The following is a 144,179-nucleotide window of genomic DNA, read 5'->3' as shown; positions in this document are numbered from 1 at the left end:
GACTGACAGGCATTATCTGATCGAAAGCATTATAAATTGGAGAGAGTTAATCAGCCTTAAAAGCAGAGTTAAGAAGTCACAACAACCAATTGCTAGTGAGTTCGAGCTTGCATGGGTATCATCATACACTGCCTTCCCTTTCTTAGTCTCTGACTCTTGAGAGTCTCTTGTGTCGCTTGAATCCCCACTTGGATACCGATCTCAACACTCTTGACTTACGTGGAATATAATCCTCATTCCATAAAAAACAACTATCAACAGTATACACATACAATATATAAATAAGTCAAATTTGGTCGGGTAACGAAATCTTGAACAAGTATGCACTAATTCATAAGTCAAATTTGGTCGTGATCTAATGGTAAGAAATAATTTTCATGTAAAAAAATAATAATAAATAAATAAATTGCTAGAGTGGGTGTATACATTGATCTATCTATTCAATGAAAAGCAACAATAAAATGTAGGACTTGACTTAAAAAAAAAAAATGTGACGAGCTAAAATAACATGAACTTCCAATACATAAGCCTTTAAGAAATTTTGTAAAAAAAAAAAAAAATTTGCATTTGATGGAGGACACCTTCTTTTTCCCAACACTACTTATACCATTCAACTTTTTCTTTTTCGTCTCTGGAAAGTTTTGTATTATCTAAATAATTAAGATCAATGTGAATAAAAAATTTAAAAATTGGATATCAATATATTTGTAAGTTTGTACTAATTCTAGCTTATGATAGCATAAAACCAAAATATTAATCTGTAAAAAACAAGACTGTTTGTGTCTGCAAATAGAGCATTTCTAATGAAGAGCGCAAAGAAAGTTTTACTCTTGCCATGTTGTTGACGTGAACAAGGTGTAGCTTCATTCTCTCTCTCTAAAGTTTCACACTCTAGGAAATTAGAATGGGGGAGAAACAAAGAACTATTGTGTATTTAAAGAGAGATTACACCTACTAGTCTCTTTGCACCAACTAGTGAAATGGTCACTTCTGACTGGTAGCTATAACAAGCATCAGATAATTTACAGCTGCTCTCTGTTGCATTTATGTGAGTCTTTGTGACTTTTCTGTGTCTCAGAAAGAGTACTGGATTGAAATGGTAAAAAACGATAGTAATAAACCAGGTTAAGTGCAAATAAAAAATAAAAAAAACCTATATATAGGGTTTGTATTGAAATAGTACTTACTTTTTTAAAATGTGTATTTCAGTTCATAAAATTCAAAAAATGTGCAAATAAGCCCCTCTCACCTTTTTTTGGTCAAAATTGACAAAAAATAAATTCAAAAACCCTATTTTACCCTTAGGTTAAGTGCAAAAAACCCCATCTATCATCAATATAGTACAAACAGTCCCTTCGTGGTATAAAACCCTCATATACTATTAATTTAGTGCAATTACCCCCTGTTCGCATAAAAAGACATTAATACCCTATCTAATATAAATGAAATAATATTAAAAAAATTAGGCAATGTAAAAAATTCATGCTAAACAAATATAGAATATAACCATTACTAATTTTCATCTAACCAGACCGAGCCTGAAAATTTCAAAATTTTCGATTATTTTAAAACCATTAACTTTTATTTTTGATTTTTTTTTCATATAAATTGTATACCAATAGTTACAAAATTCAACATTATCTAATTAAGATCATTAACCTTAAAATAAATATATTTAAGATATTCAATAAGTAATGGCAAAACTGTAAAAAATTAATTACTAATGAATTTTGAACTAAATTGAAGATATATTAAAAAAAATAGAACTTTATTACTTTTGATTATTACAGAAAAGTGGATATTTTTTTTTTTTTTTTTTTAATCTACTGTAAAGTTAAACTAATTGATAATTTTTCAACAAATAATGCATTTGGTATGATAAATTTCAAGGATGATCACTATTCTTTATTTTTGAAAATTAAAATCACTGTAATTTCAAAATTGCATGTATTTGCTCAATTTACGTTTTCAGGAGACCCAAAAGGGTATTATGGGCCTACTTTCTTCAACTCTAGGGCAGTGAAACTTCATTTTTCGTACAGACAGTCATCAGCCTCGTCTAATATGGATTCTTTTAAGAGAAAATTGTGGTATTGTGTGTGTGTGTATATATAATATATATTTTTTCAAATGAGGATAAAATGTCATATCTTTTTATAAAAATTTATTTTATGTCAATTTTGACCAAAAAGTGGTTTTACTTTTTTATTATTATTATTATTATTATTATTTTTTAAACAAAGCAAACAGCACAGAACCCATAGGTTAAGGTAAACCATTGAACACAAGACTAGGCATGGAATGCACAAGAGAAAATTGAGCAAGATCATGAGCCAGCGAATTAGCCTCACGACGAACATGAGCAAGCTGAACCCAAGGACAAGCTTCCAAAAGCTGCTGAATATCATAAACCAAAGCTAAAATGGTAGGAGGATAGGCGCGCAATTTCCTGACAGCATTGCAAAGGATAAGAGAATCACTCTCAAGGCACAAGCAACGGAAATTAAAAGCCCGTCCCCAAAGCAAAGCCTCACGAAGGACATAATTCTCCGCTAAAAGAGCTGAAGAAGCAAGGAAAGACTTAAGCACCACCACGTGCAAAACTGCACCACGGTGATCACGAAAAACAAGACCACTCCATATTACATTTGATAAAGCCAGAAGCTAGAGGCTGCCAAATACGAGAAGGAGAGGGGGCAGAAAAAGAAGGCATGACCGCGGGAAGATGTGAAGCATCTTTAAATTTCCAAAAAGCAGCAATTGCCCTTTGCACAATCTGAAGAGGGGAAGAAGATTGAAATTGAAATAAACATATTCCTTGCTTTCCAAATAGCCCAAGCAATGAAAGAAACCATGCTAACCACATCAGCTCCACATTGACACATTTCCAACCACCAAGCCTCAAAAGAAACAACAGCCCAGTGAGTGCAATCAAAACGCAGAGGAGAAGACTTCCAGACAACAGTAGACGTTGGACAACGGAATTGCAAGTGCTTTACAAATTCTGGAGCTTCACCACACAAAACACAGTAAGCATCATGCACTAAGCCCCGAAATTGTAAAGCTGATCGGGTTGGAAGAACACCATGGGCACATTGCCACAAAAAATGCTTAACTTTAGGCGGACAACTGCACGACCAAATCGTCTTCCAGAAACGAGAATTACAGGTTTGATTGGCCAAAGAAGGATGGAGCAACGAAAAGGCCACATCATAAGCTGACTTGACTGAAAATCTGCCATGATCGGTGAAGGCCCAGATTGCACCTTTTTTGAATTTTATAGATTGAAATGTACATTTTCAAAAAGTATGAATTATTTTACACAAACACTATATATCAGAGGAGGTTTTTTGCACTTAACCCAGAAATTGGTATTAATGTCTTTTTTATGCGAACAGGAGGCTAATTACTTCAAATTGATAATATAAGGGAATTTTATACTACACCGTTTTGCACTATATAGATGGTTGGTTTTTTTTTTTTTTTTTTTTTTTTTTTGCACTTAACCCTAATATGGATAGTTTGTTGATTTTGATCTAAAAACCTACACTTTAAAGCTAGTTTGCTTTATTGTTGCAGTTGAGAGTGACTCAGTATAGGTGGGGGAATATTAATTGCAGTATATCGCAAGTGTCCTTGTTGACGGTTTATAAGATTCGCACGTGTAGAAGTGCACACGAGTGAAAATTGTGGACTTGTGTATTGCACAAACTTGAACACGACTTAGAGAGTTGGCAATCAGCCGAACCTAGTCAAGTAGTGGCATGTTTGAGTTCGGCTCGACTGTGGAACTCGAGCTCCCACTTCAAGTGTTCAAACTAGGGTTTAGGGTTTTCCCTTGTCAATTGGTAGTATTGTAAAGGATTGTTGGGATGTGTAGAGGACTGCTTTTGCGCCTAGGGTCGAGAGGAAATGAGGAGTTAATATATAGATGGGCTTTCAAAATATGGCTTAGGTTTGGGCTACATTTAATTCTGTTGGACTTGGTCTATTTTATTTTATAAAATGGTTGCTAATATATTTTAAAATACAAATTTTTATGTATGATCAAATTAATCTAAATCCACAAGCATTCATCCCATATGCAGAAAAAAGTTATACTATGGCGAGGCCTCATTCTGTGGCCTTTATGTCATTTTCAAATTAATGTTCTCAATCATCACTAGAATCAATTAAACACAAGAACAAAAATTTTGTTGATTGTATTGAATTATATATTTGTTATTACTGTTAGACCCCAAAACCCAAACACCACCTAAACCTAATTTCCCACAACCCAAACACAGCCTTATGCCTCGTCTGTGTTCATCTTCTTCAATGCGCACATTGTCACAGCTCTAAACAATGTGCAAGACCCAATTCCTCTAAACACAATTATAGAACCCCAACCCTAGCCAAAAGACCCAATTGCAAAACCTTGCACCAATTGCACCCAAACATAACCGGGCAACAAAACTTAACCAACAACCTGTCCACCGGAATCTGCAGTTAGCCCAAGCAAAAGTCAATTACAAAGGCCCAATCCAAAGCCCAAGAAAACAAATCCAACATTGGTGTTCCAAACTGATGAGGAACAGAGTGGGACTAACTCACTAACAAGCGATGCCCTATTCAAAAAATATGATTACCTACTTGCTTAGAGCACTTTATCAATTGGTCAGGTTCCAAAAGAGTAAAAAATCATATATAGCCCCGTGCTACCAACAACCTCAGTATTCAAACAAAGTTGATCAGATTAGTGAATATCATCTCTTGGAAATTAGAAACAGCCTCCATGTGAAAGTAAAATATCAAGATTAGGCTTGTCAACGGATCGAATTCGGATCAGTCAAATTTATATCTGATTTTGTTTAGTTAATAGATTATGGAATTCAAATTACTAACGGGTTATCGGATTGAATTCAAAATTCAGAATTGAAATTGGATTAAAATCTTGTCGACTGACATGTCTAATTATAAGTTTAGATATAGTTGAAAATTGTTAATAAATAGAATGGTACATTATATAACTATGCAACCAAATGAATATAATGATAGATAATTAGTATATAAAAATTTAAGAGTATAGATATATATAACATTCATATATAGTATATTATAATTAATATATATATATATATATATATATATATATATATATATAATTTTAAGGGCTAGAATCACAAAACCCCCTAATACTTTCAATTTTTTTTTTATCATAAAATCACAACATGTTTCTAAAAATCCCTACACTATTACAAAGTTATTGCATTGCCCCAATATTTGTATTCGACCCGTAAAATGGGTTGTGAAATGTCAAATTTGACCTTGCTATTTAATGTTAATTAAATAATATAATTATTATTTGTGAAATTACAAAAATACCCGTCTTCTTCCTCTCTCTTCACCCCTTTGAAATACATCCTATTTATATATATATATATATATATATATATACACTATTATTAAATGTGCAAAGTGTTTCAGTGTTTCAGTATTTATTTATTTATATAAAAAAATATTTATTAATTGATATAAAAATAGTTTTTGTAAAAATAGTTTCTATAAAACTTTTAAAATTACCTAATAAAATCAATCACATTCTATATAAAACTCTTATTTTTAGTTATTTTTTATAGATAATTATCACAATATAACCGGTCCGGCCCAATTATGATTATGTCATTATCAGAAAAGGACACATGTCATCATCCTATTCATCTAAGAAGCCTATAAATAAAGTCATGGTGGAAGGAGGAAGGGGTAGAGAAATTGAGAATTCTAGAAATCCAAAAATCGAGAATTCCAAAGTAAAATACAGAAGCTCTGTCAAAGAGTTTCAGTATTTCAGTATTTATTTATTTATATAAAAAAATATTTATTAATTGAGTTGAATTTCAGAGTAAAATACAAAAGCTCTGTCAAGAGTTTTCAGTATTTATTTATTTATATAAAAAATATTTATTAATTGATATAAAAAGAGTTTTTATCTATATTATTATTAAATGTGTAAAGAGTTTCATTATTTATTTATATAAAAAAATATTTATTAAATGATATGAAAAGAGTTTTTATTAAAAAAAAAAAAATTCTATAAAACAGTAAAATCTACATAATAAAATTTAAATTAACCTATTTATCTATTTATTATTATCCATTTTTAATAAAAGAAAATCTAATTAGACAAGATTTATTAATATAAAAAATATTTATTAATTGATATATAATATAAAATAATTTTTATAAAACTCTACCACAAATTAGCTTTTATTATGAGTATCTTAAAAAAAATTAAAACTAATTAGACAAGTATATATTTAAGGAAAATAAAATAATTTCAATAAAACTCTATTACAAATTACGTATTTTATTATCAATAAAACTCTATCAACAAAGATATATTTAAAAAGCTTGTATAAAACTCTAACACAAATTACCAATTCATCAATTTATCATGAGTTTTTTTAATAAAAAGAAACCTAATTAGACAAGTGTTAGTAATATAAAAAATTATTTATTAACTGATACAAAAGGAGGTTTTTAAAGAGTTTTTAAAACACAAATTACCTATTTATCTATTTATTTTGAGTTTTTTTTTATTAAAAGTAAATCTAATTAAACAAGAATTATTAAAATAAAAAATATTTATTAATTGATATAAAAAGAGTTTTTAAAAGAGTTTATATTAAACTCTAACACAAATTACCTATTTATTTATTTATTACAAGTTTTTTAATAAAAGAAAATCTAATTTACCTAATAAAACCAATCACATCCTATATAAAACTCTTATTTTTAGTTTTTTTTAATGAATAATTATAGTTTTTATAAAAATCTAAAAATTACCTAATAAAATCAATCATATTCTATATAAAACTCTTATTTTTAATTATTTTTTATGAATAATTATCACAATATAACTGGCCCGGCCCCGTTATGATTATGTCATTATCAGAAAAGGACACATGTCATTATCCTATTCATCCAAGAAGCCTATAAATAGAGGCATGGAGGAAGGAGAAAGGGGTACAGAAATTGAGAATTCTAGAAATTTAGAATTTAGGAGTAAAATATAGAAGTTCTACCAAAGAGTTTCAATATTTATTTATTTATATAAAAAAATATTTATTAATTGATATAAAAAGAGTTGAATTCCAGAGTAAAATACAAAAGCTCTGTCAAAGAGGTTGAGTATTTCAATATTTATTTATTTATATAAAAAAATATTTATTAATTAATATAAAAATAGTTTTTATCTATATTATTAGATGTGTAAAGAGTTTCAGTATTTATTTATTTATGTAAAAAAATATTCTTTAAATAATATAATAAAACAGTAAAATATACATAATAAAATTTAAATTAACCTATTTATTTATTTTTTATTATCAATTTTTTAATAAAATAAATCTAATTGGACAAGAATTATTAATATAAAAAATATTTATTAATTAATATATAAAAGAAAATAATTTTTATGTAACTCTACTATAAGTTTTTTAATAAAATTAAATCTAATTAGACAAGTATATATTTAAAGAAAATAAAATAATTTCTATAAAGCTCTATTAAAAATTACCTATTTTATTTTCCATAAAACTCTATCAACAGAGTTTCTATAAAACTCTAACACAAATTATCTATTTATCAATTTATTATGAATTTTTTTTAATAAAAAGAAACCTAATTAAACATGTATTATTAATATAAAAAATTATTTATTAACTAATAAAAAAAATGTTTTAAAAGAGTTTTTAAAAAACTCTAACACAAATTACCTATTTATGTATTTATTATTAGTTTTTTAATGAAACTAAATATAATTAGACAATAATTATTAAAATAAAAAATATTTATTAATTGATATAAAAAGATTTTTTAAAAGAGTTTATATAACACTCTAAAAAAAATTACCTATTTATTTATTATAAGTTTTTTAATAAAAGAAAATCTAAGTAGACAACAATTATTAATATAAAAAATATTTTTAATTGATATAATAAATAAAATAATTTTTCCAAAATTCTACCACAAATTACCTTTTATTATGAGTTTTTTTTTTTAATAAAAGCTAATCTAATTAGATAGGAATTATTAAAATATAAAAATATTTTCTATAACACTCTAACACGTATTACAAATTACAATTTTTTAATAAAAGAAAATCTAATTTTCAGAGTAAAATACAGAAGATCTACCAAAATGTTTCAGTATTTATTTAATTATATAAAAAAATATTTATTAATTAATATAAAAAATTATTTTATCTATGCTATTATTAAATGTGCAAAGAATTTCTGTATTTAAGTATCTATTTATAAAAAAATATATTTGTTAATTCATATGAAAAGAATTTTTTTTTTTTTTAAAAAAAAAAAAAAAAAAAACTCTATCAAACTCCAAAATCTATCTAATAAAATTTAAATTAACCTATTTATTTATTTATTTATTATTATGAATTTTTTAATAAAAGAAAATTGAATTAGAAAAGAATTATTAATATAAAAAATACTTATTAATTGATATATAAAATAAAATAATTTTTCTAAAACTGTACCACAAATTAACTTTTATTATGAGTTTCTTAATAAAATTAAATTTAATTAGACAAGGATATATTTAAAAAAAATAAAATATTAAATGTGCAAAGAGTTTCAGTATTTCAGTATTAATTTATTTATATAAAAAATATTTATTAATTGATATGAAAATAGTTTTTATAAAAAAAATAAATAAATAAAAGAAAAAAAAAACACTCTATAAAACTCTAAAATCTATCTAATAAAATTTAATTTAATATATTTATCTAATTACTATTATGAATTTTTTAATAAAAGAAAATGTAATTAGACTAGAATTATTAAAATAAAAAATATTTATTAATTGATATATAAAATAAAATAATTTTTCTAAAACTCTACCATAAATTAACTTTTATTATGAGTTTCTTAATAAAATTAAATCTAATTAAACAAGGATATATTTAAAGAAAATAAAATAATTTTTATAAAACTCTATCACAAATCACAAATTTTATTTTCAATAAAACTCTATCACAATAGACAAATATATGATATTTAAAGAGTTTCTATAAAATTTTAACTCAAATTTTCTATTTATATATTTATTAATTGTTTTTTTAATAAAAGGAGATCTAATTAGACAAGTATTATTATTATAAATAATTATTTATTAATTGATCTAAAAAGAGTTTTTAAAAGAGTTTCTATAAAAGTATATCACAAATTAGCTATTTATCTATTTATTATGAGTTTTTTTAATAGTAGAAAATCTAATTAGACAAGCATTTTTAAGATAAAAATAATATTTATTAATTAATATAAAAAGAGGTTTGAAAAGAATTTCTATAAGACTCTAACACAAATTACTTATTTATCTATTTATTATGAGTTTTTTTAATAAAAGGAAATCTAATTAGACAAGAATTATTACTATAAAAAAATATTTATTAATTAATATATAAAATATTTTTTAAAGAATTTCTATTAAACTGTAACACAAATTGCCTATTTATTTATTTATTATAAATAGATTTCCAGAAAATATAATAATTTCTATAAAACTCTACCACAAATTATTTATTTTATTTTCTTTAAAACTCTATCACATATAACTTGTTTTTATCTATTTTTGTGAGTTTTTTTATGAAGGAAATCTAATTAGACAACGATATATTTAAAGAAAATAAAATATATTTTTAAAAGAGTTTATATAAAATTTTAATAAAAATTACCTATTTATGTATTTATGATGAATTTTTTAATAAAATATAATATAACTAGACAAGAATTATTAATATAAAAAATATTTAATAATTGGTATAAAAAGTAAAATAATTTTTCTTAAACTCTACCAGACATCATCGTTTATTAGGAGTTTTTTAATTAAAAAATATATATAATTAGACAAGGATATATATATCTAACGAAAATAAATAATTTATATAAAATTCTATCACAAATTACCTATTTTATTTGCAATGAAACTCTATCACATTAGATAAGGATATATTTAAATAGTTTTTATAAAACTATAACACAAATTACGAAAACTTTACCACAAATTAAGTATTTTATTTTCTTTAAAACTCTATCACATATAACCTGTATTTATCTATTTATTATAAGTTTTCTAATAAAATAAAATCTAATTAAATAAGGATATATTTAAAGAAAATAAAACAATTTCTATAACTCTATCACATTAGACAAGGATATATTTAAAGAAAATATATAATAATATAATAATACATATAAATAAAATATAAATGTTAAAGAATTTGAACATTTCAGTATTTATTTTTTAATATAAAAAATATTTATTAATTGATACAAAATGAGAACTCTATCACATATAAGTATATAACCCTTGTATTTATCTATTTTTTATGAGTTTTTTTAATAAAAGAAAATCTAATTTTACAAAGATATATCTTAATAAAATAAAATAATTTCTATAAAATTATACCACAAATTACATATTTAAAGAAAATAAAATATAACCTAGGGTCTTCCAAAAACCACGAACTCCATATAATAAATTTTTATATCAATTTCAATCTAATGTATAATTTGTATAATTGAATTTTTATTTTTAATTTTAATTAAAAATTAATATAATTGAATTTCTATTGTAAATTAAAAATTATACTAATTTCAATCTAATGTATAATTAGTATAATTGAATTTCTATTTTTAAATTTAATTAAAAATTAATATAATTGAATTTCTATTGTAAATTAAAAATTATACTAAATTTCAAATTATCTAATAAAATTCAAATTACAAATTACCTAATAAAATTCAAATTACCTAAAAAAATTTGTTACTTTGCAAAACTCAAATATTTCACAATTAAAATAAAAAATTATTATTTAATAAAAAATAAAAAATACATATTTCAGTATTAAAAAAATAATAATAAAAGAATTTATTAATTTAGGAAACTTAAACTCTATCACCAATTTCAAAATATTTCATTATTTATTTATTAATATAAAATAAATTTTTATTAATCAATATAAAGACAAAAATTTTATAAGTTACAAAATATTCACTACGTGCATCGTATGTGCCTTTTCCTAGTATATATATATATACATACACCTATAATTGGCAGAGATAGCTCAAAGTTTCTGTTTGATTTTAGAGAAGAAAAACAAACTCAAAGTTTCTGTTTGATTTTCATTAATAGAAAATCTTAAGGAGAAAAACAACAATTGTAGAATTTTATTTTTTTTCCTTCTTATTTTTTTTTTGGTTTTGTGCTTTTGTATTGACAAAACATGAAAAATCGAGAATCAGAGGAGAGAGACAAAACTAGTATCGGGGATAAGACTAGTATCGGGGATAAGATTGAATAGAGAAGAAAAATCAAGAATTAGAGGAAGAGGTAAAGAGAGAAACAAAGAGGTAAGAACATCTCACGTGTTCATACTTTTAGAAAATAGTCTGATGTGGCCAAGCCACGTTAAGTTCGGTCTCTCACTTGGTTGTTTGGTTCAGTTATTAACGGTGTATATTTAAGTAATTCAAATATGTGAAATAATACAAATCCCATGCATGTACTGGAATACAATTAAAAATTTGAGAGGGCAATTTTAAAATTAATATATATATATATAAATTTAAATATAAAAAGAGAGATGATTAATTTAAATTCCAAAATAGTAATGGGACAGATTCATAAATTAAAGTTTTATCATACTTTCAGTGAAAGCATTTAAATAATTTTACAAAAATTATAGATAAATAATGAAAAATAAAATTGATAAGGCCGGTTGCCCTCACACAAGTTATATAAGCACTCAAAGTGACCATCATTGTACACAAACAAATATGAGTTAAAAAATAAAAATCAACCAAAGAATCGACAAGTGCAAACAAGACAAGTAGCCGTACAAGCGGTTCTCCCAAATCAAGTATTCCACTTATATTTTAACAAAAAAAAAGTATTCCACTTATATATAATTATATACGTATTCCCCTTTTATATATATATATATATATATATATATATATATATATACAGAGTATATAATTTAATATAACTCCCATCCTTGGATTAAATATAACAAAAAGTAATTAATTAAGCAATAAATTAAGGAGACGGAGATGAGACCAAGTGGCCAACCGTGTGGCCTTGATCAACTCAAACAAAGCACGCACGCACGCACGCACGCATTGCCACTTTTCCTTGGCGTACGTACAAAGCCAAGCCCCCACCAAATAATAATATATGCTCTTTAACCACATACCGGTCTTTCCCTGTTCTGGTCAAAGCCACTACCAAAAAACACACACACACACCAACAACAATAACAAGACAAAAATAGAAAAGTTACAACATCGCAACTACCCTTTTATTAATACAACTGTACACTTGGGAAAAGACAACGTACAAATCCTTTTAATTCTGGTTGGTAAGATTGCTGCTAGTGGCCTTAATTTGGTGGTACTTAGCTGATTTTAATGTGAAGGATGATGGTCATGGCCCAAATTTTTTTAATCGATCTCATACGATTATTTAAATTTTATTGGTTGCACATTTTTACTCTCAAATTTGTTTCCTTTTCATTTTCATTTTATGTTTCTTAGATTGTACTTAGGTTAATTTTATTGAGACCCTTTCAGTTTTGATCAAATATTATTCTCAAATATCTTTCAAAGTATTATTCGGACCCAATTTACTTTTTCGTTAAAAAAGTACAAAATGATAATTTTATCTCTATTTTTTTAATCTATCTTAATTCAAAATATTAAAAATATAAAATAACCAGATTTTCCTGATTTATTATTCTGTCACCCCCAGAACTTTTCATCTCACTCTTTTCTCCATAAATATATATTTTTTGGTGTACATGATGAGAAACATATATATAAAGAATAATTTTAAAAAATATTTTATAAATTTATAGTTATAATTTGGTTTTAAAAAATAATTATAAATTTATAATTATAATTTGGTTGGTTAAAAAAAATAATTATAAATTTATAGTTATAAATTTGGTTTTAAAAAATAATTATAAATTTATATTTATAATTTGGTTAGTTTTAAAAATGAGATATATATATATATATATATATATAAAGAATAATTTTAAATTTATACAATGAAGGTCAAAGAGTATTCAAGTCATTTCAACCCTTATTTAAGTCAACAGATAGTTAGGAAGGTTCACATGCAAAAAAGGTATCTGACACGCTTGAAAAGTAATTTTTGGGATGTAAGTGAAAAACTAAACAAACGTTTATAATGCGAGTGATAGTTATTTTCAGAAGATAATTTAATGTGATATTCCAAACCTGAGGTGGGTGTCAATAAAATTAACCATAACTAATTTGAATGTTAAAGTTATCAATCCAATATACACAGCATTAAAATTAAGCAATTCATCCTAAGTTATTAAACCGCACATACCACATTATTGACATGCACAATTCAATAAAACTAGTCCCACTTAAATTTGAAAACAATTAACAGCCAATATCAATGGTGCATTTTCATTAGTTGGGAATATTAACAATGTAGTATGCTCAGTTCACTTAATATTTTCTCCTAAAATTTGATTGATGAGGTGTGATATTATATATGACACTCAATAAAGGGAAATCTTGATTTGGAAAAGAGCTTTCTTTATTGTATAATTTTTTATTTGTTTAAATTTTATTTTTCTTGCCAACCATATTTGGTGCCTAATTTTATGTAGTGTTATGATAATGATCTATGGTTTAATGATTTTTTACATCAGTTTGTGTTTTGGCAAGGTTACACACTCGTGACCCTTCAATTGTTGATCATGGTATGATAAATGTGTCCAAGTGCCACCCCTTGTTTATTTGTTAAAAGAAGAGTTTGGTTTGAGGTTTTTTTTACATTTGTGTAGATAATTCTATAAATAAGTGTGTCAACTTTTTTTTAAAGTAACACATTGTAATTGTAATTGTAATTGGGTAGGTACCCAAATGATATGGCACAATATTTATTTGTGTGGAGGAACATTTAGTGTGTTAGAGAGAGTTAGAATATTCAAAAAATATTAAACTTGTAGATATTTGTTAAGTGTAAAAAAAATTCTAGACGAGTAAAGAGTCTTGTAAATACTCGTATTTTAGAAGAGTATTCTAGATGGTGAGAAATGATGCTTATATATATATATATATATATATATATATATATATATGGAAAAGAGGTGTTATTTATATATATATGGAAAAGAGGTGTTATTTATAATCATCAACCTTCGAGAGCAACCCAACAGCAGTAATAGTTATAAGACAGTCACAAGAATTATTGAGAAATTCCCAAATAAAGTTTTTTTTTTTCCGAAACTAATCTCCCTTATCGATGTATCTACGTGAAAGTATCATTTCGAAGCGATCATCCATTGGGCATGGATTCAGACACAACCGGTAAGTGCCATCATTCACACCCAATAATAGATTACGAGGTTGAACTGGGAATAACAAACTCTCGCCCCACAACAAAATGACCGAATATTGTTAACGGATCATACACGTGTCAAAACCCTATAACATTACAATTAAAAACTCAATAAACTGTAGAGTCAGAGGAAGTCATTTAAAGGTTGGTAGTGGGAAAGTTCAGAGTGTGTACGACAAAATAAAATAAAATTACTGGTATCCAATGACGTGGATGACCTGATAAAAGTTGAAAAGTATGTGAAAGGAGGAAAAAGAGGTAGCTTTATCTCTAGTACAAGTCAAACCTCTCCAGCCCAGCTGATGCCACCTCAGCTTTCTTTTCTTCCCTACTTGGCATCGGATTCTTTTTCTGTCATCTCTCTCTCACAGAAGTGTAACACACAAGTATGAGGGCAAATGTTTACTAATTAGCTCTCTCAAAAATTACAATGTTTCAGCTCTTTACATGGAATATAATGGTTGACCCAGTAGATACACGGTGTTTAACATCTCTCCTCACAAGCCTACACAAATATGCTACACCTTTTTCTTTCCTTTTTCCAGAAGGTATAATACGTGCTCAATGTAGTCAACAGATGCTATTTAATGTAAGCATTCTTTTGAAGGAATACACCATATTAACTTTTTTTTTTTTTCTTTCCTTTTTCTGACTAAGCAAACAACTCATACAGATAATGAGAGAGTGGCATTATTAATTATTTCTAAAACATGTAAATATACCGAAACAAGTAGTATATACATGAATTGTTGAGGGCGCTTCTCACTTGATGAACAGTAATGTTTCATCTGTAGATCCAACATACCTAGAGAGAATGATAGAAGAAGGGCAAATTACATTTTCACCTAGTTTAAGATAGAACTTTGCTATCTTAAAATTGTATAAGCTGACCTAAACTATTTTTTCTTTGGTAAGTATATTAAATTTTTTTTTTTACATATTTACAAGAAGCATATCAAAGAAAATAAAAATAAAAATAAAATAACAAGAAAATGGGAAGCAGTCCCATGCAAGTCCAATATAGTATATTTATACATGGTTCATTTTTTTGTTTTCCGATAAGCGAAAAATAGAAAACTTCACAAAAACCTATTTGGTTAAAAACAGCGCTAAAAAGTCTGATTTTAGATAATTTTCTTTTATAATTATCTAAAAAGTAAAAACACTACTTTGTTTTTTTGAATTTTTTTGAATAATTTATTTATTTATTATTTTTTTTTACAAACCAAGCCAATATTTCCGAGAGTACAACAATATTGTCGATGATGAAACACTAAAAAGGGTAAAATCCAGGCCATGCACATGCAGCTATAGAATGAAAACCAGAAGCACAAGTAGAGAAAAGCATGATATCATTACAAAGGAAAAACTCTTCTCAAAGGCCCATTTTTGACCTAAAATTAAAAGCTTTCTAACACTAACAAATTATGCAATTTTGAACTGTGATTCCAATCACATCCTAGTCTCATCTTTAATTCTGAAAACAAACAAGCAAACAAAATGTAGGTATCTTTTATGGGCTCGTATATCCATGATCCTCCCATATAATTATAATCATATTTAGGTTCAAAAGTATGATTTATGGGTTTCGATCTCATTCCATTATATATCTATTGCTCAAGCATCCAGGTTTGGAACTATTCATAACAATCACAAATCAAACACACACAAAAATCTGTGTTGTCACCATCAAATATTTACTCACGGGAACGTGATTTTGTTCAGAAGTTTCTCAGTTTATTGATGGCACTAAAAGATGATAATGGTGAGGAAAACTCAATCAACAAGGAGAACACACACACACACACACACACACACACCCACCCCTCATACAATCATATACAGCATAAAATAATGAAAGAAAGTGTTGGATGAGAAGTTCAAATTTTGGCGTTGTGAATCCAAAATGTTGCATCTGGATATATTTAATCAAGATGAGACAATTTTAGTGTAAGAAACTTGATACCCTCTTACTGGTTGAAATAAGAAGTATTTTCTTGACTTTAGGTTAAAAGTATAAAGAACAAGTGTCGGTTTTCAATTCAGTTTTTTTTTTTTTTTTAAGTGAAACTATCAAAACATTGTTCATTTATAAAAATTCATTTGATTAAGAACTTAATTAAAACTATTATCTCAAAACTAAATAAAAGACCCAATTTATTCATTTGATACAATTAAAAAAAAAATCCCCTTTTTCTTAATGATTTCAATAGTTGACTTCAGACTTCTCACACACACAGACTTGAACTCCACTTTTAAGAGGAAAATATATTATTTCATTACTAAAAAAAATTAAAGTGAAAGAACAAGCGAATAATTACATAAAAAGAAAGAAAAATCAAAACCATGGAACACATTTTTTACCACTTGTTTCATACCAAGAGAGTCGTTAAAACTAAAAGATGACAGTGTAGACGACATAATATTTTTAGAAGGGTTGTTGTAACTTGTAATGTAGCATTATCCTAAGTCAAAAATAAAACAAAAATAAACAAATAAAAATCTTTAGGCTAATTAACACACAAATAAATCTTTTTTCTTTTCACTAAAGTTGCAACAAACTAGTAAGAGAGAGAGAGAGAGAGAGAGAGAGAGAGAGAGATTGTAGTCAGCTAAGCTAACCTGAGACTGAGAATGACACAAAAGGCTTAGGGCTGGTGACTGGTGGTGGCTATGAGGGGTGAGACCTGGAGCTGACAAGCACCCATTGGGCGTTGCAAGCTGTGGTTGCCAGTTATATGTATATATATATACATATACATATACATATACATAGCTACACATCAGCATTCATGATCTACGGTCTACCCTTACACACAGACATAGACCTGTAGCTGTGATATAAGCAAAGATTATCTTCTCTCCTGCAGTGATTTTGTGACAGACAGACTTGGAACTCTACATACATTTATATCTCTACTCATAATCATCACCATTATCGCCGCCGTTTGAAGATGTAGTGCTATTTACCACGTCATTGTGATCACCATCACCATCATTATGATTGACATGACCATTTCGTTGATCTTCTTCAACTACTTCTTGTTCCGGCCCATCTCCACCGTCCATCTCATCATTATGATCATCATCATCAGCTTCTGAGTGATCTTTTAAAAAACTGATCATGGCTCGGCCAACGATGGGGATGGGCTCCGTCAAGTGCTGCCGCCCATCTCGAGGTGGTGAAAACATCACTGGCATGTACTCCTCCGCCTCGCATGGGAATCTTGAGTTCTTAAAGTGCTCTTTCAGTGCTTCCACTCCCTTCATATATTTTTTTACATATAAATATATATATTCATATACACGTATCAACAAACCAAAACCCAAAACTATATAACCTTCCAAAACATATTATGTGCACATACAACATAAAAAATAATAATAATAAAAATAAAAAACTTACAGTATTTCTTACCAAACACAAGTTGTCACACGTCTTAAATGTGTCAAGCTATAAACTTTATTCATTTTTTATTGCATGTAACAATCGAGATCATATAATAATTTCTTATAAATAAGAATTTAATTTTGTAACAGTATTGTGTACTTATTTGAACTTTACGGGAAAAAAAAGTATAATATAATTAACTTAATGTCTATATACATATAAATCTGAACTTTAGGGGGAAAAAATGTGCGTGTGCGTGTGTATACCTGCAATCTGGCGTAGGTGACTTCACAAATTTTTCTGGAGTTGAAGACCTCCCAATTCTGAAGGTGAAAGGCCTTGTAGAGTCTCCATGTGGCCTGTGGGGATGTCATGTTCACGAACCCATATCCCACATTGCACTTGTTACTGTAAATGTCACACCATTAACTAACACACAAAAATGAAGTTTATACACTAATTTAATTGCTGGTTAATTATATATATATATATGTATGTATATATATGCCAATTTTGATTCCAGAAGAGATGAAGAAAATCACATGAAATCAATGGGAAGGTACACGAAATCGTAGGAGGAGAGCTGATCCCCGTCCGCTATCCGTTCATTGCAATGAATACAGTGGTTGTCCAACATGTTCAGCAGCAGCTTTTGACTACACAAATAAATCATACATTTTATTTGATGATATATATATATATATATAAGCCACATTGTGTAGCTACAAAAGTGGCCTTATACGATTTTCAAACTTGTACCAGTGATACTAATGTTCAAGCAAAGAAAGTAGAATTAGTATTGCTACACTTGACAATATCTGATAATACCAATTCGGGGCTTTTATCATTTTCGGAGTAGAATCAAGAAATTAGCTAAGAAAAGAATAATAATTAAAAAAAAAAACCCACATACCTATACTTGTTGGGTATGTTCTTGATCATGACAGTGGTCCTAGTGTCTCCACAATTTGATTCCATGATAGCCTCTTCATTTATTAAAAAACGAGGATCATAACTCTTGGCTTGTCTACCCTTCAATGCCCTACTACTACCACTACTATTCTTTTTAGCCTTATTAACTGCTGTAGTATAAGTACTCTTCTTTGAATTCTTCTTTGGAGCCTCATTTCCATTTCCAATTGTACCCTCTAAACACACAGAAGCCATTGAAGCTTCAACGTCCCCATTAATCGTGCACTTGCTGCCTTTACCATAACTCCATTTCTTTGTCACGGCGGGCTGGCTTCTCGAATTGTAACATCGCGGTGGCACATTGGGGTGACCGGATAATTTACGTGGCGGTGGCGGTGGCGGTGGTGGTGGTGGCAGGCAATGTGGATTCCTACTAGGGTAATTGGGATTAGAATTGAAGTGGTGGAAAGTGTTTTGTGTGGTGGATTTTGAGAACCTCTTGCTATGGCCACCGGGGCGACTGAATTCGATCACCACATGCTTCCCGCCGATTTCCTTTCCGTTCATCTCCTCAAGAGCCTTGGCTGAATCTCTCACGTCGTAGAACTCCACAAACCTTTGGTGCCTCTTTAATGGTGTCTCTCTCAGTTCCTTCACTGGTCCTACAATTTAATCAAAAATGGAATCAGGAACACAGAGTCACACACACATGTGAGTATGTGACTTTTTTATAAAAGGCAAAATGGCATATGGAAAGTGAGGAAAGAGACCCATCAAAAATTAACAAAATGGCTACAAAATTTCCAACATATGTGTATATATATATACAAACAAAATTAACAGAAGCTCTTTCTTCTTCATGTCGTTGACTGACAATTCAGGCCAATGTAACACGTGAGTGAACATTAAATTCACATAAGGTTGATACATACGAATGTGTGTGTGTAATAACCAAAAAATAATTCATACCAAAAGCTTGAAAGATTTCTTTGAGATACGCGGTGGAGACATCTGGGTCCAAATTGAAAATCACGAGGGTTCCCTGGTTGAGACCGCCGGGGACGGCGGCCATCGGTGGAATCATGAACTGGGCCCACACGGCACGACCGGAAATGAGCCCACGCGCCGCCGGAGGCGGCGGCGGAGCTACGAAATTCATTGTCTCGGGGACCGAATTCTGCGCCCACAAGGCGTCGAAGTGGCGCCTAAGCCGGCTCTGCTGCTGCATGTGCTGCTCCCGAATCGCCGCCATCGCCGCCTGCGCGTTTCTCAGGTCGTAGAAATGGACGGTCACGATTCCGTGACGCACTCGCTCCATCTGGACGGCCCTCACGTCTCCGAACACCTCCAATTCCCTCCTCACCGTCGATTCGCTCACGTCGGCGGGGACCGAGCTCAGGAGAAGCGTCCGAGACGGGGCCGCGGACGGCGGAGGGAGAGGAGGGGAGTTCACGGCGAGGGGGCTAACGTGCGCCGGGGGAGTGGGGAACGGGGGGTACAGTACGCCGCCACCGTCGCAGATGGGCATGAGTTGGAGTTCGTTGAACGGGTGGTAAGGAGGGAAAGGGTACGGATGGTAAATTTGAGGTTGAACCGGGGTCAAACTGCTGGGGCTGTACGGGTGTCTCGGCCGGAACTCTTGTGCCCTGGGGTCTAAGTTTCCCGGAAACCTCACCGTACCGGTTTCGTCCATGGCGGTTTTGGGTAGAAAACCAGCGGAGAGAACGGCGAGAGCGGTTTTCCGGTGAGGTAAAAGCAAGTCAAGTACGGTTTCTTGGCTGGGTTCTGAATCGCCGGCTCTCGTTATATTCCATAGCTTATTAGCTTCCCGAGTAGCTGCAGTACATTTCTTTTTCTCTCTCTAGACACACACTCTCTCTCCAAAAACACAGACACACTCAATCTCTCTCTCTCTCTCTAGACTGTCTATTTCTAGTCTAGTCTCTCTCTGCCCTATATATGTCCAGGAGAATTTGGATCCTCTATTAAAAAAAAACAACAAAAACAATTAAGGAGTTTCCATTCCACTATACTTCCTTTTGAACCAAAATTTTCTAAATCAAGTACTTGTGTTGAAATTACCCTCCTGACCTTTATAATACCCTTTTTGTGTGGCCCCTACTTATACCCATTTGTGAAAATTGCACTTTCCCAATTTTCAAATTTAAATGAGTAGTTATTTAGAAATTATTTTCAGCCTCTTATCGAATTTAATTTATGTGAACGTAGTAATAGTGAATCTCATCAACAACGTCACTGGACCTCACCACTCAGCTCACATAAATTAAATTCAATAACTATCAAAATTGTTACTTAAATCATTATTCATTTTAATTTTCTAATTTTACTCCATCAACAATGACAAATAAATTGAATTGTTTATAAATAATTTGAAATACAGTGTCTTAAAATCTAACCCGAAATCATTCTGTAATAAACAAATTGACCTAAAACTTGATTTCTGAACTTATTTGATCAGTGGAAGACATGGCTAAATCTAAGCTTCAATATGTTCGAAAGGAGAATTTGGTAGGATCTTTGTCCTTAACTTGTAACACTAACACTAAGCTCGTGTAAGTTTATATTGAGTACTAGTATGGATATACAATTTTAACAAATATTTATTTCTGATTTATCATGTCTTTGTAAGAAAGTATAAAATTAAAATATACTGAAATTATTTACACGCCTGTTAATTTGTTGTTGTAAATATTTTATTAGTAGCATATATAAGCCAAGCAACCTCGAACACGATCACAAACTAAGCTTAAGTACGATTAGAAGATTGAATTCAACTCGTTTATTTGATCAGACGATGACATGACTAAATTTAAGCTTCAATATGTTCAAAAGGGGAATGTGGTAGGATCTTTGTCCAGCGTGTAAGTTTGTATTGGGTATAGATGTACAATTTTAATATATATTTATTTCTAATTTTAACATATTTGCCAATTAATTTGTTGTTGCATATATTTTATTGGTAGCATAAATAAGCCAAGCAACCTCAACCAAGCTTAAATACGATTAGGAGATTGAATTCAACTCGTTTAAATGATTCAAACAACTCAAGCTTTTCAAAATCATAACCAGCAATAAATTTTTTTTGAGTTAGCTAAACCCTAAAACAAACGAGTTTGTCAAAATAATTAACACAGAGTTTATTTACAACACTAATTATACCACGATATAAATTGAAGTTAAATTAAACAATTTGAATTGGGAGTCATCCAAGTTTGCATGCAACCTATTTATTATTGCTATTATTAATTAAAATAGTAGTAAATCCATCATAACTCAACTAATCTATCAAATTGATAGTACCACTAGGGCATTGGTCTGGTGGTAATTTTTTTTCTTCTTCTTTTATGCTCAATTTGGTAGGAAGGAATAAAATTAGATAGAAGAGATTAATGAAAAATCACTCCAAAAGAAATTGTGTCCTTTCTTTTCTTTTCTTTTTCTTTTTCATTTTTGTTCATTTTGTTGGAAGAGAAAATAATGATATAATAGATATGAGTTTCCTTTTTCTATTAAAGTAAAAAATTGAGGTTATAAGAATAAAATGGATGTGAGTTTCCTACAAAAAATAAATAAATATATAAACAAACTCGAATTGAACGTCTCATTAAACGAAAATCAAGTTACACTCTCTCCGACTAAAGATTTTAAAGTAATGATTTAGACTTGGAGAATCAGATTTCAGTTGTTTTATATAAGTTAGAGCTGATGTTAGCGAAACGTTAATGTCAATATTTACTCCTATTAAATTAATCTAAATTATTTATCTGTTGCATTCCATACATGGTTCACAGTTGCAGTGTAATGGACTCTAACGCATATTAATGTAAATCAGCAAGTTTTCTGAGAGGTGCAACGCTATCGAATCCTTGAAAATGAGTTACGAACCTACCGAAATGTCGCGTATCGATCAGTATTACGAACCATATCATTATTAAAAATTTCAGTAAGTTCATGGAGATGTGTAACGTTATCGGACCCTTGAAAAAGATTTACGAACCAACCGATACATCGCGTATCGATCCATACGGCCAACCATATCATTACTCAAAATTTTTATACATCTAAATTAGAACTCGAATTGACTCATCAGTCTTGCCAATCTGTCATTGTTGCACCTTATTTGTGAAAAGAAAAGCGCGGGAGGAGGATGGAGGTTGAAGGTACATTCTCCAAAGGCCAAAGGAGTTGTTTGTTTCCCCCAAAACATGGCGGGAGAGTGTACTCGTATAATAATTGTGCTGGTGAATATGTACTATTTTTCATGTTGCTATGCCATTTTGACTAGTCGAGTATGTACAGTGCTTTATTTTGTGTACGTATATTATTAACTCTAGTGCCTCAGTTTCTCTCTACAATGTACGTATATGTAAACATGTTCGTGTCTTGGTCTGTTTCATTCACATTGACCTATTCCCCTCTTGCTCCGTTGTGGTTCAGGTTTTGTTCCATCATTAGAATACAAAATTATTGTATTGAGTACTTGAAGTGGATTTGTCTGGTTAATTTTTAAAAGAGTTTTCACTTTTCACACATATATATATATATATAATTAATTAAACTTTAATCATGAATCGTGATCTTATTTAATTAATCAATTAAATTAAATTTGAAGAGTCAAAGAGAGAAAAAAAAAAAAATCCGATTGAATAAGATTAGTCCTTTTGAAATTAGTTCAATCTAATTTGTTGAATCTAACAATATATGGTTCTCATTTCTCTCAAAAAAAATAAAAAATTCAATGTGAAATTGGGATTGTCAATATCTTGAATTATTATTCATTTTCAACATAATTACACTGAATAATTTTATTAAAAGAATCATATGCTAACAAGAGTGATGAGCTCTTTATATTTAAGTAGTATTAGGATTAATTTGAGACTGTTTTTCAATATTTGTGAAATATTAAATGAATCATTTAATCTCTTTATATTTAAGCATTGATGATAAACGAATAATTGTTATTAAGAGAGTTATTAATGACAAGAATAGTGGGTTTTTCATATTTAATATCATACTATTAGTATTATGATTATGATTATTATATATATATATATATATATATATATATATATTTGTGATGTGGTAAAAAGTTAAAGAACAATACTTGGGTCCAGGTTGAATGAATGCTAACGTGGTCCTATAAAATTGTGACGTTAAAATTAAATATAAAATTAAATTAGGCATTGTTTAACTTTTGCTTTTTGACATGTGTTTTAAATTTTAACTTTTGTTTTTGAATACTTGTTTTAAATTTATTGAGCCACATCAACCTGAGTTGGACCAAAGTATTGTTCAAAGTCAAATAAACCATTTAAAACTGATTTTTAAATTTTTTAAAAAATCAAATGAATCATTTAGTACATTTTTCAATCCAATAACTAAGTATAGAGAAATAATAATTAGTAGAGAGTCATTTGAATAACATTATTCAATTGCAATGAGACTTTTTATCTAAATGAAAGACAATAGGTTCAATTTATAACTCAGGATAAGATGCTATACAATTTTAATTGGTCCACAAGATCTCATTAAACTGTGCATTTTTAAATATGTTATAATTTTCCACTGTAAGATTTTTTTTTTTTTTTTATTTAATTTTTTTATAACTGATGTAATACAATAATAAAATAATATATGTTCATTTTAAATTTAAAAAATATATATATATATATATATATATATAATTTTTTCCATTCTTGTAAGATCCTTCTTCGGAGATAACAAAGACCATCAAGAGGGGCATTTTTTGTGCTTTAAAAACAAGGACGACAGTCAATGCTATCCAATGTGGAAATTTTGACTCATTTAATCCGGTTCAGTCAAGCTATTGTATCTGTCTTTATTAATTTCTAATATATGGTGCCTGGCGAGAAAAAAATCACACGTGTCTTCCTTATTAGATTCTTGGATTTAATGAAGAACACGAAAGGACAATTAATGTTGGAATAACACATTTTTGTTTGTTTGTTTTCATGGAAAACGAGGATAAAGGTTAATTTTAGGTATTTTATATTCATTTCTATTTAACTAATTCGCCTTTAAATCTTTTTTTTTTTTTTTTTGGTAGATGCTTTGTTTGAAAAATATGTTTAAGGGTAATTAATCACATGTTTTCAAATTATATATATATACTACGAGTATTAATTATAAAAGCTCAAATATATATATATATATATATATATATGAGAAAACGTAAAACACACATTACACAATATTCAAAGATTTATGTCATTTAAAGTTTAACGTACAGTTCAAATTAATTAAAAAATTTCACTATATAATGAAAAATGGAGATTACGAGTTCTCGCACCCTAACTCTTCTTCCTCCCCTTGCTCTTTGTTTGGCTGTCTATATTCTCACATACCAACCTTACAAATCCTAGCATTCATATTTAATGAGTTATAATAGAGCCTAGATACCAAATTTTCGACCTGGAAGACAAAATGGGTTCAAATAATTTTATTTTATTATTATTTGAAAAAGAAGAAGAAGCATAACACAACTAAAATCGGGTCACACAAAAAACCGGTGAAACCATTAAGAACCAGAAAACCGTTAAGAATCGGAATAGACCTAATAATTATATAATTACTAAAATATATGTTTATAGTTACCCAAAAGATATATATATATATATATATGCCTATTTATGTTTGTTTTGCTGTAAATGTGGCCCAAGGTCGAATAATCACATGTTTTCAAATTATAAATATATACTAAATAAAAAATAAAAAAATGAGAAAACGTAAACCACACACCACACAATATGCAAAAATTTACGTCATTTAACGTATAACCTACTGTAAATATTGATTAAAAAATTTCACCATGCAATGAAAAATCGAGATTACGAGTTCTCATACCCCCAACCCTTGTTCCTCTCCTTCCTCTTTGTTTGGCTGTCTATATTCTCTTTTCTGAATTTCTGACCTGGAAGACAAAATGGGTTCAAATAATTTTATTTTATTATTATTTTTTAAAAAACAAAAACCCTGAGACAACCAAAATCGGGTCACATATGTAGGAGTGCACAAAGAACTAGTGGAACAATTAAGAACCAGAATCAGTACTTCGATTCCAATTCTTAACGGTTCCGGTTCCAAAATTTTGAAACAGTTAAGAACCGGAACAACCCTAATAATTATATATATTATTTTTTAATTATATAATTACTAATATATATGTCTATATTTACCGAAAAGATATATATATATGTCTATTTATGCTTGTTTGGCCGTAGATGTGGCCCAAGGTCAAGTCAAGATATTTCTATAAATAAAAAAAATAAAACAAAAACAGGGGGTCAGAATCGAATCGAATCGGTTCGGTTTCGGTTCCATATTTCAGTGGTTTCTGTTCTAATTTTTAGAAATTGTTAAGAATGGTTCCGATTATTTTAAAAATTGTACCAAACCGAACCATATGCACACAAAATCCGGATAACCGCTTAAAAAAAAAGAGTAAAAACCTTAAGACAACCATTGTTCTAATCTCATTCTAAATCTCTTCCATTGCAATGACTGCCCGGCGCCACAGAGATTTGATTATGGTGTTAAAAGTTACACATTTAGTTCTATAGTTTTAAAATTAAAGAAACTTCTAGTAATAAAGTGCAAAAAAGTTGCAAACTACTCAAGTACCCATGTCTAGAACACGTGTGCCGGAAATTGAGATTAAAATAAAATCTCAAGTCCGACATGTGATTTCCAATGCCTCCACCACCTTAATCATATTAGTTTTATGTTGTCTTTGTTATTCTCTACGTCCATGTTTTCCTTTTGCATTATATATATATATATATATATATATATATATCTATCTATCTATTTGTTGTCAATACAATTCCATGTTATGTGAAGATGGTACATCATATTGTAATAACAAAGATCTGGAAAGTATTAAGTATGGGGTCCCTCTCTGTTCACTTGTCCTTAAAGGTTTTGGTCACATGAATATGAATTTGACAGAACCATATAGGGCATGATTTTACAATTCCAATTTAATTGACCCGGGGCTGCCACTGCAGTGACAAATCATATAAAGTAAAAGTGGAGAGCAAATCATATATATACTTTGCATATATACATACATATATATATATGTGTGTGTGTATTGTCTAAATATATTTCTTTAAATTATAATTAGAAATTCAATATCCGTAATTGAGTTAGATGTCTAATTGCAAACAAAGCATATGCTCCAAGGGCATTCAAACTATTGAGTTAGGGCAATAGTGGGTTTTTCTGTAATTTCAATAGAGATAATATTAAAATTTTATAAAACTCGAACCCTCACGGCTCTTTTAAAAGAGAGATTATAACAGTGAACTAATCGTCCTCTAATTATTATTATTATTATTTTCAAGACAAGAAGCGTTAGAAGTTAGATTAGTAGGCGTAAAAAGTTAAAACCAGACACTCTAAAGTTCACCAAATCCACTAATATATTGGGTTAACAAGACATCTTCATGGTCCTCTATTTATTTAATATTCATATTTGTCTCATTCAAAAGCTTAATATTAATTAATGTTCATGCAGTAGCAGCTAGCTTACTAGCTTATGTAGTTTGTGTTCCCCATTCTTTCACATAGATCATGGGTCACAATCCTCTCTCTCTCTATATATGTATATTATATATAGATATATATCAATAATTATATTTGATGCTACAAAAAGTAAGTGAAAGGGATGTCTCCCCACCCTTTTAAAGACGTTTTGCTGCAGTATGTTCCAAGTCCAAGCACACAAGAAACATTCCCTTGTGTTGGTGAGTCAGCCCCACCCACATTAGCCTTTCTATGAGCACCTCAGCATTCAACATGTGCTCTCTACTCTTCAATTATCAAACTAAACTTTGCCTAAAAGGAGGCAATTTTTCTGCATTTACCTAACTTTTTCAATGGTGCAGACTTCCAGCTAAACTGTAAAGTCTTTGGTGAAAAAAAAAAAAAAAGAAAGAAAAATGATAAGATCATGCACCCTTAAGGGACATATATATACATATATGTGAAGTGTTCATCACTGGGAGAAGACAAGGAAACACAAGATTCGAATTAAATTCCATGGTTCTTGCAGTGGTCCATTTTCCTTTTAGATGTCATTCAGAAAGTGCTCTTATGCTCTTCTTGATTGCTGAGAAATTGCAAGAAAAGTATTCACAAACTAGAAATCTTTTGAAGGGTTGAGCTTCTCTATTTCTTTCCATCTTTTCCAATGTTTTCTCACAAACCAAACAAGCACAATAACTATTTTTTGAAATAGGAGGGGGAGAAGGGAAAGACAATTTCAGAACATTATGACCCTACTGGCCTACTTTTAACAAATAATGGTCTCACTTTTCACCAATGGTAAGTACTGTTAGGCATACAAAGTGCCTGAAGTTCTTCATTCTTTTAACACTAAGGGTCTGCGAGTGGGACAAGATATGTGCATTGGACCATACTTATCTGCTTCCCTTGTTTCCAGGAATGTTAGCCTAATTTGTGACCTAAAAGGGAGGCTGCCATCACCATTCTAAGTATTGGTCTAATATTTTTTAGGGTTAATGAAGAGCATTATAATCTCGGAAATGCCGTCACACGCCGTGTCCCGGGATGGTGCTTTAATTGCTGTGTGTTGGAGATCATGGTTTCATACCTACTTTATTAACTTGGGAATGAGATTCTAGATGGCTCAATTATATGTTATATGTTAATCGCATTGTTTATTCGAAATTAACACTGTGATCAAGAATGTTCATACATAAAATTATATGGCAAGCCCAATGCAATGACATAGTTACTTTTCTACTTCCCAGACAAGCACAAAAACACAAATGCTTTCTTTGTCATGATGTTCTTGAAGGCATAACAGATAAATGAGATGATCTTTAATAGATAGCAAAGCACCAAAAGTTGCCAGTAGTTTCAGGAATCCAAATTGGAAATCTTTCTGAAAGAAAAAATTAATGGGCCCAAACTTGATTTTGCATAAGAATACAATCTGACCCCCAATGATAAGTTACCTGGTTAGACTATTAATCATTCACTTGTGGGCCCTAATTCCTCTAATTGTCTTGTGCCTAACCAAAACCAAAACACACACACACACAAATTGTTGTGTGTATGTATGAAATTAATGTGCCTCTCTCCTGCTAATGCATCAAAATTTTCTGAAAAATACATGTTTAGGCAGTATGCCTACCCAATAAAAACACCATGGCAGTTCAATGGTACTATGCACCAAGAATTACTGTTGAAGAAATTTTCACCCACGGCAAAAGGTTGCCCAAGCCAATGACTTCAAGAATTCAACACACCTTTGTCCTTGGCCAAACTTAAATCCTTCCTACACTGGTCTCAAAAGTCTTTCTTCATCAAGTAATCTACTAGACCTCGAACCCTGTCCAAAGAGTTGGGAGTACAAGTAGATTCTGAACCCAAATAGGCTTGCAAGGATTGGTACTGGCCTCAAAGTGACAACAGATACAACAAGGCTAAAACCCCTTTGTGAACCTACACAAACCGATCACAACCTACTCTTATCCGAACTGAGCTAATTTTTCTTTTCTCTCATGTTTTCATAGGAAACTGAACAAAAGGCTGAATTACGTAGTATTGTCTTTTCCTTTCTCTCATTAAATCTGCAAATCAAACAAAGCATTTGATCCTATCTCCCACTCAGGACCAGTACGAGGTGATAAAACATTATTGTAATAACATCTATCAGATGCTAACTAGTGGAGTGCCTACATGCAACATGATGCAATAATTTCTCATTATGATTGGGACGATCACCAACAGTAATGCAATTTATAGTATGCTATGGCTTAAACTATCAAACTCAGGTTTGATCAAGCGTAATGCATTGGTGTCCAGACTAACTAGTTAGTTGCTTGTACCCACAAGCCAATTCACAGCACAAAGTTCCTGATTATTTTTAATTTTTTATTATTTTATTTCTGTATATATATATATATATATATATTGCTAGACTAACATGAACAGACCAAGTAACTCTGGCATGCGAATCAAGAATATGCTGAGGAAATGAAAAAGGCAAGATACAGATTGCATTGCACAAATCAAGTTTCATTTCCAATATAATACATAATTCAAAGTATTCATGTAGAAAATAATGTCTGTATATATATTTTTTTGTTCTGGAGAACAATTTATTCACCGTTCTTTATTTTTGAGTGTGTGGAAGTAAGACTTGTACCGCTGCGCTAAACCAAACATGCCGAGTGTACCACCAGTGTGAAGCATCACTACTGCTGCACCTCCTTTTGCCGCCTCGAGGCCAAGTTGTGTAGCTAGTTCCCAAGCAGCTAATGTATACACAGGATCCACTGGAACACCAGTTTGCTGAGCAATTTGTTGGCATGCCTTAACTTCTCCTGTCAACACATTACCAAACCTGAAAGGTAGAACAACAAAGAGACCTCTTGATTAAGAATACTTATTCAAACATATACAACTCAACACAAAATAAAAATATGTAGTGTGGGGTAGGATTGTATTAATTGGCAAAAGAGGGGAGAAAATTTTGAGGGCCGTACACGCAGGAGCTATTTAGCATTCCATATAAGATAGAAGTTGTATCAGAATCAGGCAACCAAGAAAGTATAAAATAGGGTTTGACAGAACAAAGTACACTTAAATGCAATACAGAACTTGAACCAAGGTGTCATAAATCATCAGTGAATGTTTTTATTTCTATTCTTTAATTCACATGTTAAAAGAAAGTATCACTGTAAAAATGTGCAATACAACATCATAGAAAACGCAGATACTTAAATTGTGATGACAAAATGCTGCTCAAATTAATTGTATAGTTTGCATTTTGGAAATGTTAACAACCAACTCCTCTAAAAGTTTAAATTGTCAAAGATGGTGGCCAACCAAACACCCACCATAAGGACACCATGAGCTCAAGTTGTAATTGTTGGAATAATGCTGAGATAAACATTACCCTCTCAAACATAATGATAATACTTGATTGCACTAAAAGCTTTTAGAGGATGTGGACTATTAAACCTATCCCTTACCCCCTAACCAAACACATGCAGAGGAAAGTAAAAATAAAAAAAATAAAAAGAACAACCACCACCACGGCAGCAGCAGAAAAGAGAAGTGGAAGCTGTTGTCAAGGCCATACGCATAGCACTTACTTTCTCGGGCAGCTACGTTCTACCCAGTGCACAACTCCACCATTCACTCTGCTTAAGACTTCATCCACAAGAGGAAAAGCACAACACCTCCGGAAATCAGAAACCAAGCGTTCTTCCTGTTTTCTGTATCCATCTATAGAATCAGCTAGCATCACCGCAGTTACCTCCCATGGGAGCCTAATAGAAAAATGGGGGAAAGAAAAGGAAAGAGAAGTGATTGTTCAAGTGCTGCTGCAATACTAGGTTCTATAATGCTCAGTCTTATGTGAACGTATTAAATCAGCCATAAGTTGATGAACACAAACCCTAAACATATGGACCCAAGTCCTAGACCAACAGCTGTTGTCCCAGTACCAGCATCAACAACAAATTTTAAGGCCTGCTCTTTTCCAAGTAAATGATTCTGGGATAAATACTGAACAAGGCGAATTACACCTGTGAGAGAGAGAAACTGTTAAAAAAATAAATAGATAGATAAATAAATTAGCATAATAACTGTATCAATTAAGTGGCTACCATGTCAATGAAACAAGAACGAACAAAGACAAACAAATAAACAACTAATGCAAATTTGACAAATACATCAGATGGAAGAACAACCAAATATATCAGCAAACAATATGAAGTAAACATTCTGAAGGTAGGTAAAAATTAATTTTCCTTGACCATTCTATTTAGTACACCGCAAACCATGAACTGGTGGTAATTTGTGAATCAGCATTTGCATTCCTATCCAAGAAAAAGAGAATCAACAGGATGACCATGACCATATGCACATATATTCTTGATTGTTTTGGAAATATTTCCTCAGATCAGTTGGAAGGATTTTTATTTTTTTTTTCAAAAATTATTACTCAAAAGGTCAATATGAGCTATACCTTACATCATCTATAATACAATGTTGATGTTACAAGCACATTTGAATGACCCAACAATTCTATTTTTTCTTTTTTTCCTTTTTTATGCAGCAAAAAGGACCATGTGGCTACTTGATTTCAGAAGCCATGACCAGTTTACCCAAGCAGCAGGATCTGTAGCATAGCTCATGAGACAACCCCTGCCCTCTCATGCACACCTAAGCACATAGATAACATAAGCCAGCAGCACTATAGAAGCATTAATGATTCCAACACAATAGGCATCATTCCCGTACGCATTCCAAGAAGTGCAGCGCCAATGCTTAGCCTCCGTGCATGGTATTGATCCATAATCGTGTTCTTCGAGCCACTTGATTCCATGTGCATGTCTGAACCCAAGACAAAATTCCATGTTTGGGCACACGACATGCTAACAGAACACAGACAGTCCACTTGACTAGTATGCATGCCCCTTAACCCATAAAGTTGCCACATAGGCATAGTTCAAGCCTCCAACCCAAAGGCTTTGCGCAATGCCAGCGATCCAAGGCCCTCCGATGGCATTGTACATGGGATGAGCTCTTTGCTCTCACACATGCAAATAAAACATGCAAACAAAGAAATACAAGAATACAATTTTGCAATCACCTAGTAATCCTACAGCATCTCCAGCGCCTTCATTGACAATAACAACCTTTTTTGAATTTTCAGCATGTCTATGAGCATTAATTCGCTCACAGTCTGACTTTCCAGATGTTGGGACTGTAAAGGAAGCCTCAAAGATATCGCTGAGCCGTATAACAGAATCGCTGCTGCCTGCCAACAAATTTGCATGCCTTGCAATCATTTCCTCCCTCTTTGCATAAAGAGATCTTGGAACATAAGTAACATTTCCATATAGCATGGAAATAAGATTGTAGCCAGTAGGAATTTCAGGCTGTTCTCCTCTGAGAAGCAAATGTGAAGTCAGTCCTTTCTCCGCACATGAAACAGCTGCCATATCCATATGTGAAGCCAATGATTAGAAACTTCATTCTAGAACTCAATTCAGCAAGATAATGAAGCTGAATTTCAAGGAAACAAAAATCAGGAAAAATGTATTACTGCAAGAATGGACTACCTACCAACAGCTGCTGCATGTGCACTTTGGCAACCTCCACATGTAACCTAGAAAATGTCCCAATTGGATATTACATGATCCTGGAAGTGACTCAAAATCCTAGGAATAAGTCTCAAAGGTGCTAGGAGCCTAGGAGTACACAAATCACGAAAAAAAAAGAAAAGAAAAATGCAATAACAATGAACAGCTGAGACCCAACAATAAAATAAGCTCCTCTATGCTAAAAGTAAAACTGACACAATTCAGTATCAAATAAGTCTGCGTCAATTTTAAAAGTCTATATTGTGTACTTGTTCCAAGTGTGCAAGCCGACATAGAGAACATAAAAAAATTTCGTCCAAGACTTGTTATTAGGTATTCTCATGCTCACAATCCCATCAACTAAACATGGTCAAACCCCTGAATTTGTGCCACATGCTTGCAGATAGAAATGTCGCTTATCAAATTAGAAAATAACTGATATTCCTAAACACGTGGCAAGTAAACGAAGAGTCTATATTTCAATTCAACAAACAAGTACATCTTACAGAATTGAGCTGCTGTGAACCCAGAATAAATATGAACTCACCACATCAGTTACTGAATGATCTTCAATGAGAGGAAACAGTCCATCCAGTTTTCTTGCCTTATTACCATTTACCAGTGGGTGCAACAAATCATCCCTCACAACATAAAAGGACGGGCGGCATTGATTGCTATTTTCCACAATACTATCACCCAAAGATGGATGAGTATTGTTTATGAATGAGAGATTTCCAAATGGTCCGCCTCCATGTTGTATTTGCATGTCAGATACCATTACTTGGTGAATTTTGGCATCTGGTTGTGGCAATGTCCATCTTCTGTCAAGTAACTTTGCTATGAAGTCTTTACCACACAGTTTGACTCCGGAAACACCCTAAAATTGTTGGAGGAAGTTGATCAACTCCGAATCACAAATGAAACAATACTTATTTCTTCTAATCGAATAAGAGAGCCATATGCATATTGAGAATTCAAGAAAATGCAACATGTTCAGAAATAGAAGAATTTAACTATGAGGGATAAATTGTACACATAAGAAATCCCTGTGACCTCAACTTGTGAAGACAGTGAAGTATAGACAATAGCACAACAATTTACAACTATCAATCACAAACAAAAGCTCCCCTCGAGCCGGTATATGCACGTACCCTATGATTTGGACAATGAGGGCTAACAACTAGCCTAGTGCACGAGGCTCCCGCCATTGCGGGTATTGAGGAGAGTCAGATGTATGCAGCCTTACCTCTGCAAAGAAGTTTTCAATTTCGAACCCGTGACCACTAGGTCAAAATGGAGCAACCTTACCATTTCATGATTTGGACAATGAAAAATTAAATATTCCTGCCTCACTTTGAAGTGCTGTTCAATGTGTTCCAAACCATAGCCTAATTTGATGCTACTTTGTGTTGAGATGGAGCAATCATGAATGACCCAAATTACTTATCCAAGAAAAAAGAAATCTACTTGCAAACGGCATTTGATTTATAAGGATTGTCAAATCAGAAAAGTGCCTCTACATAATTGGCCTTCTGTTATAGCCATCCAATGTGAAATTTCTCTGTTTGAACTGAGAACTTTGTGTTTCCTAATATCTGATAATCACAATCATTACCTTGTTTAGTTCACTAACGGGTTTTATTTGCACAGACTAAATTCCAGTCATTACATTATCTCTGACCCATCGTTCCAACTTTACTGTTTTCACTAATAATCAGTTAATCAGATATAAACCCACCAAGAATTCAATTAAAACATTGTTGTATTGAATCCATAAATATGAAAAAACATATTATATACATAGAGAGAGAGAGACGGAGACCTGAAGACTATTTGGGTATTGCCCAGAATGAAACTCGTTTTTCAGGGCTGCAATGGCAGAGTTCCTCGGTAGGTTTTGAAGTTTCATTTTGTGCTTCCGACCGTTCAAGCCTTCTGTTCTTTATAGCCCAAAAGCATGGGATTTTAATCATTTTATATAATTTCAGGGAAACCCATAACAGATGATGGTATCACTATTGGCGCTCCAGAAAGTGCTGCGCGCACTCTTTTACTTCTGTTCACAAAACTACCCTTAAAACTCCGAGCCTCCAAGGAGGGTTCGATCCGGACTCCAACCAATATAAAAAAAATTTGGAGTTTCAAACTTAAACTCGAGCCTCCTGGCGTATTTGGTAGAGTTTTCAGTTTTTATTTTTTATTTTTCAGTGAGTGATTAGATGTGATCATATTCAAGTCTTCTTCTTTTTAATATTTTTATTAAATCAAATCGGATTAAATTAGAATAATCATATACATTATGAAACTTGATTAATTTAGAATAGTCATATACATTATAAAACCGGATCAATTTAGAATAATCATACAAACTATAGAATCAAACTGAACTAATCATATAAACTATGGCATCCAACTGAATTAGATACAGTTCTACTCATTACAATGGTTTAATTTAATTTTAATAAACACCCTAATTTTAATAGTGAAATTTGAGTAACTCATGATTAAATGTAATGTGGATGCATTGTTTTTCTTGTCGAACCGTGTTGGTGGTGGAGGGGCTGTCTTCCGGAATTTCCCCTTTCACATTGTCTAATGCTTCCCAGGCCGAGGCTATCTTTTTTCGTAAAGTAGTCTTGTGGGCTTTATCTCAGTGTTATGATAAGGTTTGATTTGAATGTGATTCGTTGCTGGTGATTCAGGCTGTGAATGGCGAGAATGGTGGCCTGGTTGAGATTCATTATCTTTCTTTTGATAAGTCATGTTTGTCAGCATGGCAACGGAGTCATTTATGTGCTTGTTAAGCTTTCTCGGACTTATATTACAAGTGATATTGCTCTTATTCATAATCATGCTGATATTTTGGATTTGGCAGCAAAAGGTTATTTGTGTTGATGCTGTTGCTGTTTGTTTGCCGAAAAACAAAAAAAAAAAAAAAAATGCTCGGAATCATAATATAAATAAAAAATTTCGCTTGGGATGACAGGTCAAATGAAAATTATGAAATCCCTAGAATCAGGCTTCAAAATGTTGTACCTTTAGGAAAAACTACCCTTCATTAAAACAGTTCCAAAGTACAACCCTACAATCCACAACGTCATCACCGCTTTAACACCGTCTGTCTCTACGATGTTCTGTTTAGGGTTTTTCTAGGGTTTCCCTCTGTACCTTTAAGCTCATCAACTTTGCGAGGGGGAGAGAGAAAGAGAGACGAAGCAACCATGTCGACCCCTTCTCGTCACTCCGTCACCGGAATCTCATCGGAATCAGTGTCTGCCTCAGGCCGGACAGCAGAGAAGCTGAGCCTACCGGCACTGCAATCAAAGATGAAGTGCGACCCAGAAGGCTACGAGACCGAGCTCAACCTCCTCTACAGTCAATTCAAGTCCTCCATCGAGCTCTTCCACCAACAGGCGGCTCTAAACTTCACCTCCATCAGCGGCATCGGCAGCGACCCCACCGTCGCCAAGGACCTCGGCGAACGAGCCATGTTCTTGGCCCATGTCACTCCGTTCTACCCTAAACAGCTCTCTCAGTTCCCCAATCAGCTCGCCGATTTGCTCCGCTCTGCAGGTCGGTCACTTCCGTCGTCACTTCGCTGTCAAGTCACTCAAGCTTTGATACTTCTCATCAATCGCAAGGTATTGCAGAACTGTCAGATTTCATTTGGGAAAGGGAATTCACTTGATTGTTGGGTTTTAGGTTGTCAAAATTTTGAGTTAATACAATTGAATTATTTAGCTTAATATCGTTGGAAATCAATCATATAGAATTTTCATCACTTTTGATATTGCTGTTATTTAGCTTAAACTCTTTAAGATTTGATTCTTCTCATCAATCGCAAGGTACTCCGACCCTGTCAGATTTCATTTGTTGTTAAAAGCTTTGGCCTTTACTGATATTTGGGTTGTTAGAAATAATACTGAGTTGGGTTTGCTTGCGAGAAAATGTTGGAAAAGAGAAGTCAGTTGATTTGATTGTTGGGTTTTAGGTTGTCAAAATTTTTAGTTAGTACAATTGAATTATTTTGCTTAATTATAGTTGGGTATCAATCAGATATAGAATTTTCATCAGTTTTGGTATTGTTGTTATCAGTGATTGCTGAGAAAATGTACAAAGAGGAAATATTTTAGAAATATTGAATGCTTGAAATGTTAGAAAAGAGAAGTCACTTGATTGCAGGGTTTTAGGTTGCCAAAATTTTGAGTTAGTACAATTGAATTATTTAGCTTAATTGTGGTTGAAACTCAATCATATAGAATTTTCATCACTTTTGGCATTGTTGTGATCGGTTATTGCTGATAAAATGTTGGAAAAGGAAATATTTTGAAATATCGAATGCTTTGTTTTGTTATTCAGATGATTAGTATTTAGGGAACAACCATTGTCTTAGTTAAGTATATTTTGTTCTTAAAAAAGAACTCTTATTATCAGAAATTATAACGAATGTAACAGGAGATTTAGAGTTTAATTTGTTTAATCTTCTAGGGAATGAATGGTAGGGGGTTTTGGGTATTGTTTTATTTGATTTTGATTTAATTGTTGGTTTGGTAGATGGTTGATATTGGGGAGACTCTTGCGCTGTTCATGGAGCTTCAGACTCTAGGGGACAGGGTTTTGAAGAAATTGGCATTCTCGCATGTTATTCATAGTATTAGGCGTATGAATCAGAAGCATAAAAATGAAGCAAAGAACCGGGCTCTTCAGAACATTTTGTTTGCAATGCTACAGGTTCTTAACGTTCTTAGCTTTTATAATGTGTCCATAGATTTATTTGTATTGGTTTAGATTTAATGTGAAATGCATTTATTTTTAAAGCAAGAAGATGAAGCAAAAGCGAAACGATCTCTTACCACACTTTGCGACCTTCATCGGAGAAAGGTGTGGTCTGATGAAAGAACAGCCAATGCGATATGTACAGCATGTTTTCATACATCGTCAAGGTATATATATTTCTTAGATGTTATATCATTTCCAATCTTGAATTTGACAAAGCTGCCTTTAAAATTGAATTTCGCAGGATCATGATTGCTGCTCTTTCATTTCTTCTTGATTGTGAGAAGATTGATGACGACGACGACGATGATAGTGATGGTTCAAGCAGTGATGATGATTTGACTACTCAACAGCCACATGTTATTATTAATAGAGAAGCCATCTATAAGGTCAGTTACAGGCAGCAAGACCTTTCTCAGGTTCATAGTCATTTCTTAGATATCTTGAGAAGCTGATTCTTTCTATGAGACTGGTTGGAGACTTTCACAAAATTTTAGTACAGAAGACCTCTCTCTGATATATTGTTGTGATTGGTAATTATTTACAGATATTTTGCATCTGCTTGTCTAGCATTCTAACTGCATAACTTGCAATGCGTACTGCATAAGGAATTTTTTTTCTTTCATCATAATTTCAGCTCTCTGATGGTGTTTTCAAACAAGATTTCAGAAAACATATACTCCATACTAACTTTCATGGCAGGTTAATTTATGTTTATTTGAATTCTTAGGCAAACCATAAAGGTACAGTTTCTAGTAAAAAGAAAAAGAAAGCAAAATTGGAGCGTGCCATTCGTAGCATGAAAAGGCAGCAGCGGATGTCATCAGAAACCAGTAATTCGAATTACTATTCACCACTCAACCATCTGAAAGATGCTCAGGTTTGTCAGTCCTCCATATAATATGTAGTAATATTAATTTTAGCTGTACAATTAAAAGAAGAATGCTAATTTATTTTCTTGCTTTAGGGATTTGCAGAGAAGCTCTTTTCTCGCCTTCAAACTTGCAACGAACGGTTCGAGGTAGTAGCTCTTCACCAATTTGGTATATATTACTTTAGCTCCACGTTTTCTATTTCATGTTTTCCCCCTAAACCAGTGTCTCATTTTCTGGTACTATTTGCAGGTTAATTTTTTTTTTTTCTCCAGGTGTTTCTTGCCTATCTGTCTTTCTATTTTGGGTCTGGCTATTTGGGATTATTTTTTTAGTATAGTTAGTGATTGAAACCAGATTTGAGAGGAAGAAAAACGGGGAAGGGATTGTTCTTGATGGAAAACGGTAAGAGAGAGATGTAATTTATCAAAAAAACGGTAAGAGAGAGATGTAATTTATCAAAAAAATGGTAAGAGAGAGATGTAGCTGGATAATGAGAGAATAGGGGGAAAATGTTTTTCTCTAAAAATGACTTTGGGTATGAAAAAAAGATAAATTGTGTCTTCTGTTCGTTGAAAATCCACCATGCTTGGCATCTTCTGTTCGTAATTCAAGAAAGAAATATTCTGCTTAGGCTGTGGGTTCACATTTCATTCTGAATCAATTTTTATTTTTGTGTCTTTTTACTTGTTTGCTATCTTGATTTGAAACGATGTGTGGGTCATTTTCTGCATCTGTTGTTAGGCCCAAGTAGTGGTTGAAAGGAGACTTTGAATGAGTTCTTGTTGGTTGATTTTCTTGATTTTTGTCTATTGCTCAACTCATCAGGTTTTGTAGTAAATGAAGAAATAAAAATTAAAAATTGAAAATATAAACAATGAAGAAGAATGAAGACAGTAGAATGGTTCTTTTGTTATTTTGTTTTTGCATTTTCTTGAATGCTTGATTGTAATTCTCAAATAGGGCCTTAGGTTCTTGTAGGTTCTCTAAGGAAGACTGTATGGTTGCTTGCAACCTTGTGGCATTTTGCCTTGCTTCCCTCCATTGAGAGAGCACCTGTACAGATTTTACTTTTCTTATAAACTTGCCCTTTTCACCGGAAAAAAAGACGGTAGGATGGTTCACTTATTGTGAAAAAAGGAAGTACAACATTTTCAAAAATTGAGCAGATTCATTCACGAAAATCCTTATTGTTGAAGGAAATTTTGGTTTATGGTTCTTTATAATACGCCAGACAGCAGTATCCATCAAGAAGCAACCTATTGCCTTGCCTTAAGCAGAGCTTGTCCTAGTTTGTTTGCTCCTATGATGAGTTCTAGCTTTGTGTTTTGTATTTTTTAAATGATTTCCTACCGAAGTGCAATTTTTGCTTGTCACTTCAGGTTAAGATGATGCTGTTGAAAGTAATTGCTCGAACTGTTGGGCTTCATCGCTTGATTTTACTGAACTTCTATCATTTCCTTCAGAAATACGTTCAGGTATGCTGTTTCACTTACGCATTGAAGATCATTTTTCTTTTTTGAATTAGTAGTATGACTATATTGGCATTTGCAGCCCCATCAACGTGATGTGACAAGTTTACTAGCAGCAGCTGCTCAGGCTTGCCATGATATGGTATGGTAAACATTAGCTTGATGAGATCTTATCACTGTAATACGTAGTTCTACAATCAAATTACTTCTTCTTGTTCCCCTTTTCATCTTTTAATAAACCTTCCATAGTCCCTACGTTTTCTTAAGGGAATTCTTCTTTTGAGTAGGTGCCACCAGATGCAGTTGAACCACTATTCAGACAAATAGTCAATCAATTTGTTCATGATCGTTCACGAACAGAGGTATCACTTTATTGCTTCCTAATAATAGTATTTCCTTAACATGCAGTAAATTTATTTTCTACATTTTCTTTTGTCAGGCCATAGCTGTTGGATTGAATGTGGTGAGGGAGATATGCATGCGCATGCCTTTGGTATACTTCCATCCGAAACCTTGATTATGAGATGTGCATAACTATATTTTAGTTTTACCAATGATTTAGTGCAAGTCACTGAAAATATTTCTTTTTCTTATTTCTGAATATGCTTTATGGCAATTAGTTGATGACAGAGGACTTGCTGCAAGATCTTGTACTATATAGGAAATCACATGAGAAGGCAGTTTCCTCAGCTGCTCGTTCGCTCGTTAGTCTGTTCAGAGAGGTACTATGAAGAAGTGGTTGGATTTGCTCTCTCTCTCTCTCTCTCTCTCTCTCTTGCGCGCGTGTGTATGTGCGCGCGCACGTGTATCTGTGCGTGTGTGTGTGTGTGTGTGATGGTCCTGGCTTTTAGGTGGGGTAAGATTCAGATAGACTAACAGAGCTTAATTGCAGGTTTGCCCCTCGCTTCTGATTAAGAAAGATCGTGGACGCCCTACTGACCCAAAGGCAAGGCCAAAAGCATTTGGAGAAGTGAATGTTGCTAGCAATGTACCTGATGTTGAGTTATTACATGATGACAAAGATTTGGATGGCAGTGGTGGTGATGATAGTGATGAACATGAATTTGGTTGCTCTTCTGATGACGATCAAAATGATGAAGAGGTTAATACTGTTAAAGAGGATGGTGGCAGTGATAGCAATGCTAGTCTTGATGAGGAAAACCAGACATTCAGTGACACTAATAGTGGCCTTAATGTAGATACTGAAAGTGACGATGATGAATTGCAAGTAGAAGATGATGTGGCTGAAGATGATAATAACTCCACTGACAATGAGGATAATGTCACTGATGAAGATGATAATGATGAGGACGAGGATGACTATGGCGATGGTGATGAGAGGGACGACTGTGAAGCATCCAATAATTTCCAAAAGAATCCCATGGATAATGAGGTTGGGAAAAAAAAATCTAAAGCACAGAAGAGGAAATTTTCTGATTTTGATGAACAATTGAATGGTGCTGATTCAAGTCTTCGGGCATTAAAGAGATTGGCAGGAGCGAAGCTGCAACCTGCATCATCAGATACAACGGATGGTATTCTTTCTAATGAGGACTTTCAACGAATAAAAAAACTAAAGGTGTGTGTCAACCAAAATTTTATCTGTTTGTTCCACTAAAGTTCCCTGTTGATTTTGCCATGCTTCTTTATTCTTTACTTTGTCTTTTATGGTATAGGCAAAGAAGGAAGCAAAGATTGCTTTAACTCAGCATGGACTCTTAAGAAAAGATTCAGATGCGAGGTCTACTACACCTTTCAAGGTTCCAAGTTCCGATCAACTAAGTCTTAAGAGAGTGGATCCTGACAAACTTGAAGTGAGTTCTCTATTTCTTAGTGGCTCACTTTTCATCCTCCCATTATGGGTCAATGTATAACTAGAGACCAAAAAATATATAGAGAATATATTTGTTAAATTCTCAGGAGTTGTTTTCCTCATTATTTTCTTTTTTGTAGGCTCATATGCGAATAAAGCTAAGCAAGGACGAAAGACTGGCATTGATAAGAGCTGGGAGGGAAGAGACAGGGAAGTACCAGGCTCGTACTGCTATAAAAAAGAAAAAGGTTTGCTTTTACACAATGTTTCTAGATTCTTAGAAATACACAGTACTTCCATTTTTTTCTTGTCCAATCGTAAACCTTCAGTCAGCATTTCGTGTGAGTTATAATTTCCTTGTAAGCCTTGTCCTTGATTGTCGGAGTTAAATGTTTAACATTCTGTGTTTTGAGTTAAAATGTTGAGCAATTTTTAGGGCAGTAGAATTTTGTTGACTACTACATCCTGTTTCTAATGTTTTGATTGTGAACAGACTGGTGGTTTGAGCAATCGGCAGAAAGAGCACAAAAAGGCTATGCCTCTTGCTGCAAAGAGATCGAAGGTAGCAAAATCACGAGTGGAGAAAAAGAAAAAACAGAATCGTTCTGGCAAACAGTTTCGTGGGAGGAAAGCATGGAAGTGATTTGGGTTGTTTTCTGATATTCCTTAATTTAAAAGTCTTATTGTTATCTGCTCTTAAAAATAATGAAACTCACAACTCAGAGAGAGAGAGAGAGCTTGCTTTAGTCACTTTTTAAGCCCTAATGGTTTTTTTTGGAAGAGTAGCCAGGTTTGTAACCAAAGCCCAATGAGTTTTCTTGTTCCTTTTTTTTTTTTTTTTTGAATTAAATTGTATGTTGGTGCTGATTCCTGTAATTGAAAAATTTTCAGTTCTTTTCTGACGTCTTATTTTGGCTCAAGTTGTAAAGTTACACTACTCAGGTGAATTAAGTTCTATTTCTAATTATCTTAAATTGATTATAGTCATATAAGGATCTTGTGGCAATTTTAATAATTTTTGTTACGTCCGTAAAACAAAAGTGAAAGGTAGCCTTTTTATGTACTTGTAGTTGATGTTTTAATGTTATTACATTATTTTTATTTTTCTTTCAATATCACTTCAAATTATCATACTTTGAGGTGATAATTTTTGTTGAGTACACAGCACAATTTGTGTTTTTGGTTACTCAGGCTTCTGTTTGTTGGCGGTAAGTTGTCAACTTCTGTTTGTTTATTATCATAATATCAAACAAGTTCCAAGATTATTGATTTTCTTATTTGAGATTTGGGGTTGAAGTGTGAAAAACATTTCTTGAAGCACCAATATCACCACTTTAAAACCTAACACAACTTTTTATTTTAATTTACACCATGAGTGTTAATTTAATTTAGACGTTTTTTATTTTATTATTTTAGCAGTTCGATGTTTATGTGGGATTGCACGTACAATCTTGTGCACCAAAAGTCCTCATTTTAGAAGAGTTCCATGTTATATATATATATCAAATTTTCACATTATATCAGTAAACTCAAAGAATCAAGATAGAAAATATAAATTGTTAAAATTAAAAAGCGAAGATAGTATAAACATTGCAATTGAAGATGAAAGGGTTCCTCAAAATAACCAATTTTGACACCGAAGATCAATCCATATAAAAAAAGAAGATGGATGGTGATGTGGTAAGTAGAATTGGAGTCCATTGGATATAATCGATGCAAGCTAGTGCTGTGTATATAGATTCACACACACACACATATATATAGGTAAAGTGCAAAAATAAATTAAAAAAAAAATAAAAATTACTATATAAAAAATGTGCAAGAAACACTCCATTTTTTTTAAAATGCATAAAAACTCCTGTATATGTCAATTTTGAACAAATTGTCCAACGATAGTCAATTTTGAACAAATTTTTAGGGTAAATTCCATTTACCTCTCATGAGGTTTGTCAATATCTCACATAAATCTCTTTACGTTTCATAATCACACTTATTTCCATTAATAATCAGATTTATGTAATTAATTCCCTTTTGCCGTTAAGCATCTGACGGAGGCAAATAGAATCTGTTGATGTCAGCATCAAAATATTGATAGAATGTCAATTTTATCATTCTAGTGCCTGAAATGACTAGCAAATATTTTATGGGCAAAACAGTAAAACACATTACCGTTATCAAGTTGCACAGCCCATGACTAACAAGAGAGGTAAGTGGAATTATGAAACATAGAAGAAGTTTATGTGGGATATCGAGAAACATAATGGGAGTTAAGGAGAATTTACCCAATTTTTATAAAAATTCCAAAATACCCTGAAAAGGCATTTTATGTATTTCAATCTATAATATATATATATATATATATATATATATATATATATATATATATTTTTGTGATAAAGATCCCAATTTTTTTTTTAAGAACCCTAAATTTTTTTTTTTTATTGAAAAATTAAAATTAATATATTTATTTTTATTTGTCTTGAGGGCAATCTAGGTATTTTAATTGTTTTTATTTGTCCAATTTTAAAAAATAGAATTTGTTTTTTAAAACACCAAGGGAGTATTGTTGTTGTTGTTTTTTTTTTTTTTTACACTTTAGGCATATATATATATATTTATATTAAATGGTATTATTTCGTATATAGAATAATAGTATTGGAACTGAAAGCTCGTTAGCCATTATTCTACAATTTCTGCTTGGAAACATAGAATAAGAAGTCGGTGATTACAAGTTACAACTTGGGTGTCGGACTTCATCGTACGTCAACGTTCACAAATCGAACGGTCTAAAACCATCATCACATTTAATATACGTGACGACAATCACACAACAAAACCCAGAGAGAGTCGCTGCGTTGTTTGATTGTTAAGAAAAGAATCCGAAGAGAGAGAAAGAGAAGAGAGACTATAATGATGAAGCTGATGATACTTTCTCTACAAAAAAAATTATTGTACGCTCGTCATCAATGAAATGGATGGAGTAAAGCCCACCACCACCACCTTCTTCAACCCACCTCTCTGTCGGTTGAGCCGCCGCTTTCGCTTACACTCGACGCCGATTTCACCCTCTTCACCGCCCACCCAACGACCATGATCACCTCCCTAAAACCCCATCTCGGATCTCCGCCGCAGATCCATCCCCACTCTTCTCTTTCTCTCTCATCTCTCTCTCATGGACGCCGCCACCTCTCGCCCCGCTGTAGTAATCGACAACGGCACCGGGTATATACACACACATATAGACATACACAGAAATATGTACAATACCCACCAACTGTTTGACAAAATGTCCCAATGAATTGTGCACTAATGTTATGTTCACTTTCTCAATGCAATTGCAGGTATACTAAAATGGGTTTTGCTGGTAATGTCGAGCCGTGTTTTATAGTCCCCACCGTCGTCGCCGTCAACGAGTCCTTCGTGAACCAGCCTCGGAGCTCTGCAAAGGGCAGTAATTGGCTAGCGCAGTACAGCGCTGGAGTTATGGCGGATCTCGATTTCTTTATAGGGGACGAGGCTCTGTCTAGATCTCGATCTAATAATACTTATAATCTCAGTTATCCAATTCGGCACGGTCAGGTTGATAATTGGGACGCCATGGAACGGTTTTGGCAGCAATGTATATTCAATTACTTGCGTTGTGATCCGGAGGACCACTATTTTCTTTTGACGGAGAGTCCGCTTACTGCGCCGGAGAGTCGTGAGTACACCGGTGAAATTATGTTTGAGACGTTTAATGTTCCAGGGCTTTATATTGCGGTGCAGCCAGTGCTTGCTCTTGCAGCTGGGTACACAACATCTAAGGTTGGTATTGATTTCTTAAGATAGCAAGGTGTAGGATGAACAATTTGATTGCAACTTGTATATGTTTTATACCACTCTTTTTGAGCATGTTTAATCATGAAACAATATGTGAGTTTGAGACTCCTGTACAAACCCATAAAGAGTAGTGATTTTCGATGACTTTGGAGTTATACACTCTTAGAATTAAAGGATTAGAATAACTGAATTGTATGTGAACCGGTCCATAATATTCTTGGTTCGTCCATTGAATAACAGAAATATGACTAGTTATAAAAGTGTATTACTTGAATCAGGATCAGTTCACAATATGTGACTTAAGGAGTAAATTTTACATATCTTTTAATTGGATGTGCTGCACTTTGTGTCGTGGGCATTCACATCTCCACTTCTCAAGATGACTTCTAATTGTGTTCCCAAATATACCACATCAAATAACAAGGAACAAAATTCCATGTTTTTGTTTTACTCCTTCCCACTCTACTTTTCTAGTTGTGCGGTAAATTTTTCATTAGGGACGATGCTAAAAGTTGAGACCAGTCTTCCCAAGTTGCCTTTCTCCGAATTTAACCAAAATTTTGAATTTTTGTGATGTTTAATTGCATAAGAGTGTTTGACAACTTGATTGAGACTGAAGCAGCTGTAGGATTGGGATTTGGAAGAGCACCTCGAAACATGGTCAATGTGACCATGGGCATATAAGTATGTTTTATATTTGTCTAGAGAATCGCAGATTCAGAGAAGAACCATGAAAGGTAATAGACTACAAGTAACAATTCTTTTAAGGGAGTGCTAGCATATGGACATATAGGAATAATAATTTCCTTGAGCAATAATTTCTAAATCTTACTAAGATTTTCATGTTCTGTTGAAGCTCATGTAAACAACAGTTAGCGGTTGGAGATCATGTTAATGTCATGTTCAGAGAAGGGTATTCTGCTATATGTATCAATTCGAACATTACCTGCTTATCATTCATGTCAGAAACCTTGACACAAACATAAATTGTTTATTTAGGAGGTAAAACATCGGAAGGAGGTCCCCCCCCCCCCCCCCCCCCCCCCCCCCCCCTCTCAATTTATTTATGAAAAACCTTGTTTGGGGGGTCTTTAAATAATTACTAATGGTGGATTTGAAAGAAAACTTACACGTGGCCTCCCCCAAAATTTTGTTGAAAAACATTATTTACTGGTCCCTCTTAATAAATAGTTAGGGTGAGTTTTGGAAAAAAAAAAAAAAAATGCCCCTCTAGAAAGAAAAAAAAAACCTTAGAGCTAATCCCCAATCTAAATATGGAAGAGCATGCACAAGCCCATGACGAGGACATTGGGTCTCAAGAGGGGTGATTGTGATGTCCCACATCGCCTTGATGGGATGGGGAGGGGGAGGGTAGAAGTTACTGGAACTTATAAGATGGGGATGCCTCCTACTTGTGTCATTGTGTATTAAGTGAGCACCAATAGTGTGCAAAGCGGACACTATTTGCGTGGGACAGGTCTTGATAGGTCAAATCAATTTAAACAGGACATTGATTAATTAAACGGGTTAATCAGCTTGACATGATTATGGCATGAATACGATTAAACCTAACTCAAACCCGTTCATAATCATATGTTTGTATCAGTTTTAGGAGTTTGTTACAGTTTCTAAAAGTTGCACCCTCTCCCCAACCAAAAACAAATAAAGAGAAACACGCCCACACAAAGAAAATAAAAGGAAGGGCTATTATGATGAAACGTCGTAAGAAAAGTATGGAAGATTATGAGTCTGCTGCAGTAAATCATATTTATTGAACTTGAGGCCTGATGTGCCTTGGTGGATGTGTTTACCATGATGCAAAACTGCTTGGATGTGTTATTTATTTAGATGTATTTGGTACAATAATTCAGAAATAACCTGATGACTAACCAAAAAGTGTTTTCAGTGGAAAATGTTAATAAGCTAACAGAATCACGAGTAATGACTTTAATCAGTTGGTAATTGATGATGATGTTGATCATTGTATAAAATCATTATATAAATCACTATGTTAATCAAGTTATGTTCCCTATTCGTTAAAAGCATGCAGAGACAGAAACTTAAAAGTAGTGAATAATGCGTTTATATGAGCTAAAGGTATATCCCTTCCCATTCTCTATTATACTTATTAAAAAGAAAGAAAAAAGGAAAGACCAGAAAAAAATGAAGAATATACCTTTTCATTCTCCATGCATAAAAAATCTGTTTGAAGTAGACTGGCTCCATGATATGCAATTTGTCTGTAAAGATATGCAAGGTGGGTTTTCTTTCTTTCAATATGAGACCTTGATTATCCATACCATTTGCATCTTACATGTATATGCCACTTCTTGTGTGTAATTTTCTTCAGTTTCACCCTTGTAGGGGCTTTGTGATGGTGCAAATGTGCCTCCACTGTCTTTAGTCACCTAAAAGAGAGTTGTTTCCTCCCCCCTTCTTCATTCACTCTTTCGGCCCAACTAGGAACACATGGATCCGGGTTTTGGAACTGTCATACTACTAGAGGCTAAGCATACATTACTTTTCCCATCAATAGTTATTGATCGATCTATTCATTTACTTATTACCTTTTTTGCGTTAATCCATTTCTTCAGTGGGGAAAACAATTGGAGATCTTTTAACTATCATACAAGAAGTGGAAATGGAAAAAAAAAATCAAAATCAAAATTAAAAAATAAATAAAATCTAATTATTATCACAATTTTTTTTTAAAACAAAGTTATTACCATCTTTATACCTCTAGTGTATAAGCATTTTTTTACTCTATTACAGGTCTTCATGCTACCTGATAGTTTAGGTGAACCAAATTCAAATGCATCCTATAACATACATGTCTACATGCGTGCAACGTCTGGCAATCATGTTTTCTTTTGCTTAAATGAATTATTTATCCTTTCCTTTCACATTGAATTTCCTTTTAGTGTGAGATGACAGGAGTTGTAGTGGATGTTGGAGATGGGGCTACCCATGTTGTACCTGTTGCAGATGGTTATGTTATTGGGAGCAGTATTAAGTCTATTCCCATTGCTGGCAAAGATGTTACTCGTTTTATCCAGCAGCTCATGCGGGTATGTCACCTATGACTTTCATTATCATATTGCATTTGTTACCTAAGAGCATGGTGGACAAAAACACTTGATTTGCATGGTAATTTAGATTGTCATTAAGACCTTGACCATCGATTAAAAGATAATCTCCTTGCAGCTTTGGCACATTGCCTAAGAGGGAATTGGTGTCTGTTGTAGTGCTCTTGTTCATTCCACTTCAATCTTGCATTTATAGTTCTATACACTATTTACATCAATAAACAGACTGTACCCTTTCAAATGCTCCCACATCAATATAGAACAAATGTCATGTTGTTTCGTTCATTTTGAATCTTGATTTATGTGAGATAGTATTGAGTATAGGATTGATATTGTTACCTCATAAGTGCCCTATGAGGTTCGCAAAGATGCTATTATGTAACTGTTATACTTCCACTCTCTAGTGGAAATAAAATAATGAGCCTGTTATCATGAACACTTGGAGCACAGTACCTTCTTACTCTATCACTCTTACTAAATGGATGCATGTGTGGTGGGGGCAGGCCCATAAACATCAAATTTATTGATTTTTTTAATCCATTTAAACTACATATATTATTTTGTACTTCTTAGTTTTAGAAAATACTATTTATGGACTGAAAGACTGGATAGTAATTGTTCAACTTTCTTGGTTTTTGCATTTTGATATTTTTTCATATAGGAAAGAGGAGAGCATGTTCCACCAGAAGATTCCTTTGAAGTAGCTCGGAAAGTGAAGGAAACGTATTGCTACACTTGTTCTGATATTGTCAAGGTGGTCTTTACTACATCAAGAACTTCTGCAAACAAAAAATTTAGGATACAAATAAAATTTGTGCCCTTTTGTTATTGTGTGTTGAACTGGAAAAAGTTATTGCAAATTTGCAATGCTTCATTTTACTTTCAGCATCGTACATTATTTGAATCTGAAATATTGATTCTAGGATTATTTAACTGACTCTTTGTCCTTAATGATCTTAGGAGTTCAATAAACATGACAAAGAGCCAGCTAAGTACATTAAGCAATGGAGAGGTATTAAACCAAAAACAGGGGCACCATACTCTTGCGATATTGGCTATGAACGATTTCTTGGTCCTGAGGTTTGTTTTACCTTTTCTCTCCAAGTTCTTGCTTATTTCGAACAAAATAGTTCATTTTATTGAATGTTGCTTATGACTTTTCTCCAAATATAATACACAAAATGCAAATGTCACAACTGGTACAGGATGACTAGACCCAAGCACCATAAGATTGGCATGACCGCTTGATAGACAACAGGTGTACAACAAAACCGAGCAATGATTAAAATCAGAAATAAATGATATTATAAATTGCATATATTGATTAATCATATGCAGCTAATATGGCCTACTTATAGAATGCAATGGTTCTTCTCTATCTTATAACCATGGAGTTACGGGATCATCTCCTCGTCTTCGATGATGTAATCTAGGTTAATGGAGTTGAAGTTATCATCAAGCTCCTCAATATCAGTAGGCACTGGCACATGTAGGCATTGGCAAGTCAACTTGATTGACAATAGGCTATATTACATGAAGATATCATGTACAATGAAACAAAGAAAAATGCTTATAGTTAGTTACTACTATGTACATTTTTGCTCCATAGATAGAGAGTTACTATGTACATGTGATATGCCTACTTGTAGAACATGTTGCTTTATGCTGTCAGGCATGAAAAACCCAATTACCACAACCCTATGTATTGATTAGAAACATTCCAATCTGATAGGACTCGTGGGAATTATTTAATTTTTTAAATGTGTTGTATGATTCAATTTGTTGCTTGTGAATGATTTTTTTTTTCCCCTTCTGTATGATGTGGAACATTTTCCATGATCAACATGACTTTTTTTTTTTAGGTAAACGATCAACATGACTTATTTGTGCAGGTTTTCTTCAATCCTGAAATTTACTGCAGTGACTTCTCCGCCCCCTTACCAGCTGTTATTGACAAGTGTATTCAGTCTGCGCCAATTGACACGAGAAGGTCTTTGTATAAGGTGAAGAAAATTATTAATTGTTTTTGGTATTCATGAATATCGATTTTGGATGAATTTCAATTCCATTACTTTCTTGGTTGTTGGCAGTTGTGACCCATGAGCCAATACCAACTTGAAATGCCGTACTCAAAAATACCTAATTTTTATCCAATTAAATTAATATAAAGAGATTGTTAAATATCTGACATCCAAGTGAATCACTCCACTCTTGGATGTTTTGTTGCAAAACTTAGTTAAATATCCGTTAAGCAGTGCTGTGGTAGGGACAGAACCACTTGGAGCAATCATAGATGTGCATTCAAGCTTCCTATAACATTATAATAGTCAGATATTGAATTGGTTCTTCAATATCATATACAATCAGTTTTATCATATAAATTGGAATCTATTAAATTGACCAATCACTTTTGTCTGGGTAGTTCCATTTCAATTGGATCTGTGAATAAACACTACCCATTTGCCAGAGCTCATATCTGATAGAGTGAAGTTTCTTCCATTTTAATGTTGTTAATCTGGGTCACACTGAACCATTGACAATTATCTTAAGTGATTTTTTTTTTTTTTTTTCATTGGCAAGAAACTCACGCACCCATTTTTGTCCCTATAGGGACTCGAACCGTCACCAATCCCTTTGGGAGGTTGAGGATATACCACTAGGCCACAAGGCCTTTGGTATCTTAAGTGGAATTGATTAGCACTCAGTCAAAAATAATATGAGATCTTTTAAAATTTCAGCTAGGCTTGTTCCTATAGTTTTCGGGGGACTTGTTTATGTGTGTGAATGTTTTATATAGCGTAACACCACTTGTTAGCTAACTTAGCTCTCTTCTTCCCTCCTTGTGGGTCTTAACTTGTGTGTTTGTCAATACATATGCCATGTTATCAAGGCATGCAAACGGCTCTGGAGGCCTAAATGCTACATAACATTTTGGCCTTTGGCAGTCACAATGTTGGATACCCTAGTTAAGGTTGGGATTGAACTGGATTTTGGGCCCAGAATTGAGTGAAAATTCACAGCTATGAAGTTCCATTTGCATGCTCTTTGGTGTCTAACAGCAAATGTTTGTATATATGAATTAACTCTAGTTTTTCTCTGTTAATATATATATTTATGTATGTATGCAATTTCCTGTTCTACAGCTCATTTGTTCTATTATTAACCTCAGAATGTAGTGTTATCCGGAGGTTCAACCATGTTCAAAGACTTCCACCGAAGGATGCAACGGGATCTAAAGAAGATTGTGGATGCTCGTGTTCTTGCATCAGACACTCGGCTTGGTGGAGAACTAAAAGTAAGCATTTTGGTTTATTGCTTCTATGCAGTTTTTTAGTCATAAATAGTATGAAAGGGTTGACCATTTTATTCTTTTTGCCGCCAGTCACAACCAGTGGAAGTCAATGTAGTCAGCCATCCTATCCAAAGATATGCAGTTTGGTTTGGAGGCTCTGTACTTGCATCAACACCAGAATTTTTTGCTGTATGTATTTGTCTCTTTAATCTAAATTCGTGAATGTTATTTTCTAACTAGCTTTCATTCGATGATTACATTGGCATTACTTCCTTGCAAAAATTTATTTATTTATTACTTACCAAAAAAAAAAAAATTACTTATTTATTTTTTCCACTGGCAAGAAACTCACGCACCCAATTGCCCCTATGGGGACTTGAACCCTCACCATCTACTTTGGAAGGTAGAGGAGATACCACTAGGCTACAAGGCCTTTGGTTCCTTGCAACATTAAGTACCAATATATGCATATGGGGAAATGAAATGTTGTAGCTCTGTTGATGATGCAGGCTTCTATAATTGAAGCTCAAATCTTCCTTAAAATCGGTACATTTTTAAATGAAATTATCTGGTTTTACTGTAATTGACTTAAACCGCTGAGCGCTATGTTACTTGGACTCCTTGAAAATGCATAATGTCGCCATATCGGATGCAACACTCAGACATGGGTATGGTATATGTCTCCACTCTATGGGCTGGACATGCATCTACATATTTCTGTATTATATAATTGTGCATAATTCTTTCATTTAAGTTCCTTCTGTTACATTATTGCTTTGAAATGATTGAGAACATTATTTTACTCTAATGTAGATGGAATACGATGTGAATATTTTAACAGTGTATCCGAGTCCGGTGTCCTTGAGTTTGTATATTTGATAAATCTGATACTTAGATCCATATATGCCTCCAGCAAACGTACCTGAGTCCACGTAGCATAGGCTTAGCTGTGGACAAAATTAGGACCGTACGATGCATGAAAAATATGTCATAACAAACCATGTTCCAGTGTTCGGTTGGTTTTGGTTTCTTTTTCTGGTCATATTGCTGCTGCATGGGACTAACTTATTGTTCACTGTTAATTTATAATTTTGATTCAGACATCTAACGAGATATAACATATTGGTCTTGGTGTCATTCCAGTGGCAGTGATTAGCTTCCGCAGATTTCCTGCATGGTCACGTGTTTTAAATCATTATTAACTGCATTGCTAGGATCAGTTGTGTGGTCACCTTTTTTTGCTGTGTACAAGTTTCAGTTCTGGGCGTGCTGCTGTTACATTGCTTCCACGTGGAGCTAAAATTTGTTTTCTTTGAGGCATTCAACAGGTTATAGCATATTTGCTTCATGCTCATTTTAGTAGTTCTGCCTTTTGTCATTGAGTTCTCCGAAGTGGGAAGAATGCTGTTGTGGCCCAATCTTGGCATGTTCTAAATTAATGTTTTGCAGCCTACAGTAATTATGTTTTCAGTACTATGTTTGGATGTGCAGTAACTTTTCATGGACCAGTGTCTGAGATATACAGCATTTTTATAGTTATTGAACATCATTAGTTAGAAAGTGACTGCGGGGTACTTTCTTGTGCACTATTTCTGCTGCCATGAGATTACCATGGGTATTAAGTTTTAGCATGGCCCTTAGATTCTGTGAATGCAAAAAAAAAGACAATTGTTTATTTTGTCACATTGAAAATTTTCATTAATAGACAAGTGGCCTAGCGGTACCAGGCTCCCACTTCCCAAAGGGAGGTTAGGGGTTCGAGCCTTGGTGGAGGCATGTGTGTGTGAGTACCAATTAGGAAATAAAAAATAAAAAATTCATTCTGCCCTTAAAGTGAACATTCTTTTGGAATGTTTGCAAATTCTGGCTTCATATTTATTGATTCCCCACTATCTCTTCCTTTTTCACTGCTTTTGTTTGAATCGACTTGCTGACTAGATTTGAAGTTTGATTGAATAAGTTTTGCTCTTTCGTAGGCTTGCCATACGAAAGCAGAATACGAGGAATATGGGGCAAGCATATGCCGTACAAATCCTGTTTTCAAAGGGATGTATTGATATGAAGATCTAGGTCAGCTGATGATTTTCGAGGCATTTGTTAATCATAATGTCTAGATGGAATGCGTCATTATTCCCACCAAATATTTGCCTCGGCCAACTTCTGAAAATCCTCTCCGCCCTGTGGCCTTCATGTGAATTTACAGGTTTAGCTTGTGGGAAGGTGTTGTATAATAGGTTTTTAAGTCTCAATTGTAAGAAAATGACTTTCTTGTATTCTTTCATTAGGGAGTAACAGGTCTTTGCAGCCAATAAAATGCCGCTGCTGTCGACTTCGGCAGGACTGCAAGGCACATCGGGGTCAGATAAAAAGCTGTCAATTAATTGGACACTAGTGTTTAGCCTAGTTGTGGTCTGATAAGAACATTATTTTTTATCTGGTTTTGGGGTTGATTGTTCCATGTCAGTAACTTTTCATGTAGGGATTAAAATGGAGGAATAGAATTGTTATAGCGATTACAAGTTTGCTTTATTTGGATTTGAGCAGAACTTTGCAAATTGTACATTTTATTTTCACCATACTGAGCTCTTCCCAGATTATTAACAGGTGGTCTATTTCTTAGTAAGTGTAGTATCCATCCAAGGTGAATCAATCTATATGTTGAAGGCAGCTTTATTTTGATGTATAATTAGTTTTAGGGTAAAGTGCCAAAAAAAAAAGAAAAAAAAAGAAAAGAAAAAGAAACCCGGAATTTGAAAATAATTCTCTTGAAGTTTATTTTGTGCATATAATCCCCTAAACTATCACATTTAGTTGCAAAATACCCAAATTCCTTGATTATATTTCATTAATTGACCATAATACTCTTTTTTATTGAGTTACACTTAATCTATGTTTCTTATTGAAATAAATTAAGAAAAATAATTCATTCTAATTTTATGACATGTTCTCCATTAAATTTGCATAAATTTATATTTAATTTTTTTAATTATTTGTTTAAATAAAAATTTTAAAAGTAATTTCTTAAATTTTCATGAATATATTACATAAAAAAGAAAGTGTTTTTTATTTAAGTAATTTTATTAATTTTTCAAGAATATATTGTATGAAAAGATGGTACTTTATGGTTAAAAAGTTCAAAGTATGATAAGTTTTATTATAAATAGTAAAATTTTAATAATAAGTTAACCATTTAAAAAATGGTACTTACAAATCTTTTATTATTATTATTATTATGATAAATTGGTACTAATAATAAAATTAAGATAAATGATATAATTAATATTTTGATGAGAGAAAAGATAATAAAAATAATTTAATAAGAAATGATAAATTTAATGATAAAGGGTAAAATAGTCTTTTATGATAAGATTAGTTCTTAATTACAACATATCAATAGTTCAGAACGACAATTTGTAGTTCAGCGGTTACCCTTAGTATTATACCCAAAAGATAGTTCTATAAATATAAAAATTAGAAGGTTAAGAGGAATATTGTATTGCTATTGCCAAAGTAGTACTGGCTATTTCAGTGGAAGTTGATTTAACAATCATACGTTCCTTTTGCAAAGTGAACCTTTTGGAGGGGTAAACCATGGAGGGTTACAAGAAGATCAGCTTCTGGCCTATGAGTGGTGAGAAAACCCTAAAAAGTCTCTGCATGCTCTGGTGATTGGACAATTTTTTGGTCACATGGAAGCACAAGTGAATTGATATAATGTGTGTGTGTATAGATTTACATTGGTACTTTGTTTAGTAATCAATCAAATGATTGATTCTTTGCTTTCTTGTAAAGTCGTGCAAGTTTTAAATAACTGAAAAATAAATGGGAATACCAAACTCTTTTGTCATAGAGAACGCTATCATTATGCTAAGTTGATTTAATAATTCAAATACACATCTAAGTTTATCTTGTTTGGATAAATAATGAAAAAAAATATATATATTAAATTATATTCATGTTTAGGAGAATTTCAGTATCTAAGTAAATATATTAATTTTGATTAGTTTTTTCTTACATAATAACAAGTTGCGATTAATCGGAAGAATATAATTACTGCAGTGTAAGTGTTTGATAAAAAAAACAAAAAGAAAAGAAAGAAACAATCTCCCATCTCATGTTTGTTTTGACATTTTGTGGACAAATAAGTAGAATATAATTATTTGAAAAAACATGAGATGGCGATATTTTCTCTTGTAATTTCTTCTCCTCTATTTTTCTTTCAAATCCCTCAATCCAAACAGAACATAAGTCATTTCGGTCATTATGGTCAACTGCAACATACGTTAAATATGATCAAACAAATTAATCACAGAAGAGAACAAAAAATTCACAACACCTAACAAACAGAAAAAGTATTCTCAAACTTTTATTTCGATTCACAATATTCCCAAAAACATAAATACAGATATTTATAATTACTGTAGAGAGAGAGAGAAATGTACCAAAATCTCCAAAAACTATTTACGCTGTTGATAGATAGGACGATAGGATCATATAATTGGACGAAGACTCCGACACCACAGTAGAAACGAAAAGAGGAGAGAGAAAGAGAGGAGAATAGAGAGAGAGAGAGAGAGAGAGAGAGAGAGGGAGGAGAAAAGGGGAAAGTTTACGTGCATATCCGTCGTCTGTCTGACCTCCGCAGCTCAGAGGCTTAAGACAAAGGAAGAAGAAAAATGGAAGCATTTAATCCATAGAAATACTGCAAAAGAAACCCTCAATAGCTCTCTCTTTTAGTGGATTTCACTTTTATGGTCTTTGGACACATTGGTACGAGCCCAACAAATCGCGATCTGATTTTTGTTGTAATTCAAATTTTTTGTTTGATTTTTGACTTGTATATGAAATTTCTGTTGTTATTTGCTTGTGGGTAATTATGGTTCTGTATTTTTGTGTAACTACGATGTTAGGAATCGGCGGAAATGGCAATTTTTTGTATTTCTTTCGTGATCTAGTGATGTGGGTATCTGTTATTCTTGTGTTTTTTACGATTTATGATGTTGGGTAGTAGAGATTTTGCTTTAGATGTTGTGAAATTAAGGTGGTTATGGAGAAATTTACTTTTGATGGGACGCAAAAGGATCTACATATGGATGTCTCCTTCTGGTAGGCGTTAGATCTCTTTAGCTCTCTTGTTATTCATCTAGTATATTTTATGACTCCATTAGTTTTCATATATTATGCTATTTCAATTGATACCCATGATTAAGTATTGTCAGATTTGGGGTTTTCTCTGTGTATTACACTATTCACTTCTGTATATTAGCTTTCTGTTCAGTATCAGATGGATCTGTGTGTATTAGCTTTGCATATATATGCTTTCTATTGATTTAAAGTAGGAGACAACTTTAATTATTATCTCCTTCTGTTTCTAAAATAGGTGGAGGTAAAAAAATAGGTACTTTTTTTGAGTTTGTCTAAATGGATCCGATGGCTGAAGAGCAGATAGATTACGGAGATGAGGAATATCGGGGGGCTCAAAAGATGCAGTATCAGGGAGGTGGGGCGATTTCTGCTCTTGCAGATGATGAAATGATGGGCGAAGACGATGAATATGATGATCTATACAATGATGTTAATGTTGGAGAAGGTTTCCTGCAGCTGCAGCGTTCTGAGGCACCAGCAGCATCTGTTGGTGGAGGCACCCTTGGATTCCCAGAGCAGAAAACTAATGTTCCTGAACCTAGAGCCGAAGCAGTGGTGCCAAAAGACCTAAGCATTGCTGGAGTTGCAACTGAAGGGAAGCATCTGAATGCTGTGATCCGTTTCCCTGAGCAGAAGGAAGGGTTGACAGCTGATGGAGGACAAGGAGTGGGAACAATTGATATTTCACAAAAACAGAGGGTTCCAGAGATGAGTCATGATGCTCAAACAGGAAATCTGGGGTTTCGAGGATCAGCTCCTATGCCCCACAAAATTGGGGTTGATCCTACTGACATGCCAGGAAAAGTTGCCAATGAGTCTGCTCCGTTGCTAAATTCTGGCTCAGGTGGCCATAGAGGTGTCTCACAGATGCCAGCGCATCAAATGGGTATGAATGCAAATGTGAACGTGAACCGTCCACCAGTTAATGAAAATCAGATCCGGCCACCTGTAGATAATGGTGGAACCATGCTTTTCGTGGGAGAACTACATTGGTGGACTACGGATGCAGACCTTGAGAACGTATTATCACAATATGGGAGGGTCAAGGAGATTAAGTTCTTTGATGAGAGAGCTAGTGGTAAATCCAAAGGTTACTGTCAAGTTGAATTCTATGATGCGGTCGCTGCGGCTGCATGCAAGGAAGGAATGAATGGTTATGTTTTCAATGGTAGAGCTTGTGTGGTGGCATTTGCTTCGCCACAAACAATTAAGCAGATGAATGCTTCTTACATGAACAAGACTCAGAACCAGCCTCAGTCTCAGTCACAGGGAAGGAGGCCTATGAATGATGGGGTGGGAAGAGGAGGTGGGGGGAATAATTATTCCGGTGGAGATGGGGGCAGAAATTATGGAAGAGGTGGGTGGGGACGAGGAGGGCAGGGAATACTCAACAGAGGTCCTGGGGGTGGACCCATGAGGGGAAGAGGAGGGGCTATGGGAGCAAAGAACATGGTTGGGGGCGGTGTTGGGGTTGGAAGTGGTGCCAATGTAGGAGCCTACGGGCAAGGCCTTGCAGGCCCTGCTTTCGGGGGTCCTCCTGGTGGTTTGATGCATCCTCAGGGTATGATGGGTGCTGGATTTGATCCAACTTTTATGGGTAGAGGAGCAGGTTATGGAGGCTTTTCAGGTCCTGGTTTTCCTGGGATGCTTCCTTCATTTCCTGCTGTTAATACTATGGGACTTGCTGGGGTGGCTCCCCACGTGAACCCTGCCTTTTTTGGCCGAGGAATGGCAGCTAATGGAATGGGAATGATGGGGACCACTGGTATGGAAGGACCTCATGCAGGAATGTGGACTGATGCAAGTATGGGTGGATGGGGAGGGGAAGAACATGGCCGAAGGACAAGAGAGTCAAGTTATGGTGGTGAAGATGGTGCCTCTGAATATGGGTATGGAGAGGCGAGCCATGAAAAAGGGGTAACATCAAATGCTGCTTCTCGGGAAAAGGAACGTGGTTCTGAGCGTGATTGGTTTCCCTCTGAGAAAAGGCATCGTGATGAGAGGGAGCATGATAGAGACAGGCCTGAAAGGGATTACAGGTACAGGGAAGATAGAGATGGTTACCGTGACCATCGGCCGAAAGAACGAGACTTGGGCTATGAGGATGACTGGGATAGAGGACAGTCTTCTTCGAGATCTCGGAGCAGGTCCCGGGCAATTCCAGAGGAGGAGCACAGGTCTCGACCAAGGGATGTGGATTATGGGAAGCGGAGGCGCATGCCATCAGAGTGAAGCAGTCGAGCAATTCATTCTTGTTGGCTAGGTCTTATGAGACCTCATTCTATCCTTAATGTTCTTCCTTCTCCGCATCTTTTTGTTGGATTGCTACGGTGCTTCAACGTTGTTCTTTCTGGTTTCTGTTGGTGTCACATGCAGACTGTGGCGTGAGTGACAAAGTAAGTTCCACAAGTGTCGGTAGGAGGGAAAATAGATTCTCCCTTGCCTTTCGTTATGCTCTCCACAAAACATGATTTAGTGAACACTTAATACTTGTGCTAAAATACATTAGTAGCTTTTGGTAGCATACCCTTTGTGGATCTACTTTTATTTTATTTTTTCTGGAATGCCATGTGGATTTGCTTTTGAATGAAGTAGAACTGCTAAGAACCTGCTGCTGGCTTGTCCCATTGGTTTAATCTCTGTACTACCAAATCCTTTTTTTTTAGGGACAATTGCTTCTCAAGTCATATGACCTTGAGTAGCTTTAAACTTCTTGTTATTTGATATGATTGTTTGAGTCGGTTGTCCTTCATTTTCATTGCAGATGCTTTTTTGGCTTAATGAAAACTTTTAACTACTGTTAGATGCATAAAACAGTATCATTGCTTCATTATTCTTGTAGTGATTCCTTTTATTTTCAACATATCTTGTTGGTTCATGTTTATTTACAGAAGTTGTACCATGATCTTATGCCCCCAATGATGCTTAGCTATCAAACTAAATCTTTCACTTACATTTGGCATCAACTTTAGGATGAGTACTTGTTTTCTCCATGTTGCGGGCTTAGTTTTGTCTTAGATGGTTTTTGTGCGTAATTAGCATGCTTATGTGTATATATAACATAAATTCATGTATGAGCACATGTGTCTTACTGATTCTGTCAGATTAGTTTTTGTTTTGATCTTTGATTTTGAGCAGGATCAATTCAAACTTTGCTTGCAACTCTTTAATACGACATTAGTTTAGAAATACTTACGCATGGTGGTTTTTGCATAGCTGGTGTTTATGAAATAGTAAAAGATAATGTGTAGTGGAATGAAGAACTAATAGCAGAGCTATCTTTTATTGGTTTTAGCACACTTTACGTATATTTTTTTTGTTTTTGTACATTTTTCACCGAAAGGTTAAAGAAATTGCCAGTGCCATCTGGGGTGGGTCGGGTGGCACAAGTTGTTATTGGAGGATATGGGTAGATCTTGTTGCAACAAGCAGAAAGAATTTTATTGTTCCTTTGATGCGTATCTTCATAAGATTCTGTTGGTTTTGTTATTTGGCTTTAACTAAACCAGATAATGGTTCCCCTTTAACAGCCTCTCGTAAGTTACCGTGCATGTTGTGTGCTTTCTCCCTCTGTTAAGAATGGTATTATGAATTACTTGGTCATTGAAGGACGTGGGTTGCTTGCTGATTTCACTTCCCTTTTGTTATTGAATTTGGGCAGTCAAAGTAACCTGATGTCTTTTACTGCCCTGGTTTTGGTCTAGGTTGAAACAAGTCATTTATGTTACTCATCTTATTAAACATATACACATATAGTTATCTATGTACACATAATAATTTAAGTGAATTAAGGCTTGTAAAATCAATATGTCAAACTTATTGACTTGCTCTTGAACTATAAATACTTGAAATGGACTTATACCATTCTACACGTGTTTTTAAGTGTCACTTGTTGGTCTTGGGGTCAGTAACCTTGTGTTGGTTAGAATGTGCTTTGAGTGGCAGTGTTCTACACAGAAAGTGAAAGAAATATCGCCAGTGCCATTAAAACCATTTCAGAGTAGCCTGGTAGTAAAGGGGGTATGAACTAAGATGATTACCTTAGGTGTGGAGAAGAACAACGTGCTTCCAATTAGGAGCTTTTGGAGTGAATATTAATGTACTTATATATGTGTATATTTATTTAAATATGTCTGTATATTTATATGTATATCTGTACCTATACATATTTTTTGGACATGTATATATATGTAAGTGTATAGATTTATATACATATATGTGGGGAAAGTTACATACAAAAGACGGGGATGATTATTAAATTTATGGTTTATTTGGTAAAGAAAGTCAAATGTCTCATGTTTGGCATATCAGTGGGTTGATGGAAGATCAGGTGCAACCAAACCCAAATCAAATTTGAAAAGCTGGAACAAGAATGATTAAAATGATGATATTGATAATAAGAAAAATCTCGCGCACACACACAAACATAGGGCTGTTGTGTTAACATTTCGTATCAAGTTTATAGTTGTCAACCCAAACATGACCAGTTTATTATTCGTATTAGAAATCCTCGGCACAACCATGAGCCTATTCATTAGACAGGTAACACGACACGACTCATTTAACTAGTTTAATATTAAATGGGCCGTGTAATTAATGACATTAAACAACCTGTTTAATAATATGTTTGATGTACCCAAATGAATTGAATATGTTGGTATCTATTAAACGGGTTAATCTGACATATTTTGTTAAACTGGTCAAATCGAGTTGGAATAAGTCATGGTTGAAATGGGTTGACCTAACTCGATTAACTAAATGAGTCAAATCAGGTTAAACGGGTTGAGTCTCAAAACTCGAACACAACATGATTAATTTAATGGGTTAATCGAGTTGACACGATTATGACGCGAACACAATTAAGATCAACCCAAACTTGCTAATTCTGTGTTGGGCTTGAATTGTATTGACAAGTGGTTTCCAATTATGCTGCCACTACATACAATAATATTTATAAAATAGTGAAAAGTATTGAATTGTTTCGATGACGATAACAACAATACACAACCTTTTCCAACCACTTGGGATCTGCTACAGGATCTTTTTTTTTATTCAGCTTTATCTAAGCCAATAGGCTCAGTCAAACCAAATGTCATCGTGTATTTTCTTACTAACTCTACTCATTTAAATTTTGACTTTCCGTACCATTTGCATTACTCTCAATATGACCATGTCATTCTTATTAACTGGTGCACTTAGTGGCCTTCTTTGATCATGCTCAAACTATCGTAATTAATTTTCTCACTTTATCTCCAATCGGTGCTACTTCGACCATCTCTTGTATGTGTTCATTTTTAATTCTAACATTTCTTGGCTTGTGCACATCAATCTCAACTTTGCATTATTGTCACGCTCACTTTGTGCATATGCTGTTTCTTATCTTCCCAATAATTTTCCCATAAAGAATGACTGGTCTACTAGTTTTGTATAACTCCCTAATCTTTAGACAGAGATGCCGATCACAAAATGTTCTAGGCGCTCTCCTTCATTTAACCCATTCTGCCTTGATTCTATGATTAATATTGTCTCCAATTTCTCCTTCGTTGTGAATAATTGAACGTAATAGTAGAAGGTCCAATTCTAAGTAGCATGAAGGGCACATAATTGCTTGGATATCTTGTAAGGCCCTCCATCTATATGTCAGTATTTTCCCTTTCAACCATGTGGATGAAATTTTCCAAGAAAGAAAATTGGAACTTAAAAAGTCAGGAGTTCTATAAAACATGTGAGCCCCTTGAGCAGACGATGAGTGCCTTGCTGAAACCAGAGATAGCATAGATATGGTATTTTCTTTAAGGCTTATATGAGCTTATAGAGGTGAGTGAGTTACTATAATTGTTTATTTGGACCCAATCATGTAGGATAAAATTATATATCAACAACTATTTTCTTTTTTTTTTTGAGTTTAGTTAGTAGTTTACTTTTGTTGTTCAATCACTTTGCTTAGATGACATCCTTTAGTTGCTTTTCTTGTGAAAGCTAAGCATTCCTATTCTTAGGCATTTTGGCTTGTTATGTCATTTTAAACAACTTCGAAGCAGAGACTACAATGTTAAACAGGACGCATCGACTTGATTTTTAATGTCTTTGTATTTCTGTCCTGTAGTGCTGTGTAATTAAAGGATCGATTAGGGAATATATGAACTTCTATGGATTTGACCAGGCTAGATGGCTTTTTTTTAAATTATTTTTTTTATTTTTTTATATATATTTATTATTATACTAGAAAGTTTTATATTAGCCTAGAGCTTGATATCAATTCATGATGCAATGCTCTTAATATTCTGTCCATGTAGATTGTGGCATACGTCTTGGGCAGTCTTTCTTAACGAGTTTTGACATGAGGATTTTTTTTTTTAATCATCGTATTCAGGGCGCAAGCTGGCAACTCTTTGATTTATGTGATGAATCAGCCTATGTTGGTTACTTGGAGGAATGTGGGTAAATTGGCTGCTTTCCCTGATTCCGTGGGAATCTCTATTGTCTGCATAGTGTGTTGAAGGAGCCTTTACTAAATTGCTTATCGTTTATGTTTCCTCAAGCACTTCATCAAAAATTTATAAATAGTGCTCTTGGGAGAAAAAGTCTAGGAAGAGTCCAAATCATGAACTTAATTGAAGGATATTGGAGTTAAGTTTTTGGAAGCAACCATCATATACGCGAGTCTGCATGAAGAGCACTATTTCATCTCTTTTAGAATTGATTTTATGTCTTAGGTTCAAAACATGTAATTGGCCTGTTCTATTAAGTATTTGTGTCTCATCGGCGAGCTTGTAAAAGTTTTGTACAAATTTCAGGTCTATACTTGGTATGATCTAGCTGAAAATGTTTGCTAGAGAGTTGGGTTGAGCTATGTATATGTTGTAATATAGGGTCACAATTCCAATTGTAAGTGGTCATTGTAAGATCTCAAGAAGTTGGTGTCTGTTGATGCTGCTGGATTTCTTGCAAGCATAAAGAACTATCAGATGTATTTTGTGTATATAATGTAAAGTGCAGCACGTAGTTTGGTTAGGAGTGCAAGAGTTGTAGATTGTTATTGTATTTTTGGGCAAAAACTGGAAGATTTGTGGTTTGCTTATAGTTGTTTCCCTCTTGAAGGAGGCATGCCATGTACCTTTTTTTTCTTCCACTTTTTGGGTTCATTTTTTCCCTCTGGAAGCAGTATTTTTGTAACTCTGATCTGTGGAAATTTGAACTATGTATACGTTGCAATATAGGGTCACAATTCCAATTGTAAGTGGTCATTGTAAAGATCTCAAGAAGTTAGTCTGTTGATGCTTCTTGAATTCTTGTAAGCATAAAGAACTATCAGATGTATTTTGTGTATATAATGTAAAGTGCAGCACGTAGTTTGGTTAGGAGTTCAAGAGTTGTAGATTGTTTTTGTATTTTTGGGCAAAATCTGGAAGAGTTGGGGTTGTTTATAGTTGTTTCGCTCTTGGAGGAGGCAAGCCATGTACTTTTTTTCCTTCCAATTTTTGGGTTCATTTTTACCTTTGGAAGCAGTATTTTTTGTAACTCTGATCTGGGGAAATTTGAGCTATGCATACACTGTAATATAGGGTCACAATTCCAATTGTAAGTGCTCATTCTAAGATCTCCAAAAGTTAGTGTTTGTTGATGCTGCTTGATTTCTTGTAATCGTAAAGAACCATCAGACGTACTTTGTGCATATAATGTAAAAGTGCAGCATGGGGTTTGGTTAGGAGTTCAAGAATCGTAGATTGTTATTGTATTTTTGACTGGGCAAAAACTGCAAGAGGAGTTGTTTATAGTTGTTTCCCTCTTGGAGGAGACACGCCGTGTACTTTTTTTTCTTCCACTTTTTGGGTTCATTTTTCCTTTTGAAGCAGTATTTTTGTAACTCTGATCTGGGGAAATTTTTTGTACGATTTTGTTAAGTTTTATTAATAGGGAAGCGAAATGTAGAGTTATTTACATTGTATTAGACATTTTGGTGTTTGGTCCTGCTATTTTTGCTTATGAAGAGCGACATCATTCTTCTTGATGGAGGTACCGGACCTTTGGCTATCTGCTTCACTGTGTTTTTCTCCTGGCTTCTACTTGCTAATGCTTGATAAGAAAGTTCTGATCATTGCATTAGTTGTACAGTGGTTTGCTGCTTTTTAATGTACTTTTTTACTTGCTAATGTTTGAACTTGTAATGACCCAACTGGGATTTTGTTTAGTGTGTTCAATTTATTTTTATTTTTATTTCTTTTTTCAGCCCTTTGTTGTGTTCGCAGGCTTTAGCACATAGTTTACTCTGCTTTTAATGTACTTTCCTATCCAAGTTTAATTTCACAAATTGTATTCTTGTATCAGATTAATCCAACTGGTATTGTTTTCTGAACTCTGCCATGGTTTTTGTTACGAGTCTGTATTCATTATGTTATTAGTTCTAAATCAAAATAGTGGTCGATAAATGTAAGAAATTTGCCCAAGAAAGGAGAAATGTATGTATGTTATGTCGGATAAAATGCATTTATTGCGAGTTTGAGCTATAATCCAGTCATGTTATATTTATTTATGATGTCCATGCTGTGCCATATCCTGAACCCAGATTATCTGCTCGTTGTTCTCACCACTGATCTCATCTTGTGCTTTTCAGTTCTCCATTAAGAAGATTTTGTTTCCGTTTGTTCTTCTGATTATCGTTTCAGTGCATGATTCTCTTTTAGTCATATATCTGCAGTCCTGCATTTCAAATTTATTAGGTTTTCATTCTTCTAGATTTTTTCTAGTTGAAAGCTCGTGTTTTGATTTATTTTTATAGTTGTATGTTGTTGAAAGGGCTTGTTTTCTAAGTAGCATGATCATCTCTGTTACTATGCTGTACGTAGCTTGTGCATTATGTCCCAAATATATTACAAAATACGAAATGCCGAGATGATGACGACGACATATTCTTCTTATCATCTGAGCATGCTGCTGCAGGTTTTCTGGGGTGCCCCTTATTAGGAGATTTGTGAGATATTACGGGCTGATTGGTTCAGTTTTTTGAATACATTTCTAAACTAAAAACTGGTTTTTAGAGAACTATAAAGGACTGTTCTCTGAACCATTTTTAATGGAGTTTTTAGAAAACAATTTTTACAACGCTGTCAACCAAACACATTTTGGCACTGTTTTCTAATTTTCAGTTATATGAAAACAGATAGCTGTTCCCAAAAAACTAAATCAAACAGGCCATTTGCTTCTATTAATAAGACTTCAAGGGGACTCCTGGAATTACATCTAAACTTCATTTTAGTTGATGTTCTTTCTGGTTTTTATAGAGTCTGTTATTATTGGTGATAAAATGGACTTTGCTTATGTGACTCGTACTTTTTTGGTTGAAATATTGTATTATTTTAATGTTGTATATACACAGTGAAGGGTTGGAGTGAAGCCGTTGACATATTGTAGTAGTTAACTGTTATTGTTTTATATATTTACATGTGTAAATTTTTAAGTTTTGATAACATCGTTTTTCTCTGATTTTTCCATGGCTAGTTTTGTCAACATTTGCGAGGTTTGTTTTGCTTAGGCAATGTGTTTAAGATACTTTTGTTTAATTTTGGGTGTTTGGGTTGAATTATATTCTAATTTTGCTGTTTCTTAATACTATTTCCTTCCGTTTATTTTTCGTTTTTCTGACATTTACATGATCCAGATATAATTTCAAGATCACGCGGTATAATATCTTTGTTATGTATGTATTACCATGATCTAGGTTTGAGGTTGCTTTCTTTTTCTTGGTTTAGAATTGTGATAAATCTTAAAATGTTTTTTTTTTTTTTTTGGAATACTCTCTATTGTATTTTAGGGCCCATTTGGATCGTGATATGTTTTAGGATTTATGATTTTAGTTGATACCAAAATTACCGTTTTGGTATTGGAGTATTTTGAGTACAAATCGGAACCATATTTGGTAATAAAAATTTGTTTTCTTCGACATAAAAAACATGAAAACGCGTTTAGTAATGTCATGTGTTTTAAGGAATCCGAAAACAAAACACGTTTGGGATGTTCTTTTTGTTACAAAAATTCTAAATCAATAACAGAATAACTGTTTGGTAAAAACTATTTTATTTTTGTTTTGAATAATTAAATATATATTAATACAATTATAAATTTATATGTAATAGTCCATTTTTTTTTTATGATTTGAGATAATTTTCAAGTACTTTAATACCGACCCAATTGTGCGCGGGTGTTTTTTTCTTTTAATTGTTGGGGTACTTATTTAGGGAAAAAGTGGAATTAAAAATAGATCAGTAAATGAACAGTACTTTGTGCATCGCAAAGTGAAAATGATGCAGTGTCTCAACTTTGCAACCTTTTTTGGTCCATAACTTCTACTGTATGTGTTAATAAGCGTTTTAGGAATGATGGGCTCGCGATTGTCGATTGCTGCATCCGGGCAATTCTTGTGATTGATTTTCAACTAATCACAATAAATGTTGTATAACAAAGAATTCTTCTGTTATGATTGATTTTTAACCAATTATCAGGACGATTGCCGATGGACAGTTACAGCTAGCGATTGTTGCTAGTATTTTTCTAAATATTTTAAAAAGAGGAAATTGCCTATTTTTATTTATTTTTCCCATTGGGAGGTTTTGTGGTGGTTAGTGTTACTCTTTGAAGTTCTTCCCGTGATTAAAAACTGAAAAATGTAGTTAATATTTGCAACTCATTTTGATGAACAAATGTGTATGTTGATAACATGGTTCGCAGTTGCAATATCGATCGGTGATGATATAACGGGTTCGGACGAATATCGGTACAAACCGACTGATGTAATGATATAAAATCCTTCAAAAAGGGTTATGAACTGGCCGATACGTGACGTATCGGCCTATATGGCGGACAGTGGTTGATAAACCCAAGTTAGATGATGAAGTTAGCCATTGCCTCAGTCATCTTAGTTGTGTGTGTGGAATAGATTCATAGATAAATTATTGAAAGTATTATTCATTTTAGACAATACAGGTTAGACTAGAAACAAACGAAATTCTGTGGCCTATGTACTAACAAATAACCATTTTTTAACTGAAATTCTCTTAACAAATGTCTATGCCCTTAAATCTCTTGGCCTCCTTAAAGCTCACCAAAACCATCCAACCTAATGTATCACACATTTCCCTTGCATGTTTCATGCCCGAATATTTCCTATCCATACCTAGAAAATTTCTGCATTCTGAAAACAAAAAAACAAATGGTAGGTCGAATTGGGGTCTTTGCACTTCTCTTTTACGCCGTGGCCGGCTTGGTTTTGGCCTTGGGCGAGGCTTCCATGACTTCCAAATTAGATACATCTTTGGATGCTTTTGATAATCCTGAAAATGATAGCATTGGCCGCGACAATGGTGCCACGAAATCTATTCATGGACCTGTTCTTGATCATGGTTTAAGCACTGTGGTCCCAAAAACTCCTAATGATGCTGCTGGTACTGGTCATGTTGGTGGCACTGCAGCTATTGTTGGACCGATGCTTGATCAGGGTTCAAGCACAGCTGCCTCCGAACCCTGTAATGATGCTGCCAATGATCCTGCTGGTAACACTGGTGGCGATAATGACAATGGCGCCGCGACACCACCTGATGATGGTGAAGAAGATCTTGATCGAGTTTCAAGCACTCCGGTCCCGAACACTTCTAGTGATGCTAAAAATGATCATGTTGGTAACACACGGGTTGACAGTGTTGCTATGCTACCTGTTGGTGGACCGGTTCTTGATCAGGTTTCAAGATCTGCGGCACTCTCAAAAACTTTTAATGATGGTGGTAACTATGGTGTAGGTTACACTGGTAGCGGCGACAGTAGTGGTGCTACGCCACCTGTTGGTGGACCGGTTCTTGTTCAGGTTTCAAGCATTGCGGTCCCGGAAACTTCTCGTGACGCCGGCAATAATTATGTTGGTAATGTTGACGACCATCTACTTTAAAAGTTCAAGTTATTAGAGAGGTGTAATTTTAATATTTAAATCACTAAACACTTCCCCCTTTGTGAACATTTTTTTGGTCTAACATGTATTTCAATTTTAATTATACACATGACCGGCTCTGATATTATATCGACAATTATTGACTTTAAAAGTTTGATGTAATTTTAATATTTACATCATTCATCAGGTGACACTTGGACTGTTGCCACATCACCTGTTAGTGGATCTATTCTTGATCAGGGTTCAAGCATTGGCGGCAACAGTGGTGCCAAGGCACCTGTTGGTGAACTGGTTGTTAATGAGTTTTCAAGCACTGCAGCCCCAAAAACTTCTAATGATGACGACAACGATCATGTTGATCGTGTTGAGGTTTCAAGCTCTACGGCTCTAAAAACTTATAATGACGACTATAAAGATCCCGACGATCAGGTTTCAAGCATAGCCCCGGCTCCATCACCTGAAAGCGGTGCAACCATAGATATCTCTGCCAATGTGTCCGGAAAGTCCAAAAACCTCAACATACATTCCAAAAAAGTTATAGTGGCTTCTAGCTTGTTTCTTCTACTAATTAATTAACTACATAGTTTTTTTTTTTTTTTTTTTTTTTTTTTTTTTTTGACGATGATGGTGTTGGGTCTTTTACAGCACCCTAATTCTTTCGGTTATACATTGATATTGCTTTGAAGGGGGCGTGTGCCTTATTCAATTAGTCTTGTCTCATTAATCCATTTATTCTAATTAAATTGGAAAATAATTCTTAAATCCCAATAATTATTCAATCTCAGTATCAGCTGAGTTGTTTTGGGCTGGACATTTCAACTAGAATGTTGGGCCTTTTGATCACAACCCAATTAAACCCCATCATAATACAAGACAAGTGATTGGGACAAACTATTTAAATTCAAAATCTAGAAGGATAAATTCTCCATACAAACTATTTAATGAAAGAATTAGAAGAACTTGGAAATTATAGTTTAACAAGTTCTCTTTCAACCTTGTAAATATAAAATTTAAGCTTTGATATTGATATTAGTTTTGTTGTGATGATTAGATAAACTGACCCTGATTAGACATATTGATATTTAGTGATTAGAATAGGATAATTTTAGTCGTTGCCTCAGTCAACTTGTGTGTGTGGATATATTAGTACATAAATGCTTGAAATTTTCTCAATGGTATATGAATAGTAATAACAACTGTGGAAATGTGTGTGTGTTTGCTTACTCTTCTTTTAGAAAATACTACAAGATAATATTAAACACAACCCAAAATCTATGGTCTATGCACCAACAAACAACCACTTTTTACCTGAAATTAGTACGAATCTCATGCCCTTAAATCTCATGGCCTCCCTTAAGCTCAGCAAAATATCTAACCCAACATAGCCAATTTTCCTTGTTCCATGCACTATAATACCCGATCCATGGCCTCTCATTTTCTTCATACATTCCCAAAAAAACGAAAATGGCACGTCGAATTTGGGTGTTTGCACTTGTCTTTTTCGCCATAGTTGGATTGGCTTTGGCCTCCCATGATGATTCGACTACTTTAGACGACGACGACAACGGTTCCACACCTGTTGATGGACAAGTTCTTGTGGGTGAAGAAGAGAAAAAAGAGGATTCGGCACCTGTTGATGGACGGGTTCTTGTGGGTTATAAAATAGAACCAGATAAAAAGAAAAAAGATTGTTCGGCACCTGTTGATGGACGGGTTCTTGCGGGTTATCGAATAGAACCAGATAAAAAGAAGAAAGAAGAGAAAAAAGATGATTGCAACAACTAAAAGAAGGAGAAAACGAGATCTAAAACTTGGTTAGAGCGGGATCGTTCAGAGCACTTATTTTTATGCTATTATTTGTCTATCTTATTAGTAAATGTTTTCAATATATGTTCCTATGCTAAAGACCATTTTATACCATGTGAAATAATAAAAATGTAATTTCGTCAAATGTGTTTGAGTTATAATAAATAATCTTATTTCTTCTATATTAATGCTTTGTTTGGTATGAAGGAAGAAAGAGAGGTGAAGGAAGATAGGAACACTCTTCTTCGGTAATCTGTTACTGTAACTATTTGAAGTTCTTCCGGTGATTCAAAATCGAAAAAATTTAGTTATTGCATACCCATTTTGATGAACAAATGTGTATGTTGATGAACAAAGTTAGATGATGATCTTAGTGATTGCCTCTGTCAACTTAGTTGTGTGTGTTGATTCTCATACATAAATTCTTGAAATTTTCTCATAGAGCATGAAAGTATTCATCTTTTAGACAATACAGGTAATAATACAAACAAACTAATTCTAAGTTTTATGCACTAACAAATAACCATTTTTTAACTGAAATTATCTTAACAAATGTCTACGCCTTTTATATGAGTTGCGCTATGCGGAATTGGTTGTGGAATATTATTTGAAAAACACAAGGGTAAATAAGTGTGACTTCATCCTTGACTCAATTTATTTTTTTTTTAGAATTTACCGAAGTGAAAACTAATTATTAACTTACAAATCAAAAATTTAATGCAAGTAAAATAAAGTAGTGTTGAGAGTGACATCGAGTTTTTAACGAGTAAATCTAATTAGAGAAATCAACTAATTTAAAAATATATATATTGAAATCTATTACGCAGTCTTGACCGAAACTATTCTCTATAAATGAAGCAAAGTATAATGGAGACTTAAACTCATAACCTCTCTATGCTCTATCAATATATGTGTGTGAAACATGGGAAACCTGGGAAAAGAGGATTTTTTTTTTTTTCTTTTTCATTTCCCTTCCCTTTTCCTCTCCTTCCATGTTTTTAAAAACTAAACAAAGAAACAAAAGTAGAAGATTAAGCTTTGGCATGCATCATCTGACTCTCACTAAACACAACTGGTTGAAACTTGGGTCCTTCAAAACTGCTCATCATCGATCAGTCTCAATGTTCAATGACTTCTGGAACCACATAGCTTCCCTTAGACTGTTTATACACATCTATAAAATTGTTTTTTAATCAAAATAATTAGTATAAAGGTTGGAAATTTCAAAAAGGGGGAGTGTTGCAACTTTTGATAGTAGAAGGGGGTTATTTGGTGGCAAAAATAGTATTAAGTGTATTTTGTCACTTTTTGAAAACACGAGGGGTTTAGTGCAATTTGGCCTAAATGCTTAAATGTGTCCTCGTATAAATAGAAGGCCTAGGAAGCCAACAAGAAACACACCCTCAAAATAAGTAAGAGTGAGAAAAAGAGATTTGAAAAAGTATTTTCAAATTATAAAGTTTGAGTATTTGTGAATTGTATTAATCGAAGGGAGATAAATATATAGGATTGCGAAGAGATATAACATTCATGAACATATAAATTTAATTTTGAAGCTTAGTTGAATTCCGGAGATAGAGGGATTGGAGGCACATGCACCCTGGCAGTGGCCACGTGCACTATAATATATATATATATATATATATATATATATATATATATATATATATCTTTTTACATATATATGAAATATTTTATCTAGTGACCCCAAGCCACCCCAACCTTTTAATTTTTTTCTTTTCTTTTTTACTCTTCAAATTCCTTTGATTTTCCTTAAAAAATAAAAAAAATAAAAGTTAAAATTTTCTTTTACAATAAAACCTTCTTTTTTTTTTTCATACTTCTTAAAAAAAATTTATTTAAATTTGTTATTGTAATTTTATAAAGTCGATTAGTGTAATTTCGTGCAATGCATTTAAATTACAAAGACCTACAATTATATTCAATGAAAATATTATCGAATAATATTTTAATTCTTATATTGGTAAAATATTTATCTTTCTTGTATTACTCATGGATTAACATATTATTTTGTAATAATTTTTTTATTCTTTGCCCCTTAATTTGGACAATCTATATTTGTCATTTAATTGATTTTTTATAATTGAAATCTTGGCTCTGTCCTTGAGGAGATAGTATTATCATTTATCTTTCATTTGCACATAAATAAAATATAAATTAATTTTTAAAAAGTGATTACGCGTCACTAAACCTCAAACTTGTTTTAATATATTAGTTCCAACACTTGTGATAGCATTACGGGTTGGGTTCCCAAGTTTGAGAAGTGGATACGAGTACAAGGGAGCCCCTTAATTTGGACAATCTATATTTGTCATTTACTTGATTTTTTATAATTGAAATCTTGGCTCTGTCCTTGAGGAGATAGTATTGTCATTTATCTTTCATTTGCTCATAAATAAAATATAAATTAATTTTTAAAAAGTGATTACACGTCACTAAATCTCGTACTTGTTTTAATATATTAGTTCCAACACTTGTGATAGCATTAAGGGTTGGGTTCCCAAGTTTGAGAAGTGGATACGAGTACAAGGGAGTCTGTTTATACAAATACAGGATGCAACATTTTGATTGGTTTTAGAAGGCACAAATTATTCTTGATACTTACTAAATCACTGTGAGAGTGATGCCTAATTTACATTATTCAGGGATTAATATTGAATTTGGATCATGAGTTTGGATTTTTTTTTTTTTAATTTATTTTTTATTTACAGAGGCTAGGTGTTGGAGCAATGGAAATGTTTCTCCATTGTTGAGTTTGTATTTAGTACATGCCAGACATATTTTTGACAGACATTCTTATCAAAATTATATTACTTGCATCTGTCTATATTAGTTGTTTGATTATAAATAGGCGTGCACAGGTTCGGGTTAAACTGGTTTGGGAGTATTTTGAAATTAAATTCTCAAAGGAAATTGAACCCAAACTAAACCGTAAAACAAACAGATTCAAACCAAATCAGAACAAGTTCAATTATACTATTTTGAACTTTTTTTATAATTCTGTCCAATAACTAGCATACGTGTAACGGTTTAAATCCAATGAACCCATTTTCGGGCAAGAATTTAATTTTGAAATTTAATTCTCAAAGGTTCAATGAAAATTGAAACCAAACTAAACCGTAAACAAATAGATTCAAACCAAATCACGAGGGAATAAGTTCAATTATACTATTTTGAACTTTTTTTTCTATAATTATGTCCATTAACTAGCATATGTGTAATGGTTAAGTCCGATGAATACATTTTCAAGCAAGAAACTATCACACGCCCACTCTTACTTGTCACCTTTGACCTTGGGAGGTAGGTGCTTGCCCGCTGACCCAAAACTTAAACTATTGGGTAGTGTTATACCCATTTTACTTTTCATTTAGATTTGATGTGGGACACCTCTAACATTTTCCCTCATTCGAACTTACAATGCCCTTGTTGTAATACCCCGATAATTTTAAAAGATTTATTAATTAGGATTAATTATTTTATTTTATTTTTCAATGATTTATTTTATTTTATTGAGTGCTAGATTAATTATCTTATTTTAATTAAGTTATATTTCGTGATTATGTATGATGATTGATTGTTTGTGTGGTTGATTATTGATTGAATTATTGGTGTGTTGATTTTATTGGTATTATATGACTTAGTTGTAAATTCTTGTTTGTTTATGTGCTTCATGTAATTAGTTATTTTAATTTCTGTATTTAATTAATTATCTTATTTATTTAAATTAATTGGATTGGGCTTAAGGAAAGTTGGACTAAAAGATGTGGTCTTGAGCTTGTATGAAACCTTATTGGGTTAATTAATGAAGGTCCGTGGTTATTTAATTATTTAAATGATCACTTTTGTATCAATTATATATATATATATATATATATATATAATTATATATAAATATAATTAATTAATAATTGTTATGGAAAGATATATATATAGATATATATTTATTGATATTTATAAGTATATATGATTTAATTAACTAATGAGTTAATTATGGAAGGAATGTATATTTATATATAATATATGTTTATAGATATAAATTATTTAAAGATTATTATCATAATACTAGTTGGAATAGGATTTGGAATTTAAGGTGTATAAAAATACACATAAGGCTTTAGGGTTAAAGGTTTTACACGTTAGAAAAATAAAACAGACAGAGAGAGAGGAAGAAGAAGGGCTGACAAGGAGGAGGTCAGATCTGAAAAGGAGGACGTCGGAATTAGAAGAGATAATTAAAGCTTAAAGCGTCGGTTTCGTTTCGAAACCTTCAGGCGAGTTTTCTCTAACTTTCCTCTTAGAACTCATAAGGATTTCACCTTGAGTATTAAGGCTTTAATTAAATTTATTTGTTTAAAAATTATGGTTAGATCGGAATAATTAAAAAGTATAAACTATTATATTTGATTTTTAGATTATTGGATTTTAATTGATATATATAGGTGTTATGTATATTTTAAAATCAATCTATAGGTGAATTTGTGACCCAAGAGAGTTAATTATGGTTTCTTTATTTTCTGTAATTTTCTGGAATTTTTCTGATATTTTTAGGAATTTATTAGGATTTATTTTCCTATTATTTGTTAGGAAAATAATTATATATATATATATATATATATATATATATATACTAGGAACTGATCCAGTGCGGCGCGGTGTAGGATAATAGGGTGTATACGCCAATTAGGGCCATTTGATTAATTAAACTTATGTGAATTGATATGGTGCATCGCGGCGCATAAAACTTTGGTGCGCATGTGAATCTGGACCATGGATTAAGTTTGGTCAACAGAAGATTTATCTGGTGTGGGTGCATACATGTGAGCTCAAGTGAGCTAATCTGGTGTGGGTGCGTTTGTGTGAGCTCAAGTGAGCTAATTAAGTGTGGGCGCGCTCACAGTAGTGTTTGAGCTTAGCCAATTATTTTGTCTGTTTGTGACATAAAATTAAAACGGTCATAACTTAGTCATCTTAAATCGAAATTGGGTCATTCTTGAGCTCAAATTCAAGGATTTTTCGTCCTCTTTCCAATGGTACCAATTTCATTATCAGATTCTTATCCTAATAAGAGATATTTACGTTTTAGTGAGACGGTGTCGGAAAACTATTTAAACCGGTATGGAGTATTTAAAGGAAACTATTTCTGACATATTTAGTTGCACTAATTTGGGTAAATATAATAAATTAATAATTTGTTATGGAAGGAAGTGTGTATATATATATATATATATAATTATTTATATATGGGTATATATAGTTTAATTTGTCTATGAGTTGTATGGAAGGATGAATATATATATATATATGTGTATGTATGTATGTATATTGATTTTAAATAATCAAGGATTATTAAAGAAGGTGTTAAACACATATATACATTAAATAACATATGTGTAGGTATATATATATATAAATCATTTAAGATGATTAATATTATCATTCTTATTTGGCATATCTTAATAGGCTGGTTGTTAAATTAATGATATGCGTATAATATGCATGTGATGGCTATGTATGATTTAGCGTATTGTTAATTTTAAAGTTAATTCATGGTTAAAGTGTGGGCATGGATGAATTGTCAAATGATTAAATATATTATCTAAATATTTGTATGAATAGAATACATATATGGAAAGTATGGATGAATTGCTAATTAAATGTATGAATAAATATACCTGTGGAGGCATGGTTGAATTGCCAATGTATAAATATACATACACGGAGGCATGGTTGAATTGCCAATGTATAAATAAATATACTTATGGAGGCATGGTTGAATTGCCAATATATAAATAAAAATATTTACAATGGCATGGTTGATTTGCCAAAGCATAATTACGTTGTTATGTGTTAGATGATTAAAATATCATCTATGGTTGTTGTATGTATGGATTGGATTAGGGTTAGATATTCTTAAATGAGAATAGTTTAGTACTTACTGGTTAGTGTATTATTTTACATTAATAAAATAATATTGGGGAAGACGTGGATGATTTGTCAAAACTTGAATTTTGGATATGTGATTTAAACAATTAAAATCATTATCGGGTTGGGATTAAATAGAGTATTTCTTTTATTATAATTTGTTGTTTAAATGATTAGACAACTGACTAGGATGGGATTAAGGTCAAAGGAGTTTTTATAAAATGAAATGGTAGATTGGTCTAGGTATGAATATTATTTTAATAATTATTTAATAGGTATGGAAATTTAATAAACCTATTAATGGATGTGATTAGTATAGTATATATAATTATATATAGACATGTATATCGTGCTTTATTAAAGTTAAAACTTTATTAGGTTTGGTTTTGATCAGAGATGATCTGCTTATTGGTTTTCAGAGGCCTGGTAGAGTGAACTTGCTCGTAGGGTTTAACCCACGATTTATTTTTCAGGTTATTAGAGGTTCCAGTCTCGAGGTTGAGGATCCGCAGCTGGGAGACTGTCATTCGTCTATTCATCTTGTGTACTTTTAAATAGTATTGGATTATTGGATAATGTTTTAAGGGGTCCTTGAGTTATGGGATTTCCGAATTGTAATTGTTGGAGAATCATTAAGTAATATTTATTTATTAGTTTTCTTCAGCGGTTTATTTATTCTTTATTATTCATCTTTGTATTCTGTGCTTGTTAAATACTTAAATTGCTTTGATATCCCTTGATTTTGTGCGCGGACTTGATCAATCCGTGTTCCAAAATTAGGGGGTATCACACTTGTTGAGGTCGGGCCACTCTGCCTACCGGGGGTTACAACTCGGACTTCTTCGGGCCGGAGCGGTTAGCGTGACATTGGATCAAGAAATGAATCTGATTCTAATACTAACTGTAATGAGTGGGTACTTGCCCGCTGATCAAAAAATTTAAGTTATTGGATAATGTTGCATATCCACCCATTTATACTCATTTTACTTCCTATTTGGATCCAACGTGGAACGGAACACCTTTAACAATATGTCACTAGGCTATAACCTATATTGGTGCAACATATACTAATATGTTTTTGAAGCAAAATATATACTATTAATCAATAATTATATAAATATAAAATTTAATTTAAACTATATAATAAAAAATGCGGTAATTATAACAATGTTAGATGGTAGATAGAACCGAATCGTTTATAAAATGATTTCTTATTTTTAGAACCGAAATTGGAACTACCAAACCGAAAAGTAATCCATTGATTTTTTGTACACCACTAATAATATTTGGTTCAAATTTTACTACGTCTTTTATATTGCTTACATCATTTAAAAATTGTGCATAAATTCAGTTGAAACATGTTTTCTTATTCTCTTTCGCATCTAGTCTTTTTCCCTCCAAATTCCGTTTATTAAAAATTGACCACTAACTTATTTTACTTGGACTCGATATCGAACATGAACATAAGTGTTTATTTATTAAATTCTCAAATTAAAGGATGCATAAAAATCACTAATTGTTCATCAAATAATATTTTTACATAACATATAATCAGCATACACATTTGATTTGTTTTGATTTGATTAAACATTTTCCAAGTAGTAGGATGTGTTCGTGGACTTATCATTATTATTAAGGTTTAGTGCAAAAAAACACCCTTATTATACACAAGATGTGCAAGAAACCCCCTATTGTTTCAATTTGTGCAAATAAGGACATTACATCAATTTAACAATTGAAATGTCTAAAATACCCCCATAAAAGAAAAAAACAAAACAATAATAAATAAACAAAATGTTTTCTCTCTCCTCTATTTATCTCCCCGTATCCTTCTATTTCCGGGATCATTTTTTTCGGTCACTTTCATATTTGCCGACAACTACCACCACCAAAGAGAGAAAGTGGAGCAATCTGAACTGCATGAAGCCTTGAGCAAACTAAACCCACTTCATAGGAACAAAAAAAAAAAAACTAAACCCATTTCAGCAAAGCTTCATGTAACGACCCAAATTCGTAGATCCGAATCGCTTATCGGGTCCCAACTCGACCTGAGGGCACCAAGGGCAAAATGGTCATTTTTTACCTCCCCATATTATAGGAGTCATAATGATGGCGCACTAATCGTTTCTAACCAAATCGGATCATAAAAGAGTGATAATCTCGACTACGGGCTCACTCTAGGTCCCTAGGTTAATAAGGGTAAAATGGTCATTTCATGTACAAATTATGGAATGGACTTACACCATTAAAAAGATAACTAAAAAACGTGCAAGTTGGACTCAAGAACGATCCTATTTAGGTTTAAAATGAAAAAGTTATGGGTATTCAAAGTTTGGAGGTAATTTATGAAAAATGGAAAATGGGGGATCGATCTCGTTTGGTAGGGGATCAATCGCCCACCATCTGGCATAACTCCAATTCTATTTTTTTTGGGTTGGGGGGGGGGGGGGGGGGGGTTGAATAGTTTCTATTCCCGAGCATAATTGGGTCATTTTGACTATTGAACACCTATCCCAACTTATGAAAATAATGTGTTAAAATATCACCATGCGTTAATATACATAGAAATTAACAACATAATGCAATGATTCACATAAGATCATTTTGAATGCATCCATCATTGCCAATATACTAATGTACGTCATTATCGTCATTTACATATCCCAAAAACATATATAAAGGTATTCTAAAAGAATATGGTTACATGGTTAAGGCCTTTGTGGCCACGAATACAATGTCTTCTATAGTTTCAACGAATAGTAGTCTCTTTAGAAAATAGTCGTCATAAACTAAACATTGATACAAAAACTACAAAAGATGAGTACTTCGCTTACGCTTACATTTGTGGAGGTGCGTCGTCCACTACATCCTTGCCGTGACCTGAAAAATATTAAAGGAAGGGGTGAACACGGAGGTTTAGTAAGAGATGCCTAAGATGCCAACTTTGGACTCTCTTGAGCCACACGTCACACATTGGGGATAAAAGAGAACCGGGATCATATATTAGGGATTTTATAAAACTTAAACCACATTTCAATCCAATCAATGACATAGATACAACTTTACACACTTTGAATGTAAATGCAATGTAATGCATAACCATTCCCAAGTGTCAAACCGACCCAAATCCTCACCTATGCAAACCAACTTTACCGAGGCGAGATTGATACTATCATTGGCCTCAATTTGATGACCATTTGGGGCTAGTACCAACGTTACACGTCTTACACCGGACCGCACTCCCTTTAAGTCAAGTTAGCACCGGGCTCGCGATACCCAGGCCATTTCTAAATTCCTCTTTCCCGCCCATTCTAGGATGGCTTACTTGTCAATCTATTCAACTTCCTCATCATTTTAAAATGCTAATGTCCTTCTCATTCAAATTCCCCACCATGCCTGGTCATTTTCATCAATTTTTCTTGCATAATAACAATGGCACAAACATGGCAATTTCTATGGAATGAATACAATCATAACATTCTCTAGAATTCAAGCACAGGCATTGCATTTTATTGAAACCAATCATAAGCATGCTCATCATATAATTTCATATCATCTAAATTCATGCTAGCATTTTCAATTTAAACAACTTTGCATTAAAGCCATTTTCTACACCTCTTTAGCAAAGAAAAAAACACATTTTCACCTTAATTACTAGCATGCTTTCTTAATATCAACACGTCATTGAAATTCACATTTTCACATCTAGAATAAATTTTAAAGTAATCAAAGTAAGGATATCGATATTCAATGAAAGACAAAGTTTGAGGCATTAGAAATCCCTACATTAATGTGCAAGCCAACAAGCCCTTAAGCTATCCAAACAAGCTCTTAGGACAACCCCAATTTCGAAAATCCTCCAAACCTTAGCATCAATAGTGTCAAAATATAGCCTTTTCCAAGTAGAATAACTCTCCCTTCTATGGTTTTAGTAAAAACTCACCCTAATCATCTCAAATCTTGGTTTGAACATTGAAGACATATAGTTGTATATAGATATAGAAAGAGAAAGAAAATAGATAGAGAGAGAAGAAGGATGGTCGAAAAATGAAGAGGAAATGGGGTTTGGTCCTTGTCTTGCAAACACATGAATGATTCTCGTTGAGCCACTTGTCAACACATTGATGGTTACTAACATTTAGCAAAGTTACTCCTTTGCCCATTCACTTTCATTGTATTGCCAACTAAATCCCCAAAATATCTACCTCAATGTATACTTACATATATTTGTATATGTGAGTGAAATGCCAATAAAGCCCCTCAATGAAAATGGTAAAACTGGCAGAAGTTCCTGAACCCGGGAATCGTCCTCACTTCCGAAAATTTCTAAAATTAATCTCATCGCCTCTAATTGACTTAAAATAAATAAAAATACATTTCTAAAACTCTCGGCTTGATAAATGACATAAATGGCATTCGGGGCCAATGTGGCACGCAAAACGAGGCATGAAAAAAATTTAAAATAAAAATTCAAAAAAATCTAGAAAAATCAGGGACATTACATTTCAATTCCAGTTCTAATCTATTAATCAATCACCATTTTGGAAGACAACCAACAGTGAGCTTCTAAGCTCTACATGAGACCCATGCCTACCTAGCTGATCCAAATGACGAAGACAACCAACAACAACTCCAACCTCCAAGCAACTACAAGCTCACATGCTTGTGTTAACACTCCAAGTTTCGGTGACACCCTTGTCCACATAGATGATCCAAATGGTGAAGAAAAACCAACGGCACCGAAGAAAGCATTAGAGACCCATTTATATGAGCTCCTAGCTTCGGCAGAACTAGCTTGCACCGGCGAGCACCATTTCCAAAAATTACAGTACTGCTCCGGTGAGTTACTTTTCGGTGATGTGAAGCTCTAAAGAAACAAACAGTTCCATTGAATCTTCGGTGACTGCAAAACCTTCAAGTGATGAGAAATATCTAAGTTCAGTAAGCTCACTTCGGAGAGCGCAGAAACAGTTTCAACAATTGAACTTACCGGTGAGAGAATATGGAATGTTCTTACTGGCGAGCTCGGAGAATAGCGAGCTCAAAGCGGCGGCAAGGAATGACGGCTAGGCTAGGATGAACTTTGGTGAATATGCGAGGACATAACCGATGACGAACGGCGGGCAATTAAGTATGGATTGAAGTTATCAACGGTGAAGCTGCGGTGATGACGAGCTTGGTGATTGTTTTCCAAATCGATAGGAAAACTCAGGATATTCTGGCGGCAAATGGCGGCTAATCTGATGATGGCGAATCAGTGTCACGATTTTCGACTAGTCTAATGATGGTTGAGTTCTGAACTCCAACTGCAAGCTTCACTGCCAGCCGAATTGGCCTTTTTCGAGTGGAGATAGACGGTTTTAAAGAGAGAGAAAGGATGGAGAGAAAAAATAAAATAAAATAATTGCTTAAGGGTAATTTGGGTTTTTTAATAAAAATATTTAGTCAAAATTGATGATCAAGTGAATAATACATAGAGTTATATACAATTTTTTTTTCTTCTTCTAAAAGGAGTGTTTCTTGCATCAAAGTGGATCTTTCAACGAACTGAACAAACACGAAGAGGAAATGAACTTCAAACAATTTGTATTTCACTTCAAATGCCTTCATGTATCTTGTATCCCGTGCGGTATTTTTTGCACTTAACCCTTATTATTATTTTTAAGATATAAATTATTCTCCAATCTTATAAATTTATAATCTGTTCTTAGTGCAGCATCCGACTCAACAACATAGGGCCATGGTTCTAACCCGTTACCGTCTAACTCGAACCCGAAAGTAACCCGACCTGCGGACGCACTAGCAATAAAGCGGGAGGGTTTTTAGGGCTTCTCAAAGCTTCTACTTCAGTCTGCTCTCTCTCTCTACCTCCTCTCTCTCTCTCTAAAATTCAATCTCATTTGTGGTTGATTTCGCCGGCGATCTGAAGTATCACCGGCGTTATAAAGATAACAGTGGAAGTACATAGGGATAAGTGAAATGGCTTTGGCTTTCGATGAGTTTGGGAGGCCATTCATAATCATAAAGGAGCAAGAAAAGAAGACCAGGTTGAGAGGTCTCGATGCTCAGAGAGCCAACATTTCCGCCGGTAAAGCCATCGCTCGCATCCTCCGCACCTCCCTCGGCCCCAAGGGCATGGACAAGATGCTTTCCAGCCCCGACGGCGAAGTCACCGTCAGTAAGTATATATATACACATACATAAATAATCTACTTCTTTATATGTTTATATGTTCGATATTTGAAGCTGATTTATGTTGCTTGCCATTCTGCATGAATGAACTTACAGATGCTTTGTTAGTTGTAATCAATTAGGGTTTTGAAGTTTGATCTAACTATAAATTTGGTGTTAGTATTTATGTGTTTGTACTTATAAAAAAAAAATTTATTTATGTGTTTGATATTTGGAGTTCGTTATGTTGATGCTTTGTTAGTTGCAGTCAATTAGGGTTTCAAGTGGGGATCTAACTATAAATTTGGTGTTGCAAAGATTCACGGTTCTTCTTTGATTTTTATTATTGTTATATGTATATATATAATCTCTCTTTATGTATATATATTTATATGTTGTATATTTGGAGCTGATTATGTTGCCTGCTATTCTGAACGAATGAAATTACAGATGCTTTATTGGTTGCTGTATAATAGGGTTTTGAAGTGTGGTCTGACTATAAATTTGGTGTTGGGTAGATTTACTGTTCTTTTTATTATTATTTTTTTGGTATTTCATTATTGATTTATTGGTTGCTCTTGTATTTTGTTGATTGTTCCCATGCTACTTTTTACCATTGGATCATCAGCTAGTGGGGCGAAAGAGTTAAAAAAAATTGGTTTATGTAAACTAAAAAATCAGTTCTCGTTAATTGTCAGAGGGATACATGGAATAATTAACAATTATGTTTTTTGTTGTTTGTTTCTTTTATTTTGCTTTATTGGGTATGCTAAATGCAGTTAACTATTGGACAAGTATTTATTGAAGTGCAAAGATTTAGCTGCATAATTGAGGTGAGTGAAGATGGGAAAGGAATGTTTGGACCATAAACATATTGATTAAGCATGGTAGCCAAGAAATCGTAAAAAATTATAAATATAAATACAAGGATTAAAGCTAGTGTAAAGAACATTTTTTTTTTTTGTAGTAATTTGTTTGTCATTATCATTTTAAAATGATGAACTCCTCCTCCTTTATGAAGTAAAGTTAACAACATGTCAGCAAAACCATCGATTTTATTTTTCTTTCTTGGGTTTTGAGTTTAGTAATAGAAGTTTTTGATTTTGTATGCTGCCTCTGCTTGCAGACTTGACTCTTGAGTAGCTGGTCTTATGATTGCAGTTTACTATTAAGATTTTTAAAGTACAACCAAAAGCCTTGTTTGCATTGAGAACTGTTGTAAACTAATTGAAGGATACCTAATAACTGAGATTTGTGTTGGTGGTTAATCAGCACATATACCCCAGCACATAAATGCAGGTATTTTTTGGATGTGATTGTGGATATAAAAAATTGCTCATAACTTCAAATGTTTGGTTTGGCTGAAAGGTTGTGCAATGCACACAGTGGGGCACTGCATGGATCTCTCTTTCTATTTCTCTCTCTTTCTCTGTCCAATTTTATTTTTTTTGGGTGTGGTTTACACTGTTTAAATTAAGTGTGCTACTTTGCATGAGCATGAAATAGCAGAAGATTATTTCAAAAAGTTTTGCTACCCATTTTGACAACTCCTTGCACGGGAAATGTGACTCTTCCATAAGTGTAATTGCGTCGTCATATTACTGCCGGTGTGCATTAAATTTTTATTTTTATTTTTGAAATTAAACCACTTTTTTTTTTTTTTTTCCCACCCGACAGTGTACGTACTTTGGATATGTAAAAGACACCTCATATATGTTCTGAAGCTTATAACTTTATTTAACACCCCAATTTCTCTTGTCAGTACTTCATTGTTATGTTTTCATCAGCTACCTCTTAGTGCATCGGTTGGTTTTAGCCTATATAGGCTATATTGCATTCATTAAAAATATATTTGTCCACCTACAGACCCCCCTCTTTCCCCCCAACCACACAAAAACAAGAGAAAATAAGAAAGAATAAAAGACGAGATATTGTATTTGTACAGTAAACTTATTCTTCGGTTTGAGCTTCCCTCACTTTTGTTATTTCGACGTTTTCTGTCAGCAAATGATGGTGCAACAATCTTGGAGCAGATGGATGTTGACAATCAAATTGCGAAGCTGATGGTCGAATTATCACGGAGTCAGGACTATGAAATTGGTGATGGAACAACTGGAGTTGTAGTGATGGCTGGTGCACTTTTAGAACAGGCTGAACGGCAGTTAGAACGTGGTATTCATCCTATCCGGATTGCGGAGGGCTATGAAATGGCTTCAAGAATAGCTGTTGAACATTTGGAGCATATATCACAGAAGTTCAATTTTGATGCCACAAACATAGAGCCTTTGGTTCAAACTTGCATGACTACTTTATCCTCCAAGATGTAAGTCTCCTCCCCGCTCCCAACTGCTTTTTATTTCGTTCTGTCAACAAAACACTTATTTTTTATTTATAAATATTTGGCAGTTATTTGCTTTCATACCCTCTTGTGCATGCTCATTGCTATTCATAAAGGCCTTTTGCTTTTTTGTTCTAGTTTGTGTTTACTCTTGTGTATCTTCTGCAATTTCCATGCTTGTTCTCTTTTCCATATTCTATTAATTAAATTTTGGTAAAAATATGTTTTCTGTTTGCGGCTTGCGTGCTTTCGAAAATTACATGGTACTGCTTACAATTCGTGGATTATGAATGTGCATTGTAGCATATTTTTTTTTGTGTCGACTATAATTACAGTTAAGTCTAATGGTTATTAAATTGGTCAAACTCACTAACTCAGGAAGCTTGAGGACAAGTATTTGACATTGATTTATTTCATGTAGGTAAAATTTATAAACAAATCGTGTAATTTTTAAAATTTCATTCTTGACATGTCTTTTATCTCACACTAGCTTGAGCTCTTCTCATAACTGGCCTTTGTTTTTTATTCTATTTTATTTTATTTTAAAAATAGTTTGAAGAACACAAGAGGTTTCCCTTCTGAGTTTTTATTATTCATACTAAATATTCTAAATTAATACGGTTCTTATTTTCAAGTGATGGGTTTAGCCTCTGTGAATATTGGTCTTCCAACAATATTTAGAGAAATTTGTTTTCTAATATTAAATTTTCCGAAGATATGCGACCAGGGCGGAGCAGGGCTAGACTGGCTAGTTGAGGGTGGGGCACTTAGAACGGGGATGGTGAAGAGAGGTTTTTCTAAACGGGGCTTGGCGGGGCCAGGAGGCACATATGACGTGTTTTTATTGGGGTTGGGGTGGGGAAAGTGGGTTCCATCTGATTCCCACCACATTTTCATCTCTGCTTGTTAATAGAAGTCAATTGAGTCCTTCAGTTATTGTTGGAATGGTCCCGGCTTAAACATATTTATCTGATTGTAGTATTACATCAACCATTACAGATAGTTATATCTTTTTCTTTGTTTCAGTATTGTGATTCAGTTCCTTTGGATCTTATATTGCAGTGTGAATAGATGCAAGCGCAGTTTGGCTGAGATTGCTGTCAAAGCAGTTATGGCTGTTGCAGATTTAGAGAGGAAGGATGTTAACTTAGATCTTATTAAAGTGGAAGGGAAAGTCGGTGGGAAGTTGGAGGATACAGAACTAATTTATGGAATCCTTGTTGATAAGGATATGAGCCATCCACAGATGCCAAAGCAAATAGAAGATGCAAAAATTGCTATACTGACTTGCCCCTTTGAGCCACCTAAGCCAAAGACAAAGCATAAGGTTGACATTGATACGGTGGAAAAGTTCCAGACTCTACGTGAGCAGGAGAAGAAGTACTTCGATGATATGGTCCAAAAATGCAAGGTAGAATTGCAGCTTAAATTTTATGGATGTTTGCCTATAATATATAAAATAATAATGTCACTTTACAGTGCAATTTACATATCTTCCTTTTAGATTGTATTCATATTTTTATTCTCATTGTGGTTCTGGTTGATTTTGTTCTTCTATGGAATGTCATAATGACTTTATTCTATTATAAAAATAGTAATATACAAGCTTATATTAAACCTAGGTTCACTGCTGCAACAATTAAAATGCATTATCTAGGGCAAGTTTTCCAGATTACTGTAGATTTGGGTTGATGAGGGACCCGATTTTCCTCACAACCTGGCTCTGTCTGAATTTCAGGATGTTGGTGCTACCTTGGTTATCTGCCAATGGGGGTTTGATGATGAAGCAAATCACTTGTTAATGCATAGGAACTTGCCTGCTGTCCGATGGGTTGGTGGCGTAGAGTTAGAGCTGATAGCAATAGCCACAGGTTTGTGTTAAATGAGCTTTTTAATCATTAAATATTTTCTATCTCTTGCTCGTACAATTATATTTCCCTTTCTACTTAGTACTTACAGTTGTATTGATGTCTTGTTTGTTTAGGTGGGAGAATTGTGCCGAGGTTCCAAGAGTTGACGCCAGAAAAACTGGGCAAGGTAGTTTTGTTAATTCTCTTCTGTTTTCCTATTTATGTAATTCAAGGTGCCTTTCTCTTATTACCTTTTTTTTTTTTTCGTGTGTGTGTGTGATGAAGATGAATAAAGTTTATTATTTTCGGCTCCAAATCGTAGATGGGCTGCACTACCAGATTGATGGTTGCCACCTATGAAAATGGATAATACTGTGTTCAACTAGGACATTTTTTTTTTCATAAGACATTTAGGGTAAAAACTAGGCGTACCATGACAGATTCCAAAATCAAACGGTTTGTCCAGTTAGTAGGTTGGTTTAATGATGAATTTGAAATTCTAGGGAACTTACACATCACATATTTCTCCTTTATCATAAATTTGGGTTATCTTTTAAAAAATTCAATCTTAGTCATTGTGCAGCATAATTGGTTCTAAATTTCAAATATGGATTCTCTTATGCTTATTTTCAAGTTTTATAACTTCACACAACTTGCTGTCAATAAATTACTTTTGTTATTTCTTTCAAGGGGAAATGTTTTGCTTCATCAAATGGCCTATCCATCCCCATGTTCTTTGTTTTTGCTATAATGCTCCTTACGGATAGGGCTGCAAACGAGCCAAGCTTTCGACAAGCAGCTCGAGCTCAGCTTGTTAAGGGCTTGGTTAGTGTTCGTTTGTTTAATAAACGAACCAAGCTCAAACAGAATTTTTGTGTTCGATTAATAAGTGAACCAATCTCAAACACCCCTCTACTCAGCTCGTTAATTCGTGAACATGTTCGTGAACAAGCTCGCTTATAGGCTTGATTTAAGCTCGTAAATATGTATACTACATACATGTATATATATGTATGTACTTATATACTATATAACTTCAAAAGTTTGGGCCTTACATTTTCTTTTTCACTTCAAAGTTTTAGCCCATCCAAACCTAGCCCGATCCAATCCATATAAAAGTAGAACCAATCATTTTAAAAATTTAAAAAGACCATACCCAATCAAATTGAAACAATCCAAACCCAAGCCCACACTCTGAAGCCCATCTATATAAATCCTTCAACCCTCATATCCCCTCATGTCATCCCAATCCTAGCCGCAGCAGCTGCTACTTCCATTTCACTTTTCTCTTTCACTTACGCTTCCCCTCATGTCTCTCAATCCAAGTCATCACTCAATCCAAACGCAGATCCATAGTTTCAACTTGTTTTATTTCGATAGCTCCTCCTCCTCCTCCTCATCATCATCATCATCATCATCATCATCATCATCATCATCATCACCACCACCACCACCACCACCACCACTTTTACAGAAATAGTTTTGCACCCAAAAGATCACTAGTAAGTTTTCACACATTATATATATAGATCTTTGTAAATTTGTACTCTAATATATATATATATATAGGTTTTAAATGTTAAACGAGCTTTTCTGGGCAAGAAAAAAAAAAAAAAAAAAAGAGCTTCGAGCTCGGCTTGAATCGCTCTTGAACGGCTTCGAGCTGAGCTCTAACACTGTATTGCGAGCTCGGCTCGAGCTCGAGCGGAGCTCAAACACCCTTTTCTAACAGCCCAGCCGAGCCCAAACTGCCCACTACTCGGCTCGGCTCGTTTACAGCCCTATTTACGTAGTCTTCTTTGGTTGCTTATTTATTTATTTATATTTTATAATCATGAAGCTTGGGCTTGAAGTAAAAAAGCTCACCTTCTGCACTTAGCTTGCCCCCCCCGGCATCTCCTTCCTTTCCAATCTCATTGTGCACAGACACACAAAGTACTGCAAATGTGTCCTATCCCTGAACCATAGGGGACACATTTATCTGATATATTGCAAATAATAGTTGATGAAGGTATGCAGTTGCAGATAAGAAGTGCTCGTTGCTCAAGATAACATTGTATTGTGTGCACGCTCTTTATGCAATGAATGCCATCTTGTTGTATCGTGTTTAGAACATGTGGGAATTCTGACATCTGATTCTATCATGGTCTACAACTCTTATGAATATATCATTCTAATCTTGATTATTGTCAGAGTATCCCGTGCTTATTATGTTGAAGCAGCATATAATCTGCTGCATTGCTTCATCTTAAACTCAGTTTGATGTTTGTTAATTTATCTGTCTCTGTGTCGCTTCATCTTAAACTCAGTTTGATATTTATTAATTATCTCATTACACTGCATTTTTGCACAAAATGAACCATTCTTATATATATATTCTTTTGCTCGTTTTAGGCTGGTTTGGTTCGAGAAAAATCATTTGGAACCACAAAAGATCGAATGCTTTATATTGAACACTGTGCAAATTCAAGGGCTGTAACCATATTCATTCGTGGCGGTATGTTTATATCCTTCATTCTATTCCGGTCACAATCATTTTCTTTTTGGCTTATTATATTTGTTGGAACTAAATATTTTGTATGATACATGTTCTAAATACAGTTTAGAATGATATCTGCCTTATACTTGTGCTTTTAAAAAAATTATATTGTCTTCCTGGTTATGATATTTGTAATTTCATACTTTTTATATGTAAATCTGTCTGACGTGTAGGACTGGTTTGGGTTAGTCAGTTTCCTCATTCTTAAATAATAAATGGTTTAGCATTCTCTCTCAAGTCTTATGTTTAGCCCTAAGGTATGGCACTATATAATTGAATGCCAAACAGTTAATTAAACTTTTTCACTTGCGTTTCAAACCACTTTTTCTGAGGTGTATGAAATACTAAAAAGAATGGAACATCTTGTGCATTCTCATTTTATGAAGCATTTTATTGCATTCCCTACAAACTTTATCTGGAAATGTGAAGTATATATTGGAACTTGATCAGGAAAAAAATATTTATTTTTGGTTTTCCTTTGGAAGCCAGATAAAAATTTACATTGCTTCCAGTTTTGGTGTGGTGATTGATTGCTGAAGTAATAATGTCTTAGTGTCCATGACTTGGCGTGAACCATATAGAAGATTTTGCAGTCTTGACTGTTAACAACTTAAGTCTACCGTGGATACCTCTATAAGGCAGTCGTATGCCCGTAGCCATATCAAATATTAATACGCTCCTTGGATTCTTGTGGATAGATTTTCAATACTTCCCAAACCTATCCATACTCTGAAAAAAAAAAAATCTTCATTTTAAGCATGTATCTCACACTTCTCAAATACTTCAAGGCACACATATGATGCAATTTGAATAATAAAATGCAGCATTTACCAGAGAAGAATTATTGTTAATAATATCATGGTGTGATTGTTAGAAATGGACACAAAGGGGTTTCGGATACTTAGTCTTTCTTAGAGAAGAATATAATGTATAATTTCGTTCAGAGTCCATAATCATGCAACATAATTTATATTAATTTAGAAATATGAAATATGGTAGTAGCACTGTTTTGTCATACTTCTTTTTATAAAGAAATGTTAGTCATAATACAGGTATATAACATGATAAATAGTTATGGTACTAAATTTACACTTGATACATTTTTTTATTTTTTATTTTTTAAAACTTAACAAAGAAATATGGTACTAATTTATATGGTACCTAAATGTTTTAATTTTAGACATATTTACATTCAAACAATCTATAAATACATGAATACATCGAATCACTTCGTCTATTGAATTGTGTCCTTATTCCGTATCTGTGTCCATGCTTCATGAATTCAACATATTAGAAATGCTCGTATTGGCATTATTTATTGTAACTTCTTGTTTTGTATTTGGACAAACTATCTGATGGCATATTTGGTTCTTAGTTTGAATTAAGATCGGATGGCCTTCTCTAAGTCATTCTTTTATCTTCTGAAATAAAATTGTCTGGTCATTCTTTTCCTCATTAAGCAACTTGGGATAAAGTATCTATCTACATGCTTATTCAATCTAACACATGAAAGCCAAAAGAAATTGGACATAAACATGGAAAAAGTGTAAATTGACAGTATAAGAAAAAAGATAAAGACCAAAAGAAAAATGGGATTATGGCGCCAAAGTAGAAGCAATCTTGAATGTATGCAGAAGAACTTAAATTGGGTTCTGTTATTTGATGTTGCAATAGGTAACAAAATGATGGTAGAGGAGACTAAGCGCAGCATCCATGATGCATTATGCGTGGCAAGGAATCTCATTCGCAACAATTCTATTGTGTATGGCGGCGGCTCCGCTGAGATTTCTTGTTCAATTGCTGTGGAAGCGGGTGCTGATAAATATCCTGGAGTTGAACAAGTACCAAGATTACATTTCTTTTTCTTTCTTATCGTTTTCATTAATGAATGTTAGGACTTAGACCTTTTCCTTTCTGTATGCAGTATGCCATTAGGGCGTTCGCAGATGCCTTGGATTCTATTCCCATGGCACTTGCCGAAAATAGCGGTCTTCAACCCATCGAAACATTATCTGCTGTGAAATCTCAGCAAGTCAAGGTAATTTGAACAAGCTTGTCACTTTGGTCTGGGGCATCTCTCTCTCTCTCTCTCTCTCTCATGTTCTTACCATTTGAGCGGTATGATCTTTTAAAAGGCTGGTAATGATAATCATTTATCTGAGCATCATTTTGAATTCAATATGCAGGAGAACATACCCTGGTGCGGGATAGACTGCAATGACAATGGCACAAATGACATGCGAGAGCAAAATGTCTTTGAGACACTAATAGGGAAGCAACAGCAGATAATGCTTGCAACACAAGTTGTGAAGATGATTCTAAAGATTGATGATGTTATCTCCCCTTCTGATTACTGATATGTCAGGTACTTATTGCCAAGTTTTGCTTCGCGTAAATGGTGGCCACATTATACTGTCGGCTCATATGGCAACTCAATTCACTTAGCCCACATGTTTGTGGGGGGGTGAAACTTCTTCATACGTCTCATCTTGTCTCATCCTGGGTTTACTTTATTGTGTTATTATATGATTCTGTATGGTTGATACACTTGATTTTGTTTTACTTTTTGACATTTATAAATCTGTTGTTGGCTGTTGCACTTTCTGTCAGCTTCTTTTTAGTGACATATTAACAGATTTAGAAGAGTGGAAAATTTTCTTTGATTATTTATATATTTGGTATTTTTTTACCTGAGAAAGTTAGATTAGAGTTTGCTATAGCACAAGAATGTACTTTCACTCTCTCACACGCACCCGCACACGCACTGTGACCTCACATTCTGGTTCTTGCATCCTATAACAGTAGGATTTCCCCACCCTTTTCCTTTCTTTAGCAGGAGCTCACGTAGGTGATGTTAGCAAAGTAGCATAGCATAGAATTTACATGGTAGGAATGGACGTTGAAAAACCGTTGTCAAGTGGGTGCTGATGGTCCCTAATGTCCGTTAATAATAAAATTCTAATAAACTTGATATATGCGCGAGAGAATTGGGGGTCCCTATGTTTCTTAAGGGCAAGTGGTGTAGTAACTTGCGCAGCAGGTACAAAGCAGATGGTGATGGGTCCTTATGTATCTTAATAATGTAGTAGTACTAGCTTTCGTTCCTTTCGAACCAGATACCATGGTTCATGGTTGGGGAAACCGGCCGAGGACACGAGAGGACGAGAACCGTAACAGTTTACTTCATTTAGAGTTGGATGGTACAATCTGCAAGTTAATAGGGCTTCTTGATGTACATTTTGGTACATCATGCCTCTGCTAAGAGAGATGCTAGAGTTTTTGTCTCCATTAATAATGTAGTGATAGTAGTACGTAGTGCCTAGTGGGCCCTTGGGTGCCTAATAGTTATTATCTTGGCCCCGCCAGTTTAGACTTGAAGGAAGATATGTTGGAATAGAACTAGAAATTTTTGTCCTGAAGAAACCACCACCACCACCACCACCGACACTTCTCTAAGCAAAGCATTATTTTTAGCAATTTGTGGGTGAGAAATTTAAAACAATAATTCTAAGGTCGGTTGTTTTTGAAATATATAAGATGCCATCTAATTTTCCTTTTTTTTATTGGAATTTGATGGCTCTGGCAAAAGTGTTGTCCTATGTTATTTCAAATGCTTGGTCAATACATTTAAAAAGTTTTTTTTCTAAAAACTTAATAAATAAAATGGACACATCTCCAAATTGTCCAACTTATTTTGAAGAAAAGTTATCATGCATATTGTTGTCATAACCAAATATACACTTATTTTAACCAAAAGATGAAAATATAATTGTAACCATTGAAGTACATAGAAAAGTAATAGTAGAATTATATAAAATTATACTTTTGCCAAACAAATGAGCTGAGATGTGCACAAAATTATATGATAAAAGAGATTTCTGACATGGTGAATTAGTTGAGATATGCAATAAAATTATCTAATAAAAAGTATTCGACAAAGAATTTAATATTTTATTTTATTTATTAAAAATGATTTTTGTTAAGATTTTTGTCAACAATTCTTGACAAAATTACGTCTCTCGTGAGATTTTTGACATGGTGAATTAATTGAGATATGCAATAAAATTATCTAATAAAAAGTATTCGACAAAGAATTTAATATTTTATTTTATTTATTAAAAATGATTTTTGTTTTTTTCACTGTAAGATTTTTGTCAACAATTCTTGACAAAATTACGTCTCTCGTATTTGTATCGAGTTTAACATTCTAATAATAAACGAAAATTAGAATCCAATTGCTATTTTACACATTACCTTGTGTCTGGAATGAGACAATATAATATATTAGAAAAAGTTATCATAGCTTATGTTACAAATGTGACTACCACCTTTATATATAGGCACTCTGGATCAAAATGCATTAACAGCCATGGTTAAGATTTAGCTTCTAGAACCCTTCATCTTTTACAATCTTCTCCAATTTATGAATTTCTACAAATTCATCAATGTTCTGGAATACACTACACCACACTCTATAGTTTCTTATTATTTCTGGTTGATTGAATGTTTAATTTAAGAAGCAAGAAATAAGAGGGACGCATCTCCAGACATTTCTTTAAGAAAGTTACCATACACAGTCATCACCAAATATACACTAAAAAAAAAAACTAGAAGATGGGAATATGATTGTAACCATTAAAATACATAGAGAAATAGTAATAGAATTACATTAAAAAAATAAAATTTTAGGTTACTCGTATGGCGAGCTAAACCCGAATGAGTGACCTAATGAATAAGGAGTGTCAACAGTAAACTAACTTGAAATCTATAATACAATAGTGTGACCCCCATGATTTCTCTACCAGAGGTACATGTACCAATGTTTTGATTCCAAAATAAAGAGCAGTCTAATTTTTCTTGTATTTAAGAGCAATGGAGGGCGTTTCATTGATACAGAGCAGTCATGTGGAGTCACAGTGATCACATTTATGATTTTGCATATGAGAGGTGACTGTGTCGTGTGATAACTAGGTTTGGTAGTGTGATTCATGGCACAACTTGGTTGTCTTGTTGCATCTTGAATGCTACTAGTATTTTTAAATTATTATTATTATTATTATTATTATTTTCAAAAAAATGCTGCTAGTATTATTTGTGATAATTGGGCCCACCATATATATCTACTTTTTCAATGAATGTTGTGGGTATAAAGTTTTAATTCTAGTCCCCAGAAGATGGTCCTATTAAATGACAAAAGCTACAGCCATTTGCTGCTTTATCTTCTGCTACATTGACATCCATGTACCATCCCATGTGAAGGGAACCCCCTATGGGATCCCACACACACAGTGACACACACAGTAATCATATATCTCTATCAACATTTCATAACGTTATATTACAAGAAATTTTTATTTATCAACACTTAGCTTCTCTTTTTTCTTTAGAACCCTATTAGGATTCTAACACACTTACACACACACACACATATATAATTTCTAAATGATTCTTTAACAGGTCGAGTTTGTAAACATAAAAGCAAAGGAAAAGAATTGACAATGAGAATAAAACAAAAGAGAACTATAAAATTTTACAAATTACAATTTCTTAGTAAAGGCAATTAATTGGCCTATTATTATTTCTTCCCTATGTTTTGTGGTTGCTGATACTTCTTGATAGTACTTCAGCAATGCGAGCCCTTCTTGCACCTAAGTGCACCTGCTCCCAGTGTTATCGAGCTCACGAGCGACGACGGTCTTGCACCCAAGCTCGACGCCTTGGCATAACCGGACGACGTTTCCGCTCCCGATGCTACGAAGAAGGCGCCATTCAACATTAGATCTCCTTCTGACCTCCAATTCCATTTTCTCCATTCACCCTCCGGTGCATCCTCGTGTTTGGTAACCTAGAAACCAAATGTTAAATGTCAAATAAGTTTGTCCTAGAAAATATTAGTAGTGCAATTAATTTAGTGGCATGAATAGTTATGTCACCAATGGGCCGGTAGATTAGCGGTTTCAGCCTCTTACTTTCTAAAAGGAGGTCAGGGGTTTAAATGTCAATAGAGACATGTGTGTGTGAGTACCAATTATGAAAAAAAAAAAAATGAATAATCATGTCCAACTAGTTGGGTCATCAAGTTAACCGAAGTCCCATCAAACCCTTAATTTTCACATGTTTATAAGCACTGAATCAGCGTCTTAGATTTCAAAACGCAGACAGAATGGATTATAAGTTTGTCAATTACATGAATAGTCATGCCCAACTAGTTGGGATTGTGATTGTCCTATCTGGGTCATCAAGTTAAACGAAGTCCTGTCAAATCCTTGATTTTCACACGGTTATAAGCACCGAATCAACGTCTTGAATTTCAGGATGCGAATAAAATGAATGGGATTCTCACCTGTTTGTTGAACCTGTCATTGGGAGCTAGAAATCTATTCCCTTGGCTGTTGATGGTAGGATCGGCACTGCCACCAATTGCATACTTTTCCCAATGAGTATAGTCATTGTTCACCACATGAAAATACCCATGTCTACATCTGAGAACAAAATTAGAGATAGCTAGGCATCAATACCTTGACCCCACTTAAAAACCTAATTGAAATAAATGCTCAACAAGTAGTAATAAAATAAAATAAAATAAAAATTAAATTGAGACATTGTTAGGTACACTACTTTTAATTCCTTTTACCTTGGCATTCTTTGTACAAGCCCTTCACCAAAATGGTTGAATGCTATGGTCACCTGCATGTTCTTGTCCTGTGTGTAGGTATCACTATGTCCCAAGAGCATGACCTTGTCATGGTGTGTCATGAAGTTGTTTGAGATGGTGATGGCTGTGGATCCATGAATGGCGTCAATCAGTCCATCATTGCAGTTGGACAGAGAATTGTGATCAACCCAAACATGGCTCCCTCCGAAAATCGACACCCCGTCGCCATCCGAGATCGTTCTCCACCCATAATGGTGAGGGGAGTTCCTCACGTTGGCATTCCCTCCTTGCTTACAGTCATGTATGTTTAGGCCGTGAATGATGATGTTCGTCACGTATTGTATGGTAATGCATGGCCCGCCGGCGATGTGGACGCTCGCGCCGCGACCGTCGATGGTCTTGAATGAGTTCATGATGAGCTCTTCCTTCAGCTGGATCACCATGTCACGTTCAAAAATGATCCATAGTGGCTCATCTTGGATGACAGCATATCTTAGTGTGCCTGGCTTGGGTGTGACAGCGTCGTCATCGCTGGAGTCCGTGACCACGTAAATTCGGCCATCTCTTCCTCCAATGGCCTGCTTACCGAACCCGATCGCGCAATCCGCTAGGCGTTGCCGGTTCTTCTCCCAATTGGGGTCGCACCGCCAGCAGTCATCGATCGGGTTTCCGGTCCCGCATGAGAGAAAACCTAGATTTCTTCTGGATGCATTGATTTTCCTGTAACAAAAAAAAAAATGTACCAAGAAAATAAGTTGTCACATTGCTAGACTAGTATGTGAACTGTGTGTTAAGCAAGTAACAACGTTAGTGAAGTGTCATACTCGTGTACTTCTTTTACAACTAGCTCAGGGTCTTGAACTGGTGAAGAGGAAATGGAGATTGGAGCTAGTAGAGAGAGAAAAAGTATAAGAAAGAGAGAGACAGACATCTTTGATCCTGTCTTGTTTGGAGAGAGAGAGAGAGAATGTGTGAGGAAGTTGCCTGGAGATGGGATTAATATATAAGGGAAGAAGCCTTTGAAAGGGGTGATTTAATAATAATATACTGGTACCCCACTTGTCTCACCAATTTCGGATTTTAAGGGGCCCAATTTGGTAGTTTGGGTAGTTACAAGCTTCAGAAATTTCCCATGTTCTTGTTAATTTTCGCACAGAGATATATTATATAAAATCAGCAATGTTTTGGGGTTTGTTTGTTTTAGTATTTCGAGAACAATTTTTATTTTTTAAAAAATTAAACATAAAAAAGAATTGTAAAAAATATATTTGGTTAACAGTTTTTCAAAACCTATATATATATATATATATATATATATTTTTTTTTTCATAGAAGTGCTTTCATAATCATCCGAACTGTTTTTTCAGTTCTTGATAATTGTTTTTAGAAAATAGAATCAAGGAAGTCCTTATTTTGGGTGATCCCCAATTTTGAGAGGGAAAAAAAAAACAGACTAGTTTTAACTGAATTTTTTGAAACAATTCTTAAAATCTATCAACTAAACAGATTTTGTACAGTTTTCTGATTTTCAGTTCCTATAAGTTAGAAAATTGCTCTCAAAAAATTAACTGAACTTACTTTTTGGTGATCCATATTACAACAAACCGTCACAAACCAAGAAATATTCACGAAACATGACAAAAACAAACCACACAAGACACAAATTTAACGTGATTCGACACAAGTTGTACTTAAGTGAAGATCCTACGAAAAATTTCACTATATGCAAAAATCAGGAGATTACAAATTTCAAATTTCAGTCCCCAAATCTCAACTCTCCCTCTCTTTGTGTGATTTTCAGTGTTTTCTTTAATCCTGCTCCAAATTTTACACGCCACTATATACCGAATTACAAATAAATACTAAATAGGTCCACAACCCATAAGAGAAAAACTAATCTAAGTGTCACAATTCGGGCCACGTCAGAATCCCCATTTTTTGAAGCCCTACCATTTTTTCCAACCCAATTTACAACCCATCTCGAAAAAAACAAAAAAAAAGCTTGCAAGTTTTCATTTCTTCAAATCAACAATAAAGTAATGGGTAAAAATAGAAAATCATAAATGGCGCCTGAGCAGTTACTTCTATCAACTTGGCAATCTTTTGCTTCTTTATCTCCATTCTTAGCTGCACTCTTCAAAATTCTCTTTTCTTAGCTAGAATAATAGTCATACAAATTGCGCCGCGGAGCACCTTTTAGCGTGTGTGTGTAGATACAGGACCAATCTTTCATGCAAGAATGTATGTACCAATTAGGACCAGTTGCTGAATTTAATTTTATGGCTCACCCACCAAAAAGAAAAAAGAGAGAGAAGATGGGAATGCAGTTAAAGAGGCATGCTAGTGGACAACTATTTATTCACTGCACAAAATGTTACTGAATGATATATATAATAGTAAGAGAAATGATAGATACATGACATAAAATTTGGTCACATTTTTTACTTTTTAAGTTGTATTTTTAGAACTATACACCGACACCTTTTTAAGAATTAACTTAAAAAGTGTCGGTGTTCTAATATGAAAATGCTTTCTTTTACGTCTCCATCTGATGTAACTTCTGTTGCATTTAGTTGAGGCCGTCATTATAGGTTTATTTTTTTCATCAGAAGTATGGGAAGCTTCTGGTTTTTGTTGTTCCCTTGGTTCCATTCACACCTCACCCATGTGATTTTTACAGATAGGAACCGGTTTGTAAAAAGGTTGCTAAAATAGTCCCTCTTACATCCATCCATCTCTCTCTCTCTCTCTCTCTATGTCAAGTGGAGAACACACCCTTTATCTGCAAAAAAAAAAAAAAAAAAAAAAAAACCTTTAAAATTTTGATTTGGTGTAAATAAGTTCCTGACCAATTTAAACCATAAGTTGACTAAATTACCCTTACTGAATCATTTTATAAAATATATAAAATAAATAATTTTATAAAATGACCGAAAAAGACACTATTAGAGGATGTCCCTCATGTTCAAAAAAACATCCTTAAAGTTTCAATTTGGTTCAAATAAGCCCCTATGACAAATTTAAACTCTAAGTTGACTAAATTACCCTTACTGAATTATTTTATAAAATATATAAAATGACCGAAAATGACATTGTTGAAGGACGCCGGCAATGGACAAGTAAATATTAAAATAAAAAAAAAAGTATAAGAGAAAAGTAAAGATAAAAGTAGAAAATAAAAAACAAAAATAAAGTGCAAACTAAAGAAAATAAATATGCTCCAAACTTCGAAATATTGAGATTTTTATTTTTTTTATTTTATTTTTTAATAGTGTTGGTATGAAAAAAATAAAATAAAATAATGAAATAAAAATTTTAGTAGAAAATAGTACACTGAAATCTTCAAAAATTTAAATCCTTGTTATACAAATTCTCAAAGTTTAAAAAAAAAAGAAGTTTAGAGAATATAAGAAGAAAAAAGTTTCAGAAAAAATATGTAAGGTAATGTGCATATAATACTTCTATACTATAAGATTAGTAGCACATATATCCTCTTGTACATTTTCGAAAGAGTAAAAGGGCAAAACGGGTATTATAACACTAAATTTTGTTAGATTTCTGATTGAGGGGCATTTTTGCACAATGTAAAAATATTAGGGATATTTTTTTTACACTTTTTCAAATAGGGGGTAAAAATGTTACGCAAAGTATACTTTAGGGGTGTTTTATGCACTTGTCCATATATATATATATATAGTTTTCTGTATTACTTTTGTTTAAGCTACCCGTTAATCAAGTTGTTTATAAGCAAATAGACTCATGTTGCGTTTAGAAGTCACTTAATAGACGTTTTAAAATTGAAATTTTAGTAAATTTGGTTAAAAAACATTGATTCGATACTTTCAAACATAGCTTCAAATTTGTTGGTTGAAAAATGTCGTGAGTTACGTGATGTGGAAAGGTTGTTAAAGTTTAAACAAAACATAATACCGAGAGGGCCGAGTAAATGGGTTTAACTTGTACCTTTGTTCGATTTTTGACGTTATTTTAATTCAATCCAAATTAAAAGTAATCAATCACACAAAGTAGTAAATAAAAGTGTGATAAAGCAAGAGATTGGCACCACGATTTTAGTGTGCAAACCCAGAGGGAAAAAATTATGGAGACTTTGCCGTTTCAAGTGAAATAACCCACTATCTCGAAGCAAAGTTATACAAACTACGTCTCAAGCTCACACTCATTCCACTCAGGTAAGAACCAGTTGTTGAACGCCTTAGGGTTATGTTTGCGACTCCTCGTCCAATTGCTACATATTTCAGGCTTATTCCTCAATCCTTGAGAAAGGGTTGCTAGAACACAACTGCTCTATGAACAAATTATCTCCTTCGTGATGCCATTGAATCATCCTTCTTATACTCACAAAGACAAAAAGGAGAAAAAACAACTGTTGCTTTCTTATTGGAAATGAATACAATCTTCAATTTTGAATGCGGATCAAACTTAGAACACCATCCTCAAATCACTCGTGTAGAGTGTGTGCTCTTAGATAAAGAAAAGCACATAGAAAAATCTATGATAATTTTTATGTGAAAAATACTCTAAAAGTTTCTTTACTCAAAGATAAATGAGACTATGAGATTATATATATATATATATATATATAAAAGAGTCCTTGTCCTTAACTAGGTTAAAATGTAGGTTAAAAACAAATAAGGACATCTTTAGGAAGTTTGGTTCAAAATGAAAAGCAAAGTGCTACTCTGGACAAGTGCGATTGGTGGCACCTTGTAGAACTCTCTAACCGTAAATTAGTGCGACCGGTTGCCAAAAGTAAACCAGTGTAAGTTTGCAGGAATTGCATTTTTCGGTATAAACCTTGTTCTGCAATCCCAACCAAACTCAAACTTGATGTGTAAGTTGCCCTCACTTCACATACGTGTTTTAAGTGGTGTACTCGTCGAATTGAGAGTATGCTTGCACTTGCTGTTCAACTCTATGATCAAGACACAAAATAAAAACAAAATTATAATTTGATCGAATACGTTTCAACATCGAAATTCGCCAATCACAAAATTACGTACCAAACAAATACATTTATTTTGAGACTCGAAAAAATAATATTTCAACTTGATTTAATTTGTTGCATCCTCTATTAATGGAGGCAGCAACACGATTCCAATATGTACAACACACAACATCATAAAAATATATAGCAGATGATCCAAACTCGGTACTTATGATTAACCAAATAGTTGAACTTGATTGAAACTTTCTCAGAAACATCAAATTAGTTCTTATTTATTGTCACACATACTAAAAATCAAACAAATTAAAGGTGAAAAACTGTCTCAATCACATAGGGCTTTAAAGATATAATGTGTTGAACATGAATGTGTATAAACACACTACAACGCCAGAAAAACATACATAAAAGGATCTAAACTCTGCAATTATGGTAAATGAAATGGTTGAACTTGATCGGAATTGTCTCAAAAACATCAAATGAGTTCTTATTCATTGTCACACATAATAAAAACCGAATTAATAATAATAATAATAAAGCTTTCTCAATGATACAAGGCTATAAATTAGTCTCTTTCTGATAATTTTAAGAAGAGAGAGATATTAATCAGTGCATTAATTAGACATTTAAATATATTCAATTGAGCCAACAAGATTTGACATTCATTTTGAATCGGCTAAAGACATATAAAGCAGTGGTTGAATTGACAAATGAACAACAGTCTTAAATGATGTGCCATGATTTTTGTTGCTAATCTTGTTACTTAAAAATAAATAAAAAAATAAAAAATAAATAAAAATCGCACAATCCATTTAATATATTATGAGGCGTGTTAGTACTACTAAAACTATTTTTAATACACTTAGGCCGACCATTCCAAATAATTAAATACAATAAAAACTCATTACATGACTTGTGGTCTTCTTTGTTTATATTTGGCCCTACTATTCTTAAATATATTCTGAAATGTGTTAGTATTACTAAAACTTTTTTTTTTTTTTTTTTTCCTTGCATCCGCCTATTATCTATACACGGTGTAACCATCGAGGTATCTCATGACCAGAATTTAGCTACCACAAAGATATTTTTACCCATTATTTAAACTGATTTGCTTTCAATTAATGTTTTGTAGAGTATTACTACCCATACCCAGTAGAGGTTAACGTGAAGGACTTTGTTCCCATCAAGCTCTCTACAAAAAACTACTATGGATGGAGTGAATTGATGCTTGATCTTATTAATGCACAAGGCTTGGGTGGTTTCATCCTCGGCAGTGATCCAGCACCACCAACAAGAGTCCTAATAGGCTATGTTAGTAATACAAATACATTTTTTGGTCCAAGTTCGGATATTTGTGTTAGTCTCTTGGGGCTTGGCGTGACACCAAATTAATGATTGAGTCTGATTCTAATACCAACTATAACGGATGAACACTTATCCATTTATTCAAAAGTTTAATCTGTTAATGTTAAGTGGTGCTGCATACCCATCAATTTATACTTAATTAATTTCCTATTCAAATTCATTGTGAAACAAATAACTCTTGTTTCACTTCATCCAACTCTTTCGGACTACCAAAATAGTTGATCTATTTAATTAAATATAATAAATTATTTATCTAATAATAAATGAAACGATAAATTCACATGCACGTGCTCAAAGCCAGACTTAAATTCTCTCTAAGACATTATTTTTCACACAAATAGTGGTGCACCATTTCACCATATTTATTTTAATAATTCACCAATTGAGCATGAAACTTGAATTCCAAAACAAGGTCAATTTACAAATATTCTTTTTCCCACAATGATGTAAATTCAACACATTTATTTTAAAATTTTACAACTCTAAATACGAAATTTCCCAACCATAATGAGAAAATTGCAACATGTATTGAAAATATTGATGAAGTTCAAAGTGGTGAGTTGACACTTCGACAGTGATTTTGATTTTTTGAGACCATAGCTTTGCCGCCAAAATGCCATGTGGCATTGGTCATAATCTTCCACATGTCAGTTACTAGGACACCGTGGAGTGCTCACTGTCAATCAATTCGATGACGTGGATACGTTTTTTGGAAATGCACGTTCTCCCATGTGAGCTTTGTTCCCTTGGATTATCCCACCACTGAGGGCATGCCACGTGGCCAGATTCTAGCCGTCGGAATCACCTCTTGAAGAAAATCAAGCCATTGGAATCTGCACCTTATCTACTTGTACGATTTGGGCCAAGAATGATGTAATGGTGGGCTCAATTCAAAAGGGACAGGCCCATTCTAAGATTGAATGGCTTGATATATATCCTGGATTGCCCATCAGATTCTATTTGACAATTAAAAAGATAATTTATGTTTTTATATTCAACAATGATGATTTATTTCGAATATAAATTCTTAGCACCCTAGTGAGTAGGTGAACAACCCTATACATATATTTACACACATCAAATATTTGTAAGAGTTAAGTCACATAAAGTGGTGATGGGAACGAGAGCGAATTCGAGAGCGAATTCAAGTGCGGAAGCACCAATGCGGCGAAATTATGTCATAAATAGTGATAATGTAAGTGAAAATATAGAGCATGAAAACAAGAACATATTCAAGACATAAAAACGACAATTGTTAAAAAAAAAATAATAATAATAATAATAATTGTATGACTTAGTTGAAGGAGGAAATTAGTTGACCCATGATTGGACTCCCAAGTGAATACTTGAATTGAAGGACCCTGCGAAAATCATGTTTATGCAGATAAATCTATATATTGTTGCCGACAATTGCACAAATAAAAAGTTTTTCCATGCAGGCACATGCCTATATATCTAATACACACCTACATGTACTATTTGTGTGTGTGTGTGTTTTGTGTAAGGTACTATTTAACTGCAGGAATTGTACAAGCTAGTGAGGGCATTTATGATGCTAATGGGAGTTGCAGATGGAACTTGGAGAGATTGAAGCTTGGTCCTGTATAGGGAGATGAGTAGGTCCCCCATATCCTCCAATCACAACAGCTTATAGTGGATTAATCGAATGCCATTTATTTTTGATGGATTTTATTTTATTTTAATTAACTAATTTATTATTTTTGTTATTGTTTTCCACTGGTGTTGATGGATTAACCACCATATAATGTAATAATATTTAAAGCCAATTCAAATTAATTGACAAGAATTAGAAATTTTTACCATTTGGTCTGATCAATTATAATCCGATATGTAAGTCAGTATGTCTGGAAAAATATTAGATGGTGGCATAATTAATGCTGATATATAAACAAATGTGTCAGTTTTATGTCAACTTCACCTTATTTTTTATTTATATGTCAACATATAATTTGCCAAAAGCAATGATCCGTTAACCATGTAATAATTTTTAAAAAAATATCCAAAGGAAAATGAAGGTTGTCCATTGGACAATAATGATGAGATTGCATCACATGAACCACACGATTAGTCATTTTATGTGGGAATTGATTGATTTATATATATGTATATATATATTTCGACTTGATTAGCGTTACCCTTTTTTTTTTTTGCAATCTTAGATTTTTTATTTTCTTTTATTAAATTTCATTTAATACAAGTCAAGTTTTGTTTGTTAAGGAACTCATTTAGCTCATTCATCAAATGCAATAACCAAGATTGGGCATGCATGTTTCAAGTTGGATTGCTTAATAAACCAAAATTGAATAAAACCAAAACACACACAAAAACAACTTACATAATTATAGAAAGAAGATTATTAGTTGGATATGTTGAGAGAATATATATATATATAGAAAGAAGATTATTAGTAATTATTTATTAGTAAGAAGATCTTAAGAAATTTTGGATATGTTGAGAGAATATATATAGTCACTACTTGCATGATATATGAGTTGAAAGTGCTAGACTTCAGTACAAAACTGAGTAGATGCTCAACAAGCTCATGTGCAGTGCATGTGTTTGACCTAAACTGGAACATGCAAGCTATTTGAACAAGGCCATAGCTTAGACTTGGCTCAAGTTCATCATTAAAGTGTTGGCACTGAACCAAGCTTTGAAAGCTCTTGATTCAATTCCTTTATATGGTAGTGTTCTTACCAATTTTGTCTCCTAGAGCTGCTATCAAATTACTTAATTACTTTGTGGGCATTAATTATTAGAGCATTTAGGCCATTTCAATTTATGTTTAGTAAATTAGGGCGTGAAAAACACTAAACAACACACTTTATTGATGAAGTACTAATAGAGAGTCTAACAATCAAATACATGAGATTAAATTTATGCGAGTAGGAAATACATCATGATGATGTCATCTCTTACTCATATAAATTAATCGGATGAATCCGATTTTCGAATTACTTATCATTATTATAGTCTGATTTATATAAACGACATTGGAGCTATAATTTACTTAATTGTGATTATTGCGCGCGAGCCTTCCTTTTTTCAATAAGAATTACCGATTTCTAAGTCACTAGTCCAATTGATATAATCTCTGTTCTCAAAAGGAATGTGAGAGATTCGAGTTTCATAGTGGAGTTAGGGTTTGTAAAAGGTTTGCAGACACTAGTTTCTTAAATCGATCGGATGCATCCGATTTTCGAATTACTTAATATGACTTCTTGTTTCTCGAAGGGTTTGTAGACACTAGTTTCATAAATCGATCGGATGCATCCGATTTTTGAATTACTTAATATGACTTCTCGTTTCTCGAAGGAAATGTTAGAGGTTCGAGTTTCATAGCAGAGCTAGGGTTTGTCAAAAGTTTGCAGATACTAATTTCATACTGTTTGGCAACCCAAAATAATGAGTTCCTTTCAATTCAAAGATATCGAAGTGTTTGGACATAGACTCCCTAACTACTAGGGATTTAAGGGTCAAATTCATAAAGATGATGCCGCTTGTGTCTGAGGCATCGCACATGGACTTGGTGGTCCAAACCCACCATGCATGCAATTTGCTGCTTCTATGTTCATTGTCAGTAGCTTTTCTAGCTATTATATGGAAAATAATAACAATAATGAAATTTATGAAGTCTGACATATTCATAAAAGTCCAAAAGACTTTAGGAGCATTATTAACTCTAACTCATCTAGTTTTCATGGACATGGGATTTGAATAGTTTTAGTTTCAGGTCTCCCATTTCGGCCACGTCCTTTGAACACCATTGGCCTCTTGCTAGTACCTAGATTTTGCATTCAAATTTAAGGTCTTAATAAAAAAATAAAAAAATAAAAAACTCCTTTTAATTAGATCGGAGAGGATAGCTTAATGACAAAGACTCTCACATCACATATGAAAATCGAGAGTTCGAATTGTAGAGTACTTCATATGCTCTCTCAGAACCAATAGGCATTAGTATTAGTAGAAGCTCTCCTCTCCATTCCAAATGGAGAGTTCGAGTGTCTAAGCCTCAATGGAAGCATAAATACATAATATATATAGTGTGTGTGTTCGCTTCAAATACTTTTATCCTTTTATATGAAGCATGAAATAGTTTGAAGATCCATTTATTGACTTTTTTTAAAAAAGTTTATGGCAAGAATGTTAGATTATAAGTTAATGGGTGCGAATGCTTGAAATCGGCTCCAATGAACCCAATGAAATGAGACGTCCAAGGTTAACGGAACATAGCATAGTACATGTTTCATTCTTAGTAGCAAGGTAGCTCGGCCCCCAATCTTTCATCTTTACAATGGTGACAAGGCTTAGTCCGAATATACAAATATCCCAGGATAGGGGCATCAGCAGTCCTAAGACAACGGGGAACAACCCAACCAATGAGCTACCGACTACATAGGCATTTCAAAAAATTCATTTATTGACAAATTTTTAGTATCTAGGAAGAACTAGTTTCAGATAACTGAACAAAAAAGATTTTGAGTCTCCATTTCCATGAAGACTGAACCATCTTCCTCATGCATTTGCCACTTGGGTACTATGTATATCATGCTTGGAAGACTTGAAAATTTGGTCCATGCCACGCACAACTATGGTCATGCGTCGATCATGCACCTGGTACAACTCTGCCGACCATTTGTTTTCAAATTCAACGCGTGATTGTCATCTCTCTAGGCTATGGCATATATGGACCCCTAGCATGCCTTTCTATGCCACATTTGCCCACCGATTTCAATTATGTGACCCGTTGGTGCTGAACCATACACACCCCACCGAGGTATGTATGTTTCTTGCCTACTATTTTAGTAGGACAGGTTACCCTTTTTTTCTTTTTTTTTTGGGTGCATTTCGATCAAATTGTTTTAACTCGATTAAATTATGAACCATAGACGCCCCACCAAGTCTTTGTAGTACATTCCTCTGGAACCCTACAAGTCATGATTCGTGACGCATTCTTGGCGACATGCTTCAATTATCTATGCCACCACCTTGAGAAGGAAGTTATAATCTGCGATAACTTAACAAACTTGTAAAATGGAGCGTGTTTAACAGCAGTCGTGAGTTCTTCATATTCAAAAGGTCATGACTACTCTTGATAGCATTACTCATATTTCTATATCTATGCCTCCACTCAATTCTAAAAATCGTAAAAATGCAATTGTGCACCTTCAGAAGTTTAAATTAAGCATCTCAACTGGGCTGGATCGGCATTTCCAGATTATATACAAATGGTAGAGGCTGACGAAGTTTTTTTCAAGGCCCATTGGGCCAAACTTTGGTTTGGCCTGATTTGTGAAAAAAACTTTTACTAAAAGAGGTACACCGTGCTCCCATGGGGCTTATGACCATTAATGTTTAATTACATTATAGTGTGTGTGTATTTATATATAAAGAGAGAGAGATTGTAGCTTCTTTTTTTATTTTATTTTATTTTATTTTATTTTATCAGATGTTCTGTTTCAGTTTTGCCATGGAATTGATGGAAGCAAGCAAGGTTTTCTAACAGTCACATTGTTCTAAAAATGCTAATCTGACAAGAAAGCCCAAGGACGTGAAATGGGCCAGACAAACCCAACAAAATATATAATGATTAATGGTCCCAACAAGAAATGGCCCAGAAAATATGCTAAACTAACAAGGAAGTCCAAGGAAGTTAAATGGGCCATAGAAACCCATCAAAATATGATTAATGAACTCATCTAGTTTGGGCCCAGAATATATGCTAATCTAACAAGGAAGTCCAAGGAAGTGAAATGGGCCATAGAAACCCATCAAAATATGATTAATGGACTCATCTAGTTTGGGCCCAGAATATATGCCAATATGACAAGTAAGCCCAAGAACTAAATGGGCCAGAGCAACCCATCAAATATTGGACATGCACTCTGTGGCCATGACCTTTCTGGTGCACCCAAACCCAATTGGTTTCATCCCATTCAACAATCTAGACCTCTGTAGATGGGGGGATGGACCTCAAAACTCAAAAGCCTCAAAAAGGACTCAAAATTATTATTGAATACATATTCCTAGACCTAAGAGAAAATACATTTTAGTCATTAGGATGTGATAAGAAACTTTGGTGGGGTATGAAATATGAGGTCTATATCTCACCAATCCACTCTCTTTGGATAAGAGAGCAATCCAGAAAACACAATCCTATTGGTGCCCATTTCCCTTCCTAGTCTTCACATCCATATACCAACAGTGTGTGTGTGTGTGTGTGTGATATTGAACCCAATCTCTCTCCTTCTAAGCTTTTGAAATCCTCCCTAGTAGCTTCAACATTAGCAAAAACCAAACCCCAATTCAACAAGCTAGAGAGAGAGAGAGAGAGAGAGAGAGACCTCCAATGGCTGCAACAATAGCAACAATGGCCATGCTCAATGCCAAGTGCTTGACCACCAAGACTTTCAACCCTCCCAAGCCAAACACAAAACAACCCATCTCCCTTCTCTCCATCAACAACCTCCCAAAAGGCCTCACCACCTCAAAAGACCTCTCCAACTCCCTAGCCGGGACTGCCATTGCCGGAGCGATTTTCTCCACCTTGAGCTCATGTGACCCTGCCTTGGCTGCACAACAGATTGCTGAGATAGCCGAAGGCGATAACCGTGGCCTTGCGCTCTTGATACCCATCATCCCAGCCGTTCTTTGGGTGCTCTACAACATCCTCCAACCAGCACTGAACCAGCTTGACAAAATGAAAAGCACAAAGGGGGTGATCATAGGGCTTGGGCTAGGTGGTTTGGCTGCAACAGGGTTGGCGTTTACGCCGAATGCGTCGGCCGCCACCGATCAGATTGCCATGCTAGCTGATGCCACAAGTGACAACAGGGGGCAGCTTCTGCTGTTTGTGATCACACCAGCCATTCTGTGGGTGATTTACAATATCCTACAACCTGCTTTGAACCAGCTCAACAACATGAAATCTCAGTGATATGAGATAAATAAATATATATATATATATGGTGTGATGCTTGAAATCACTTGTAATTGTATCTTTTGTTAATGAACTCTTTTTGTTAAAACACTTCTTTTTGGGGCATTGCTAGTGACGTATTTGAGATGGTTATGTCATGGGTTGTTAATTATATATAAGATCTGCCAAAAAAACAAAGACCAACAAGGAGAACTTGGCAAAACTTGGCTTTAGATTTAGCCTTCACAAAATTTTATAAGACCTGAACAGCATCATGCATTCAGGCAAGTGCTCGGACAATTTAGTTCCAGTGCCACTACAAAGCTTTCCATACTTGAAATACAAATACTAAATATTGTTAGAAGTAACTATCTTGTAAACCCACATTCCAAAAACCCAAAATGGCCTCTCAAGGCTACTACACGATCACAAAATTCAAGACGGAAAAACAAAATCCCGAAACAAAACACAACCTGGAGTGATCACAGGTTCTCTAGGCTGTCTGGAACAAAATCAATAGGCTGGCTTTCAGTATCATCTCCAAGTTGTGATTGAGAAGCTGTGAGCTTGGCCATCTTGAATCTGCTCGAATTCCTAAGAACCATATCCATGGTTATATTATTCGGGCCAGATAAGCTGCTCCAAGAAACGAGAGATTGTCAGAATAACTTGAAGAATAACAGAAAATGCAGACAAGCATGCTATATCACCCAAACCAAAAACTCCACAGAATGGTTTTCTAAGGACAAAAATTCCACATCAAGTTCTCCACTACACTTTATTTTTCTGTTTTTCATTGATGAAAGCAAAACGGAAGAAGCAATCACACAGACAAATCAGCACATCAGGAAACTAGATCCACTAAAATGTTGTTTCTCTTTTCTTCCAACTGATGACAAGTGGGAAGCATGTTTGTCGGATCCGATAAATGACCGAAGTGCAAATAAGGTGGGTAGAACCCCATTTCCTTCGAACTCCATTGCAAATACATTGTTTCCAAATTATGGAATATATAGATACAAAAATTCCCTAAAACAATATATCACTCTCGAAATACAAACCCAAACGTACAGAAATGTGAAGAAAAGTTCCTCCTTCCAATCCAGCCAATGATTGAGAAATTTAAATTGTAAACTCAACCAACGGTTGCAATATCTCATCTTGGTGAAGAGAAACATAAGCAAACACGTCTACTTATCTCAGTTTAGCAAAAAATTGACACTTTATGCATGATATTCTGATTGACAATATTTTGTTTTCTGTAACAAAAAATAGGGCTAAAACTAAATGCATGTAATGTAACTTTAATAAAACTAGAAACACAGGAGGAGACATAGTGAAGAGAAACAAAAAAAAGAAAAAGAAAAATGTTAACCTAGACCCAATTATACACAATGAGGGAGAAATTCGAGAATATGTTAATTAATTTTTTTTTTCCTAGTTGGTACTCACATACACTTGTCTCTTTTGAGACTTGAACCTCTGACCTCTCTTTGGAAAGTAAGAGGCTGATACCGCTAGGCCACTGGCCCGTTGGTAGAATATGTTAATTATAGAATTAGAGTAGGATAGGTTTAATGTAAGAAAGCTGTTGGCATATTATTTGATCAGCATATACATCTAAGATTGAAAGGTAAATCTTATAAATAGCTATTTAACAGTCACAATTCACCAGCTGGAATGTTACAAATAGAACATATCCATACTTGGCTAAAGAAAAACTAATTGAAGACAAAAATGAGAGAATCAATTGAGATTGTTTAATCATGTGCGGAGAAAGCACGTTATTTAACCAGGTGGACTTAAAGTAGAATGGTGAAAGAAGAATCATGTACCCAAACCCAAAAAGTAGAGAAAAAGGCTTTATTGAATTGAATCAAGTTGAACCTGCACAATTGAAACCAAGTTGTGGCTCTATATAGATATTTTTAGGTTTATGTGAAGAAGAAGAATAAAGTAGTCAAAGATTATCGAGTCATTTAATTTCATCAGATTATGGAACCAAGTAGCACCTGTACTACAAAGTAAAGAAGATAGTAACCTTCCCTAAATGAGTTAACTGCCAAATGAGAGTTTCTTTTCTTGTCTTCCTTTTTTTCCCCCCAAATCTTGTTAATCTCATGATGGGATTAATTACGTCAATGTATAATGGGAATAAGATAGGCACACATTTTACTCAACAATAACAAGCAACTTTAAACTTTCCTGTACTTGTCAAATTTATTTATTTATTTTTTAACTTTCCTGTGATTTATATGGGCACAATTCACAAAAGAGAGTAAGACATATTCACAAGGTATAATCTTATTTGATTGAAAAGCTAGTTAGAGTTCTGCAATATAAAGTACGGAATGACAACTACTCCTCACTGTATGAATTACCAATAAAAAGATTTTCTTTTTCTTTCTCTTAGGCTCCGTTTGGTTAGATAGAAATAAGCAAGAAAAGAAAAGAAATGGAAAATGAAAGAAAAGTGAAGTGAATGAAAAGAAAGGTTATTTTCTATCAAGCATTTGGTTAGCAAGAAAATTTATTCAGGAAAATTGTATGAAAATATTAGTTTGTTAGTTTGGATGAAAATTGTATGAAAATATTAGTTTGTTAGTTTGGATAGCATGAAAATGAAAAGAAAGTGATTGTGCATACCAAAATTATCCTTATGATTTCAAATACTAAAAAAATAAATAAATTTGTGTTTGATGATGTCTATATTTATCAAAGTTTTAATAAAATGATGAATTATTAAATTTAATAATATAATTATTTATATTCATTTATATTGTTTAAATTAAAACAATACTTCAAGACTTCTTAGGGAGAACTGTAGAAGTAGAACTAACTATTCATTTAAGAGAAATAAGGAAGCTTAAAAAAAAAAAAAAAAAAATTGGGCTCATGGACTCATGGGCTTTCAACCAGAGAACACAAAAAGAGCAAAATATATATTATTCTCTGTATATATAATAGAGGTGTGTATATATTTGGAACCCAAAAAAAAAAAAAGGTCCAAATAGTATTGCAAGAGAACATGTTTAAAGAGAACTTGCCTTCTAGAAGTCCACTAAAATAGAAATTGTTATAGAACTTGCTTCTTTGAAACTCAGTAGAAAAGAAACTCAGTTAGAAAAAAAAAGAAGTTAGTTGTTTTACATGATTCAGTTGTTGGATAAAATAGGAATTTCAAATAAAAAGAAGCAGTTTTCACAAGAAAATATTATTTCCTCGTGTTTTGTGTGAGAAAAGTTTTGGGGAAAACTAGTCTAATGCGGGAAACTATATTTTCTATTACGATTCTTTTTCCATCTATCCAAACTCTAAAAAAATTTAAAAATTTTCTCTTTCCTTTCTTTTCCCTTTCTTTTCTAGGTGATTCCATCGCCCCCCCCCCCCCCCCCCCCCCCCCCCCAACAAAAAAAAAGAGTAATCCTATTACAGAATGATCTGTGTCAGCCTGGTAGGCATCACATTGTACTCAACAATGGCAAACATCTTCAAGCTTCCTTGTGAACAGTATGGGCCTCATCTGATTTTGGAAAAAATTAGCATCTATAATATAAAGTAAAAAAGACAATTAAGCCACACTAAATGGGTTAGATACTACTTGGGAGATTATTATTTTTTTGGTAGCCTTATAAAACAATGGCACACACATGGAAACTTCTCTACAAATTGTATGTGAACAAATCTAAGAACATAAAGTTTTTAGTCCAGAAAATTGTAAGCAAGGCGTGCAAGCATGTAGAGTTGAAATGGATAAAAACTTCCAAGTGTAAATAATTTGCCCAAACTAGCAAGCAAGTTACCGTTACTTTACTATTGGAGAATGTAATATGATTAGTATCGAACTTACGCTGGTTTTATGTTTTTTTTCCCACCACCTTTCTTTCCTTTCACGCTATGAGATCCTGTGGCACAATTTCACAAAAACAGAGTAGATTAGCTACTATATATAACAGAAAAATGAGAACAATATCAGCAACTTCTATGTTAAAAATTGTTTCTACAACAAAGCTTCTGCAAAAGAGAATATTATATGCTATCTGATGTGTTTCCCAATGAGTAAATTCCTCAGCACCACTACGCTTTCATAATGAAGTACATGAAAGGCCAAGAGTCTGAGAAAACTTACCCCCTTTGCAGCAACAAGCAATTATACATCTCACTTAAATGCAGGAGCCACCAGCTTCTGGGATAAATAAATAAAAAAAAAAAAAGAAAAAAAAAGAAGAGAAAAGAAAGTATTCTGTGGAATTACATACACAACCACTATGGAATTGACCTCCATATCTTCTCTAAGTAATATAAAGAAGAGGACATCTGAATTAGGCTGCAACAGTAATTTTGCTGGCTCCTGGAGATTATTCTTCCTTGTAATCCCAACCATACACACTCTTAAGGATTAAAGCGTATTAAAGAAAAATCAACATGATCAATCAGCTAATGAGCATAAGAAATGGCACCATTCATCTATTAAGCTTGTATTGAAAAGATAGAATTCATGACATATCAGAATGATATAATATACCATTAAAAGGCATTTGAGAAAAGCACATGCTGATATAATAGGCCATTAAAAAAGGTACGAGGACAGCACATGCTGAGAGTTATAGGCTAATAAACATGCTAAAAAATTTGCAAGCACAACGTCCATAAATCCAAATTCACATTTTGAATTACCATTTTGCAGTGAGTCCAAACTTGACTGGGTTTCCCCATCTGAGTAGCCTGATGAAGATGAATTATTTGATGGAGTTCTGGTGCTGGCATCAGAGTTTCCGGGCCCTTTTTCATCTTCAGAACTATCGCTGCTTTCATCCCTAAAAATTGCACCAGGCGTCGCCAACAATCTCTTCTCACGAACTTCCCCGGTATTCTTATGGGAAGCTTCTGCAGTTGTCGCATGACGACGATCTAAACTTGATTGATGCTTGTAATGCTTCTTATTTCGGACAGATCTCTTCGAACTTTCTGAGCTTGAGATAGATGCTGTTGAAAATTCACCATTTTCCTGCAGATAAGAAGATGAACCATTGGTCCCAGCACCATTAACATCAGGCTGTCTTACCACTTGATGAATGGATTTGATTGGATCGATGTTATGGGGACGCAGGACCTTTACCTCATTTCCTGAAACTTTTGAAGACTTATTTTTGTGGTGAAGCATAACTTTGCTACATGTTTCCTTTGATAATGATCCTTGAAGTTGAATGCTACTAGATATTCCACCCTTCAATTTTTTTTCACTCCCCAGGTTTTCATGTGATTTGAGCGGGTTCTTTGGATCAGGTAAGGTGCCTCCACAAGCTACAGGCTTCTTTATGCTCTTTTTAGCTTTCACCTCCTTGTCTGATCTTTTTGCTTCATTCACCTTGTCAACAAGCACCTCAAGAGCAACTTCATGCTGGTTTTTTGCAGATACAAAATATTCCTTGAAATTAATAGCATCACCTTTACACTTAGAATCACTCATCTGATTATTAGCACCAGCCATACTGCAATTTTCAAGGGCATTATCATCTACATTAGCTTCAATAGGCCTTCTCACTGAATCACCCTCAAGTTTCTCTGATGGCGGAAGTTGGGGATTAAAAGAAGCACATTCAGTATCAGCATCTCTCTCAAGTCCCAAGTCTGTTCCAGTTAATTGATTCACCACACTTGTATTTACTGATCTAGTTCTCTTCTTCGTTTTGGACGGAGTATCCTCCGCTCCGATTCTATCATTTGGAGATGTTAATTCTTTCACACCAACTGGTTGCTTCTTCATTGGCAAATCTCGGAGACTCTTTGCAGTGGAGTTTTTGTTCCTTTTGGTTTCCTTTCTTACTTCCTCATCCACAGTTTCTTCACTTTCTAGAGTCCTGATAGTTTCATTTAGCTGCATAGGCTGCACCTCATTTCCTCGCTCTTTGATTGACAAATCTGGGAGGGTCTTTGTAGTGGAGCTTTGATTCTTTTTCAGTTTCTTTCTTAATATCTCAACCATATTTCCAGCATTCTCTTTATTTTCATTCATCTGAGTTAGCGGCAAAGGTTCTGCATCATTTCCACTCACATCATCACTTTTTTCCTCAGCAACCATTGGCAAATTCTTTGCAGTGGAATTTTTGTTGCTTTCTGTTTCCTTTCGTACTTCCTCATCCACATTTTCTGCATTTTCTTGAGTCCTGCTAGTTTCACTTAGCTGCATAGGTTCCACCTCATTTCCTCGCTCTTTGATTGGCAAATCTGGAAGGGTCTTTGTAGTGGAGCTTTGATTCTTTTTCGGTTTCTTTCTTGGTATCCCATCCACATTTCCTGCATTCTCTTTATTTTCATTTATCTGCTTCAAAGGTTCTGCATCATTTCCATTCACATCATCACCTTTCCCATCAGCAACCATTGGCAAATCTCGGAGACTCTTTACAGTGGAGTTTTTGTTCCTGTTTGTATTCTTTCTTACTTTCTCATTCACATTTTCTGCATTTTCTTGAGTCCTGCTAGTTTCATTTAGCAGCATAGGCTCCACCTCATTTCCTCGCTCTTTGATCGGCAAATCTGGGAGGGTCTTTGTGGAGCTTCGATTCTTTTTCGGTTTCTTTCTTAATATCTCATCCACATTTCTTGGATTCTCTTTATTTTCATTCATCTGAGTTAGCGGCAAAGGTTCTGCATCATTTCCACTCACATCATCACCTTTTTCATCAGCAACCATTGGCAAATCTCGGAGACTCTTTGCAGTGGAGTTTTTGTTCCTTTCTGTTTCCTTTCTTACTTCCTCATCCAAATTTTCTGCATTTTCTTGAGTTCTGCTAGTTTCATTTAGCTGCATAGGCTCCACCTCATTTCCTGGCTCTTTGATTGGAAAATCCGGGAGGGTCTTTGTAGTAGAGCTTCGATTCTTTTTCGATTTCTTTCTTGATATCCCATCCACATTTCCAGCATTCTCTTTATTTTCATTCATCTGAGTTAGCGGCAAAGGTTCTGCATCATTTCCACTCACATCATCACCTTTCCCATCAGCAACCATTGGCAAATCCCGGAGACTCTTTGCAGTGGAGTTTTTGTTCCTTTCTGTTTCATTTCTTACTTCCTCATCCACATTTTCTGCATAGTTTTGAGTCCTGCTAGTTTCATTTAGCTGCATAGGTTCCACCTCATTTCCTCGCTCTTTGATTGGCAAATCTGGGAGTGTCTTTGTAGTGGAGCTTCGATTCTTTTTTGGTTTCTTTCTTGATATCTCATCCACATTTCCTACATTCTCTTTATTTTTATTTATCTGCTGCAAAGGTTCTGCATCATTTCCATTCACATCATCACCTTTCCCATCAGCAACAATTGCCAAATCTCGGAGACTCTTTGCAGTGGAGTTTTTGTTCCTTTTTGTTTCCTTTCTTACTTCCTCATCCACATTTTCTGCGTTTTCTTGAGTCCTGCTAGTTTCATTTAGCTGCATAGGCTCCACCTCATTTCCTCGCTCTTTGATAGGCAAATCCGGGAGGGTCTTTGTAGCGGAGCGTCGATACTTTTTTGATTTCTTTCTTAATATCTCATCCACATTTCCTGCATTCTCTTTATTTTCATTTATCTGAGTTAGCAGCAAAGGTTCTGCATCATTTCCACTCACATCATCACCTCTCCCATCAGCAACGACAAAAGAAGACTCCAATTTATTAGGTTCTGGTACTTGTGTCCTTTCAGACTGAGACGAGATGCTTTCCTTTTTCTTAGCTTCATTATCTAGACAACCGTTGAAAGCTGAATAAGGCACAATTGAGGAAATGTCATCTACAGGATTATTACTGTGCTCCAAGTCTGATATGACCTGATCTACTCGAGCAGACATCTTCATATTCATTCTCTTCCTTTTCCTGGCAACAGAACTCCCAGTTTCCATCACAATGTTGGCATCTGATAACTTGGCTGAGATGTTTGCTTCTTTAACATTCACATCTACTTCACCCAGAATTAAAGGTTTGCACCTTTCAGACAGTAACACTTCAGGATCATGGTTCTGTGACAATTCTCTTTCCTCTTCAATTTTATCAGTCTGATCCTTTTCAAAATTATGATCGTCAGGGACAATATTCTCATGCCCAGAGTGCATAGCGTCTTTTTTCAGGTTATCAGGGTCTCTGGCCGAAACTGAAGAAGTCCCTTTCACATCAGTGGCACAATGCTTCATCAACTTTTTTGTTCCTTTTACTTCAGCTAAAGCAGCTAGTTTTGAAGCATATTTATCTCCTACAGTGCGGATGTCAGCTTCATTCATGTAATTGCCTACAAAATAGAGAAGGGGTCATCAGCAACATTGACAATGGAGGTCCTCCTTTCCAAATCCCTCGAACCAAATCACTGGAACTGACTAAAAAATAGTTGAAATGTTGATATAAATATTAAAGTTGCACCCTCTCCAATAGCTTAAGCTTTTGGAGTAGATGGTTGTTAACATGGTATTACAGCCAAAAGTCTCGAGTACAAACCTTGCCGTCACCCTAATTAAAAATTGAAAAACACGTGTTGGACCTAAAAGAAGGACACACGTGAGGGGTGTGTTGAAGGATATGAATATTAAAGTTGCACCCTCTCCAATAGCTTAAGCTTTTGGAGTAGATGGCTGTTAACATGAAATAAAGGCAAAATTTTCTTGCTACAAGTAACATAAACAAACTGGTGAATGGACTCACCTATTGAAGAGGGAGCTTTGTTCCCTTCAACCACTTCTTGGAGTGGTTCACATTGCTTTTCCTTCCGTGAGACCGCCAAATGTTTGTAGAGTGTTGCATCCTGGTCTCCTTCTCCAGAAATATATGTTGCAACAGATATCCTACCCAAATCTTTGGGGTTAATTTCTCCATTTTCCTGGCAACTCAATACCCCAACACTGTGCAGAGAAGATGGCACAGAAGAGATTATTTGATCATGAGGGGTTGATGTTTTATCCCTCCTTTTCTTTTTAGTCTTCCCACCGCTTGAACTATTCATCAAATGGATATCCTCCGGAAGTTTGGCAGATATACCATCCAAAGTAGCATTTTCACTTTTCTGTTTGTCATCTTTAGAGTTCTCAGGGATTTTAGTCTCTGGCTTGGAAGTCTCTTCACCATAATTAGAAACTAAACCTTTGTTTTGTTTTAAAGGAGTCCCAGAGACTTCATTGCTTTCTATCTTCTGCTTTTTCCTTGTTCTGAGTCCAGATTGTGAAGCTTCTTCTAAGGAAATATTGCACTGAACAACACCAACCGTATTCTTGGATTTGTCATTCTTACGAGGTTCCTCACTAACATTTTTGTTTCCCACTGTTGTATCATTTGATTTTTCTCTACCTGCATTGCCTGAAGACTTTGCAGTGCCAACCCCCTCTGGATGTGATACATCTTTACTACATGAAAGGGATGAAGCATAGTTTTCTTTAAAAACAGGGTGACATACCTCATCCCCATAGTTTTCTTTATTGGCGGCAGAAGATGAATTTTTGCAGTGCTCATCAGTAATATGTTTAACTTCCATCTCCAAATCATTGGAAACTTTTTTATATGAATAGATCGCACCAGACTGGCCTGCATCAGCAACTCTCATTTTTGCATTGTGGATGCTAATAGTTTGTGACATCAGTGGCTCATCAATCAAGGAAAACCCGTTGGAAGGACAACCAGTTGGAAGATCATTTCTATCATCTGGAGGATAATTGATGCAGAGTAATGCTAGCTGGTTGCCAGCATCAGGTTCACAGGAATTTAGGTTGTCATTATGATCGTTCAGTCTAGAAGCATCAGCAGAAAGAAACCAATTTTTTTTAGCCCCCGCAAAAGCACTTTTAACAAGCATGGAATCCGACAGATGATAAAAGTATCCTTTTTGCTTTACCTGCCAGTATTGCAAAACCTTGTCAATGTGAATTATATATTTTCTTTGCTTGGATCTTGATGTGAAGGAATGATTAACAAGCAAGATTGTCAGCAATAAATGACAGAGCAATGTACCTTCAAAGCATGGATTTCTATCTCCCCAATTTTAGGAAAGCACTGGGGGTGTTCTAACATTATCTTCTCTGCATGTCAAAAGCATGGGAATTAAATCTGACAGTAATTCAAGCAAAAAGTCACAACGAAAATGATAATAAGTGAGAATGATCTGTATTGGCCAGTTAAAAATGATTTCATGCTAATTATGTCATATTGTCTTGTCATTTTCAACTTCTCAGAATGTAATTTCTCTTGATTACACAGTCTCCCTGTTTCTGATATTAAGATGTCCACCTGGTTTGCTCTCTAGGGAGAGACTCCAGCCAACACCCTCCCCCTTTTGTCAACCTCTTCAACCAAGATTTCCTGTTCTCTCATGTGTCTCTACTTACCTTCTCCATTCTCATCTATTTTTGTATATCTACAATTTTTTTATTAATTTAAAATTGAACATACAATATATACTCATTCTTTCTTCGAAAACAACCTGAATATCACTTTCTGGTAAATATAAAGCATATATAAATCCAAAAAAAGCATTACAAGTGTGTATGCCTGTGCATTCATGCTTGTGTTCTATGAACTTTGCTTGTAAAATATAATTCCCTAATATTTTCAAGCTATAATGAATTCCATACATTAAAAAGAACAGGAAAAAGGTGTGACCTTGGTTACACCATAGCAAATCTCTGATGGGAATAAAGTAGATAAGGCACTGCCACATTTATGATGAAAACTAACCGAGTAATCTAATAACTATGGATTCACATTCTATAACTAATAACTCATTATTTTGTTTAATCATTAGCTTCCCACATCTCATCTTTGCATCAAAAGGGCCAACTCAGTACACAAGGCTCCTGCCATTGCAGGGTCTAGAGAGGGGGTCAGATGTATGCAACCTTACCTCCCCATGATGGGGAGAGACCTTTTCCAATTTTGAAAGCGTGATTTCCAAGGTGAAGTATTGGACTCAAAAAAGGCAAATTGGGATTTCAACTTCCAAGTTCCAATAATAGTGAGAATCAGCAGAGACGATTGAGGAAATTTTCTTCCAATAGCATTCATAAACCAACAATGCAGAAGTGTTCCCATTCACAAATTTGCTTATGCCTGCAGAAAATTCAGTTCAAAAGGTCACAAGAAGTACCTCCAAATGGTAAGCACCAATCAACTACAAGTTCGCTCTTCACAAACAGGGTATGATAATGAGCAAACAAATTCTCTCCAGTCAGGGTAAACAAAAGCAACAAAGAAGCCATCATCGTCGTCGTCATCGTCATCATTGCCTTTTTCCCGAATGAACGGAGTCGGCCACATGGATTCTCTTTCTCCATTATATTCTATTATACACCATGTTACCTACTTCATTCTATGTGAGTTTTGGGTGTCCTCGTTATCTCTAACTGTCTATGCAAACCTTTTTTAATGGGTGCATCAATGGGTCTATGTTCTATGTGTCCATACCACCTAAATTCTATTTTCTCTTATTTTGTCACTAATAGGCGCTATGCCTAGCATCTTCCTCACATTTTGATTAGTAACTAAACTTTTCTAGTCACTCCTACCATCCACCTCAACATCCTCATTCCAGTCACATGAATGCGTGTTCTTGTTTCTCTTTTAACGCCCAACACTCTGCCCCATATAATACAGTTAGCCGAATGATATATAATAAAAGAACCAACTCTATTTATTATATAAGCACACGGATGTAAACAAACATATACAAAGACTACCAATTGTATATCGAAACAAAGTTTATGAGGAGAAAAAAGAAAAGGGTTTAAGATCATACTTTGAAATATACAAATTCTCTCCAATAAGGGTAACAAAAGCAACAAGGAAACCAATTTAATTTATTATATACAAATGCATGAAAACAAACATACATATATACAGACTATACAAATTATACATTGAAACAAAGGTTTATGATGAGAAAAAAGAAAAGGGTTTAAGCTTATACTTTTGAAATCAGCGACGGTTTCGTCATCGGAGACGATCGTCACTAGATGGGTGTCCAGAGTGGTGTCAACAAAGACAGTTTTGTGAGCTGGTGTGGGTGTTGCTGAACCATCGTCATCGGAATCCGTTTCGAGATTCCGTTTCACCATTTTGGGTCGAAGTGCCAGAGAGATAGTGCCCTTCAAAGTTCAACTTTGAGCCTAAAATCGGGAGCTGAGATAGTCTGCTATGACGGGGGGTTTTGTTAGGGTTTTTCTTCTACCCATGGCAATGATGGCAAGTCTTTTCAGTTTTCTCTCTCTTTTTTTTTGTCCTCTACTCTTTGAACTCTGAAAATAGCAGACACCGGTAAGACACGACGATATGAATTCGAAAACATCACAATTTTTTTTAAAAAAACATGAATACGTCAATATATATCTATATAATATTTTATTATATATAAAAAAAAAAACAATTATTTTTATTCATTTTATACGCATAATTATCAATGAAAATACTAATTTAAAATTAAAATTTAAAATTAAATATTTACTATATTTATTATTTTATATTATTTTTCATATTAATTCGTAATATATTTTAAATTTTATTTTTTTGTTAATAATAATTACAAAATACCTTAAAGTATTTAAAACTTTTTATTATTTTGTTTGAGACTTATTCGAACAGAAAATAAAATATTCAAATTTCAAAATATTTCTAACCGTGTCCAAGCCGAGTCTATGTAAGTGACGTGTCCGTGCTTTCTAATAAAAAAGTTGCAACAAGTTTGAGTATTTATTTTAATTTAAATCATTTTTTTTTTTTTTTCATACACTTGCGGCTCCCACTTTAGCCCTTATATGGGAATTTCATCACCGCCAATCAAGATTCAATGTCTGTGGGAGAAAGATGAGAGAAATCGAATTAACAAACTCCACCCCATATTATTATTAACGTCGTCATTGAAAAATTGATTTAAAAAATCTTCTACTTTAAAAGTTGAGTCGATTAATATTGTGTTTAGTTTAATTAATTATTTTAATTTCAATCGATATTCATAATTTATAAGTGAAGTATTTGGTTTAAAATATATATATATATATTAAAAAAGGGTGAAGACCTGCCAAGGAGAGCGGAAAACAAAAAATGTGTGAATTACAACTCTCTCTCAAAATTTATCATAATTATAGAGAAAATTTTATTTATAGAAGACATGAAGTATTTCATGTCAGAAATTTTCATTTCTTTTTACAAAGTTTAAAATTCAAGAATCAATTTCATGCAATAAATTAGGAGAAAAAAACATAAAAAATTCATGCAATGCATTTATTTTGAGAATATAACATCCGTGCAACATATTAAATCGCACTATAACGTTGCAAAATCATTGATAGTGTAACAAATTTTTATTATTGTTGATTCCTTAATATATTATTGTCATGTAGTTGCATGTTCATTTTGTTACCTAACTTGTAAATCTAACAATAACATTCTGAAATGAACAGTTTTTCATACAATACTCGCAAACCAAGTGTTTTTTGAAACAATTTTCTAGTTCTTTCTTCTCAATAACAGAAAATTACCCATAAAACAAAACCAAACATGCCCACAGAGACATACTAGCGCTTAATACAATCAAATCCTAAAAGATTCCAAGAAAATAGTGAAGAAACAAAGACATTATGATACCTCAATACTGAGCACAACTGTGAAATATTATAGCAATCGCCAATCGTTAGCCTTTATCAATATTGATACAACATTACATTCTCATGTGTCCCAAACAACCAATGCTAGTGTAAAAGGAGGAGGAAAACACCAGGCAGGGGAGTCAGAGAAAGTGACCGTGGGATTTTTTCTCGATCACTCAATCAAAAGAGAGGCTGCCACCGAAAATCCTTCTACTTCAGCACGTCGATAGAGATTGCTGCTAGAAGAGTAACAGAACTGTGAATCAATTGTTTCCTCTCATCCTGGCCTCAATCCAAAAGATCCAACCAAAACTTTCCCTATGTTTGGCCAATGCACGCCCATCCATGATGTATTAATCTTTGAATATTCATGCTACACCAGCCTCAATAAAAAATAAAATGAAAAAAGGAGGGTGCTGCAATGGTCTCAAGGATGGGCACTACACTTTGATTTGCAAGAGACAGCAGCTGCTACTACTGACAAGGTCCAAATTAGATGTTGGAACAGAAACCAGCACACTATCCCAATTTCGTGATCAAGGCACTTAAAACTGTGAGTTTGGACCAGCTACAGTAAGCTATATGATCAATCTATACAGATGTTAAACACAAAATTCTCCATATCTGCAGGTACCATTAATTTCCATCTCTTCTCCTATCCTTGTTAAGAAATTGATTTCCATGCCATCTTGTGGAGGAACCTCTTTATAGCCGCTAAATTGCAACAGCGTGAACAAAAATCTATAGAATCAGCAGAAATGTTGACAGTTCTCATTTCATTGCAGGTCTGAATCATGACTATTGCAGCCAGAGTCATTCGAAGGATGTTCTTGGTGAAAAGGATCATCGACACCATGAACAGCACTCAACCTAGGCGAGAAGTTACAACCAGTCACCTGTTCCAGCTCGTGACCAACTGTACTCATACTAATTTCTTCTTTTAACTTCAGGAAGAACATGGATGACCAGTAATCTTTTGCCAAATTCTTCAAAAGGGAAAAAAAAATGGTGATTAAAAGCACATCTGATATCCGACAGTCAGAGGCAGGCAATCAATAATTTTGTATTCTGAAGTAAATAACCAACCATTTTCATCAACTGCACTAGCTCATACAGTGCATTCTTAAAGAGATCAGGGTGTGCCAGATCAAGAGTGGTCAAAATTTCTTGTCGGCTTCTGTGAGATATATTCACCTCCATTGTTGCACCTGTATGATGCATTATTCAAAATACAGTCAGAATATCCATCATGTAGTAGTTTTATTTGGAGAGTGAGTGAGGGTACCAAAAGTGGACTGGGCCATATATGGTCTGGTCCGCCAGGCCCAGAGTTTAGAAGGGCCATTGGTCTGCTTGCAGGACGACCTGTCAGGCCCAAAGCACGACCTGTCAGGCCCAAAGCTCTATTTCACCCCTTCAGGCCCAACTTCTTCAAAGTGGTGAAAGGGCCCTCTATTCAATTCGGCCCAAAGAAGAGACCCATTGAAGATAGGCCCAGGTTTGAGAGTTCTGTCAGAGGTTTTAGGGCAAATGTACACTTCTATAAATAGAAGTTAGAGAGATGGAAAGAGGCAGATTGTGCGGAGTGTAAGAGAATACGTTCCAAATACAGAAAGCAACTTCTTGCATCTTCAGTGAGCATAATGTAGAAATTACTCAGTAACAAGAATCTTTCCAGTCTCACAACCCAAAAGAAAAAGTTCAAAATTTTTGGTACCAGAATATGTGCTGCAAATGCAATAGAATTCACTATCCTATTATGAACAGCAATATAAGCTGGCCGTCTAATAATCCGATGAAATGCACAAGAAATTATTGTATAAAGTGCTGGTTGAATAAGAATTTATCTTTAGCGGAAATTTCCACATGTAGAAATAACATACCTGCAATTATGTACTTCTCAATAACGTGACGTGCCATATAAATTCTTCTTACAGAATCATCAACAGGTATCTTATCAAGTTCATACACTTCATCATAAAAATGCACACTCTCCCCAGCCAGACAACTGCAGTTATAAAGAAACAAGCACATAATACTTGACTAAGACATTACTGATTGATGACCAGACCAAAACTTGATTTTCGTTAGGGAGAAAAGACACCTGTCTGCAAATGCCATGAAGGATTGACGAAACCTTTTGTTTAGAAGAAGCCTATCGAGAGGTTCATTAGGATCTATAACCGGATTTGGTTCCATTTGTAACAGTGGCCCACTATTAGGTATGCCCAGAGCCTGGCCCATTGTCTCAAATTCCCGAGGTTCCTTTTTCTTCAAACTCATTTGAGAGAGCAGAGGTTGGGAACTTGATATAGAGAAGAAAGCCAGTACAAGTACACTTGTCTGCGGAAATAACAATTGCAAAGAGATATGTCAGTAAATAGTGCAAATATTTTAATCAAGAACAAACCCAGTATAAGGTAGAGTCTGAATAAGCTGAGATCTCAGTAAACTTCTCAAAGAAACAAAATCAGTTCTCAATTAACTAATAATGTCAGCAGATGGATGCACACACAGTAATAAAACGTTAATGAAGCATACCATCACTAACAGCAGAAATCTGGAGACAACTTGAAGCCATGCAATATCTTCGTGTACTTCATTTAAAATGTAAGCAGTAATCCATATTCCTGGAAGGAAAGAGAATATGAATAACAAATGGTAAAAAGGAAATGAGAATTTTGTTACTTAGTGAAAATTTGAGTGGCCATATAGAACACAGCAGTAGGCGGTAAGTTGTACTAATAATCCAATACATATTCAAAAGTAGCCACAGCTGTATATCTGACAGACTAACACTATCACAAGGGAATGCTTGGATAACCATAACTTATCAAAGCACAAAAGCTAAGGTACATGATCCAGAATGTGCATGTTCAAACTTCTAAATCAAACTACAAGACATTTTATACACACACACACATCCCAGTGCATATCAACATGCATGCACTTGTCAGAAGTCAGATAAAGGATGAAGAAACTATTTTAACACCTCTTTGATTGTTCTGAATATGATGCTATAAAAAGGTTTAGTCATTGGCAAAGTTTTAATATCAGGCCAGTAACATTTTGCACCATAGGGGTAGGAAGCAGTCAGAAATTTCTGCATGAAATGTAAACAGCATCTAATACTGCATAATTTTAAGAATAGGCAGAAAATATATTAAAATAGACATGATGACGTGTGTACAAAGTTTAAGTAACCAAAGGATTACTCAAAATCACCATTTTCAATATTTATGATCAATAATATGAAATGGCGGTGACATGAATTCTTAGCTTAAATATTTTAAGCACAGAAAACTTGAAGAGGGTAACCAACAAGGGCATGCACCTAAAATTTACAGTCTACGGACCATTTTGTAACTAATAAACCAAGTCTACAAGAGTAACAGTAAGATCACCCATCCCAGCATATACATATATATGTCAAAGAAATTCAAAAACAAATTTGTTTACCAGCTTGGTAGAAACTTTTGGTTATTTTAATACATATAGTTTATAACAGTGGGATCCCACATCTCAACAGATGTGCTAGAGAGGTTTGAATATTAAGGTTTTTATCACCTTGGTAGAAAATTTTAGCTATTTTATAATTCATTACTTCTCACAAAGTATGATTTCGTTTATTTGAAACTAATTAGGTGATTTGTCCAAGTATCATGGTAAATGCCCAATTTAATTCTGACCGGCTTCCTAATTTAAATAGTCTCATAGCTATAACGTTAAAATTCATTATTTCTAAGCTTCCTATAAGATACGGGGATGCTTCATCAACGACTTCACTAAAATTGCTCCATTTTCTCTTCTGAACTGTGTTGGTAGTTTCTCTGAATTCTGCACTGAATATGCAGAATATTTGATAGATATCCAAAATGTAGCAAAACATATATTTATTGGTAGTTATGTTTCCAATAATTTAATGTCCAACACAATATTTTTGCAATAATTAGGGAAAATTGTAATATAACCACTCCTAAAAAGTCATGTCAGGTGGCCAAGAAGGTTTTATAACAATATGGAGAAATAATATATATGAACTCAATTCAACAAAGACATTTCTCAACTACTTGGAGTTGGGTACGAATATATATATATATATATATATATATATATATATATATATATATATATAATTAAATCAAATTACTCATAAATGTGTCTGTGTTTTGGGTTGCTTCCCTCGAAGAGCTAGCTTAACCTCTTGCTACTTTATATAGGTTTTGAATATTGACTAGGCTCCAAAAAGTAGTGCACTTTTTCTCACTAAGAACGATATAATATATTTAATAAATATGTATATGAATGCGTGTGTTGTCTGAAATAAAAAGCAGACTACAAAGCATTATATCAAACCAAGACAAAAAATGTACCAATGGAAGAAGAGGAAACAAGTATTCCACGCCAGAGGTCTTTGAGTTCATGAAACCTGAACTCTATATGATGAATGGCTCCTGTAAAACCAACCAAAGCGGCAACATACACTGCATGGAGGCAAACAAATGGGATGATCCACCGAGTCCCCATGTGGCACCGATGATTTAGAGGTTTCTTCAACTGAATTACTACAACAGAGAAATGCCATTACTAACAAATAATTGCTTCAAAAACTAGAGCAACAGAAAAGAACTTGGAAACCAACATTCAGTAATAGAGTTCCCAAAATGGTTTCAGTAAATTCCACCGAGTAGGTATACCAAATGATACAGATCAGAATATCTTGAACTTGTACATGGTCTTTGCAAAATAATAAAAGCTTATGCTCAATGACATGCAAGTCAGAAGATTGAATTACAAACACAGAAAACTATGGAAATAACATAGGAATTTTGAAAAGTAAATATACTTCACATGAAACAGAAGGAAGTTTCCATACCAAATAGTGCTAAAGGGAGCATTAACAGGGAAAATAGTTGAATTCTAAGTGAAAATTCACAACCAGCCCTAGTGTTTTGACTACTTATCAATAGCCAAAATGAATTATAAAGAGGAAGGCAATGAAACTGGATCTACTAAACTTTCCAATATGATTATATTCTCTCACCAGGTTTTCCACTTGAAGATCTTTCATTCTGGAAGAACGCAACTGAATTTCAAAACATGCATGATCTACTTTGATAAACATTTAACCTGATTTTTTAGAGAAATACATCCCATTTTTTGAATTTTCTTCCAATATACAGCAACCATAATGAAGTCCAGTTTCAAATCCAGACTGAGAGATAATATAGCCCATGCCCCACAGCATTGTGATGTGAGGTTAAAATACTATTGGCTTTATAGACAATGTCAATACTGATCGTCTTAACTCAGCTGGATTAGTGGCTCTAGGAATTTAAAGTTCTGATATCTGTATAATACTACGACATTGATGAATTGGCCTTGTGAAATGTTTCCTTCAATAATTTTGCATCTGATAAACCAGAAAACTGAAGTTTGAGAGGCCGTCGATCTATGTGATTGTAAAGAATCCTTACAAAAAATTAAATGGAAAAACTCGCTGTTCTTCAAATTCATCCTCTAAGGACAAGAACTGGGAATAACAATTAAATAAACAATATGGGCCATTGCTTGGTGCAATAATACAATCTCAGACTCACAAGTGTGTGGATGCTGATTCAAGCATAAGAGCAGCAACCTTATCAAATAATATACCAAATCTCTCCCTCCCAACACCCTGCTTAAGTGGGACCAGAATCCTTCTATTCAAAAGACAATAGTGTACTGATTTTAACAGAACATAACATCAGGTACTTAATATACTAAAACAAATTAATGATGAGAGGCCTGAGCAGAGAAAACTAAAGAGCCTGTTTGCGAGAGAAAAAATGGAGCTGATCCAAACTTATTTTCATGGCAGTATGTTCAAGTCAACAAGATGGATTTCCAAATAAAAATAACTAATTTAATACTGATTTCTCACATGCAGAGAAAACTAAAGAGCCTGTTTGACAAGATGGACTTCCAAATAAAAATAACTAATTTGACACTAATCTCTTACATGCAGAACCAGCAATCCAAGGAACGAGAATCAATGGAAGAAAAATATATGATCTGATAGGTGGTAATCGTCTCCTGAAATATCAAAAGCAAATAATTGGAGTAAGACCATACACCATTTTCAGATGCACGCAGTACAGTCGGACAAAACAGAATAAGAAAAATGAAAGGCAGTAACGAACAAGTTGCGGGGCAAGGCCTGTGGGATAGATGTGCCAAAAATACATCATCTACAAGAAATGTAGCTTCCATAAGCAACTTTCAATTGGTAGTCAATCATTGACTGGAGTACTGTGCAATGCTCAAACCAACTACAGACATGCATTGCCCATGTATAATTTATAACATATATCTTTATTATAACGTACATCCAGTTTGGCTCCTACGATCCCCTCATTCTCTCTCTGTTTTACATTGCTTTTTATTTCCTGGTGTGCATGTGGGTTGGGTGAACTCGGTTTGGGTAGGGAAGGGCAGGGGTTTAAACATTTGCGAGGGGGCAGTTCAGCAGGTAAATGATGAGATAAATAAATTTCCAATTCCACGAGGTTTAGAACCCACTCTCAAATCCCCAAGTTTGTAAAACGTCAACTTACTTGACAAATATGTAATATAGTTTGAAAGCCTGTACAATGCGACCGCTCAACAGCAAACCAAATCCCAGTGGACCTTCAACCCAGACTGAAAGCAAATCATCCTTAGAAAATGAATCCTTAGTGCGAGTAAATATTCATGAGAAAGTACCAAATACCAACACAGTAAAACAGAAATAATAATAATAGTAACAGAAGAAGTCAATAACCAGCCCAAACATAGCAAGATTGCCACCAATGCCTCCTTCGAAATTTCAGGAAATTGAGGGACATCTGCATAAATCATTGAATGATAATGTCGAAGCAACCATCACCAAAGAGCCCATGACTAAAACAAATATTTGGTGAATGAAACCATGAAAAATTTAATAAGATAAACCAAGTTGTAAAAATTAGTTTTTACCACAATTGATAGCAGAAGGTTGAAGCTGGCAAAAACTTGAATTGCTGGGAGCCAAAAGCTACTGCCTCTAGGACAAGGGACCTTGTGAATTAGCAACGGTAAAGTTGACCATGTGAGAAGCCTGAAAGAAAGAGATTTGTTAAAGAAAGTGACACAATAGAGTTTCTAAACTTAGAATACTTCTCTCTAATAGTAAAGAAATATAAAATTAATATTGAATATATTAGAACAGTGAACACTTCAGAAAAAAATAAGATGACTAATAAGTTCTTAAAGTTTCCACAAAATTCTTTTAAGTATTTTATATATATATATATATATATATATATATAAATCTTCTGAGTCTATGATCAAATATGCTAAAATTGAAGAAGCAAAGGCAAATCAATCATTCAATCAAAAGACCATATCAAACAGTTTCATGTGATCATATAGGGTATGGTGACCTGAAACTATTTAACATTATTACACAAGCATATCTCAACCAAAATGAAGTGCTAATGATAAGTATCTTAGACAGTAAATGCACAAGAAAATTTCTGCTGCACAGAGACTTCCCCCTCAAAAATCCATATATAGCATTATACCTCCCACCCAAAAGAAGAGAGAGAGAGAGAGAGAATCACGGAAAAAAAACCTTTCATAGTTGAGTACAAATTATTTTACCCAAGTCCTAAATACTTATTAGAATTTATTTATTTTTATTTGGGTGTTGGGTGGGGTGGGGTGGGGTGGGTTGTTAAGTCCAACATGTATCCATTAGTGGCATTGGAGACTCGAACCTTCAACCTTCCGTTTTGAAGGAGGAGAAGATACCAATTGGGCTAAGACCTTGGTGGTAACTATCACAAATATATAAGTAACTAATTATTAATCCTCAAATTTTCTTGCCCGAACCTGTAAGATTATTAAGCTGATTGTTATATCAATAGTCTTTTCAATGTTCGTGGATGTGGAAAAATTTTAAGAAAGCAAAGTGTTTTGTTTTACAGTATTGTATGAGTTGTCACATTGTACAGTATTGTATGAATTGTCACACGTGCACAGTTAGTATTGTATGAGTTGTCACACGTGTACAATTAGTATTGTATGAGTTGTCACCTACCCCTCATTACCTGTGGGAAAATACGATTCTTTCCTTGTATAAGGAAATTGTGTACAGGCTGTTAATAGCTAGGGATTTATTAGTTATTGTAATCCCTGATTTCTAGGGATCAGTTTTTTATATGTATTAATATGTATCTCCAGGATTAGTTAGTTTCCTAGAATAGCATTATTCTGATGTACATATAACAGTGTATTCCCAATTCTTTAATCAATTTGATTTGATTACCAATTTCAGTAATTTTGTCATGGTATTAGAGCTCTAGGCTCGTTTTCTGGGTAATCGTCTTCTCTTCGCCTAGTCCTTTTCTTCGTATTCTTGTTCTGTGAAAATCCAGTGTTATCAAACCTGTGGATTCCACCTCTCTCTCTAAACCATGTCAGCATCCACCGAAACCAGCGATACTTCAGAGATCCCTATAACTGGAAGCAACAGCTCTGTCCCAACAGGAGAATTGAAGAATATCCAGGCGGCGTACAGGTTGAATGGGAAAAATTATATGAAGTGGTCTCAAATGGTCCGCACGTTCTTGAAGGGAAGAGGGAAACTGAGCCACTTGCTTGGTAATGGTCTAAAGAAGGAGGATCCTAAGTTTGATGCTTGGGATGAACAAGACTCTATGGTTATGTCCTGGTTATGGAACTCTATGTTACCAGAAATCAGCGACACTTGTATGTTTTTGAGCACGGCCAAGGAGATATGGGAAATAGTCAAGCAGACATATTCCAAAGTACGTGATGCTGCACAGATCTATGAGATCAAGACCAAAATCTCCGCTACCAAACACGGTAATCGGTCAGTCACCGAATATTCCAACCTCTTGAAGGGTCTATTGCAGGAGATGGATCATTATCAGTGCATTCAGATGAAGTGCAGCGAAGATGCAGCTATCCTAAAGAGGTTTGTCGAAAAGGACGGAATTTATGATTTTCTTGCAAGTTAAACATCGAATTTGATGCTATAAGAATGCAAATACTTGGAAAAGAAGATTTGCCAACCTTAAATGAGGCAATTGCAATTGTTCTTGCTGAGGAAGGAAAAAGGGGTGTCATGTTTGAAACTCACAAAGTAGAGAGTTCGGCCTTGGTGTCAAAAAAACACGACTGTGAAGAATTATGGCTCCGAACAGCGTTTTGGAGAAGGCAATGGGCAAGCAAACATGTCAAGACCATTCAAAAAGGATTCTCTGTGGTGTACATACTGCAAAAAATTCCGCTATACTAAGGAGAAGTGCTGGAAGCTCCATGGCAAGCCTCAAACTGTGAACAAAGCCTGGTCAGAAAAGAGTGGACAGCCAAGAGGACAGGGACAGGCACATGTGGCAACCACACAATCAAACAGTGAAGACAATCTTTCAATCCCATTTGCCGAATTCAACAAAGAAGAGAAAGAGAAATTAAGGAGCCTATTGGGAACGTTGGAGAAACCGTTTACAACAGGTACTTGTTCTTTGGTGTTCCCGGGTATTTCCTCTCTTTCCCCCTCTTCTCGTGTTTTTAGTGCTTCGGATACAATCTCCTCTAGCTCCTGGGTCATTGACTCAGGAGCTACAGATCACATGACCCATTCCTCAAAAAAAGTTATTTCATATACCCCTTGTCCTAGCAATAGGAAAATAATAACAGCTGATGGATCAGTAACAACCGTGGCTGGTCAAGGAGATGTTTTTTTGAATGACCACCTTACACTTAAGAATGTCCTCATGTCCCAAAACTATTCACCAATCTTGTGTGAATCCAGAAACTCATTACAGATTCTAATTGTAGTGTGACGTTTTATCCTCTGCGTTGTATATTTCAGGAACAGGGCACGAAGAGGATGATTGGACATGCTATGGAGAGGGATGGTCTATACTACCTTGAAGAATCAAATGGACAAAATAGAGTTGAGAGTTTGTCACCATTATCATTTCTTTCCGAGTCATTCAAATCCAATAAAGACAAGATATGGCTTCAACACCTTCGTCTTGGTCACCCATCATTTAGTGTTCTCAAAATAATGTTTCCTTCATTGTTCAAAAGTTTATCCATTGAAAATTTTCATTGCGATGTATGTGAACTTGCAAAGCACAAACGTACTTCTTTTCAAATCAGCAATAAAAGAACTTTTGTTCCATTTACCTTGATTCACAGTGACATTTGGGAACCTTCCACTGTTGCTAATGTTTCTGGGGCAAGGTGGTTTGTCTTATTTATTGATGATTGCACTCGTGTGTCTTAGATTTTTCTGTTAAAAAATAAATCGGATGTGAGTTCTGTGTTTCCAACTTTTTTCAATATAGTCAAAACTCAGTTTGGTGTTGGGATAAAGAGATTCCGATCTGACAATGCTAAGGACTACTTTAATCAAATTCTCTCTCCGTATTTCCAAAAACAGGGCATAATACATGAATCCTCTTGTGTTTAAGGATGGCAACGGAGCGGAGTTGGGGTGGGTTTGACTAAATCCTACTCTGCCCCGTTAGAAAATTTATCATACCAACTCCGCTCCTACTCCGAAACGGATTTGTAATTGTTATACCGTCTCCGCCCCTACTCCGATAGACAAAATACCGTCTCCGCCCCATGTACTCCATTTAATTGCAAGGTGCGGCGGGAGTGGGCCGGGTTATGCCACTTTTATCATGTAGTTAAAAAAAAACTAGTCCAGTGTGCTCAAATTGGCCTGATAAATAAGCTGGCCCAACTTTTAAATTACCAAGTAGTGAATATTAATATAATAACAGACACTTCCAGTAAAGTAACAAGAGTCTTAAAAATATAAAATATATATTTTATATATACAAAAAAATTAAAAGGTACATATATAATCGGGTTGGGGTCAGGGTCATCACTAAATTCGCCCCCCGCCCCAAACCTGCTTCGGGTTTTTAATTATTTTACCATACCCATCCCAAACCCATTTAGGGACCACTAAATCCACTCCATTAGGGGCGAGGACGGGGCGGAAACCCATCGGAGCGGAGGAAATTGTCATCCCTACTTGTGTTAGCACACCTCAATAAAATGGGGTGGCCGAACGAAAGAACGGCCACCTTCCCGCTATTACAAGAGCTTTCTTGTTCCAAAAATATGTTCCAAAACAATACTGGGGGGAGGCTGTTTTAACTGTTGTCCATCTCATCAATCGGCTTCCTACAAGAGTCCTTGGTTTTAAAAGTCCAATGCAAGTCCTTACACAATTCTTTCCCAATTTTAACGCATCTAATAATCTTGTTCCAAATATATTTGGTTGTGTTGCCTTTGTTCATGTGCATTCTCAAAACAGGGGAAAACTTGATCCTCGAGCTCTCAAATGTATCTTTCTTGGCTATTCCTCCACCCAAAAGGGCTACAAATGCTATCATCCTCCGACAAGGAGATTTTATATGTCTTTTGATGTTACTTTTGTCGAACAAGATCAGTACTTTAACGGTCCTAATCTTCAGGGGGAGACATCTTTCATAGAATATAAAGACAAGGATCTTTTTCTCCTTGAGTTTCTAGCCCCTACCTCTCATCAATCCGAGTCAAACATACTCCCAAACATTCAATCCAAGCCAAACACACGGTCAGAAGCCAAGCCTCATACACCCATATCACAAGGAGTGTTACATGGGAAGCAAACTCAAGACTCTACTCGTCCATTGCAGATTTACTCAAGGAAAAGAGCACCAATCTCTCAACCTGTGCAAGTTCAATCACCCAAATCTGCTCCTGGTAATGTCGAGGTAATTACTCAACCCAATGATAACACTAATGAAACCTCTGAACAAAATGATTATGATGTCCCTATTGCAATTAGAAAAGGAACACAAACTTGTACCAAACACCCTCTTTATCTGTTCATGTCATATAAGAATCTTTCTCATAACCACAGGACCTTTCTTACTAGCCTAAATACAGTCCCTATTCCCAAAACTTTATCCGATGCATTAGGAACTGAGAATTGGGAAAATGCTATGAAGGTTGAGATGGAAGCACTTGAGAAAAACAAGACTTGGGACTTGGTGAGACTGCCTAGAGGGAAGAAGCCGGTTGGGTGTAAATGGGTGTTTACAACCAAATACAACTCAGATGGCTCTTTGGAAAGGTATAAGGCAAGATTAGTTGCCAAAGGGTATACACAAACCTACAGCATAGATTATCTTGAGACTTTTGCTCCAGTTGCTAAGATGAATACTGAATCCTGTTATCAGTGGCTGCAATTTTTGGTTGGAGTTTACAGCAATTTGATGTCAAGAACGCCTTCTTACATGGCGATCTTGAGGAGGAGATCTATATGGAGATTCCGCCTGGGTTTGACTCAAATGAAAAGGAAGGAATGGTATGTAAGCTCAAAAAAGCTTTGTACGGATTAAAACAATCCCCAAGAGCTTGGTTTGGGAGATTTACCAAAGTGATGGTGAGTATGGGATATAAGCAAAGTCAAGGTGATCATACATTGTTTGTAAAGCACTTAGCATCAGGGGGAGTGACAATATTGTTGGTCTATGTGGATGACATCATAGTAACAGGAGATGACTTGGAAGGAATGGAGAGTTTGAAGAAACAGTTAGTGAAGGAATTCGAGATCAAAGAGCTAGGAAAACTGAAGTACTTTCTTAGTATTGAAGTAGCCCACTCTCAGCAAGGGATTTTTATATCACTGCAAAAATATGTGTTAGACTTATTGGCTGATACAGGCAAGCTGGGATGTAAGCCAGTTGAGACACCTATCGAGTCAAACCATAAACTTTGTGATGTTCCAGAAGATGTGGCCGTGGATAAAGGCTCTTTTCAGAGACTTGTGGGGAAGTTAATTCATTTGTCACATACCAGGCCGGATAAAACTTATGCTGTGAGTGTTGTGAGTTAATTCATGCACAATCCCAAAGAATCACATCTCAAAGCTATGTGTAGAATTCTGCAGTACTTGAAGGGTACACCAGGAAGAGGAATTCTGTTTAAGAAAGGGGAAGGACCGATTCTTGAAGCCTACACAGATGCGGATTATGCAGGATCCGTGATTGACAGAAGATCAACCTCGGGCTATTGCACCTTCCTAGGTGGTAACCTCGTTACTTGGAGAAGCAAAAAACAGAATGTGGTTGCAAGGTCCAGTGCAGAAGCCAAATTTAGAGCGATGGCACTCGGGATATGTGAACTGCTATGGCTAAGGATAATCTTGGAAGATCTGAGAGTCAAATGGGAAGGTCCAATGAAGCTTTACTGTGATAATAAATCAGCCATCAATATTGCACATAATCCTGTGCAACATGACCGCACAAAACACATTGAAGTGGACAGGCATTTTATTAAAGAGAAGTTGGATAGTGGCCTCATTTGTACTCCTTTTGTTCCTACTAGAGAACAAATAATAGATGTGCTTACCGAAGGATTGCCTGGTACCGTTTTTCAGAGAATAACCAGCAAGCTTGGAATGGATGACATCCATTCACCAGCTTGAGGGGGAGTGTGGGAAAATATGATTCTTTCCTTGTATAAGGAAATCGTGTACAGGCTATTAATAGTTAGGGATTTATTAGTTATTGTAATCCCCGATTTCTAGGGATAAGTTTTTTATATGTATTAATATGTATCTCCAGAATTAGTTAGTTTCCTAGAATATCATTATTCTGATGTACATATAATAGTGTATTCACAATTCTTTAATCAATTTGATTTGATTACCAATTTCAGTAATTTTGTCATTACCATATATAGAATTACCATGTATAGGGTTTACTTATTCTCCACTCACCTACTCCGGTAGCTTCTCCTATATAAACACCATTGTATTATTGCATTACTCACTCAATAATATATACATTTTCATATATTCTCTCTCTCTCTCTCTCTCAACATGGTATCAAAGCAGGAATCGATCCCTCTTTAATTTTTTTTTTTTTTTAGTCTTATTCAGGCTTTCCGCTCTTGATTCCATCTCGGCTTTCTTTATTTTTTTTAGTTTTATTCAGATTCTCCAATCTTGATTCGATCTCGGCTTTGTCTCAACAATCTCTCCTCGGTGATCTCAGTTCTCGTCTCAGCAATATCTCTTCGATCCCTCCTCGACTCTCTCCTCGATAATTTCTCTCGAGTTCATCTCGGCTAGATCTTGGTTCTCTTATCTCGGCTCCCGCTCACTACTATATCTCATTTGTTCAGCAGCTCTTGTGATGGATACTAAGGAATCCCATCTTCTTGGGTCAATCACCAGCACCAAATTGAAAGGCTCGAACTACCTTCAATGGTCTCGAGCCGTAGAGGTGTTCTTACGGGCTCGAGAAAAACTGTCCTATCTTAAATCAACCAAACCCACCAGTGATGAAAAGATTATTGAGGCTTGGGAGAAAGAAGATGCTCAGATTATGACTTGGTTATGGAACATAAAGTAGGCTAAAAACAAGATTAGATTAATAGCCTTGCAGGTTTCCTCAATACTATGCTGGTTGACTGATGTAGGACAAGAACAAACTTAAATAGAAGAAATCAAATAAAAGTTTTGGGCTCAAAGTTCAAATGAAGAGGATTGGGGTTCAAGAGCTGTTCATTTGAACTTTGAGCCTAAAACTTTTAATAGATAGAAAGGATTGAAAACAAGAAAAACCTATTGGAATCACACCAATAGGGTCTAGGCAATCACATCTAGGGAAGGCCTCACACCCTCATATCTTGTGAATCACTCACAAAGAAATTTCATAACACTTTTTTATTCATTTATTGACTGAGCAATCAGATCCTTCTCTCTTAGAGAGAGAAGCACAACCCCATCAATCAAACATTGCTTCTATGGCTAGTTTCCGTTGTCACATAGTATCCTTTTTATAACAACTGATGACCTAATCAAAAGTGGACTCTAAGCATAATAAAAGTAACAAATAACTTAATTGATACAATTTGATCTAATTGATGCAATTTACCACAATAATGCAATTTCACCATAATTGATGCAATTTACCAAAATTATGCAATTTGACCCAATCCTCTCAATTATGCAAGACAGCAAGTGGACCCCACTTCACTTAATGTGCCAAATCAAGGCTTGAGCACTATAATCATCTTAAAAGGCTGCTGTCACAGTTCTCTACTTACTGCTACTGTTCTCTACCAATTCTTTCCGTTGTCACATAGTATCCTTTTTATAACAACTGATGACCTAATCAAAAGTGGACTCTAAGCATAATAAAAGTAACAAATAACTTAATTGATGCAATTTGATCTAATTGATGCAATTTACCACAATAATGCAATTTCACCATAATTGATGCAATTTACCAAAATTATGCAATTTGACCCAATCCTCTCAATTATGCAAGACAGCAAGTGGACCCCACTTCACTTAATGTGCCAAATCAAGGCTTGAGCACTATAATCATCTTAAAAGGCTGCTGTCACAGTTCTCTACTTACTGCTACTGTTCTCTACCAATTCTCTCCGGCTTGGAAAAACTCGGCTCCGATGAGTTAAAGGGATGAAATTGCTCATAAGTGTGAAAAGAGCAAGAAAATTTCAGCCTTATATTCAGCAATTTCCATAATTTGCACCAAAAACAACACATAAACTTCAGAACTTGATCAGAAACAATAGTGTTGTGCAACCTATAAAGTCGGACTTCTTAAAAAAAAGGGTTGGCATTGTGGACAACATTGGAGGTCTTAGAACATAGAAGGAAATGTGCCTTTTTCGAAAAACGATCCAGAACAATGATTATAGCATCATGTCCTTGACTAGTTCTAGGCAAGTTGTTGGATGTTTGAACCAGCTTCTGTTGCTTCTTGGCACAAGCATGCTCCCATTTCTTTGGGGTGCCCACTAATATACACCAAGTATCTACTCCAAAAGCCGCATCTTTTGGCTGATTCAGAGTAGAAGTACTATCTATCCAAGTCACTTTGAATGGTTGTGGATGTGGTTCGATCGAAGGCATGAGACACTCAACTGTAGCTGCGGACACAACATTCATGCAACTTCCGCCATCAATAATGAGCTTTTGAGCTTCGTTTCCACAACGAACTTGCATCTGAAAATTAGATGTCTGCTGCCCATCTTCGCCACCAACTTTAGGGTCTTCAAGGATGCGGGTCACAACGGAGATGGAGGAAACATTCTCTCCAACTTCTTTCAGATGATCAGTGTTGCAAGTCTCATCATCTCATCATCAAGCAGGTTCACGTGATCCTTGCCAGCCATTGTACTCTTTCCTTCAGAATGAGCCATGCTATAGAAAGATGTGTTTGATCCACCATTTGGCAACATTGTTGTTGTCGGTGTGCTGCACATTCCATCACTTGACTTCTTTGGAATATCTCCAGCAGCATCATGTGGTTCATGATGATTAACTTCTAATGGATTTCTTGGAAACTCCAACATGGGAGGTAGTGGTGGATCGGCCTTCAAATTACACATTTGCTGAGAGTTTAAAGGCTGTTGTTGCACCTGTTTTCTGTCATCATTAGTGCCGAATGCAGTTTCTTGTTTAAGGGCTACCAGTTTGTTAGAAGGCTGCGAAAACCGGGCTCCTATGTCACTGCATCGAGTATTCAGCCCTTTAAGTTGTTCCAAAATCTGTGACAGCAACTCAATCTCTTGATGATTATCCAATCTTTTGTTTCCGGGTCGTGTAAACATAATGTCTACTTAGGCTTTGATACCAAAAATTGATGTAGGACAAGAACAGACTCAAATAGAAGAAAGCAAATAAGAATTTTGGGCTCTAAGTCAAATGAACAGGATTGGGGTTCAAGCTCTTAGTTGAGAGAAAGGACTAAAAACAAGAAAAACCTATTGGAATCGCACCAATAGGGTCTAGGCATCACACCTAGGGAAGGCCTCACACCCTCATATCTTGTGAATCACTCACAAAGGAATTTCATAATACTTTTTTATTCATTCATTGACTGAGTAATCATAGTTACATAGTATCATTTTTATAACAACTGATGACCCTTGGATTACCCTACAATTGAGGTAATCAAAAGTTGACTCTAGCATAATAAAAGTAACAAATAACTTAATTGATGCAATTTACCACAATAATGCAATTTCACCATAATTGATGCAATTTACCAAAATTATGCAATTTGACCCAATCCTCTCAATTATGCAAGACTGCAAGTGGACCCCACTTCACTTAACATGTGCCAAATCAAGGCTTGAGCACTAGAATCATCTTTCCCACTACCTTTATACATTTTAAAAGGCTGTTGTCACTGTCCTCTACTTGGTGCCACTGTTCTCTACCATTGACTAATTTAAAACCATTTCTGTTTGCACCTAAAAGCTAAGTATGAGCAGTCCTATATTTTAGGTGACCGCCATATTGCACCCAACAAATTAGTCAGTATAGTTGATGACTGAAGTTTTAGGAAGCTAACACTGAAATATTTGATTTTGTAAAAGCTTGAGCTCGTTATGAACTCGAGATTGGGCTCGAGCAAGACAACACTCTTTAAAGAAAAAATAGGCAAGATAGATTTACTAAAAAATTAAAATATAGTATAAAATAAAAGAGGCATATTTCTCAATTCCAAAACACAAAAAAACACTGGGAATGGGAAATATGCTTCTTTTATTTTTATATTATATTTTAATCTTTTAATAAATGACGTAAGCGGAAGCGATAAATTTGTTCACAAGGAACGGTTTACTTTGAATCCACAAAGTATGGTGTTTTGGATCCACAAAACAAAAGATAATTTCAGATAAATCTGATATTTGTATTGATAATTGAATAAATAAAAGTTAATTATGCTCTTTGCAATATACATATTTATAATAAATAAATCCTAACACTAGAAGGAAACTAAAAACATAAAGTAACCTAATAGTCTATGGAAAATAACACTAAAAATAAGCTTAAAGATAAATTTACTCTAAAAATTCTGAAAAAATAGAACAAGAAACCTAATAAACAAAAAATACTAAATCTAAAATTTGAGAGCAATCAGACTTCGTTTAGACCTCAAACAAAAATCCGAAAATAATCAATAAGCCTCTTTTAACATAATAAAACGCGATTTCGGAGCCCTAAACGAAGGTTTTCAGCCAAAAAACCAACATAGCCCACAAGCTAAAGCTAGTGGGTTTTTCTCAATGCATCGTTTCCACCCAAAAAACACTCCAACCAGGTCAAAAATAGACCTGTCAAATTGTTCACAATTCTGTCCAACATCAGTCCCCTCTGCTTAAAAAAAAACTCATCCTCGATTTTGGCTGCAAATAACATGAAGTATTGCCTACCATAAAATCATACTGTTCATTACCATTAGAACCTCCAAAACACAACACAAAAAGGTCTCCATTAATGGCTTCTTCCTGAATAAAAATTTCTTCACTTGCAATCTGCTCAAATAATGATCCTTCGCCAATTTGAAGCCTGAATTCATCAAAACCATCTTCTTCTTTTGCCACGTTAAATTCCTTAACTGCATCAACTTCAACAACAAGGGGTAAAGCAACAAAATTCTTCTCATGATTAATCTCATAGTAAGGTGGAAGAAACTGGGCTTGCAAAAGACGTTTCATCTTCAACCAAGATCGTACCGGCGTTTTTCTTTGTCGTGCACGAGAAACTCGCAACTGTTCCCACCAATTAAAAGCTATTCCTTCCAATTTGTATGCAACTAGCGCCACCTTATTTTCCTCTTTAATTTTCATGTAATCAAATAACCTCTCAAATCTTCTAGCCAATCAAGAAAATCTTCAACATGAAAGAGACCATCAAAACTTGGAGAAAAATTCCTAGGATCATAATCCCCATGATGAGATATCGCGTGTCTCTATGACCCCCAAACCCGTCTTCAACGTAAATACTCCAACCGTGTCAAAAATGGACCTGTCAAACTATTTGTCGAACTGTTCAGAATTATGTCCTACATCAATAAACCTATCTTACCTACCAAAATAAAATAAAAAGAAAAGGAAAAAAAATGTAGCCTTGCCGAGCCCAAACTCGAGCTCAAGCTTGAGCTCGAGATCAGCTTGTTTAATTAAATGAGATACCAAGCCGAACTCCATCTTCCTTAATAATGGACGAGCTGAGCTCGAACACTCGGTTAGAAGCTCGAATAGAGCTTGAGCCGAGCTCAAGCACTATTGTTCCAATATCGAGCTGAGCTCAAACAACTCTCTACTCGGCTTGGCTCGGACCATTTGCAGCCCTACATACATCAACCCTCCCTAGACACTGTACTGACAATAGTCTCATGCCACTAGCCTTTTTTGGTTTACCTATTTCCTTATGTAGTTACGTGTACCTTAAAATTTAGTTTCTAGCAAATTAATTTTCATAGTAGCCTTCAATAGTGTTAGTTTTAATGTATATATTCATTGCTGCACTTATCTATCAACTAACCATTAGAATTTGAAGTCCTCCTCATTGAGGCATGAGATCCCCCCTACCTGTTCATAAGGTCAATTTCTGAAACCATTTCAACCAACAATCCAAGTGAAAATTCATTTAGTTGTGACCTCAGTCTGGAAGGACTTCGGCACAACTACACAAGCAAAAATAATTTTTTCACGTCCAGTGGGACTCAGTAAAATTTAAAGCCCTCTTCATTGAGATTCAGTGGGGATCTTCCCTAGCTTTTCACAATCTTCTCCTAATTTCCCAAACCAAATTTGATGGTTGACCCAAGGGCTGGTCAGTGACACTGAGTCTGGGAGGACTCTAGAAAACATACGCATAACCGCCAAAAAGTTTCCTATCAACTAAGCAGCAAACATTTCATTGGCTGCATTAAACTCTGCACTATTCAACAGTATACCCTCTTTGACAACAAAATACAAGTCATTCATGAAACTTCCAATCCCAATATTGATTTAATTCACAAGTTACTCTAGAAAGGATCTAAGCTCACTGAGAAACAAGATCGAACATATTGCCTGCCAAGATTACCCATCCAAAATCAATTGTGAAAACAACTTCATCTTAACATCAGATTCAATTCAATTCAAGTCAAACCTTAACAAAACAGTCTCATCACCATGGGCTTCAACGCCATAAACAACCAGAGTCACTATGGAAAGAACCAATCAAGTGGCAACAATCATCACCTCTAAAAACCCATCAAGGATTTGGGTAATATATGGTCTTAAGTAGTAAAAAGTGTAAACAGCAAACACCCACCAAAACAAATTATACACCTATGCATATATAAACAGACAAATATGTTCGCATATATAAAAATACAAAGAAATGAAAACGTACAAGATGATGGAGAGGAGGGATAAGGAGATGGCAAGATAATCGGTGGGACAGCCTCCTTCCAAGGCACAGCTGGCCATTGCAGTTGAACTCTCTCCAATGTCCATCAATGTGTGTGTCTAGACTCTATATGTGTATGTAACGGAGGCGATTAAAGCAGTGAAAGAGAAAAGTCTTTGTTATTGAAATTTGGGAATAAACTCCGTTCCCGATCAAGTCCAAGGAGTCCATTTCCGCGCGATGCTTATTTGATCAGAGAGAAACATTCGGGTCAAATCTAGTGTGCAACCACACAGTACATCGTGCGTCATTACTCTGAAAACATGAAAAAGAAAAAGAAAAAGGTGTCCCTCTAATTTTTCAAAAGAAAGATAAATGTATATTTTAATTAAAAAAATTCTCCAACCAAGACATGTGATTAAGTCACGTCAAAATGAAAGTGACAAAATTAAATTATAAATCGTTAAAATTTGAATGATAATGAAAATGCGCTCCAAATACGAGAGAGACACTTATTAAGAAAAATTATATGACTAGGATGAAAATATCCTTATTCATTTCAAAATAGGTAAGTATTTTAATTGCTAATGACAGTCATTAATAACTTCACATATTTTTGTTGT

General features: G+C 34.3%; 11 protein-coding genes across 14 annotated transcripts; 6 read left to right on the top strand and 5 right to left on the bottom strand.

The window, feature by feature from the left end:
* Positions 1–17,242: 17,242 nt before the first annotated feature.
* LOC132302378 (protein terminal ear1-like) lies at positions 17,243–20,438 on the bottom strand. Its single transcript, XM_059799213.1, has 5 exons — positions 19,715–20,438; positions 18,747–19,407; positions 18,376–18,489; positions 18,100–18,241; positions 17,243–17,706 (listed from the first exon to the last, which is right to left on the bottom strand). The coding sequence occupies exons 1-5, from the start codon at positions 20,436–20,438 to the stop codon at positions 17,359–17,361; spliced, it is 1,989 nt and encodes a 662-aa protein (XP_059655196.1). The 3' UTR covers positions 17,243–17,358.
* A 9,377-nt stretch (positions 20,439–29,815) lies between these two features.
* Positions 29,816–34,977, bottom strand: LOC132304226 (D-cysteine desulfhydrase 2, mitochondrial). The gene is made up of 7 exons (XM_059801806.1): positions 34,739–34,977; positions 33,464–33,793; positions 32,900–32,942; positions 32,424–32,768; positions 31,224–31,353; positions 30,919–31,095; positions 29,816–30,164 (listed from the first exon to the last, which is right to left on the bottom strand). The coding sequence occupies exons 1-7, from the start codon at positions 34,823–34,825 to the stop codon at positions 29,924–29,926; spliced, it is 1,353 nt and encodes a 450-aa protein (XP_059657789.1). The 5' UTR covers positions 34,826–34,977; the 3' UTR covers positions 29,816–29,923.
* Positions 34,978–36,024: 1,047 nt separating this feature from the next.
* Positions 36,025–42,816, top strand: LOC132304225 (uncharacterized). The gene is made up of 15 exons (XM_059801805.1): positions 36,025–36,557; positions 37,471–37,647; positions 37,735–37,859; positions 37,937–38,081; positions 38,423–38,572; positions 38,660–38,713; positions 39,947–40,042; positions 40,119–40,178; positions 40,324–40,398; positions 40,476–40,529; positions 40,657–40,758; positions 40,929–41,615; positions 41,713–41,850; positions 41,990–42,097; positions 42,343–42,816. Exons 1-15 carry the CDS (start codon positions 36,138–36,140, stop codon positions 42,490–42,492), a joined length of 2,541 nt encoding a protein of 846 aa, XP_059657788.1. The 5' UTR covers positions 36,025–36,137; the 3' UTR covers positions 42,493–42,816.
* Positions 42,817–44,554: 1,738 nt separating this feature from the next.
* LOC132304224 (actin-related protein 3) lies at positions 44,555–54,669 on the top strand. The gene is made up of 9 exons (XM_059801804.1): positions 44,555–45,071; positions 45,191–45,653; positions 48,590–48,736; positions 49,416–49,508; positions 49,715–49,834; positions 50,647–50,757; positions 51,924–52,049; positions 52,137–52,235; positions 54,023–54,669. Exons 1-9 carry the CDS (start codon positions 45,022–45,024, stop codon positions 54,101–54,103), a joined length of 1,290 nt encoding a protein of 429 aa, XP_059657787.1. The 5' UTR covers positions 44,555–45,021; the 3' UTR covers positions 54,104–54,669.
* A 1,803-nt stretch (positions 54,670–56,472) lies between these two features.
* On the top strand, positions 56,473–64,552 carry LOC132304223 (uncharacterized). Of its 3 annotated transcripts, XR_009481546.1 has the most exons (3): positions 56,473–56,816; positions 57,427–59,587; positions 63,565–64,552. XR_009481546.1 is itself a non-coding variant. In XM_059801802.1 (2 exons), the coding sequence occupies exon 2, from the start codon at positions 57,468–57,470 to the stop codon at positions 59,421–59,423; it is 1,956 nt and encodes a 651-aa protein (XP_059657785.1). In that variant the 5' UTR covers positions 56,473–56,816; positions 57,427–57,467; the 3' UTR covers positions 59,424–59,943. The 3 variants fall into 3 exon arrangements, 2 of the variants coding, with proteins under 2 accessions (XP_059657785.1, XP_059657786.1); XM_059801802.1 differs by lacking the exon at positions 63,565–64,552 and having other exon boundaries at positions 57,427–59,943; XM_059801803.1 differs by lacking the exons at positions 56,473–56,816; positions 63,565–64,552 and adding an exon at positions 56,823–57,152 and having other exon boundaries at positions 57,427–59,943.
* A 3,845-nt stretch (positions 64,553–68,397) lies between these two features.
* LOC132305471 (uncharacterized) lies at positions 68,398–69,702 on the top strand. Its single transcript, XM_059803111.1, has 2 exons — positions 68,398–69,100; positions 69,314–69,702. Exons 1-2 carry the CDS (start codon positions 68,398–68,400, stop codon positions 69,700–69,702), a joined length of 1,092 nt encoding a protein of 363 aa, XP_059659094.1.
* Positions 69,703–82,713: 13,011 nt separating this feature from the next.
* Positions 82,714–92,445, top strand: LOC132304222 (T-complex protein 1 subunit epsilon). Its single transcript, XM_059801801.1, has 9 exons — positions 82,714–83,053; positions 85,051–85,369; positions 86,447–86,795; positions 87,123–87,255; positions 87,369–87,421; positions 89,629–89,731; positions 91,448–91,614; positions 91,698–91,811; positions 91,960–92,445. Exons 1-9 carry the CDS (start codon positions 82,855–82,857, stop codon positions 92,128–92,130), a joined length of 1,608 nt encoding a protein of 535 aa, XP_059657784.1. The 5' UTR covers positions 82,714–82,854; the 3' UTR covers positions 92,131–92,445.
* Positions 92,446–95,278: 2,833 nt separating this feature from the next.
* On the bottom strand, positions 95,279–97,413 carry LOC132304221 (probable pectate lyase 5). The gene is made up of 4 exons (XM_059801800.1): positions 97,253–97,413; positions 96,408–97,148; positions 96,117–96,255; positions 95,279–95,618 (listed from the first exon to the last, which is right to left on the bottom strand). Exons 1-4 carry the CDS (start codon positions 97,357–97,359, stop codon positions 95,397–95,399), a joined length of 1,209 nt encoding a protein of 402 aa, XP_059657783.1. The 5' UTR covers positions 97,360–97,413; the 3' UTR covers positions 95,279–95,396.
* Positions 97,414–108,978: 11,565 nt separating this feature from the next.
* On the top strand, positions 108,979–109,805 carry LOC132304219 (photosystem II core complex proteins psbY, chloroplastic). The gene has a single exon (XM_059801799.1). It carries the CDS (start codon positions 109,127–109,129, stop codon positions 109,712–109,714), a length of 588 nt encoding a protein of 195 aa, XP_059657782.1. The 5' UTR covers positions 108,979–109,126; the 3' UTR covers positions 109,715–109,805.
* A 105-nt stretch (positions 109,806–109,910) lies between these two features.
* On the bottom strand, positions 109,911–121,972 carry LOC132304218 (uncharacterized). 2 transcript variants are annotated; one of them, XM_059801797.1, is made up of 7 exons: positions 121,610–121,972; positions 119,659–119,726; positions 118,363–119,542; positions 114,816–117,955; positions 114,374–114,704; positions 113,547–113,601; positions 109,911–110,332 (listed from the first exon to the last, which is right to left on the bottom strand). In XM_059801797.1, exons 1-7 carry the CDS (start codon positions 121,755–121,757, stop codon positions 110,179–110,181), a joined length of 5,076 nt encoding a protein of 1,691 aa, XP_059657780.1. In that variant the 5' UTR covers positions 121,758–121,972; the 3' UTR covers positions 109,911–110,178. The 2 variants fall into 2 exon arrangements, with proteins under 2 accessions (XP_059657780.1, XP_059657781.1); XM_059801798.1 differs by lacking the exon at positions 109,911–110,332 and adding an exon at positions 113,103–113,219.
* A 1,282-nt stretch (positions 121,973–123,254) lies between these two features.
* LOC132304217 (regulator of G-protein signaling 1) lies at positions 123,255–143,880 on the bottom strand. Its single transcript, XM_059801796.1, has 11 exons — positions 143,560–143,880; positions 130,281–130,401; positions 130,087–130,150; positions 129,881–129,965; positions 129,286–129,359; positions 127,658–127,849; positions 125,826–125,914; positions 125,389–125,627; positions 125,168–125,292; positions 124,371–124,492; positions 123,255–124,270 (listed from the first exon to the last, which is right to left on the bottom strand). Exons 1-11 carry the CDS (start codon positions 143,661–143,663, stop codon positions 124,061–124,063), a joined length of 1,425 nt encoding a protein of 474 aa, XP_059657779.1. The 5' UTR covers positions 143,664–143,880; the 3' UTR covers positions 123,255–124,060.
* Positions 143,881–144,179: the final 299 nt, after the last annotated feature.

Source organism: Cornus florida, unplaced genomic scaffold, assembly GCF_030987335.1.
Source record: "Cornus florida cultivar Cherokee Brave unplaced genomic scaffold, ASM3098733v1 CherokeeBrave_3.0.0_Hap2_Chr04, whole genome shotgun sequence".
In the NCBI taxonomy this organism is placed as follows: domain Eukaryota; kingdom Viridiplantae; phylum Streptophyta; class Magnoliopsida; order Cornales; family Cornaceae; genus Cornus; species Cornus florida.
Note: the sequence above shows the minus strand (reverse complement) of the source record. Positions and strands in the feature narration are given on the sequence as shown.

Excerpts from the sequence above, each read along its gene's own strand:
- LOC132302378 (XM_059799213.1), bottom strand. The coding sequence starts at position 20,438 with ATGGACGAAACCGGTACGGTGAGGTTTCCGGGAAACTTAGACCCCAGG. Across the intron at positions 19,408-19,714 it reads AGAAATCTTTCAAGCTTTTG|GACCAGTGAAGGAACTGAGA; the intron begins GTATGAATTATT and ends ATTAAATTGTAG. Across the intron at positions 17,707-18,099 it reads TCACCTACGCCAGATTGCAG|GGAGTGGAAGCACTGAAAGA; the intron begins GTATACACACGC and ends AAATATATGAAG.
- LOC132304226 (XM_059801806.1), bottom strand. The coding sequence starts at position 34,825 with ATGAAACTTCAAAACCTACCGAGGAACTCTGCCATTGCAGCCCTGAAA. Across the intron at positions 32,943-33,463 it reads ATCATTCAGTAACTGATGTG|GTTACATGTGGAGGTTGCCA; the intron begins GTGAGTTCATAT and ends GACATTTTCTAG. Across the intron at positions 32,769-32,899 it reads TGCACATGCAGCAGCTGTTG|CTGTTTCATGTGCGGAGAAA; the intron begins GTAGGTAGTCCA and ends TGGATATGGCAG.
- LOC132304225 (XM_059801805.1), top strand. The coding sequence starts at position 36,138 with ATGTCGACCCCTTCTCGTCACTCCGTCACCGGAATCTCATCGGAATCA. Across the intron at positions 36,558-37,470 it reads TACTTCTCATCAATCGCAAG|ATGGTTGATATTGGGGAGAC; the intron begins GTATTGCAGAAC and ends TTGGTTTGGTAG. Across the intron at positions 37,860-37,936 it reads TGTTTTCATACATCGTCAAG|GATCATGATTGCTGCTCTTT; the intron begins GTATATATATTT and ends TGAATTTCGCAG.
- LOC132304224 (XM_059801804.1), top strand. The coding sequence starts at position 45,022 with ATGGACGCCGCCACCTCTCGCCCCGCTGTAGTAATCGACAACGGCACC. Across the intron at positions 45,072-45,190 it reads GTAATCGACAACGGCACCGG|GTATACTAAAATGGGTTTTG; the intron begins GTATATACACAC and ends ATGCAATTGCAG. Across the intron at positions 48,737-49,415 it reads TTATCCAGCAGCTCATGCGG|GAAAGAGGAGAGCATGTTCC; the intron begins GTATGTCACCTA and ends TTTTTCATATAG.
- LOC132304223 (XM_059801802.1), top strand. The coding sequence starts at position 57,468 with ATGGATCCGATGGCTGAAGAGCAGATAGATTACGGAGATGAGGAATAT.
- LOC132305471 (XM_059803111.1), top strand. The coding sequence starts at position 68,398 with ATGGTAGGTCGAATTGGGGTCTTTGCACTTCTCTTTTACGCCGTGGCC. Across the intron at positions 69,101-69,313 it reads CGCCGGCAATAATTATGTTG|GTGACACTTGGACTGTTGCC; the intron begins GTAATGTTGACG and ends ATCATTCATCAG.
- LOC132304222 (XM_059801801.1), top strand. The coding sequence starts at position 82,855 with ATGGCTTTGGCTTTCGATGAGTTTGGGAGGCCATTCATAATCATAAAG. Across the intron at positions 85,370-86,446 it reads ACTACTTTATCCTCCAAGAT|TGTGAATAGATGCAAGCGCA; the intron begins GTAAGTCTCCTC and ends CTTATATTGCAG. Across the intron at positions 91,615-91,697 it reads AATATCCTGGAGTTGAACAA|TATGCCATTAGGGCGTTCGC; the intron begins GTACCAAGATTA and ends TTCTGTATGCAG.
- LOC132304221 (XM_059801800.1), bottom strand. The coding sequence starts at position 97,359 with ATGTCTGTCTCTCTCTTTCTTATACTTTTTCTCTCTCTACTAGCTCCA. Across the intron at positions 97,149-97,252 it reads GTTGTAAAAGAAGTACACGA|GAAAATCAATGCATCCAGAA; the intron begins GTATGACACTTC and ends TTTTTGTTACAG. Across the intron at positions 95,619-96,116 it reads ATGACAGGTTCAACAAACAG|GTTACCAAACACGAGGATGC; the intron begins GTGAGAATCCCA and ends TTTGGTTTCTAG.
- LOC132304219 (XM_059801799.1), top strand. The coding sequence starts at position 109,127 with ATGGCTGCAACAATAGCAACAATGGCCATGCTCAATGCCAAGTGCTTG.
- LOC132304218 (XM_059801797.1), bottom strand. The coding sequence starts at position 121,757 with ATGGTGAAACGGAATCTCGAAACGGATTCCGATGACGATGGTTCAGCA. Across the intron at positions 119,543-119,658 it reads TAGAAATCCATGCTTTGAAG|GTAAAGCAAAAAGGATACTT; the intron begins GTACATTGCTCT and ends CAATACTGGCAG. Across the intron at positions 110,333-113,546 it reads AAAAAAAACATAAAACCAGC|CTTATCTGGCCCGAATAATA; the intron begins GTAAGTTCGATA and ends TTCTTGGAGCAG.
- LOC132304217 (XM_059801796.1), bottom strand. The coding sequence starts at position 143,663 with ATGGACATTGGAGAGAGTTCAACTGCAATGGCCAGCTGTGCCTTGGAA. Across the intron at positions 130,402-143,559 it reads TCCCTCCTCTCCATCATCTT|GCTTCTCACATGGTCAACTT; the intron begins GTACGTTTTCAT and ends TCTTTCTTTCAG. Across the intron at positions 129,966-130,086 it reads ATCTTGCTATGTTTGGGCTG|TCTGGGTTGAAGGTCCACTG; the intron begins GTTATTGACTTC and ends ATTTGCTTTCAG.